We start from the raw sequence: 144,179 nt of genomic DNA on the forward strand, positions 1-144,179 counted from the left end.
TAATGTTGAACATTGCAGCATTGGCAGATAATGCACCTCAGGCGTATGGACAAGTGTTTTAAGTGACTGGTGAGTTTTACAATATGTGTTACTATGTTTGGGATCATGGAATAGTGAAATGTGAGAGAGAACCACTGGGGGCTTGTAACCCAAGGGAACTTGCGTCTTAAAAGATAATGTTATATTGTGTTTTGTCCTCGTCAGTGAAAGTTTTTACGGAAAGACTTCCGCTTGTATTCATTCAAATCATATCGCCTGAATATATATTCCTCATCTGATAAGGATGTGTTTTAACATGATTCTATTATTGTATCTGAACATACTGAAATACATAGCCAACTTCTAAAAATGCCACTCAGCGGTAAAATTTAGGGGGGATACGGGTGGACTTCCGCCTTAAATTTCATTCTAATCAAATCATGATGAGGATGACGTCATCAGTGTTATGTTGGGGGCGACGTTATCAGTGTTATGTTAACCAGGACCTGTTGACGACGTTATCTGTGTTATGTTGAGGGCGAGGTTATCAGTGTTATGTTGACCAGGACCTGCTGACGACGTTATATGTGTTATGTTGAGGGCGAGGTTATCAGTGTTATGTTGACCAGGACCTGTTGACGACGTTATCTGTGTTATGTTGAGGGCGAGGTTATCAGTGTTATGTTGACCAGGACCTGTTGACGACGTTATCTGTGTTATGTTGAGGGCGACGTTATCAGTGTTATGTTGAGGGCGACGTTATCAGTGTTTTGTTGAGGGCGACGTTATCAGTGTTATGTTGAGGACGATGTTATCTGTGTTATGTTGAGGTGGATGTTATCTGTGTTATGTTGAGGGCGAGGTTATCAGTGTAATATTGGGGACGACGTTCTCTGGCTCATGTTGAGGACGACGTTATCTGGCTCATGTTGAGGACGACGTTATGTTGAGGTGGATGTTACCTGCCTCATGTTGAGGACGACGTTATCTGTGCTATGATGACGGCATTATCAGTGTAATATTGAGGACGACGTTATCTGTGCTATGATGACGGCATTATCAGTGTAATATTGAGGACGACGTTATCTGTGTTATGTTGAGGACGACCTTATCTGTGTTATGTTGAGGTGGATATTTTCTGTGTTATGTTGAGGACGACCTTATCTGTGTTATGTTGAGGGCGACGTTATCACTGTTATGTTGAGGACGACGTTATCAGTGTTATGTTGAGGACGACGTTATCAGTGTTATGTTGAGGACGACGTTATCTGTGTTATGTTGAGGTGGATGTTATCTGTGTTATGTTGAGGGCGACGCTATCTGTGTTATGATGACGACGGCATTATCATTGTAATATTGAGGACGACGTTATCTGCCTCATGTTGAGGAAGACGTTATCTGTGTTATGTTGAGGTGGATGTTATCTATGTTATGTTGAGGAAGACGTTATCTGTGTCATGTTGAGGACGACTTTATCTGTGTTATGTTGAGGACGACGTTATCTGTGTTATGTTGAGGGCGACGTTATCTGTGTTATGTTGAGGATGACGTTAACTGTGTTATGTTGAGGGCGACGTTATCTGTGTTATGTTGAGGATGACGTTATCCATGTTATGATGAGGGCGACGTTATCTGTGTCATGATGAGGACGACGTTATCTGTGTTATGTTGAGAGCGACATTATCTGTGTTATGTTGAGGTGGGCGTGATCTGTGTTATGTTGAGGGCGAGGTTATCAGTGTAATATTGAGGACGACGTTATCTGGCTCATGTTGAGGACGACGTTATCTGGCTCATGTTGAGGACGACGTTATCTGTGTTATGTTGAGGTGGATGTTATCTGCCTCATGTTGAGGACGATAATATCTCTGTTATGTTGAGGTGGATGTTATCTGCCTCATGTTGAGGACGATGTTATCTCTGTTATGTTGAGGTGGATGTTATCTGTGTGTATGGTGAGGGCGGGGTTATCAGTGTAATATTGAGGACGACGTTATCTGGCTCATGTTGAAGACGACGTTATCTGTGTTATGTTGAGGTGGATGTTATCTGCCTCATGTTGAGGACTATGTTATCTGTGTTATGTTGAGGTGGATGTTATCTGTGTTATGTTGAGGGTGAGGTTATCAGTGTAATATTGAGGACGAGGTTATCAGTGTAATATTGAGGACGACGTTATCTGCCTCATGTTGAGGACGACGTTATCTGTGTTATGTTGAGGTGGATGTTATCTGCCTCATGTTGACGACAACGTTATCTGTGTTATGATGACGGCATTATCAGTGTAATATTGAGGACGACGTTATCTTTATGTTGAGGACGACGTTATCTGTGTTATGTTGAGGGCGACGTTATCAGTGTGATGTTGAGGGCGACGTTATCTGTGTTATGTTTAGGTGGATGTCATCTGTGTTATGTTGAGGGCGAGGTTATCAGTGTAATATTGAGGACGACGTTACCTGGCTCATGTTGAGGACGACATTATCTGGCTCATGTTGAGGACGATGTTATCTGTGTTATGTTGAGGACGATGTTACCTGCCTCATGTTGAGGACGACGTTATCTGTGTTATGTTGAGGTGGATGTTATCTGCCTCATGTTGACGACAACGTTATCTGTGTTATGATGACGGCATTATCAGTATAATATTGAGGACGACGTTATCTGTGTTATGTTGAGGACGACGTTATCTGTGTTATGTTGAGGGCGACGTTATCAGTGTGATGTTGAGGGCGACGTTATCTGTGTTATGTTGAGGTGGATGTCATCTGTGTTATGTTGAGGGCGAGGTTATCAGTGTAATATTGAGGACGACGTTCTCTGGCTCATGTTGAGGACGACGTTATCTGCCTCATGTTGAGGACGACTTTATCTGTGTTAAGTTGAGTTGGATGTTATCTGCCTCATGTTGAGGACGATGTTATCTGTGTTATGTTGAGGTGGATGTTATCTGTGTTATGTTGAGGGCGAGGTTATCAGTGTAATATTGAGGACGACGTTATCTCGCTCATGTTGAGGACGACGTTATCTGGCTCATGTTGAGGACGATGTTATCTGGCTCATGTTGAGGACGATGTTATCTGTGTTATGTTGAGGACGATGTTATCTGCCTCATGTTGAGGACGATGTTATCTGTGTTATGTTGAGGTGGATGTTATCTGTGTTATGTTGAGGGCGAGGTTATCAGTGTAATATTGAGGACGACGTTCTCTGGCTCATGTTGAGGACGACTTTATCTGTGTTAAGTTGAGTTGGATGTTATCTGCCTCATGTTGAGGTGGATGTTATCTGTGTTATGTTGAGGTGGATGTTATCTGTGTTCATGTTGAGGCGACGTTATCTGCGTTATGTAATATTGATGTTATCTGACGACGTTAGGTTGACGGTGCTCATGTTGAGGACGGTTACGTTATCTGGCTCATGTTGAGGACGACGTTATCTGGCTCATGTTGAGGACGATGTTATCTGTGTTATGTTGAGGTGGATGTTATCTGCCTCATGTTGACGACAACATTATCTGCGTTATGTTGAGGTGGATGGTATCTGTGTTATGTTGAGGACGATGTTATCTGCCTCATGTTGAGGACGACGTTATCTGTGTTATGTTGAGGTGGATGTTATCTGCCTCATGTTGACGACAACGTTATCTGCGTTATGTTGAGGTGGATGTTATCTGTGTTATGTTGAGGACGACGTTATCTATGATATGTTGAGGTGGATGTTATCTGTGTTATGTTGAGGACGACGTTATCTGTGTTATGTTGAGGTGGATGTTATCTATGTTATGTTGAGGTGGATGTTATCTGTGTTATGTTGAGGGCGAGGTTATCATTGTAATATTGAGGACGACGTTATCTGCCTCATGTTGAGGACGACGTTATCTGTGTCATGTTGAGGACGATGTTATCGATGTTATCTTGTTATGTTGAGGTGGATGTTATCTATGTTATGTTGAGGTGGATGTTATCTGTGTTATGTTGAGGGCGAGGTTATCATTGTAATATTGAGGACGACGTTATCTGCCTCATGTTGAGGACGACGTTATCTGTGTTATGTTGAGGTGGATGTTATCTGTGTTATGTTGAGGTGGATGTTATCTGTGTTATGTTGAGGTGGATGTTATCTGTGTTATGTTGAGGTGGGCGTTATCTGCCTCATGTTGAGAACGACGTTATCTGTTGATGTTGAGGGGTGTTATCTGTGTTCATGTTGAGGTGGATGTTATCTGTGTTATGTTGAGGTGGATGTTATCTGTGTTATGTTGAGGGCGAGGTTATCAGTGTAATATTGAGGACGACGTTATCAGTGTAATATTGAGGACGACGTTATCTGCCTCATGTTGAGAACGACGTTATCTGGCTCATGTTGAGGACGACATTATCTGTGTTATGTTGAGGTGGATGTTATCTGCCTCATGTTGACGACGTTATCTGTGTTATGATGACGGCATTATCAGTGTAATATTGAGGACGACGTTATCTCTGTTATGTTGAGGACGACGTTATCTGTGTTATGTTGAGGGCGACGTTATCAGTGTGATGTTGAGGGCGACGTTATCTGTGTAATGTTTAGGTGGATGTTATCTGTGTTATGTTGAGGGCGAGGTTATCAGTGTAATATTGAGGACAACGTTATCTGGCTCATGTTGAGGACGACGTTATCTGTGTTATGTTGAGGTGGATGTTATCTGCCTCAAGTTGAGCACGACGTTATCTGTGTTATGTTGAGGGCGACATTATCTGTGTTATGTTGAGGGCGACATTATCTGTGTCATTATGAGGACGACGTTATCTGCCTCATGTTGAGGACAACGTTATCTGCCTCATGTTGAGGACAACGTTATCTGCCTCATGTTGAGGAAGACGTTATCTGTGTTATGTTGTGGATGTTATGTTATGTGTTATGTTGAGGGCCACGCGGCGTTATCTGTGTCATGATGAGGACGACTTTATCTGTCATGTTGAGGACGACTTTATCTGTGTTATGTTGAGGACGACGTTATCTGTGTTATCTTGAGGGCGACGTTATCTGTGTTATGTTGAGGATGACGTTATCCATGTTATGTTGAGGGCGACGTTATCTGTGTCATGATGAGGACGACGTTATCTGTGTTATGTTGAGGACGACGTTATCTGTGTTATGATGACGTTATCTGTGTCATGTTGAGGAAGACGTCTGTGTTATGTTGAGGAAGACGTTTGTGTTATGTTGAGGAAGACGTTATCTGTGTTATGTTGAGGTGGATGTTATGCGTGTTATGTTGAGGCGGACGTTATCTGTGTTATGATGACGTTATCTGTGTCATGTTGAGGACGACGTTATCTGTGTCATGTTGAGGACGACGTTGTCAGTGTTATGTCGAGGTCGACCTTATCTGTGTTATGTTGAGGGCAGCATTATTTGTGTTATGTTGAGGACAACATCATTTGTGTTATGTTGAGGGCAGCATTATTTGGTTTATGTTGAGGATAACATTATCTGTGTTATTTGTTATGTTGAGGGCGACATTATCTTTGCTGTGTTGAGGGTAACTTTTCTGTTATGCTAGAAATGAGGTCTTTTGGGAAAATATTGCTTCTGGCAAAGAGGCACAGTAACACCTCTTGCTACATCATTTATTTGTTGAAGTGTGAGCAAATTCCTCCGATGCATGAATCCCTTTCCAAATGAGCGAGGGTTTTATGGACCCCATTTTGCTTTCAGTTTAATATTCGAGGTCGTCAAGGTCATATGTGACTATATTTTGATGGATTTTCAAGAAAGAAAATTATGAGAACCTACGGGATTTTTAAGGCATTTGTAATTTGGTTCTGTTTTTTACTCATATGATATTTTACAGATCAAATAAAATATACTCATAACATATTTTCTTCCCAGGGATACCCATTGGCAGCAGAACAGAAGGATTAACTCTGGGAAAGGTTCGGGAATGGTTTGAGCAAAACAGACCAGAAGACTCCGTGAAGGTAAGGCTCTTGTCCTTGGCATATTGGTTCAAAACGTCATTGACCCTTCACATTGGTGCACTTTCACAATCGTCATCTATCCACATCCCCGTAGTTTGGGGAGACCGCCTCCGTGGTGTAGTGGTTAGAGCATCCGCCTGGAGAGTGGAAGGTCGCGGGTTCGATCCCCGACCACGTCATATGAGCGAAATATTCTCAAGCACGACGTTAAAACCCACTTTCACCTCATCTCACCGTAGTTTGGGTGAACTACTAGGACATTGAGGACAGCTGGTGGTCCATCAACCAATTTTGTGCCATATTGATGAATGCTATCTGTTATGTTGAGGACGAGGCCATCTATGTTATGTTCTTAAGTAGGAAACCATAGGTTAAATCACTCACTCAATACTTCCAGGGGTACATTCTGAGTGATGACACTCCAATTGCTCCCCAACTTATTTACCTGATCAACAGGATTCGTTCCCCAACAGCCTGGTTCCCTGCTCAATATATAAATCAGCTTACAGCTGGAAAATTGCCGAGTGGACATAAAACAAACTATTTAATATGTCATATTTTTTAATCTGCTTTTCAGTATACATGAAAAATGTAGTAAACCAAAACAAAATCTCAACAGAGATTGCTGTTCACTACTGAGAAATATGTGTTCTGAGTGTCAGGACAAAGCATTATTATCTGAGAAAAGTACCTCAAAGTGGATCAGTAATAAAATCAATAAAGAATATGACATCTCGGTCCATCTCATGGGGCGGTATCAAATCAAGAATAAAACATGGCTTCAAATGAGAATTACTATTCACTATTTGCAGTAGCTTTACAAAACCATCTGACAAAACGCCACAATTAGAGTAACTTCAACAGATTCCTTGATAAAGTTGTATTTTGGGAAAAAAATAATTAAATATGTTTGATTTGAAAAAGGGACAAGATTGATTTCAGGCCCCATTTTGCTAAAAATTAATAAAAAATATATGTACAATTCACCTCAGAGGATAAAAAGTGTCCTGTCAATAAACAATTGGCAAGTTGTTTGGACAACTATATATAACAGTTTTCATGAATCTCATGAGATGAATTATGACATCGAGCCCCTGTCAAGCCCTACTAACATAGAGAGAATGTCTCAAGTTGCAAGCTCCAGGTTTCATTTAAACTAGATAGATGTAAACAAAGCTTACCATATTTCTGATGAGAACATAACATGACAAACACAACAAACTAATATAAAACAACAGTTTGCCAGCCAATCATTTAATATTCTGGATGGATGGGGCCGAAGACACACAAAAAGGCAGTCTAAAACAATGACAAAAACATTATTTCAGTGAATTTTCAGGGTTAACTAAGTATATTCCAGCTTTTTTAAATAACAAAACGCCCTGTCTCTTCAAAGAATATCTGATCTGTAAGTACTGGGATTATCATGACAATAACGTAGTATCTGCTTATCTGTAAACTGCAACGTCAACAACTGTATTTGATGCATAGCTAAAACAATTATTTTTGTAAAGTACATTTATTTTGCTACCTTTTAATGTTGGTTTCGTTGAATGTAGCATTTAGTAGAAGCAATATCTAAGTTTATGAAATAATAAATAAAAAAATAATATTAATGACAGCTTCCAACATTGCTTGACTGGCTCCAGTTCCACATAGCAAGCATATCGCGTCAAGGTAAGAGATCACATTCAACCTGTCTTCAAATCTCTTCACTGGCTACGTGCAGAAGAGAGGATACAGTTAAAAGACATCTCCTCCATGCCTACAAACATCTGTCTGCCAGCATCGTTCCTTTGTGTTCCTTCCTACTGGCAAACAAGGACAAGTTGAGCACCGAGCTGACAATTGACCCGTATTAACATGTATGAGTGCCGCCATTGTGAAGGGGCCACAGGTTGTCCGCGGTCAAGTGTAGTGTGATGGGTGAAGCATGTGGCCTGTCTCTACATGCAGAATCAATTTCATCGTCATGCAATGCATGTGCACTACATACATCTGCTCTACCTTCCACAAACCAAATGGGTTTGCTCATTGCCGTGCACCGCCTACCTCTCGTAAACGCGTTCTCTGCGCCGGTCCCACTTATCCTTGTTTGCCAGTATGTATCAGCTGTACTTTGGACCTCTCTTCCCTATGATCTGATATGCTCTCCCTCACTTGACGTCTCTAATTTAAAGCTCATCTCAAAACCTATCTCTTTGGAAGATATTACAAATAACTTGGAACTGTTGTAAGCGCTTAGAGCATGCCCATAAGGTGTTGAGATCAGCGCTATACAAATGTCCTGATTATTATTATTATTATTATAAGATTGCCTTGTGGAACATGGGCCATGACATTATGACTAAAATATAGGATGTAACAATCTTCACACAAGGGTTGGTTTTCGTTAACCTGTACTTCACAACAATAACAATTCATAACAAGTTGGTTGTTTTTATCTGTGTACTATCATCACAAACGCTTGGATACTATGGTATTCTACAAACTACAAACAAAAATCTCTGTATATACACTCGATATACCTCCATTACAACTTGCAATAAAAACGTTATGCAGCTTATGGCTTACAGATGTGAAGGCATAAGTCGGTAAATCAGCAATAGTAAAACAGAATAAATATGATCTTGGTAAATAGGTTCAAGCAACTAATAAATATGAAACTGAAATGTAAAGAGTGAATGATAAATAAAAAAGTATAGATTCAAATAGACTGAGCTGCAGGAACATAAATAACCCACAGTACTTACTTTGCTATTAGCAAATTGTAAATGTAATATAAAAAATAAAAAAAGAATTCAATCAACAGTATGGTAATAAATTTATGAAAATGATATGAAACTGGAATATATACCATACTGATATTATTTTAAAACTGTTGGAGATTTAGTCCTCTAATAAACTGATTATAACCTATGGCTTACTACAAAAATATACAATAAAAACAATCAGTGACAAACTAAAACCATTTCTTGTGTATTAAGGGGAGGATAATTTGGGAGGATTGGCAGTTGAAGCAATACACAATGCAAAACAATGAATTTTCTCCCAAACCAGGAACACAGCCAAACCAAGTGAGGCCTCAGACCACATTAACCTGCTTATCCCTGCCACCCACTTGGACATAAAGCATAAAGACCGGTAGTTTAAATGGGCTTTTCAGTCTGTGCAGATTTGTGGAGTGACTTTTGCTATTCATGTTACCAGTGACCTTAATAACAGAGGCAGTTTTCTGAGCATGTGACATGAGAACAGTCGACTGAAGTTAATTATTGTGTCCCATCACTTGAACTGAACTGAACACAAAACATGTTACATATTTCATTATTGAAAAATATACATTTCATCCAAAGGGACACACAATTATATGAAAGAAATCTAAAGTTCTTGTCATAAAACTAAGTACTACAGTAAACTACACTACACTTTACATGACCCTCAAATGTCTAGTAAGGAACTATGCATTACTAATTTGCATTCTCTCAATTCCAAGTTTTGATGGGCAACATAAACTGGTATTAGATATTCTTAGAACACTGCCCTATGCTCCTCTTCATATTCTAACTAAGGAGGTGGCATTCCCACCACATACACATCTAATACTTATCACAAAATAAATGATATCCCAATTGCTCATGCTGTTGATCACTGGATTGTCTGGTCCAGACTCGATTATTTATAAACCGCTGACATATAGCTATAATATTGCATTTAAATTCCCTTTCCCTTGATCTTTTCTTCTTTTTTAAGTTTGATGATCATTGAGCATAACTATGTATACCATGTGGTATGGGGTGGGGGCATAGGCAAGACTTTGCTGTCTGATCATAAAGAATACATTCTGTGTACAAAGTTATTTCTATCAGATAGTAGTTGGTCCCTGAGTGCCTTACATGGTCCAATAAGAACTCCCCTTGGTTTGTGATCATTAGCCATGGACACCCATTGCATTTATGCGACCAATTTTCTAATACCCAATAACAAAGCATTTTGAAAGGCTTCTATCTGTGTCTCCTTCAAATCCAATCAACAACCTGCATCCAGGGAAAGTAAGAGCAGGATTGCATAGCATTTTGTTTTGGGGCCTTCGTCTGTATATGGTTCTACAATAAAGGCAGTTTATGTAGCGATTCTGTGAGGTTAATTATTACAATCATTCAACAGGGACATAAGTAAACATATGTAAAATTATGCTGGTGGAAATCACACATAAATGTTGTTTTCTGATTGGCTGAGCTGGGAATGCCAAACTCATTTAGTACCTTTATCTCGAATACCGGTACTCCATATTATGATCAAGCAGTTCAAAATTACAATTGAGGTGTTCGGTAAGATAAATACGTTGTTCACTGGTCCTTTCGGGGCCCATGGGTTGATGTACCCTTGATGTTACAGGTTCATACAGCAACGATAGTGTATTGCAGGGAACCTTACACTCAAAACTTGGATAAACCTTAAAATAATGAATAGAATTCTAACTGAATAATAATCACTTAATGACCTCATAATAATCATTGTATTTCTGGAATAAATAGGACCATCCCTTTCAAAAGTAAAACCACAGAATCACAAGAAACAGACAGCAATATGGAGTTGATCTAAACTATGTACATTACTTACATTATGCAATATTGTGAAAGGTATTATTATTTTTGGACCATCTAATTTTGCTGATCCCATCTTTCCACCCACTGTTTGTATAATTTTTTGATGGAAAGGTAATTTATGACATCAATAATGTTCAATTTTATAATATACCCTGGTTGGCTAAATAAATAAACATATCATTCATATTACTGTGGAGGTCCCCAGATTCACATACCATTGACCCCCAATGTCAACCTTTCACAAAATTCATGTAATGGATTTCACACTTTCATAATTTGTCTGATAACAGATGCACATGTCCAGATATTCTTACATACCTAAGTTGCAACAACTGCACTGGCACAAAACGTGTCCAGTAAAACAATGATATGTTCTGTTGTCCACTCACTGGAAGAACAGTAGCTGAGTGTTTTCAGGAAGACAATTTGCTGAGTGTCAGCTTAAGCTGTCAACAATACAGTAGTATATATCAAAATGGGGGTTGAGTATCAACATATATCTTTTCAGGAAGACAAACTGTGTAGTAACAGGTCAGATATCAACAATACTGTGGCATATATTAAAATTGTATACACATGGTGATTTTTGTAAGTTGTGGACTGTAATATGGGGTATGACAATTCAATGAGTCCTTCAAACCCTCATATTTGAGGCTTTCACATATAACTGCTTGCTGGATTTTGCATCATATATTTGAGCCCAATAGTATACCATGCTTAAGAAAAACAGTACAAAGCTAATTTAGTGCGATTTCTGGTCATTTTAAAACCATATGGGGGGTGTTTCTGACAGTGTTGGTCAGCTGTAAAATTTGTGCTTGCTTCAAAGGAATGCAATAGCACTGCAACTAACCGGTGTTACTAAAGCCATTCTCATCCTTGTCAAAATAGTCCCCACTGAGAGTAAGGTGTAACACTGCTTTCAACAATATTTCAAAAACAAATGTCATTCCTATATCATGCATGATCTATTCTATAAACCATGGAAAGACAGGCTATTGACATTGTTGGAAAGGTACACCACTCCTCACAGCATGTAATGTGTGTGGTAATTCTTCCAACAAATTTGTGCAATCACAGATATCATGCAAAGTAACAATCACCTCCAAAAGAAAGGAAAAATATCCATTTAAAATTATAACAAGTCTTTTTCCAGAAAAGTGAAATTACATAAGACCTATAAACAACTCCCTCCCCTTTTCTCTGACCATGTCATGAATATCCAAGCAGTACACCCCACAAAGTCATTGCATGAAACAAATTGCCTGGTATCTTCTGTCATAATGTAGTCATGAATTTGCCATTGTCGTCTACACTGGTCTCTCCTTTTTGGAACCTGACATCAGAATCGGATTTCAGAAGTGGCTCCGTGTAATAATCCCCACCTTCTGCCGATAACTGTCTCTGGGGATAACTTGCTGTTGCATTCTGGGTATGACCTGTGTTAGCGAGGGTCACGCCACTGAGAGATTTGATACTTCTGGTGTCCGGGGTCACTTGGCCAAGAGATTTCACACTCCGTGACTCCACATCGGAGTCTTCAATGAGTTCATCTAGGATTTCTTTCTTCGTAGCAGTGTTGAGGTCCTTTGGGACATGGTGAGCACTGTCCAGTCTCTGGAATGCTAAGGCTAGATTGACCGCTGATGGACTCACTGGTGGCCAAGACGGATTCCCTGCAATCTCTTGTTCAATGGCAGCATATTTGAATTGTGATGATGGAAGACAGTGTTTGACCTTCTCTCGGCACTTCTCTCGCACAGACGTGTTGTCCATCAAAAACATCTGGAGGAGAAATAATATGTAAGACCAGTCTGAGATATATATAAACTGAACAACATTAGAAACGCACCCCACTAAAATGCACCGCAATGCTCAGATATCATGGGTACATTTCAGTCTGACGGGATATTTTGTATTATATGGATGGTGCATTTCTAATGTTGTTCAGTATATATCTCAAGATATAAAATGGATTGAGTAGCAAAGTCCTTCAAAGCAAGCTATTTTGCCTGCTAAAGCCAGTTGATGAAATACAGATGATCATCATAATTTATACAAGTGAATAGTGTTTGCTCGTCACGCCAAAGACCCGGGTTAGATTCCCCACAAAGGTACAATATGTGAAGCCAACTTCAGGTGTCCTCCATCATGATATTGCTAAAAGCTCTGTAAAACCATACTGACTCACTCAATCATTCATTTGGTTGCATATGTTGTTTTTTTCCTCAGTCAATGAAGTAATCATTTTATGTTCTACCAGGTACAAAAATCATGTCGATAAAAGTGAGCTCTGTTCATAGTATTGTTTGTCTCGGCCATACTTGTGTCTTTTGCTAGTCATACCTTCTATACACATAGTCATGTCATTAAAAGGATCAAAGGTTTAAGAACCTAGTTAAGGAAGTAGATTTTACAAGGACCAGATATGGGCATACCTCTAGCATAACAGACAGGAGGAAGTTGATGACAGCTATGCCAATGTACACCAGTGAGTAGGGCACGGACGGGAACGTCTTCACCTGCAACAATCATTAGTATTTTACACAATAGTGAATGAGATACTCGAACACGATGAAACTGTGAATGGCTCATTAGATTAGATTATTTTGCTTTTCCTTCAATTTCTGTGTTTTATTCCCCTGAACTGCTAATAATCTGTGAGCACGAGTAACATAATTGTAAATGGTTACCTCCATGAGGTGAGCAAGCCCTGTGGGTGGGTAGACAGTGATCCACACTGCACCCGCTGTACAGACAATCAGGTTGATCAAGAAGAAATCTGAAACAAACATTCCCATAGATAAGGGCAGGGTTTTGTGATATCTTACACAGCAACTGTACTTGTCAAAATGTGATGCGTCAGAATTTGTGTGGATTATTTTAACGCCAAATTTGAGCATACAGCTGGTCAGTCAAATGACCACACCAATCATTGTGCACAAACTGGTTGTTGCTGTGCTTTCTGATATTCGTGATTCTTAGCCTGGCCAATCTCAACAACCATTGCAGTGGTGCGTATCTGCTACGTTTTCTAAATTATTTCCTACCGTATCGTGCATGTTTTTTATCCATACATATGCCAATACGGCCCTTATCTGGTGCCCTATTACTCCATAGAAATGCTGCAGTTGTCATAACTGCAGGTCTACTCACAGTTGGAGAAGATGGTCTTCCTGAACGGTGCCCCCTTGGAGAAGGCTACAGCCAGAATGATGTATTGGAAAGAGGAGATATAGAACACAGCCGAGTTTTCATAGCTCAAGTAATCATCATCATCATGGTCAATGAACTTTTCAAACCTGAAACATAAGAACAATATTGTATCCCAAGGACTAAATGCAATGAAAAACCAAGGTGAGGTGAGGTTAGGTGAAATCGGGTTTAACGTCGTGCTTGAGAATATTTCGCTCATATGACGACGTGCATGCGTGTGTATGTGTATGTGCGGCTGCTTGTACTAGCCCAGACTTAAGCTGGTTTTATAGTGCTAGCCCACTGATATACCATGCCGCAGTGAAGCATGAATACCCCACTCAGACACATTATACCGACTCCGAGCCGACCAGTCCTTGTTGTACCCATTAATGCCGAGCGCCAGGCAGGGACCAACAAGTACCATATTTTAACGTCTTTTGGTATGACGCGGTCGGGGGATCGAACCCGCGACCTTCCGCTCTCCGGGCGGACGCTCTAACCACTACACCACGGAGGTGGTCTTGCAGGCCAAGAGAAGTACCTATGTTTCTCAGAACAGTGTTCTAATTAATGTAATGTGAAACCACAGGTATTGCATAGACAAACATATTTAGGATTTTAGGACCTACCAAGGCTGTCTCTGTACATCCAGAAAGCAGTAGACTTGGGCAGCAGTTTGTATGACCGTCTGTAGGATGATTGACAGTATGGGACCAGGTGCCAGGAGGCTGATGGGGGGCGGCTCCTTCACCAGCTCAGCAAAAGGCTCTGTTCGACCAACTGAAATCAATATGTTACGCATATCTGAGATTCCAAACAGTACTGCTATTCTGTAAATAATCAAATCTGGTCCTGTTATGTTACAAGCATAATCAAACGAGATAATCCAGTGAGTTGAGTTTTATGCCGCAATATTCCAGCTACATGGCAGCGGTCTGTAAATAAATGAGTCTGGCCCAGTCTTCAGGGGTGAGATAATCCAGGGACTGACATGAACATCAATCTATTCAGTAGAAATATTATAACATGCATCACTTATGAGAAACATGCATTGGACATTTGCAACAATGGGTTCAGGTTCATCTATCATGATTTAATTTCCTTGCCAACCATCAAGGTTGTTGTTTGTTCTATATACTTGTACTGTAGCTGTTGACATTGTTTTATGCTATTGATACGAACTCACAATTCTTATGATAACCAATCATTTCGGCAATAACTTCACGAAATCAGTGTCAGCATGAACGACCAGTGTTCACATAGAAATTATTACAAATTTAGTTGCCACCCTCAATGCTCATCCCCCATCTCATCTCCCATAAACATTACTGAAAGGGTACCGTCGCCTTTGTGCGAAAAGCTAAAACTAAAAAGTCGCCTTCTGCTTATGAACCCTAAAGATCAATTGGCAGAAATACTCACATGTGACACTGAGTGTGGTGAGGGTGAAGAGATCAATAAACAAAAACTCAGGATCTGTCAGGTTGGCACCAATCTGAAAGTGAGTCAGTTTTACACCACTATAATATCTCGGCTGGAGACACCAGAAATGGGCTTCATACATTGTACCCATGTGAGGAATCGAACACAGGACGTTGGCAAGACAAACAAACATTTTAACCACCAGGCTGCCCCACCACAGTTAGTAACAATGATTATGAATCAACTTAAGAAAATGTCACATGAAACTTCTTTAGGGATTTAATTGATAATAGCGTTCTTAAACTGGCTTCTAAATCAATAGCCAGCCCTACCCATCTTTCTACTGAGCATTTCCCACAAAAATCTTGATCTGCTCATTGCAAGATATTCATCTTCAAAGGAATATTGGGAAAAGAAACTTACCCAGTACAGAAGCAAAACTGACACAAACTGGGTGAGACTGTAACAAGCCATATACTTGAAGATGCCAAATGACGTCACCAGAGCAGCTCGTCCCTCCCTGCAACACAGGTAGGAAATGTTATGATATAGAAGTTCCTGTTTTTGTCTCCGTGGTGTAGTGGTCAGAGTTGAATATTGCGGGTTCGATCCCCGACCGTGTCATACCAAACGACGTTAAAATATGGTACTTGTTGGTCCCTGCCTGGCGCTCGGCATTATTTCATCTCCCCTCACCTACTGTTTTTGTTGTTTAATGACGCACTCAGCAATATACCAGCTATATGGCAGTAGTTCGTAAATAATCAGTTCTGGTCCAGACAATCAAGTGATCAACACCATGATCATGATATTAATTGGCGGCTTGTTTGTTCGCTGTAAATAAGTCTGGACCAGATAATCCAGTGATCACTGAGTATGGGATAAGATGACATGTGTCAACCAAGTTGACAACCCAATCCTCGGTTGCTGAAGATGAGACAGTGATGTAGGTGACCTACCTGATGACATTAGGCACACACTCAATGGTGGGGTTCTTGGAAGTAAAAGGTGAGGCTACAGATGCTTCAGCTTCAGACAGTGATATCCCAGCGTGCGCTGTTTTCAGAGCTCCGCAGTCATTTGCCCCATCTCCACACATTCCTACATAGTAACTGAAAACCAACAAAGAGAGCTACATTATTTTCTATTCTGAACGAGAATGGATTTTTTTTTAAAACACGAGACAAGAATATTGTTGTTGCAACAGTTGTATTATAAATATTTTCAACTACTTTTATACTTTTCACCTACCCAAGAGTTTGAAGGCATTCCACTAATTGAGCCTTTTGGTCTGGTCCCATGCGGGCAAATATTGTTCCCCTCACAACAATCTGAAAGCAAAAACAATAGTATACATAGTATAGTATCTTGAAAATGCTTTGATCCAATTTATCAGATTATTTTGCATACTTCGAAATTCAAAATATCTGGTTGCAGGTTGGATTCTATTCACCTTGGCAAGCATGTCCGGGAAGAACTGTCTGATGACTGCCCATGACTTGCCAGTCACAGCAAAGTGGAACCGCTGGTTTTCCATATCGATCTGGATATTGTACTGTCCATCCTGAAAGACAGTACACATACAATATATGTATATTCATCCTGCCAGAAGGGAGGACCCAGAAATGGACCTACACAATTGTATAATTTGCGTCTGTCCGGACATGACGGTCCTAATATCAATGTTCACAAAATATAAATAAACAAACTACTTCATATTATACCAATAAAGATTGAACAGGCATACTCAAACTGCATTCTTTCTACAAATTGTAACATGCTTGTCCTGTGATTTTGTATCCTGACCGTTACCAATGTATTTTTTGACAAATATATCTTTTTGTTTTTTTAAATTTCAATGGATATGTTGCCCAGAAATGGAAGGATCATTCATTTTTTTATTTTAGATTTACTTAAAAATTGTCTTGACGGTTTGGACAAATAATAGTTACAGTCTATTTACTTATCTATCTGACATCTATGGTAACAGTTTGGACAAATGTAGTAGCAGTAATTGTATTCCAACCATTTACTTTGAATATTTGCTAGGTGCTAATATGTTGGCCAAACCTTCGTATTTGATAAATATGTGTTACCATCTCACGATTAACAAAAACTAAAGGTATCAGAGTGAATTTGTTACACTGATGTCCTGACCATTACCAATAATGTCACAACCTTTACTATTCATTCAATTTTCGTTCCCCAATTGCACTCTTCTTTAGATTATAAGTGATTTTCAACCTAGACAGGTGTGTTTTTCTGAAGACCCGGGTTTTAATCCCCACATGGGTACAATGAGTGAAGCCCATTTCTGGTGTCCCCCGCCGTGATATTGCTGGAATATTGCTAAAAGCGGCGTAAAACCAGTCAGTCAGGCTATTCTTTAGAAGCTAGTTTGTTTTTTATTCAAAAGCCTAAATTCATATTGAAATAACCAATGTCCAAACCGTTACCACAGCATGGGAGAAAACATGTTACATTTCTAATACACATTTCACTGTCTGTCCAAAATAGGGTTAGCAGTTGAAGTAAATGATATAATTTTTTCATGTAACCTGTTTCTATGTTGAATTAAATTGTTTAAGGTTTATGTCCAGCCCGTTACCACAATTGTCCTAACCGTTACTGGTGTTAATTGACTGCTGTAATTAATTCATGATAATACATGAAACATTCCTCTTTATGCTGGTGTCATCAAAAGATGTTTATTTTAGACAATTTTACCTGTTTAAAGCTATATGCATAATAATGTTTTAGAAAAATGCAATTATTTGTGGTAATTAAATGAAAGATACAAAATAACGCCATTTTTATGAATTATATTTCAAAATCCTTATTCTGATTAAGAAGTGGTAACGGTCAGGACTTTTCATCACCCTATTAATTAAAAGGCCAATTAGTAAATTTGAGCCTGCATGTTTGAATAAAAACTAAATCAATTTTCAGGAGTTTGATTTTACTGACCCATAAACAAATGTGATGCTATTAGCTTAAAATGAAACATCAGGTGAGCTTGAAAAAATGCAACAAAACAAAAAAACTTCAGGCTTCACTCAACAGTAAATGGTAAAAATGTTAATAAAAACACAAATTCTTCCAACTCACAACTGACATAACCTCCTCAACTTTCTTCTCTCTCTCATCCGCATACATGAATTCTACTTGAGGCCCGGCTTTGCCGTCCTGTGGTGGGTACGCCTGCACCACGATGATCCTGTCAGTTCGGTCGACCATGCAACACTCCCGGGCCACGCTCAGAGCTGTCAGCATGTTGTCACCTGCAGAACACACGAGAATGTGAATGAGAATGGTAGACTGAAAACATATTGGTACTGAAAAAATGGATTACAATAGCTTATATGCGGTATTATTGATGTTTCATTTTCGCCAGACCCATAATTTATGGCTTGGATGTGTCACCTACCTGTGACCATGATGTTTCTGATGGCGGCCTCCCGTAGTGTCTGGATGACAGGGGTGGTCTCCGGCTTTAGGCAGTTCTCCATCACCAGCAGCCCCAGGAAGTTGAGATCCTTCTCCACCTGCTCCCTACAAGAGGAACATTCTTTGTGGTTCAACATTTTTTAATGTCTTTGATTATAACAGGAATATGTGGGTTTGACAAATCACAAATTGTGGAGGAGCTTACATACTCAAAACTCTCACCTTTTTCCATCCAATGAAAAAAAAATGGGTGGGTGAATTTGTTACCTGGTGATTCGCTGCACCTTGACATAGTTGAGTTTCTGTGGAAGGGGTTTCCATGCCAGGGCAATAACTCGGTAGCCATGCTGGGTGTAGGCCATTAGCACCTGCTGGAAGTCAGCGGGGACTGCAAGGAAATTTCCGTTCATTACAAATAGACAAATATGCCAACAATCAACCATTTTGCAGATCATGGAACAAATAAACAACACATGTCAATAGAAGGTATGGGATCCACAAACTGCAATACTGAAACCCTAAGTTAGTCCAAAAACTGATGCAAAAAGAATTTTCTTATTAATATTGTAGTTTTCTGTTGAATCCATGATTTGAATAGTATATTATCTTATTTTGTCCCAGCATAAGAACATGTGATACTGTTAGCCCAGGAAGAATCCATCATGCAGCGTTATCATTGTAGGGACTGAACATGATACAGCCAGGGCTCTCGTACCTGTTTCAGGCTTGGAGAGACTTGTGATCATCTCAGGCTCGCCCTTCACGAACAGGTCAAAGTTGTTGGCACCGAGGTTCCGTGTGATGACCGACATTCTCTGTAGACTGGAGGAGAAGGTAAACTGTCTCACCACGCCGATGTCTTCTCCCATTGGCTGGAAAGAAATCATCAACGTGTAGTTATGTATGTATGGGTCATTCTCAAAATTTGCCCAGTAACACATTTAGAAGTTGGTGACTAATAAGAAAGTAAGGAAGTTTATGGATAAACTTTCTTACTTTCTTTCTTAGTAACACATTGCTCTGAAAATATTGTTTCAATTTTTTTTCCAAAATCATATTATGAAAGAAAAATGTATTTTGTTCCTCATAATGATGTAAAATGGTGTACCTGTTTGTTATTTTTGGGACAAAATTGTTTTTAATCATCATTTTGAAAGAAAAACCACTGTCAGTGGACAGCGACATTACTTTGCAGTACCATAAAGTTTAAATTCCAGGGTATTTATACATATTTTTTAAAGATTTAGAATGAAACAACAATATTAAAAACACATTCCAGCATGAAATATTGAAAACACATAATCACATAATTACAATGAAAACAATGACAACAATGACTGTCCAAAATGTCACAGTCAGTGGTGTAACGAATATAAGCTTGTGACATTAATAATTATCTCGTTTGAGTAAAAAATATGAAACACTAAATGGTCGCTTTGCTGATGACTTTCTTCTCGTGGCAGAAGTTTTGTGGAGGCCAAATTTTATTTTGATGCAGTTGGTGAGTCTACTTTATATCAAAACTTTTTATCGAGTCAGTGGTGTAACGTTGATTTCTTATTCATGTGTTCTTTTTCATAACAATGCCAGGTGGTCTGTGGTTAGGGAGCATTAATTGTTATAAAGTTCATAAAAGTGGGAATAGGTCAGTGGTGTAACTGTCAGTGGTGTAACATGGGAAAATGCTACGCCACTGACAAAATGTTCATTAAAGTCACTTGTTCACAAAACTCAACTGCTTTGCATTGTATTTATCCAGTATATTTTATGACCATTAATTCAGAAAAATCAGTGGTGTAACAAAAAATGTCATTGGTGTAACAATATTACTACAATTTGTTCATTTTATTGCTTTTGTATATTATTTTTTAAAAACCTTTTAAAATCTAAGTGTTCAGAATTTGCTGTTGAGCTGTTTAAATCTGTTAATTATCAATTAAAGGCAATTAATTTGGATTTATATTTAGAGTGTCATGTCATTGGTGTCACAGTATTCTTTGAATTTGTACATTTTAATCTGTTGATATCGTTTTCCAATGCCACATGTTGGAAATCCGTTCTCCAATGATAATTAAGTAATCCAAAGCATCATATGGCTGTTGATTTGGTTTACTGTTCCAGTAAGTTGCAGAAAGTTCAGTGGTGTAACAGGCACGATATCAAAAAATATCAGTGGTGTAACATGCATATTTGCTAACATTTAATTATTTCAAAAGAAAACTGAAAACAGCTTTAATACCACTGTATACATAAAACATGATCAGTTTTAAGTATACAAGTTATTTCAGAAAAAAATATCATATGTTACCATTACATTCTTCTCACACCAAGCCCTTTTTGCCAAATTTACAATTAAATATGTGAGAATAATGAAACGATTTAATAAATATTTGAAAATAGAAAAAGTTTGTAAATAATGACAAATGTGAAAAATTCCTTATCTGACATCAAAGTTTGAAAAAGAATACTTTTATGCTTGTTACACCACTGACGCGTTTTTTCAGTGGATACTTTAAAAAGCTTTATTTTAAAAATATTTTATTACTTTCCTGTGTGCAAATTATCATGACCGCATTTTTTAATGTGTTGACCATTCAAAACAATAATGAGATAATTCAGTATGATGCTTTGTATTTTCATAGCACGAATTTGGCCTTTTTTTGAGAATGACCCATATATGTATTTTAACCACTCAATCTAACCTGCTTCACTTTCACAATAGCACGGTTATCTATTGTCTCTATTGTCTTGCCCCAGCCCCAGGCCGCTTATTTTCAATAGCAGGGTGTTTTGTGGGTCAGCTATCATTATCACTTCAGTCTGTCTGGTCACTGGTCACAACAGCTTATAACAGGTTTATATTTGGATTGTATAATTTATGTCTTCATGTTTATGTGTGGTAAATATAAACCAAATTAACTATTTGTAATATGTAGCATAACTAGGTGTTAGCAGTACTTTACATATGTAAGTATTTATTGCTGGTAATCCTAAACATGTGTACATGTATTTCTATAAACTAATGCACCTAACTTTGCATAAATGTATGTGTGACGAGATGAGTGCCATACACTTGGTGAGGGTTCTTTCTTATTATATTGTAAATAAGTATGTTATGTACTTGTATGATGCTACACGTGTATGTTGAAATATAAACATAATATTGGCCCCATGAAGTATTGTACCGTATTTTGATGCAAAGTATTTATTTTATTATTGCCATTAAACTGAAACTATTTGCCTTTGTGGTATATACCAAACCACTCCAGTTACAAACGTATACCCTACCAGCATACATGAACACCATTAACACCCGAGAGCCCCATCACTACTCAACACCTGGAAGCCCTCGCTGATTGCCCACTCTCTGTGCTGAGACTAAATAGTGCTAGTCACACCTGATTTCCCTGGCAGGTTTCGGGGATCACAGGAAACTGTCTAGTCTAGTCTAGTCAGGTGTGAATACATGTCGTGTTCGGTATCTCAACTGTTCAATGTAGTGGCTGGTCATATGTTATCTGAGACCAATCGTATCATGAGATACCTGTCACAGAGGAAAGGATAGGTGACGGGGCTTTGGCGAAATTTCTGAAATTGGCTATATCATGTAACGATGTATGAAATAGGAGTAGATAGTCACTTTGGCGAGTTTATTTGTCCTCATTTTAGTGTTTTCGATAAGTAAAACAAAGCGATTGAAATCCAACCACTGAATAGAGGTAGTATTTATTTTCATATACATTTTATGCACACAACTAGTACATAAAACATAATGGTTTGCTGTACATGTAAATATAATCTTCACCTTGATACGAATGACTATCCAAACTAGAGTACACGCATTACAGAATTCACGAGGTGACACTATACTGACCCAATATTTATGAAGGTGGGCGTGCCTATATCTTTACTGAATGCAAACAAGGTTCATAAGATTACAGATGTGCGTGCATGCATGTATAAACATCACAGAGAGGGGCGTGACTCCATAAAGCAAGATGTCCACTGATATAACACTTCACGTTCAATTATCTCATTACTGTAATCTGCTTGAATGATTATACGCATGTGTATCGATAACGTAACTGATATACTATCCAGCTTTTATTGACGATGGATGAATAGAGAGTTGATTGATACACGTGATAATTGCACCGGATTTGATAATTACACAGATCAAATACAAATTTTTTTACAGAATGCTCATGTAAATTGCATAGAAAACTGACAATTCAAATCAACATGAAACTTTCAACAGCTTGAACAAAAATGCTTGAAATACCTTTGTATGGCTTACATGTAATAACGTCACTCGCTGTGAGGAGCTGATTAATTTGCCCCATATATGCGTCTCGACCGTAATGAGTTAACAAGGAAAGGAGGAAATGAACTGAAACATGTTTAGCTTTGTTGTTCTCACCTGGCTGTCGTCACCTGGGATAGAGTTGCGGTTAATCCTGGTTCGGGGATGAACAATGGTGGGCACCATCATGTCAAACCTTGTCTCCTCCTCACCGGGCTCCTCCAACACCTGAAACATGGGTGAGCGAGTTGGTGGACTTATGGATGGATGAATTACGCGCTTAACTGACTTAATATAAGAATTCACTCAATTTCACTTACCCAGTCAATTGCCTCAAACATGATGAGATCCAGTGGGTCTCCCATGACGCTGCCATCGATGATCGTGAGGGAGTGACACGTTGCCATGGCAGAGATGAGCAGGTCATGTTTCAGTCTGCTCACATCCCTCACTTCTTCCTCAAATCTGAGCAATATATATAGTACACATTAAATACCTCACATTAAAAACCTATACACAAATGGGGTGTGGCCGCATTGCCTTGTCTTGAATGCAAAGCAGTATTCAAGTACATTTACAGATTCATGATGAAATTAAGCCATAGCATAAGGACGTGCATTTCCATAGCAACAAGTCTGCTTGTGGAAAAACCTTTTGTTCAGGGTTTCTTATCTCACATTTTTTTTCCCCCAGTGGAAATGTTCCCCTCCCCACCCTATAAACTTATCTCACCTGCCATTGGGTGATGGCACCACACTCTGCATCTTCATTCCATCTTCTGTCAATGTGCCAGTCTGTAATCATTGTCCCATATCATAAATTTGAGTTTTAGTTTTAGCAATAATCCAGAAATACCACGGCACATTCATTTCAGCTACAAATGTCTCACAGGCAAGAGTGATACTGACCTTGTCGAAGCAGACCACGTTGAGAGTGCCACAGATGTTGATGCCCCCGAGGGCTGATGCAGAAGATTTTCCCCTTCTTGAGTCTGTGCTGGGCAAAGACAATGCCAACACTGAGGGCAGCTGGAAGTGCAGGGGGGACGGTGATGGTGATAAGATCTAGGGCTCGCAGAACGATGTCTCCAGCTTCTTCTCCATCCTGTACCTGGAAACAGTCAAGAATAATCACATCAGGTGATGCAAACGTTTCGATACAGATTCTTCTATCGTCAAGCAATGTCAGTGTGAGTGAGTGATGTTTGATCCTGCTTTTAGCAATATTCCAGCAATATCACAATGTGCCCATGATGAGCGAACACTTTAACCATAGAACTTGTGAAATGAAAGGTACATGCCAAACCTCAATATCAGAGGTGCACATTTAAAACACTATACTGGTCCTATGTTAAAGAATGAAAACTCTTTACCATCAAAACAATAGTGTAGATGAAGCCCAGCGATGCAATAAAAGCCAAGACCCCCACAAACCAGTAAGTGTCACGGTTGAACTTGAAGTCCACTGGTTTGGGGTATAGGATGGAACGTACAAGTTCACCCTTGGCAGTAAGGAAACCTGAAACATAAAGGTGTGCACAGGTTATGGTAACAGTCTCATAGCTTCAGTTCTACATTGCTCAGTTACACAATACAATGTACATAACTGTCTATCATCCCGACTTTTTGTATGATGATCTTCAAAATTACCAATTACTCTCCCGGGATTATCACCAGGCTGTGGTTAAAGGAAACATCCCTATGGCATGCAAAACATAATTAACAACTTTTTATGTATATGCAAATAAAATGGTTTGAATAAACCCAACATTCAACAGTTGCAGACACCATTAACAGAACTGGGATGCAATTCTTCATCACAGACACACATTCTTACCGGTTCTGACGACCACAGCCTTCACCTTCTGGTTTCCGTAGTAACGAGTCTGGATCACATGTGTACCACAAAACAAAATGTGTCTTGTATGTTGTTTGATGTCAAATATGTTTTCTTTCTGGTCTCTGGCAAGTTGTGGATTTGGAAGAGGTGTTTTAGTGATTGGTACACTCTCTCGCCTGAAACAAAGATGTGATGTCCCCCATGATGTGGTGGGGACATCATAAATGTGAGTGAGTGAGTTTTTAGCAATATTTCAGCAATATCACAACAGCGAACACATAACCACTAGACTACCTGATAGTTGGTATTGCTCCAAATCCATGAAAGTTGTCTTCTCTCAGGAAGTGAGTATGTTTTTTACCCCTGAGCAGCAACAGTGGAGTTGTGACACTTGTGACCTAACATTGTTGTAAATGCATTACAGCCCGTTCTTGTCAGCTTATTGCTGGAGGAACTACGGAATTCAGAGATTGTGCATGCATGCAATATAATTCTAATTGGTAAACATGTTCTTAATTATGTCTCCACTTAGCATTGACACCAGAAATGCAATATGTGATATACAAATACACTAGTCTTACACATGTCCTAACAGACATTGCAAAGGACATAATACCACTCTGGGGCCCTTACCAACTTTTTCCAGTTTCTGTGATTAAATCACTCACCTGTAAGCATGCTCTCATTGACAATACAGTTTCCACTGATGAGTACAGCATCACACTGCATGAAACAGCCACGTCGAGGAACCTCAATAATGTCCCCTGGCACTAAGTCCTCAGAGGAAATATCTTCATATACTGCAAGGCATGAAACAAGCTGGCTATGAATACATTTTTGGACATGAAAGGTGGGAACTGAAATCTATAGAAAAATCTTCACGTACCAAAGTACCCAAAACAATGTCACGAAAAGCCTCTCCTTGCCTGAGCCCCTTAATATCAAATGGAGGAGATTGATGATGAGGAGGAGGATGGTTGTTTTCCATACAGGTACTAAATCAGTGTCTAGATTTCAAGAGGTTTTTTACTATATTTCCAAGGAACCTCAACAGAGAGATATATATTGGTGTACTGGGGACCAGGAACCTCCACAGCAATACATACAGGTGTACTGGGGACCGATACTTCCCAAGGGTGTGTGAATGAGCGGTTTCAGTTTAAAGATTTCAAGATGATTTTACAGATTTTCACATTTATTTGTGACGTGATGATTTCAGACGTTTACCACATAATCCACAAGCAAGGGGATGGGGGCTGAAAACCCATAATCAAAGGTTTCTTGTGTGCCCAGGGCCCATATCAAATCCATGGGGCCTAAGTAAGCCATATTCCAGCTCTCTCTGGCACATCTGTCCTGGAGTCTACGATGTGGGACTCACCTTCATTACCACGACACACAGTGACAATAGTGGACCCGGCAGTGGTGTTACGCAATGCTCGCTGCATCTGCAACAGTCAATATAATTTAGCATTCAAACATGTTACATTCAAACAAGTAAGATTTTATTATTATGACGATGAATTATCAGTAACATGTTTGTGTTTGGGATTATTTTGGGATTTATTTATTTTCTTCATTGAAATTGCATAATTATTTAACCAGATCATCTGAGTTACAAAAATAAGAATGGGAGCTAATCGGTCGTTGTTAATAATAAACTAGATCTGAATGGTATCCATTAAAGATTTAACAGGTCACTGAGTCACATGCCGGGGGGGGAACAATGGGTCACAAGGTATTGTCCTGTTGTATTTCATACTGGGGACACTCAAAATCTATTAACTTCAGGGTAATGACAAGGATCCTTGACTTTCTGGCATAATTTCAGACATTGCATACTATTGCAGCAATGGTAGTGTGGACTTGGGCTGGCAATCAATACAGATTTTACATATCGGTAATTATTCACTAAATATTGATTGTTGATAAATTGTCTTTGTGCAATGTTCAGAAAATAATTTGGAAGCAGCCCATGAATAAAGACTATGTGTATCGAGCGAGTAAATCAAAACCCTATTCATCACAATAGTTTTTGTTATATTATCAGTGATGCGGTTTAAATATGGATAACGATATTTCCCAGCCACACATTATTTTCTATATTACAATGACAGCAGATTAACTTAATCTTGTCTTCTTAATTCACATTCTTTTACAATCTATTCTGATGTGTTCAGGGGGGGGAACAATTGAGCTTCAAGATCGAATCTTTCCACGTATTGCAACGCGATGAAATCTTTACCTTCCTCGTCTGGTAGATGGTGATGATGATGGAGAAAGCGGAGATGAAGACGATGCAGCTGGCATACAGCTCGTAGTCATCAGCATACCACACACACATACTGAACAATTGGAAGACATAGAATGGAGAAATCACCTGTGGAAAAACAAAGGCAAGATATGAGTGAGATTATTTAACAGGGCTTTGAACAGTATTCCATTGCAGAGATGCACACTCCAATTGCAATAATCAATCGGTGACACATTATACATGGACTACTAACAATAACAGCACACAAAAATAGAAGTTGAAGATGACCTTCTGGATGGTCCCCAACCAAAACATTCTTATCCACAACCAATGATTGGGTCATTTAAACAATAATGTACATGGGTACATGGGCAGTAGGGCTGCAACGAATCCACTGTCAGTATTAATTAATCATGACAATTTTGCATATCTGCTTTTGATAAATAATACACAAAATCAAGTCAAAAGCACAAACATTCAATCATAAAGGCATAGGATTTGAATCACTGAATATGTGAGTGAATTGTAACAGCCCTCTGTTTTAAGGATATGCTTGACATCCATTATGCCAAAAATAAGGCATGTCAGGGATCGTAATAGTTCTTTATCTGCATGCTATGGCATGGTAAATATGTGCCATCACTAAAATTACATAAATAATAAACACCATGATACAGTTTACAGAATATGCGATAAATTAGAACAACAGATTCAAAACCTATTTTTGCAACAAATCAAACCATTTATTGGTGGCAGTCTCAATCACACAACCTAACATGGAAGTGACCATTTGGAATGTCAGTAGACATGACAGGGATTTCTATTTTGGAGTGAGTGAGTGAAATTAGTTTTACACCACTTTTAGCATTATTCCAGCATGGCGGGGGACACGAGAAATGGGCTTCACACATTGTGCCCATGTGGGGAATCAAACCCGGGTCTGTGGCGTTACGAGCCAACGTTTTACCCACTAGGCTACCCCACCGCCCCTCCTGTTGAATTGCATAGTAGGGACACTCAAAATCTATTAACTTTAACATAATGGTAATGACAAGGATCCTTGAGTTTCTTGCATAATTTCAGACATTACATACTATTGCAGCAAATCTCATGGTACTGTGGATGACAGCTGGCTGACAATACAGATTTTACAGAACATTAATCATTAACTAAATATCGATTGATTGTCGATAAATATCGAAGAACTGCCTTTGAGCAAAAATACCAAACTAGTTCTGAATGAATTTGTCAGTGAGTTTATAGGTCCATGACAAATATTCCTGCAGTCATGATAGGGTTCAGGAAATCCATTTCTATCCCTGCTTGTGTTGGATTATCAATACTAACTCTGTAAGTTTGCACCATTTAAATAGTCATTACAGTATCAATAACACTTACTTAAATCAACACATCAAAAAATGATCTTTACTCACCTCTTTCAACAATATTTTGATTATGGGTGTCACATGTACTCTGATTGAATTAAGGCCATACAGGACATGTCTGCAAGGAAACAAGCATAAGTCATCATCAATCCTGTTGAAATAAACACTGAACTATTATAAATTTCAATATTTTAAGCATTTTCAGAGATAGATATAAATTGTGAAAGAATATGAGACATCCTACCATGCATTCTCTAGTTTTGTGACAAATAGATTTGCCTTGGAATATAAAAAATATGAAACACAGATACTTTCATGGAGAAAGCACTCTTTTGTTGAGTTGATGAGTTCAAGATAAAATTAAAACATTATCTTCCACTCATCATTACTTTCAATCAAACAAGTTACTATTCCAGTGACCATGAATAATGAATTGAATTCATGATGGGATACTGTTTAATTCATCAAATACACGAGTGAATCATAACAGGATTAGAAAGCACTAGAGTTAAGCTGATGTGTTCAAGATAAAATAAAAACATTATTTTACACCGATCATTACTGTCTATCAAACCACTAGTCACATATCAAAACAATATGTACAAACCGTCTTTGTTGGTCCTCATAGGAGAGCCCCTTCAACTGGTAGAAGTAGGAGCATGGGTTATCTTTCTCCAGACCCCTGCAGGAGGCAAGAGAACAATGAGTGAGTGAGTGAGTGAGTGAGTGAGTGAGTGAGTGAGTGAGTGAGTGAGTGAGTGAGTGAGTGAGTGAGTTTAGTTTTACGCCGCACTCAGCAATATTCCAGCTATATGGCGTCGGTCTGTAAATAATCGAGTCTGGACCAGACAATCCAGTGATCAACAGCATGAGTATCGATCTGCGCAATTGGGAACCGATGACATGTGTCAACCAAGTCAGCGAGCCTGACCACCTGATCCCGTTAGTCGCCTCTTACGACAAGCATAGTCGCCTTTTACGACAAGCATGGGTTACTGAAGACAAATTCTAACCCGGGACCTTCACGGGTCCAAGAGAACAATGAACAACACTGATACAGGTGTCACAAGATACGACACATATCGGTACAGAAGGCATGATATGTAGGGGCGGATCGAGGATTTTGGAGAAGGTGGAGTGCACATTAATCGTAAAGTCCAAAGGTCAGGGGGAAATGCTCCTAAGGGAAAAAAATTTCGGGGGCGAAGGGGGATTCGGAAGTTTGTCCCACCCCTCTGGACCTGCCTCTGATATGATAAGTATCTCTATACGCAGTAAACCCAGTCATCAGACCAAGAATAAAGTCCTTAGTGATTGATTGATAGATAGATGGATTGAGGTTTTAAGCTGCTTTTAGAAATATTCCAGCAATATCAAGGCGGGGGACACAAGAAATGGGCTTCACACATTGTATTCATGTGGAACCTGGGTCTGCGGAGTGACAAGCAACTGCCTTAACCACAAGGCTACACCACCGCCCCTAGAGACCTTAGACTAACAACTGATTAATACCCGTCAGCATGACAGAGAGTCAACAAACAAGACTGGAATGGAGATTGATATTACAAGTCGTCTTTATCAAACAAGACACAAAGTAAACAAATTTCTCTGGTGTAATATGACAGACAGGGTTTAGTTTTACGCCGCTTTTAGCAATATTCCAGCAATATCACAGCGGGACACACCAGAAATGGGCTTCACACAGTGTGCTTGTGTAATATGAGAAAGGGGTAGTTTCATGACACACTTGATCAACATGGACTGACTGACTGAGTTTGGTTTCACACATTGTACCCATGTGGGGATTTGAACCCGGGTCTTCGGCATGACGAGCCAACAATTTAACCACTAGGCTACTCCACTTACCCAATCAACATGGAAGTATGAGCCAATATTTGGTTTGCTGTTTGACACTATATTCAGCAATATTCCAGTTATACCAGAGTCTGTATATAACTGACATCTGTACACAATCCAGTGATTGACATCATGAGCATCAATCTTTGCAATAGGGACATGACGCCATCAACTAAGTGTGACCCAAGTCGCCTCTTTAAGTAGTGTTGGGAATTGGTTAAAATCTCATAATTGATGATTGGTTCATTACAACCGATCAATCATCGAAAATATTTGGTTAGCGTCATTTATCAGATTTTCCTGGTTATGTTTGTTTGCACAAAATCATAAAGAAAAAACATGTAGTTCTTTGGTGGTTTTTTTTGCAAATTGCTCATCTTTAAAGGATGACTAGTATGTTAGGAACATAAATTTCTTGGGGGTCTTTAAGATAAATTCAATCATGACTTGGATGAGCTTGTAGTGCTCATGAAATGTAACAGACAAAACCAACCGTGTGAAATACATTGTTAATGCAACAAGTGTTCCAGAATTGTTTGTGTTCGATTATGAGAAAACATAACCGATTGCTTGGTCGTTTAGTCACTGCGACCAATCTTCGTTTATTTCAATTAATCGGACCACCACTATTCTTAAGACAAGCATGGGTTACCAAAACCAATTCTAACCCAGCTCTTCACAAGTCACTAGGCCTATAACGCATGGGTAGCTGAATGAAGACATGGTGTAATATGCTTTTCCTGATGCTTCACTTACTTGAGCCTGATGAACTCATCACGTTCAGGGTCCCAGATATATTTCACCTTCTTTGTGATGAAGTAGTTGATCTTATTCTCAGCATGCTGAAAATACATGGCACCTTATTTATCTCCACTGCAATTATTTCTGGGCTTGACCCCATGAATTTAATCCACTGATTGAGCTTTTCACATTTGGATAGAAAACATGCAGTCCTTCCAGCTTCACAGAAAACATGTAACTACAATGTGATCAAACTGACAGATTGGTTTGTTGGTTGTTTAACGCAGCATGTTCCAGCAAGGACAACAGCATGAGCATCAATCTATGCAACTGGGATATGATGACAAGTGTCAACCAAGTCAGTGAGACACACCCAATCCGGTTACCGGACCACCAGACCCCATCGCCTCTTATGACAAGGATGGGTTGCTGAAGACCAATTCTAACCCTGATCGTCACAGGTCCAATCTGTAATTCTAGTTTTTATAACAAGAACTGTTTGTGACTTCTTACTGTACCTAAACAGACATAACTATGAGTGAGTGAGTGAGTGAGTTGAGTGAGTGAGTGAGTGAGTGAGTGATACCAGAGTGATGAGTGGTGAGTGAGTCTGAGTAAAAAGTGAGTGAGTGGACCAGAGTTTTCCAGTGATGGCAATATTCCAGCATATGGTGGCGGTCTGTAAAAAATCAAGTCTGGACCAGACAATCCAGTGATCAACAACATCCATTGATCCAGATTGGGAACCAATCCCGATCTTAGCATATTACGACAAGCGTGGGTTACTGAAGGCCAAAAACTAACCCGGACCTTCACAGGTAGACATAACTATGAAGTAGACATATTTAACCCTGTTAATGTGTCCAAAACAAGGTATCAGACCAATGTTGCAGAATAACCTCTTCAGTGCTCAGCAATGTTGGGCTGCTTACATGTTATATACCATTAAAAAAAAGTATGGGATATTCCATTTTGCAAGCATACCTCTAATCAATGCCAATGCATATGAGAAAAAGTAATATATATCCATACAGATGAAACATTTCCAAAGGAATGGAATAAATTGTCACTTTTTCCCTTAATTTCTCTTCATCATCTGTTTCCTCCTTGGAATCATCATTTTATCAATCGTGTTAATCCAATATTCCCTACTATGGTATACACTTGAGAAGTGTCATTCGACCTGTGAATTTCATTACAACTTGCATTACATCCACCATTTTGACCAACTGATCCTAATCTTTGTTAGCTTTATCCCTACTTATCAAAACAGATGACCCTAATACTGACTGAGTTTAGTTTTACGCCGCTTTTAGCAATATTCCAGCAATATCACGGCGGGGGACACCAGAAATGGGCTTAACACATTGTGCCCATGTGGGGAATCGAACCCGTATGACCCTAATAAAGAAATGGGTGAGGATACTATACTGTTTAGCCGTTTCACAGAACAGTCCAGTTTCAGGACTGGAAATCATGCATGAACTCTCGACACTGCCATGAGTATATACCCTGTATCCATGAATTACAAGTCACAGCACTAAACCTGCATGCACTCGCAGGGGTGGAAATAACTTTAAAATTGCTAGTGTACTCCGGTACAGTGGCACATGTAAAATCACCTGCCCTGATAATTTTTCCACTATACCGGACGTTTTCTTGTTGATTTTTTAAATAAACAACATAATTAATATTGGAAAGTCAACTGGACACTGGTACAGTGTGATATACAAATTTGCTTGCCCGACAGAAAAAAACACTGGACTCATGCGTCGGGCAATGGGTTATTTCCCCCCCCTGACTCCTAAATTATCAGAATTGAATCATACATTGCTTGGAACAGTCTATTGCAACCTCACACTCCCCTCCTGTTCTTATCATTCATGGAAGCACAAACGTCATTTTCAAATCTTTCATCACAAATGACATAGAAATATGGATAAATTTACCATGCCATTAAATCTTTCTTCTAACACTTCAAAGCACTTTGCCAAACTCTCCAGCAGAGCTCCAGATAAGATTTAGCTCATGTGGGTACTGTACCCACGGTATTTTTTTGGAGTGGGTATTATGAATGCTGAGTGGGTATTTCATTTTTCCGTTACCCACTGCTTTCAAATATGTGCGTATTTCAGTCATTTCACTCACCTAAGTATTATGTCATTGAGTAAGTTTACTAGGCAGGTATGTTCTGCCTTATGTCATACCTAATCAAAACCAACTTAAATATAATGGAAATGATTTTATAAAAAATCACTCATTCTATACTGACAGTACAACACTTGTCCTATACAAACAGTACAACTTGATAGCAATCGATGTCTTTCATTACGCAAGCAATTTTTATAAATATATTCCGTACATATTTGTTTTAAACTTTTTGCGTATTTATCATTATAAATGCGTAATTGTTACGCAACAATTATTTTTCAATGCGTTATTGGAAATTTATATGCGTATTTTACCCGGATATGCAGCTTATCTGGACCTCTGCTCCAGTGTTGATAAAAATGTTGGGTAGGTCTGGATAACTAAACCCTTCATAAAAATCCCAAATATTAATGAAAATACGAACCGCAGCTTGAAGATTAGATTTCTGATTTGAGGAGTTGTATGAGATAGCCTTGTCTGGATTCAATGGGTCAATTCTGCAACAGATGAAAACATTGAGTTAGTGAGTTTGGTTTCAGCTTTCAGCAATATTACAGAAAAATCTATCAATATCATGTCGGGGGACACCAGAATTGCTTCACATTACTGCAAAGAGTGAATCGCACTTTACTATTGCACAGTAACATTAAACGAACCCTAACTCTGAGACAGTAACAGGGACCCAAAACAAAAGAACAGAGGTAAAATCTTGCTTAACATCGACCTTAAAGAGATCCTGCTGCACTACATATTTACATTTAGATCTCAAATGCAATGACATATGCAACAAATTAACATTAAATTAGACAATTCCAAAATTAAGTTGATGTGTGTGAAGCAATACTGAAGGAGATGCAAAACTACCTGCAGTCAATAGGATTTTTGGAAAGAGAAACTGCTTCAAGACATACTATTTGTTTCTGCCCACTACACAAACAGTTTTTTAACATCCAGTGAACAACTTAAGAGAAAACATTTAATTAAGGTAATTTCTCGACCAATTTATTTTCTTAAATCAAGCCCCTTAAAATATCAAATAATCGATTCCTTACAACCACTGCCGAGTTGAACCAGGACATAACATATGGGGAGAGATGCCTCCATTGGAATAAAACTATCCAACACCAGGGATTAATCGCCCTGCATGACTGAGGGAGTGCATATAGTTTTATGCCTGTTTTTAGTAATATTTCACCAATATAAGTCAAGGGATTAGCAAAATTCCACCAATATCATATCAAGGGACACAAGACATGGGCTTCACACATTTAACCCATGTGGGGAATCGAACCCTGGCCTTCAGCATGACAAGTGAAAGCTTTAACAACTTAGTGAGTGAGTTTAGTTTTACGCCGCTTTTAACAGTATTCCAGCTATATCATGGCGGGGGATACCAGAAATGGGCTTCACATATTGTACCCATGTGGGGAATCGAACCCGAGTCATCGGCGTGACGAACGAACGCTTTAACCACCACGCTACCCCACCGCCCCTTAACAACTTAGAAACTCCACCGCCCCCTGCAAGAAATAGGTCCTACCCTGGCGAATCTAAAATACTTACGATGTTCCATCTCTGGTGATCATAGTGCAGACATTTGACTTGAACCATTGTTTGTACTGATCCTGAAAATACATCAAACTGGTGAGTTGGCAGAGTTCAAATACATAATTGCCACAGCATTATTTCAACTTAAAACTGAGAGTATTTACTTGAGCTCTGAAAACTTTTTCATTTGTATTGATTCATATCAGCTCTGTGGAGGAATAACACTGTTTTAGAAACCGCCAGTGAGCACCTGGAGTGGGTGGACTTACCTTCAATAACACTGTTGTAGCAACCACCAGTGAGCACCTGGAGTGGGTGGACTTACCTTCAATAACACTGTTGTGGCAACCGCCAGTGAGCACCTGGAGTGGGTGGACTTACCTTCAATAACACTGTTGTAGCAACCGCCAGTGAGCACCTGGAGTGGGTGGACTTACCTTCAATAACACTGTCGTAGCAACCGCCAGTGAGCACCTGGAGTGGGTGGACTTACCTTCAATAACACTGTCGTAGCAACCGCCAGTGAGCACCTGGAGTAGGTGGACTTACCCTCAATAACACTGTCGTAGCAACCGCCAGTGAGCACCTGGAGTGGGTAGCCTTTACAAACAGGTGTGGGAGCCAATAGAAGAAGAGTCGCAGCAGGCCGACCGTGATGATGATGAAGAACCACACGACAGCTGTCTTCAGCTTATGGGGCCTAAACCCGGAGATTTCCTGAAATAACATTAGTGAGTGAGTGACAGGTGCAGAGAAGGAACGTTGTCATGAACCATTAAAAAAATTCCCCCAAAGTATAATTTCTACACATTCCCCAAAACCAATTTCTATGATGAACGTTTTCCCAATAACAGAAGGAATTTCTTATTCCTAAGTCCTGACTAAAGTAACATGGTCGTATTTGTCCCTCAACAATTAAACCTTGTGCAGGCTGTATTTAGGAGAGCTGACCCACGACAGACCAAGAACAGTTGTTTCCTTCAGTTCACATGTATTATTCCTGCCATATCCCAGGAGATGAAAAAGAAATGACATTACACATTATACCCAAGTGGGGAATCAAAACAAGTCTGCAGACTGACAAACGTGTTCGACCAGGAATCCAAAGGGGACAGAAGCACCTTGAGCAATCAACAACATGAACTTTTTCCTTCTTAAAATGATTCATTTTAGGTGAGTGAGTGAGTGAGCGAGTTTAGTTTTACGCTTCACTCAGCAATATTCCAGCTATATGGCGGCAGTCTGTAAATAATCAAGTCTGGACCAGACAATCCAGTGATCAACAGTATAAACAGTGATCTGCGCAATTGGGAACCAATGACGTGTCAACCAAGCCAGCAAGCCTGACCACCCGATCCCGTTAGTCGCCTCTACAAGCATGGGTTACTGAAGACCAGTTGTAACACGGACCTTCACTGGTGATTCATTTTAAGGGTCACTGGATACAGGATTTCTTCAAGGCACACATTAAACCAAGAATTTACAGAAAGGTGCATTTGCGGCAGGTTCAACAAATCAGAATGACAGCAGTGAATTGTTTTCATCTTTGTTCGAATTCGGACATGCTCTCCAATACAGATTATCACCCATTAAATTGAAGACCAGGGGCTTTTCAAGGCCTTATCAACAACTTCAAGCAAATATAGAAACACACATAACACACAATTTGTTGAATACACACAAGGTTGTCAAATGTGGGACTGACCATGAAGGGAAAAGCTTTGCTTTGCGATGGAGATTAATTTAATGCCTACTGTCACTGCAAGGTATTTTCATCATGCATAAATTTCCTGACAAATTATAACTTGACATGTTTTATAGTGCCTTTTTTAGGACAAATCACTGGCAATTAGGGCCTTTTCATGGTTAAAACAAACTTAAGGCCTTTTTAGAGTAAAATGCTAAAATGTCTTTTTCAAGCCTGTGTGAACCCTGCTCTGATTGGTTCATGAGAGAACCAATTGAATGATAACTCAGATTGAACTGGCATTTTGAGTGAGTGTAGTTTTACGCCGCATTTAGCAATATTCCAGCAATATCACAGCCAGGGACACTAGAAATGGGCTTCACACATTGTACCCATGTGGGGAATCGAACCGGGGTCTTCGACGTGATGAGCGAACGCTATAACCTGTAGGCTACCCACCGCCCCTGGTACATGTTGACCAGGCTGCTTGACACAAATGACTATCTTTCAATGTCCATGTCGTTATGGATCAAGCTGCCAACCTTCTTTTTGGGACCTATTTGAGGTGTTGTATCATGGATATGGCATTCTCAATAACCAAGCATACATGTGTTTCTTACATATTGCAAGTGGAGGTGTACTGAGAATTTTGAAGGAGTACTGACATGTTTTTGTGTGAGCGAGTTGGTGATGTGGTTTGTTATTTGTAACATTAAACAACTTTTCAGCTATTAAACTTCATATATGTTAGACGTACAAAGGAATTTATGTGTGTACATGATACGCTTGAAATCTTATATTATGTCGTTGATTTTTAGGCATACATTATGCCTGTACGCCCCTTATCTGTAGCCCTGTACCACTTTGGTGAAATGCTGTGCTTGTTCATTCATTGATTAACACCACACTCAGCAATATTCCAGATATCTCAGCAGGTCTGGAAATAACTCTAAAATTGTTAGTGTACTCCGGTACAGTGGCACATGTAAAATCACTTGCCCTGATAATTTGTCCACTATACCGGCCATTTTCTTGTTGATTTTTAAATAAACAACATAATTAACATTGGAATAACTGGACACGGGTACAGTGTGATATACAAATTTGCTTGCCCGACAGAAAAAACACTGGACTCGTGCGTCGGGCAATGGGTTATTTCCACCCTGCTCAGTGTGTAAATAATCAAGTCTGGAGTGCTCTATTGTTTTATAAGTTCATTGTAGGTGAATGAGATTGGACTCTTGGACTCTGTTGATTGATGACTTGTATCGGCGGATTGGAACTGCTTCTGCAAGTTTTCTTATGGAGAAGTTCTGGAGGTTTCTTGATAATATTTCTACATTGTCCCTCTTGATGTTGTGGTTAGGACAATTGATGATGTGGTCTGAAATGTCTGATTTGGTGGTAGATCTTAAGTATTCTATGATTCTGATGTTTATGGGGTAGGAATTTTCACCTACAAAGGCCTCGCCACTCACTGCTGATTTTGTAGACAACATCTTTAGGTTCTTCCTGTTTAGACGTGTTGCTGCCAATGGCTCTAAGTTGTGATTTAGGTGGTGCAGAGCTGGTGAAGTGAGTGGAGATGTTAGCTTGTCGCTTAAGGAGATGGCTGATGTGGTGGGAGGTGTTTCCTATGAAGGGGGAGAGATATGGAAGCGTGCTGCTTAGGATTTGTTGGCAGCCGGTGTACCTGCTGCATGAAGGGTGGTGCTGATGATTTTGTCGTCTAGATTGGGTAAAACTGGGTGAAAACATGGCGAAGGTACTAGATTTCTGTGATAAGGGTGGGGGTGGAGAGATTGATGACTCGTCTAGTGAGGATGCTATGCTATGCTAGTACTGTGAAACCTGCCAACATTGGCACCTGTCTAATCCGGCACACTGTCAAAACCGGCATTTTATTTCGGTCCTGTGGGGTGCCGGTTTAGACAGGTTTCACTGTATTTGTTATCAAGGGATGGTTGGACTCAAGTTTATGTATTGGTCGGAGTGGGTAGATTTTCTGTAAAACATGGTTGCATGTGCTTGGGTGGGATTCTGGTTAACATGGTTGCATGTGCTTGGGTGGGATTCTGGTTACGAGAACATCCTGAAAGGGAAGCTGACACTCCCGCCTTCTCCCACTGAAAATAGATGTGTCTGAAAAACTACTCCCAGCCCAAAATACAAAACAGGTCCCAGTCCAACCAAACCACCCTCTGAAATAACTTGATTGGTCTCTTATTTAACTTTAATTATAAATTATATAATAATATATATATTTGCCCTACGAATCTAATCAATTTGCTGGTGTAAAGTTTCAATGCTGGACACATCAGGGAACAGCTGTTGGTATACATTATGCCCTTGTTTCCCTTTATTCTGATAACAGCTATCAGTTCACGAATGAACACACCTGATCAATGTTACCACAATCATGAACACAGGAAAAAGACTGGTCAAATCAACCACAGCTATGTCTGAATACAAAGCTGTTTACAGTAACATTTATTCCTGTTTTGCAGTGGATAATACTATGCATGAACATATGACAGGCTTATTATCATTGAAATAGGTTAAGCGTTTATTAAGTAGCATGTTTAGATGACAGATGTAGAAAAAATGACAGGCTGTTTGAAAAATAGCACATAGATCCATGGCAATTAGAGCATAAAATTGTCACTAAAGTACTGTCGGAAATAGAAAAAAAACTGTATTTTCTCATTTATCTCTACAATTTTTATGTAGTTGATATGTGCAAGTGTGAAATATCTGTTAAACTAAGTTCGGCCTAACTACAAGTCTCAGTGGTAGGGACATGAGAAACGTAGAAAAAGGACTTTACTGAAGAGAGATTAGTACAGAAATGAGCAATGGGGTTTTTTTCTAAGTCCAAAGAGATTTATATGGAACAGACCATGGCTTTATGCAAATTAGTGTGCGACGATATTGTATTACAAAGGACACTTTTTAAAGGCCCAATTTGAAATTAGATGTAGCTTTATTATAAACGATAGCTGGCGTGAAAAATAATAACTTTCATGCTGAAACTATTAAGGATGTAGCTACCATGGAGTCTTACTGTCACTATAAAAAGCAACAGATAGGAGGGTTTGTCTCAAAAGCAAAACCTGGACGGGTGTCGCAAACGATCGTTGGGGTCGGGCTTGGGGATAGAGATATCGGCTAAGATAAGATAATCCTTTAGGGCAATTATACTGGGGAAGCACAAGGCATGTCATAACAATTTACAAATAATATCCAGTCCTGTCGATCTTCGCGATCGGGTGGTCATGCCACCTAATACATTCAATACGATGCGTTTCTATGGTTATCAGGTATCATACTGTTTTACATATCTCAATATAAACTTCATGAAAGAAAGACATGTAAGATGTTAATCAATAGATGAGGCATAGTCAACACACAAAAGCACAAAATATCTTTGAGATGACCCCTTGTGCCTGTAGGCAGCACGTGCATTTCATGCCAGGTGAGTCGACAGTCCGTTGTCATACCTGGCTGAGCGACCTAATTGCCATCTATAGTCTGATCTATAGTTTTCAGCAGCTATTCGTATTTTTTCTAAGTTTTGCCCGATTTTACGAGTAAACGTGCTTTTCTGGATATTCTATTACGCATCCCACTGAATGCCAAGTTAGGCCGAAGTAGGTTATTTCGACATATGCTATTTGCAGTAATTTTAGGGATACAGAGTAACAGCCTAAAAACAGTTTTTTTCTATTTCCGACAGTACTTTAGGTTAAATTTGGTCAATGATACACTAATCACTTCTACAAAACTGTAACTACAATTTCCAACAAGAATCGGAAAATTTCTAATTTGTCATACAGTCTTCTGAGCAGGTCTAGAAAAGCCTTGCTTTCAGTTGGTTCAATTCATCCTCAACAATATTCAAGTAAATCATGAACCAGTAATTGATCAAGTGCAAAATTTTACATCATTGTTGGACAACAGTTGACATTATCAATCTGTCAGTTTCCACTGCTTAATGAGTGAGTGAGTTTAGTTTTATGCCGCTTTTAGCAATATTACAGTAATGTCACCAGAAATGGGCTTCACCCGTGTGGGGAATCGGATCCGCGTCTTTGGCATGGAGAGCTAACGCTTTAACCACTAGGCTACTCCATGAAAAGCATTGACAGGAAAACAAGGAACCACATGTCTGTCATCTCACACAGGTACAAGATGATAATGGATGCACTTAGTTAACATTGCAAGCACCTTAGGATGCTGAAAAGAATGGCTACTCGAACCATTAATTTTATAAAAAATATGTCTTGTTGTGAAACAGGTAATATATACACAAAAAATAAAACAAGTTCCAAATTTCAAGCATTTAGTATATTGTGAATGGAAATAAAGATGGTTAAAAAAAATAATAATAATAATTTTAAAATATCTGTTGCTTGTTCTTCACATGTCCACCATTTCTAATCAGATTAGAAATATACTGAAAAATCAGGGTGTCAGTTATTGAGTTTCTCAAACTAAAACTTTTTTCCCCTTCTCTATAGCAAGCTAAAGGCTACAGAACCTTTGCAGTAATATGAAATAAATCAATAAAATTCTTTGAAATCATGTGAAGCCCGTCACAGATTCCAGGCTAGTACCTTCATGGTTTTGCCTTGGAACCCACAATACACTGCTGAAAGTCACACACTGAAAAATGAATGTTTCAAAACAGATTTTTCTGAATCAGGCAAACTGGTTGTATGATAGTTTTACTGCATCATTCAGTGTGCGAAATTTACGCTGGTCCTGTGGTCCGTGGCTAGTAAAAATTCATCTGGACCACTAAATGGAAAGTATGCAGTGGTCCTGGTGGCTTGTGAATTTTGTATTGATAGTTAGTAAAATCTACGAATGTTATTTTGGACCACTGAAGTACAGACAGGACCACTAATTATCGTCCACTCACTGGTCCTGTGGTCTAGTGGGGAAATTTTGAAAGGTTTCTTTCCCTGCATTCAGTTCGCCCTTTTTCATCAGTTCTGTCAAAATCTGCTTGACATTTTTAATTGAATAGTTTCTTCAAACTAACAATACTGCCAGCAGTGTGATCACCATGGCAACAGTTCCTACCATTTGATCCTCCTCCCCCGGATTGATGTAGATTCGATCCGACTTCATCGGTGGAGGACCTGTGTGTCCCATCTTCAGCTTAGACCCTGAAAACAGATCATGGAAACCATTAGACCATGAAACATGTCTGATAATGTTATTGGTAAGGGTAAACAACTATTGTGACCAACTATTGCAATACTATTGCAATAGTTTTTTTCTCTTTGAATTGTCTCATTTGAACTCATTTCCCAAATGAATGAATAGTTTCTATGAAATATAAACAAGTTGAAGTAGTTTCATTCATGGCCTGTAGATTTTAAATCCTGCAGGCGGCAGCTAGCCCTGATGGAAACTGGCAAATAAAACTATCGGAAACACTGTCACATCATGTAATAAACCAGATGATGACATGTCTCAGATGATGGCATGTCACATCATGAAATAAATCAGATGATGGCATGTCACATCATGTAATAAATCAGATGATGGCATGTCTCAGATGATGGCATGTCACATCATGTAATAAATCAGATGATGGCATGTCTCAGATGATGGCATGTCACATCATGTAATAAATCAGATGATGGCATGTCACATCATGTAATAAATCAGATGATGGCATGTCACATCATGTAATCAAATAAATCAGATGATGGCATGTCACATCATGTAATAAATCAAATGATGTAGTGTCACATGTAATCAAATGTAATATATCAGATGGTGTCATGTCGCACATGTAAAAAATAGGTGATGCCATGTCACATCATGCAATAGTTGCGAAGTTGACGATGTAAACATCGATACTATCGATGAATCGTTACACCACTATCACATCATGTAATATATCAGATAATGCAACATCAGATCTTGCAGGGCTCAATTAAGGAAATCACAATGCACCCAATTAAACCGCAATTAATGACTTTGTTGCACCTGCTGCTCAGTAGGGCTGCGTAATATAAGCAATATAACCGGTATACCGGTTCAGGCATGAAAACGATACGTATTGCAATACGCTGATCGAAAACCGGTATTTTGACATGCATTCGGAAAACTTCGTAACACTCGGAAATCTTCGGATATTTCCGTTTTTTAAATTATTCCTTTCCTTGTTTTATTTGTGCCATACATTATTTACATTTTCATTTTGTCATGATTAAAACTTTCTATTAAAGCCTAATCAAGCATAGTGATTTTGTTGTGGATTCGCTTTATAAATCAAGCATTAACTCGATTATAAGTAGTTGTTTGTTAAAAACAAATATATTGCAATACATATTGCAATATAATAGATCGCAATATATATCTAATATGAAAATTCTCTGCAATACCCACCCCTACTGCTCAGTGTAATATTATACATAAATGCTTGAGTTTTGGTACTAATGATTCAGATGTTGTGATTTGGTTGAAATAAAATATATGTTTTCATACAAAAATATATAGTTGAATACAGCAAAAGATGTTCTGTCATATGCTCAACACTATAAATAGGACAGGTTTATCTTACAGCGGACTGTTTAAAAAGGACAGTGACATTGTTATTCAGACTTTTGGTAAGCTGACATATCATTTTAATCATGCTCAAAAATCTCATCATTATAACAATGACAATCAGTCCCAAACAAAAGTTTCAAGTAAGATTTACATGTCCATGGGTGGCAAGGTAAAACTTAGGCGGCTGACCCAAGGGTCAGTAAAATTTCTTGTGAAGTGGAAGTAATTAATTAATGAATGGCTTCAGAACTTTTTGGGGCAACGACTATTCTTACACAAGTGAGTGATTTAACATTTGACATCATATCAGTCACATAGTGACCTCTTCTTATCAAAAAGTATTCATAAACAACAGAGGCATAAAACACGAATTTCAGCTATCATACACCGGACAGTTTAAAAGGTCATATTGAAATTGCTTATCAGACTTTTCCCCCTATGTAGGCTGTCACAAAATTTGAGGACATTGGGTACAACACTTGATGAGATATCGCATAACAATAGGGCTGTGCAATATTACCGGTGTAGCAGGCCATTCCTTCCCCGGTCTAAACTTTCCCCGGGAATATTTTGTCCTAGGATATTCTTACCCCGGGGACGTTTGGGCTAGGCTGATATGAAAATCGCGATATGGTTCAGATTCTTCAATATATTGTCATCCAGAGTTATCTCTCTTTGAATTATCTGCCCTTGATTTCCACAGCAAAAAATGTGCTCTAAAAGTGCTAAATATTTCTCTTGGTTTCATGTAACATTTTACAAGTGGAAGTGTCATTATAAGTGCCAAATATTCTACCAAATGCTTTACATTTTGTGGGTTTGAATGGTTTCATTTGGAGGAATTAAGTGGCCTCAAATGGACCATTTTTTATTTGGACTTATTAGTAGAGCATCTGGCTCTGAGTGACCATTTCACAATTCACAGTATTTTGTTATTTTTGTTTGTTTCATAATGGGACATTTGACATCAATTTATCATAAAGGTCTAAGTCTTATTAATTTTGTAGGACTGTATAATGACATTCTAGTCAAGGATTTTAGTTATTACATACAGTAACAATAATTACATACTGCATTGAAGTGCATTCTGGTGAAGCAAACAACACTGACCATGAAAATCATGTTATACTATTGCCTTTAGTATTATGTTCGCAAAACTTTGTTGAAATACTTCAATTAAACATTCCATGTTAAGACTCTGTATAATTTTATTTATCTGTAAACGACTGGCATACAGCCGTACACAATGGGGTCGGGGAGCCTGAAAGTATGGCGTAACAGCAACTAAGAAGATGATGTCGCACACAGAGAGCTATTATGAATTTATGATGTACACACTTGGGCAGAAACCTTCCAGTCAATATATCACAATATGTATTGCAATATCTCTCAAATTATTGCAATACATTGCAATATGAAAATCAGGGCAATATCCAGCCCTAATTAACAAGAATCGAGATGGACGGACGCCGCTGAATACATAGTCCAAAAAAAAAAGAAAAAAAAAGAAGTATTCATATGGAATCATAAACAACAGCGGCGTAACACAAATTTCAGCTCTGATACATCCGCTTTTCATAAGACCCAAAAAAAATTCAGACAATCTGCACACAATATTTGGTGTAAATGGACATAGAAAAGCACTGGCAAAGATACAGTGGCCGATACAATAAATAGATCTCACTATCTTCTATTGGCCACATGAGAAGAATTGGCATATTGTTATTCAGATTTGGTAAGCATACATATCATCTTAATCATGCTTGGAATTTTGGTCATCATAACAATAACAATCCTTCTCAACAAAAGACCGGCATTCTTCATAGTAAGCTTTGTTGTTCTGAGGGTGAATGCAAGCAAACATAATGACCCCGGGACCGAGGACAGGCAAATGATTTGCAAAGGTTTGCCATTACAAAAAAGGGTTTCCCACCGAACAGGAACATTTTAACACAGCTGAAGATGTTCTGTCATATGCTCAACACTATAGAAAAGATGAGCATATCTTATACCGGACAGTTCAAAAGAACATAATGAAATTGCTAATCAGACTTTTGGTAAGCTGACATATCATTTTAATCATGCTAAAAAATATCATCATGGTGACCTCTTCTCATAACAAGTCTTTGCCACTGATATGGCAATGTCCCCTGTCGTAAAAGAATGGAATATGTATAGCATATTTACTACTTTTTAATTTTTGGTCACATACAAGATGCCTGAAATGACTGGTGTCTACACAATCACCAAATGTAGGCTGTCAACATAATTGAAGATATTGTCTGCAATGTTTTATGAGATATCGTGTACACAGACTGACTGACTGACTGAGTTTGGTTTTACGCCGCTTTTAGCAATATTCCAGCAATATCACGGCGGGGGACACCAGAAATGGGCTTCACTCATTGTACCCATGTGGGGATTCGAACCCGGGTCTTCGCGTGACGAGCCAACGCATTAACCACTAGACTACCCCACCGCCCCTTCGTGTACACAGAAGTTTGAAAGGTGGTCAAAGTGTTGTGGTGACCTTTAAGATAAGGTCAAGGTCACCCAAATCAACTGCTATCTGCGTAATCCCCCAATGTAGGCTGTCACGAAATTAATTGAAGCCACTGGGCACAACAGTCCATGAGATTTCGCGCCAACAAGAGTTTGAAAAGTGGTCAAAGTGTAGCGGTGACCTTGAAGATAAGGTCAAGGTCACCCAGATCGAGTGCTATCTGCGTAATCCCCCAATGTAGGCTGTCACCATATGCCTGTGAATACATAGTAACCCATTCCATGTTACGGCAGGTGACAAAAAAAAAGTATTCATAAACAACAGCGGCGTAAAACACAAATTTCAGCTCGATACATCCGCTTTTCATGAGACCCCAAAAAATAATTCAGACTTGATCTGCACACAATATTTGGTGTAAATGGCCATAGAAAAGCACTGGATCAGATAAAGATACAGTGGCCGACACAAAAAATGGATATCACTATCTTCTATTGGCCACATGAGAAGAATTGGCATATTGTTATTCAGATTTGGTAAGCATACATATCATCTTAATCATGCTTGGAATTTTCGTCATCATAACAATAACAATCCTTTCCAACAAAAGACCGGCTTTCTTCAAAATAAGCTTTGTTGTTCTGAGGGTGATGTCATGTAGTGAGTGAGTGAGTTGGGTTTTACGCCGCTTTTAGCAATATTCCAGCAATATCATGGCGGGGGACACCATAAATGGGCTTGTGATGTCATGTAAGCAAGTAAGAGGGTGATGTCATGTAAGCAAGTAAGAGGGTGATGTCATGTAAGCAAGTAAGAGGGTGACTGACTGACTGACTGACTGAGTTTGATTTTAAGCCGCTTTTAGCAATATTCCAGCAACATCACGGCGGGGGACACCAGAAATGGGCTTCACACAACGTACCCATGTGGGGATCGAACCCGGGTCTTCGGCGTGAGGAGCGAACGCTTTAACCACTAGGCTACCCCACCGCCCAGTAAGAGGGTGATGTCATGTAAGCAAGTAAGAGGGTGATGAGATAGATGAGATGAGATGATAGCATGTCACATCATAGAGCTGTGTATCATGGACTAAGTGGCGCGACAATATATCCCGATACCAGTTTAATGAGGCGAGACGATATATCAACAAAGTATCATCAAACCAGCGCGATATAATGGTGGCGATACGATACCTAAACGGCTGGGGAGATAACTCTTGGTAGGAGTGATTTTACGTCTGTTCTTTATTGAAGGGAGCTTCAATAGGAGATACAAGTGTTCCACTAACATTCGCAAGAGGAAGGAGACAAGCATTAAGCATGAGTCAGGATAAGGAAAAATATATGCTTTCGCATCACAATATATTGCAATATGAAAATTCTCTGCAATACCCACCCCTACTGCTCAGTGTAAAATTATACATAATGCTTGAGTTTTGGTACTAATGATTCAGATACAGTGAAGCCCCGTTAGTCCGGACTCCGATAATCCGGATGTCTCGCCTCCCGGACCATGTCAGCTTGTTACCAATCTATGCCTATATAATTTGCCTCAATAATCCAGAAATTCGGTTTCCGGAACCGGACGGTAAGTAGCTGTCACCAATCAGTAAAAATAAACAGTAAATTGCTTCACAGTCCGGACGCTGTAAGTCGTGTTCACGAACCGAAACAACACCTCCCGGCGATGTTTACTTAATTAACTGGCCAACTGGGTTGTTGTTTTAATTAGACAGTGAAAGCTCCCGACTGAAGATGCTGTACATTTACACTTTGATTGACGCCACAATACAAAGGCGTGGATGACAAGTGAGCTGTTTTGTGATTGGTTAATGTACTTTGACAGACAGATGCGGTCACGTGGACTTAAAGTGATTTTGCTTTACGACAACGCTGCAAGTCACAAGTGTGCTTCGCTAACTTTGCGAAATGTGACCAAATACCATGTCTCCGATGGATGCAGGAATAATTCGGACATTCAAGGCATACTACAATAGATCGCTTGTTAGACATTACATCACCTGTGCTGAGGAAGGACGTGATCAGACACGTCGGATCAACATGCTGATGTCACTCGGTAAAATTATTGATGTGATGAATTCAATAAGCTTTACATTAAATGCTTATTTGTTTTATCCAGATTCGTGTCGTTTTTGTAATAGTAAGGGAAGCAACTTGGGTCTTGATTCAGTAGTCCGGACTATTCGCAATCTGGACGAATTTGCTGAGAAACGCAACCATCCGGATTAACGAGGCTTCACTGTACTGTGATTTGGTTGAAATAAAATATATGTTTTCATATCATAAAAAACTAGTTGAATACAGCTAAAGATGTTCTGTCATATGTTCAACACTATAAATAGGACAGGTTTATCTTACAGCGGACTGTTTAAAAGGACAGTGGCATTGTTATTCAGACTTTTGGTAAGCTGACATATCATTTTAATCATGCTCAAAAATCTCATCATTATAACAATGACAATCAGTCCCAAACAAAAGTTTCAAGTAAGATTTACATTTCCATGGGTGGCAAGGTAAAACTTAGGCAGCTGACCCAAGGGTCAGTAAAATTCTTGTGAAGTGGAAGTAATTAATTAATGAATCGCTTCAGAACTTTTGGGGGCAACGACTATTCTTACACAAGTGAGTGATTTAACATTTGACATCGTATCAGTCACATAGTGACCTCTTCTTATCAAAAAGTATTCATAAACAACAGAGGCATAAAACACGAATTTCAGCTATCATACACCGGACAGTTTAAAAGGTCATATTGAAATTGCTAATCAGACTTTTCCCCCAATGTAGGCTGTCACAAAATTTGAGGACATTGGGTACAACAGTTCATGAGATAAACTAGGATATTTTGTTCTGTTTTTTTATGAAAAGTGGGAAGATTCTGGCCTAGCCAGGCTACTTCTTCCCCACCCTTGTTCTTATATCAAAAGGGGGAGATTCTGGCCTAGCTAGGCTACTTCTTCCCCACCATTGCTCTTATATCAAAAGGGGGAGATTCTGGCCTAGCTAGGCTGCTTCTTCTCCACCATTGCTCTTATATCAAAAGGGGTAGATTCTGGTCTAGCCAGGCTACTTCTTCTCCACCATTGCTCTTATATCAAAAGGGGGAGATTCTGGCCTAGCTAGGCTACTTCTTCTCCACCATTGCTCTTATATCAAAAGGGGGAGATTCTGGCCTAGCTAGGCTGCTTCTTCTCCACCATTGCTCTTATATCAAAAGGGGGAGATTCTGGTCTAGCCAGGCTACTTATTCTCCACCCTTGCTCTTATATCAAAAGTGGGAGATTCTGGCCTAGCTAGGCTACTTCTTCTCCACCATTGCTCTTATATCAAAAGGGGGTGATTCTGGTCTAGCCAGGCTACTTCTTCTCCACCCTTGCTCTTATAAACCGACAGTAGGTTTGACTTATATTTTGGTACTCATTTTTGCTAAATAGTCCATTTTTGCCTCTTTGATATAGTGATTTGAATGCATACATGTTTGAACGGCATATATCTCTAAATCCATCCTGCTCCTGCTGCCATTCCTATGAAGACACATTGCATTAGTTATTTATCTGACCACCATAAGATGTAAACATTCAATCGCACATTTGATGGGTAAATAAGATGTAATATACACAGGTTGCTTGCTCTCTTATCATGCTGTTTATTATCTAATATTTGTTGTATTTATGTATAAATGTAATGGACATTATTCACATAAGCTCGTTTACTAATTTATACTCACTTTGGGTGAATGAAATATGATTCAGATATCCATGGGCCAAGTATACCCCTTATCAAACCAAGTAAGATTTACATTTCCATGGGTGGCAAGGTAAAACTTTGGCAGCTGACCCAAATGTCAGTAAAATTTCTTGCGAAGTGGAAGTATTTAAAGAATTTGGGGGGCAACGACTATTCTTACCATTTGACATCTATCAGTTACATAGTGACCTCTTCTTATCAAAAAGTATTCATTAACAACAGAGGCATAAAACACGAATTTGCAATAGTTCATGTTAACACAGAGTTGAATCTGATCGAATCACTGACATACAGTAACAATGATTACATACTGCGTTGAAGTGCATACTGGTGAAGCAAACAACACTAACCATGAAAATCATGTTATACTATTGCCTTTAGTATTATGTTCGCAAAACTTTGTTGAAATATTTCAATTAAACATTCCATGTTAAGACTCTGTATCATTTTATTTATCTGTAAACGATTGGCATACAGCCGTACACAATGGGGACGGGGAGCCTGAAAGTATGGTGTAACAGCAACTAAGAAGATGATGTCGCACACAGAGAGCTATTATGAATTTATGATGTACACACTTGGGCAGAAACCTTCCAGTCAATATATCTCAATATGTATTGCAATATCTCTCAAATTATTGCAATACTATTACGTTGCAATATGAAAATCAGGGCAATATCCAGCCCTAGTTAACAAGAATCGAGATGGACGGACGCCGCTGAATACATAGTCAAAAAGAAAAAGAAAAAAGTACTCATATGGAATCATAAACAACAGCAGCGTAACACGAATTTCAGCTGATATATCCGCTTTTCATAAGACCAAAAAATAATTCAGACAATCTGCACACAATATTTGGTGTAAATGGACATAGAAAAGCACTGGCAAAGATACAGTGGCTGACACAATAAATAATAAATACATATCACTATCTTCTATTGGCCACATGAGAAGAATTGGTATATTGTTATTCAGATTTGGTAAGCATACATATCATCTTAATCATGCTTGGAGTTTTCGTCATCATAACAATAACAATCCTTCCCAACAAAAGACCGGCTTTCTTCAAAATAAGCTTTGTTGTTCTGAGGGTGATGTCATGTAGTGAGTGAGTGAGTTTGATTTTACGCCGCTTTTAGCAATATTCCAGCAACATCACGGCGGGGGACACCAGAAATGGGCTGCACACAATGTACCCATGTTGGGATCGAACCCGGGTCTTCGGCGTGAGGAGCGAACGCTTTAACCACTAGGCTACCCCACCGCCCAGTAAGAGGGTGATGTCATGTAAGCAAGTAAGAGGGTGATGTCATGTAAGCAAGTAAGAGGGTGATGTCGCCTAAGCATAGTCGCCTAAGCATAGTCACCTTTTGTGGCAAGCATGTGTTGCTGGAGACCTATTCTACCCCGGATCTTCACGGGTCCACATCATGTAATAAATGAGACGATAGCATGTCACATCATAGAGCTGTGTATCATGGACTAAGTGGCGCGACAATATATCCCGATACCAGTTTAATGAGGCGAGACCATATATCATCAAAGTATCATCAAACCAGCGATATTAGATTATCATCACGATATAATGGTGGCAATACGATACGTATCCTGATACTTTACAATTTCTAATAACAGAACAGATATGGTAGATAAAATGACCTTATATATACATTTGAAAGTGAAGTTTCCCTTGGAAAGTTGTGTTTCTACACCAATGCTTTCACAAACAACTCAATGTCATTTATATCAGAATTCAGAATCACTGAAAAAAACTCTCAAGTCTGCTTTCTAAATTTTATCTTCTCTTTGTTCTCTTTCTTAACAGAGCTAAGTCATTGTTCATAGTTGTTAATAAATGCTGTTATTTGTCAAAGAACTAAAACATATCTGCATATTTCAATTTCTTGAAGACAAATATTCTACAGTTCAGAGTTTGTAAAATGTTCACACTCTTTGACTTATACACCAACTGCTTGTTCATGTAACAAAGATAACAGACACAAACAAATTCCTTTAAAGTTCAATTTGTTTCAGAAGAATTTCAAAGAGACTCCTTTCCTATTCCTAATGCAATATTCCTTTAGTAGTATTTAAGTTGTATCAGGATATATCGTCTCTTGTGGCAATGCATTGATGTATCATGGACGCTTGCGATATAAATATCCTGATATATTGCCTAAATGTGTTTTGTATCAATGCACTCGTATCGCGAAGTTGACGATGTAAACATCGATACTATCGATGAATCGTTACACCACTATCACATCATGTAATATATCAGATAATGCAACATCAGATCTTGCAGGGCTCAATTAAGGAAACCACAATGCACCCAATTAAACCGCAATTAATGACTTTGTTGCACCTGCTGCTCAGTAGGGCTGCGCAATATAACCGGTATACCGGTTCAGGCATGAAAATGAAACGTATTGCAATACGCTGATCGAAAACCGGTATTTTGACACATGCATTCGGAAAACTACGTAACACTCGGAAATCTTCGGATATTTCCGTTTTTTAAATTATTCCTTTCCTTGTTTCATTTGTGCCATACATTATTTACATTTTCATTTTGTCATGATTAAAACTTTCTATTAAAGCCTAATCAAGCATAGTGATTTTGTTGTGGATTCGCTTTATAAATCAAGCATTAACTCGATTATAAGTAGTTGTTTGTTAAAAAAACATCTTGCAATATATTGCAATACATATTGCAATATATGCTTTCGCATCGCAATATATATGCAATATGAAAATTCTCTGCAATACCCACCCCTACTGCTCAGTGTAATATTATACATAAATGCTTGAGTTTTGGTACTAATGATTCAGATGTTGTGATTTGGTTGAAATAAAATATATGTTTTCATACAAAAATATATAGTTGAATACAGCAAAAGATGTTCTGTCATATGCTCAACACTATAAATAGGACAGGTTTATCTTACAGCGGACTGTTTAAAAAGGACAGTGACATTGTTATTCAGACTTTTGGTAAGCTGACATATCATTTTAATCATGCTCAAAAATCTCATCATTATAACAATGACAATCAGTCCCAAACAAAAGTTTCAAGTAAGATTTACATGTCCATGGGTGGCAAGGTAAAACTTAGGCGGCTGACCCAAGGGTCAGTAAAATTTCTTGTGAAGTGGAAGTAATTAATTAATGAATGGCTTCAGAACTTTTGGGGGCAACGACTATTCTTACCATTTGACATCGTATCAGTTACATAGTGACCTCTTCTTATCAAAAAGTATTCATAAACAACAGAGGCATAAAACACGAATTTACAATAGTTCATGTTAACACATGTTAATATTGGAGTTGAATCTGATCGAATCACTGACATACAGTAACAATGATTACATACTGCGTTGAAGTGCATACTGGTGAAGCAAACAACACTAACCATGAAAATCATGTTATACTATTACCTTTCGTATTATGTTCGCAAAACTTTGTTGAAATATTTCAATTAAACATTCCACGTTAAGACTCTGTATCATTTTATTTATCTGTAAACGATTGGCATACAGCCATACACAATGGGGACAGGGAGCCTGAAAGTATGGTGTAACAGCAACTAAGAAGATGATGTCGCACACAGAGAGCTATTATGAATTTATGATGTACACACTTGGGCAGAAACCTTCCAGTCAATATATCACAATATGTATTGCAATATCTCTCAAATTATTGCAATACATTGCATTATGAAAATCAGGGCAATATCCAGCCCTAGTTAACAAGAATCGAGATGGACGGACGCCGCTGAATACATAGTCAAGAAAAAGGAAAAAGTTTTCGTATGGAATCATAAACAACAGCGTCGTAACACGAATTTCAGCTGATACATCCGCTTTTCATAAGACCCAAAAAAAAAAAAATAATCTGCACACAATATTTGGTGTAAATGGACATAGAAAAGCACTGGCAAAGATACAGTGGCTGACACAATAAATAATAAATAGATCTCATTATCTTCTACTGGCCACATGAGAAGAATTGGTATATTGTTATTCAGATTTGGTAAGCATACATATCATCTTAATCATGCTTGGAATTTTCGTCATCATAACAATAACAATCCTTCTCAACAAAAGACTGGCATTCTTCAAAATAAGCTTTGTTGTTCTGAGGGTGATATCATGTAAGCAAACATAATGACCCCGGGACCGAGGACAGGCAAATGATTTGCAAAAGTTTGCCGTTACAAAAAGGGTTTCCCAACGAACAGGAACATTTGAACACAGCTGAAGATGTTCTGTCATATGCTCAACACTATAGAAAAGATGAGCATATCTTACACCGGAAAGTTTAAAAGGACATAATGAAATTGCTAATCACACTTTTGGTAAGCTGACATATCATTTTAATCATGCTCAAAATATCATCATGGTGACCTCTTCTCATAACAAGTCTTTGCCACTGATATGGCAATGTCCCCTGTCGTTAAGGAATGAAATATGTATAGCATATTTACTATCTTTTATTTTTTGGTCACATACAAGATGCCTGAAATGACAGGTGTCTACACAATCACCAAATGTAGGCTGTCGACATAATTGAAGATATTGTCTTCAATGTTTTATGACATATCGTGTTTACATAAGTTTGAAAGGTGGTCAAAGTGTTGTGGTGACCTTTAAGATAAGGTCAAGGTCACCCAAATCAACTGCTATCTGCGTAATCCCCCAATGTAGGCTGTCACCAAATCTGAAGACATTGGGTACAACGGTTCATGAGATATCGTGTTAACAAGAATCAGGACGTACGTACGGATGGACATACATATGCCTGTGAATACATAGTAACCCATTCCGCGTTACGTGAGAAGAATTGGCATATTGTTATTCAGATTTGGTAAGCATACATATCATCTTTATCATGCTTGGAATTTTCATCATCATAACAATAAAAATCGTTCTCAACAAAATACACAGCTGAAGATGTTCTGTCATATGTTCAACAGTCACTATAGAAAAGATAAGCATATCTTACACCAGACAGTTTAAAAGGACATAATGAAATTGCTAATCAGACTTTTGGTAAGTTGAGATATCATTTAGTCATGCTCAAAAATCTCATCATAGTCACTTCTTATCAAAAAGTATTCATAAACAACAGCGGCTTTAAAACACGAATTTCAGCTCTGATACATCCGCTTTTCATAAGACCCAAAAGCACTGGCAAAGAAAGAAAAGCACTGGCAAAGATACAGTGGCCGACACAAAAAATGGATATCACTATCTTCTATTGGCCACATGAGAAGAATTGGCATATTGTTATTCATATTTGGTAAGCATACATATCATCTTAATCATGCTTGGAATTTTCGTCATCATAACAATAACAATCCTTCTCAACAAAAGACCGGCACTCTTCAAAATAAGCTTTGTTGTTCTGAGGGTGATGTCATGTAAGCAAGTAAGAGGGTGATGTCATGTAAGCAAGTAAGAGGGTGATGTCATGTAAGCAAGTAAGAGGGATGCCATGTAAGCAAGTAAGAGGGTGATGTCATGTAAGCAAGTAAGAGGGTGATGTCATGTAAGCAAGTAAGAGGGATGCCATGTAAGCAAGTAAGAGGGATGCCATGTAAGCAAGTAAGAGGGTGATGTCATGTAAGCAAGTAAGAGGGATGCCATGTAAGCAAGTAAGAGGGTGATGTCATGTAAGCAAGTAAGAGGGTGATGTCATGTAAGCAAGTAAGAGGGATGCCATGTAAGCAAGTAAGAGGGTGATGTCATGTAAGCAAGTAAGAGGGTGATGTCATGTAAGCAAGTAAGAGGGATGCCATGTAAGCAAGTAAGAGGGATGCCATGTAAGCAAGTAAGAGGGTGATGTCATGTAAGCAAGTAAGAGGGGATGCCATGTAAGCAAGTAAGAGGGTGATGTCATGTAAGCAAGTAAGAGGGTGATGTCATGTAAGCAAGTAAGAGGGATGCCATGTAAGCAAGTAAGAGGGTGATGTCATGTAAGCAAGTAAGAGGGTGATGTCATGTAAGCAAGTAAGAGGGTGATGTCATGTAAGCAAGTAAGAGGGTGATGTCATGTAAGCAAGTAAGAGGGTGATGTCATGTAAGCAAGTAAGAGGGATGCCATGTAAGCAAGTAAGAGGGTGGTGTCATGTAAGCAAGTAAGAGGGTGATGTCATGTAAGCAAGTAAGAGGGTGATGTCATGTAAGCAAGTAAGAGGGTGATGTCATGTAAGCAAGTATGGGGTGATGTCATGTAAGCAAGTAAGAGGGATGCCATATAAGCAAGTAAGAGGGTGGTGTCATGTAAGCAAGTAAGAGGGTGATGTCATGTAAGCAAGTAAGAGGGATGCCATATAAGCAAGTAAGAGGGTGATGTCATGTAAGCAAGTAAGAGGGTGATGTCATGTAAGCAAGTAAGAGGGTGATGTCATGTAAGCAAGTAAGAGGGTGGTGTCATGTAAGCAAGTAAGAGGGTGATGTCATGTAAGCAAGTAAGAGGGATGCCATATAAGCAAGTAAGAGGGTGATGTCATGTAAGCAAGTAAGAGGGTGATGTCATGTAAGCAAGTAAGAGGGTGATGTCATGTAAGCAAGTAAGAGGGTGATGTCATGTAAGCAAATAAGAGGACACAGGGACTAAGGACAGGCATTATTTTAATGAATTTTCTTCAAATTTCGTAGAATTTCTTGTACAATCGTATTGGTGTAGTTTGAGGCTAAAATTAGTTGCGACTACGATAAAATCGTAGAGGTTGGCATATCTGTAGTAGGTCTAATTGCTCAAAGGATGATGTATTTCTTCATGTGATCACGACGGGATTGGCAAACAAGCATAAAATATGCTTATATCAATGCCGCTCTCTAAAGGGTGATGTCATGTCATGTAAAGAATAAAGAGGGACCAGGGACAGTCAAATAATTTGTGATAATTTGTGACCCATAGGCTACCCCATCGCCCCTGATCTTCAGACATGAGCCCAAAATGATTTGTTAATCCTACACTACATCATACATATGGCCAATGTAAAGAAGATAAAGACATTGTTATTCAGACTTTTGGTAAGCTTGACATCATTTTCATCATGCTCAAAAATCTCATCATCATAACAATCAGTCTCACAAGAAATTAGCAAAGTGGAATAAAGTTTTCCAGTTCTCAGGTGAGGTGAAATGAGGTTTAACGTCATGCTTAAGAATATTTCGCTCATATGAGGACGTGCAGGCGTGTCAAAATGTGTAGCTGCTTGTACTAGCCCAGGCTTAAGCTGGTTTTATAGTGCTAAAGTACTGTCGGAAATAGAAAAAAACTGTTTTTTCAAATTTATATATACAATTTATGAAGTTGATATGTGAAAGTGTCAAATATCACATGTTTATTGTAACCTGCTATCCCAACAGAATCTGTAAATTTAAACATGCTTTACACATACTAAATAATGTACATAATTAATTTGTCATATCACATGTTGTTAAATGACTGGTGTCGTGACCCTTGTTTCTCCTCCTATGCATTGTCACACACCATTCTTTGCCTTACACTACTCAAAAGCCACAATGAAGTAGAGTCAGGAATCAAGGTCATCATGGGTCAGGACAGTCACCATATGTTACATCAGGAAAAATACTCAGATTTCAGGCAACAAGACTCAATAGATGTATGTTGGTTATCTTTTGTTTAACAGAGGTCTTGGTTGGTTGTTTGGGCGTGGGTGGGTGAGTGAGTGAGTGAGTGAGGTTTAACGCTGCCTTGAACTGTTATATCAATGTCTACAAGCTTGACGGGAGAGGAAAACCCTGAGCTGTTATGGTTTTAACAAGCACCTCAACCTTTCATCTATTTTCAAAAAGCCCAAAGAGCTTATTACACTGAATACGGTATTCTCACTATCTCACTATCTGTCTCATGATACTCACTTTTCTAGTAACTTCACAAGCCTAACAACATGTGCTACAAGGAGCGAGTGAGTTTAGTTTTACATCGGTTTTGCAATACTCCAGCAATATCACAGCATGGCACACCAGAAATGGGCTTCACACATTGTACCCATGTTGGGAATCGAACCTGGGTCATCAGAGGGACGGGCGAACACTAAGCACCAGGCTAACCTACCCCTTGTGGTACTAGGAAGCCAACTGAATAATTTGACATTTGTTGCTTAATGTATGCCAAGCATACTCCAATTGTAATGTCGGATAAACCCCTTAGGCATGGGTGAATGTGTGGCCATCTCAAATTTGGTCATAACACCACTTTAGTATTCAAATTATATCATGGCATGTCAACTTTTGTGAACCAATTCACACGTAAATGATGTTGAGAAACCCTGAAATGTCATCAGAACAAAACAGGTTCTAAACCCACAATCACAGGTTGCCGGCATGCCTCAGAGGCGCAGCTTAGAAGACTCGGCCAACCATGCCGCAAAGGTCATTGATCGGGTTGTTATTGTCTGCAAAGGTCTGAAGAGACAAGGAGAAGGCCTTGACATTGATCTTTACGGAAGAAAAAAGGTCCTTGTCACTATTTGTTGCTTTTCGCCACAATCAGTAATATTCCAGACAACCTCTGGAACGTTCAGGCACTGAGCGACTTTAAGTCAAGTTTGAAAACTAACTTTTTCACAGCTCCTCCTAGCCACCTTTAAGCAGACTTTCACGGATTGGAAATAGGCGCTACATAAATGACTACATGTAGTTTGATTGATTGATATTCCTGTCTGTAAATAATCAAACACAATCTACACAATCCAATGATTGCTAACATATGTGCAGCAGTCATAAGTCTATGAGTGTCTCTATAGGATTCGAACCATGGACATTCTGATACAAAGTCGGATTCCGAAATTGTGCCGTAAACCAGTAAAATGCAATGAAAGCAGTCCTTATTCACTAGAACTTGTAAAAAAATTTGAGGGCTAATTCTTGACCAGTTTTCAATGCTTTAATTTTGCTGCAAACTGAAACAAAACTAAACATTTTCATTATGTTCAGGCAGGACGAGACACAAATCCACATGACTAGTCTGGAATTTCTCCACTGCTAGTCTGCTAGTGATTTGAATGCAGGGTAAACATTATGGCTGCAATGAGTCAATTATGAGACAAATATGATACTTATCATGAATATTGTGCAATGAATATAATAACAATTTAGAGTCTTTGACATAAATTTACCATGTTGACAGTTCAATAAGGACAAACTTTATGAATAAACCACTTCTTTATTCAGGTGATGCAACGTTACGATACAGATTCTTGTATCTTTGTCATGCAGGTACACAAGAATCTGTATCAAAACGTCACATCATCTGAATAAAGGAGTTGTTCATCCATAAAGTATGTCCTTATCTGACTCTCAAACTTCTAAAAATGCCACAGTGTTAATCTATCACGGCAATGAACAGTGACCACAAGGCAGTCAAAATGAATATATTAGAATATAATATATATGACTGTGTTGACTATTATCCTGCCTGGCTTGGAAACATTCCATTTCATAAATCAGTGTTCACAAATAGCGTCGGACCCCCTGACAAGTCCGGCTGATTCGACAACGGTCCGCCAGCCCCAGTGTCTGACTGTATATTTCACGACTTTGACTAAAGTTGTTACATGTGACATGTCACACTTGTTTGCTGTTTATATATCTTATGTTTGTTAATAATTTCAATGCCAATTATGGGAAATGTTAAATCTGAAATGTGTGTTTAATTTTATTCAATGGGTCCTGTGAATTTTCAATGGGTCAGACAGACATCTAAAACTGAAACACCATTCGTGAAAGCTGATAAATAACACCCAAATTCAAGAAAAGAACACTCCCTTTAAAAAATGCATGAATACTAGTCAATCTTAATTCTTATTGATTTCAAATAATGATATGATTCAAAAAGGAATTTGGTTTGATACGTGTGAGTGAATCGAAATATGCCTAGCACACATGGGGATAATGACATTCTTTAACCATGTGTGTGACAATGTCAAGGTTAGAGGTTGGGTGGCCTAGCGGACTGAGCAGTGAACCGTGAAACACATCCACAACTGATCAAAAGTGGGCCAAGTCATTGGCCAAATGCTAGGACAGTCCCTATCTTTTAGGATATCTCAGCAGCAGAAAAAGTGTTATCCAGTAATTAGAATTAGAATGACACATCCACCCTCCAAATTTCTTGTTGATACGGAACTTGTCACAAAATGTATCACGATACAAAAAACAAACATGGTTGTACATGCTGAAAGACCAACTGCATGAGTACTAACCATGTGATCTAATAAACGGTAACAAGCAGTGGTGTTCAACATGGTCAAGATATGCAGTATGGGTGACCAGGGTGGGTGTATCATATAACCTGATTTTGATGCTCTCTATATTTGGCCTAATAGTAGGCCAGGGCAAGGCCACCTCACAATTCAGAAATTATGGAATGATTTAACTGAGTGAGTATGGTTTTACACCACTTTATCAATGTTTCAGCAGAAATGAGCTTCACACATTGTACCTATGTGGGAATCGAACCCAGGTCTTCGGAGTGACAAGCCAACCCTTTAACCACTAGGATTTGAATTGCAAGGAGTGGATATTTTGATATAAGTTGACAGTAGCAGCATCAACATTTGAAAAATCCTGAACAATCAGGGACTACACAAGACCTGTTGAGGCTGATATTCAACACCAAATTTCCACATAATATCTGTAAACATTCACAAAATGGAATGGAGTATTTACCAGATCAAGCTGTTAATATTGTTTGTAGAGGCAACTTATATTTCACCATTAACAGGTCCAAAACAAATGAAGGAAAAGGCTAAATTTATCTAGTTTTACATATACAAATTACAGAATCCAAATTTCCATATTTAAAGGCACTATGTCACACTACACTTTTCAAACAACAAGGAATGCATTTCTCTCAATAATACTAACTATCATCCCTCATGGAAGCTACCACAAAACAAATTACGTATTTAGATTACAATGTTATATCAAAAAGTTCGAATGAATTAATGCAAAGTTGCATTAAATCGACTCTCGCATTCTTTACCAGCCAAACAATATTACAAATGAACCCCATAGAGTTGTGTCCCTTGGAGCGCTCTTTTTGAGTAACTTGTGATTGAAACCAGTTCGGCAAAACACTGACATCGCGTGTGACAGTTTTCAATGTGCGGAACAATTGTTTACAGTCCATATATGGCAAGTGTTCTCTGTTTGGAAGCAGTTCGCCTCGAAGTTTCAGTTATCGATTTTCAGGCAAGTCGTAAGGGATAATAAGTCTTTTATTGCATTAATAGGAATCTAAAGTGAGCGCATATGCCCCAATATATTTAATATAGGCCAAAACATTGTCGAAAATGTGTGACATTGTGCCTTTAAAAAACCTTTTCACTTGGGACATAAGAACTTTAAAAATAATCCCCAGTTTTGAACAAAAGAATGTTTTTTCCCCATTTGCCGAGCAATCGGTGCACTTACTTTGAAAATTCCAAGACAACACCTGACAAATTCTCAGCCTACTGGAATTCTTTTGTATCTGATTCTAAATATCCTGGTTATATGACATCAACCATCTTTATGAGGCAGGTACAATCTGACTTTGCTCAAGCATGTCTCTTATTTTCAATGGATTATAGTGTTTTGATATGTTGTTTAAGTTGATTAGCAGTGTTGAATTTGGCTGCGATGTAGACTCATTGAATACAGAGGATTAAGGTTTGTTTACACAGATACTTAGACACCACAAATTACATCAAAGCTTACATGGCATTAAACATGGATTAAACATTGTTCCAATAGAGGTAGCGTTTGGATGTTTTGGTTTATGCGATAGTACATTTATGGTTTACTATTGGAACATTGTAATGATATTTTGTTTTAGAACTGTTCAGGACTCCTTTAGGATTCTTTTCTATATCTGCAAGATTGATCACTTTTTTTTCTGTGATTCTATATCAGTCGACCTGAAGTGGGACAAAAGTATGAAGATGTTCACCACTTAGATGAACCTGTGAGTACAGGTATGGTCCCTACAAACCTAGAAACACAATTGTACAAATATTTGATTCAAGCACACTATTGTAGGTTTGTGGCTCGCATAAGGGAACACCCCTTTCCCTAGTTCATATGAATAAACTCATATTCCAGCCAAGGCCTACATCGTCGCGCACGCCTTGGTATAGTGCAAAGTCGTCTAGTTATATGCTGGATACCCTTTCCCTTGGTTGAAGTTGATTCTATAGCACAAACTTTAACAAATCTTCACTCCTCAAAGGAGTTCCACTGCACATTGCTTTAGAAAAGCATGAATAATGGAGGACAAACACATACCTGACAGTAAGCCTGACCCATTTTCAATTGAGTCACAATTCACATGAGCAGGTTTAGTCACAATTCACATGAGCAGGTTTGTGTGATCAATGAAAGCTCTTCCAAATACAGTTGTTGACACAAGTTTCGCGTTATTATATAACCTTTAGAACAGAATATTTATCTTTTAAATCAACTTGGATGGTTAGAGGCATAATGTGTCAACAAAGTTTTATGCACCTGTCATCTTTTTGCTTTTTGGTTGTTTTGATTTTTAGCATGATGTCTTGTGTGAATGCTAACAGTTGGGAACAGGTTAAGAAGTTCAATATAATAAGAAAAATAGTTCTTACATTCTGAGACATGGTTAACCTGTACTTGTGACTTGACATAACAGAGTGAAGATTTATAAACATGTAAGACTACAGGCATACACATTTGCACATTGCTGAGACTGTTTTTGTTTTGATTCGTCAATCATTCACATTTCAGCCATATCGTGACGAATGGGTCCAAAATATATTTCTGTTACACTAATTGAAATAACAATGAAAGGTAGAATATTTGGCTGAATATTCTTCTGGCCATATCGTCACTTTGTTTCTGTATATCGTATTCACGAATACACACCCTACCACATGGCCATATATAAACAGTCATGCGTGGCTCGTCGTGCTTAGAACCTCTTCGATACGTGACCAAACCTGTTTACCCTCAACGTGTTGAAAATTGATACCACGGACGTAAACGAATGAACACATAAATGATAAATGTTCCACGATAAAGACAATGTGTGGTAATGTAAGAAAACTTACCCATGTTTTCGTCTTTCCTTGGTTGTTGAAATTACCTTGTTTGGATGCTAGCTCCGCGCCATAACTATGAACTATAAGATGACCTGCTCGGTATGTAACGTCATTGTTGATTGGTTCAGACGACTGGCACGTGATCGATACACATGTATTTCGTCTGCTAGTTGTGCATGTTCTGTGTGAGTGGAGGCGCGTGTACCATGTGGAGTTGTGTTACATGAGTTTACATCATTTCTGACATGCTTATAGCCTGTGTATGTGTTGTCCAGTCATCAAGGAGTTCTCATTATTAAAAATATATGGCCAGTAAGTTAATCTCTCAAACTTAGCAGGGAGTGTGAAGGGTGCGGCTGAAGAATAATTAGGTCAAACTGCGCTACTGCAAGTACAGAGCTGCATGGGTGGGAAAGCAACACAATTACCGTATTTGTTCTTTCAACCCCCTAGATGAAGTAAACATTTGTGACCCACGATGAATCCCTGACATACATCACAACGTAAGTAATTGTTCAATTATATTGTACTTTCACATGCACTATCAACAAATAGCCTGCGTACGTATTTTGTGTTCATGACGTACGCACGCACGCACGCACACACACATATTAAAAATAACGGAACGTAATAAGTTCATCCAAATAAAATACACGTTTTTATTTTTTCTAATAATAAAACAGCTTCATCATCAAATAAGGACTTATCATCTGTTTCATATATATGTTAATTTCGGACTGTTTTAATGATGAACTATGAAATACGTACATATTTAGTATTTACAGCCTAGGATCTTCAACAGAGGCGGAAATAAGATGGTCACAAAAAAAAACTGCTCCTCAGTTATCAACTTAACTCCATTTATTATGATAATTATTTATAATAAGTGATTTAATACACTGAAAGATCTAAAAACCCACATAATTTATTTCTCATTTCACATCTTTTTGCTTAGATTATGCTTTTTCAATACTTTCGAGGACAGAATTCAAAACACACACTGCAGATAAAGAAACAACGTAATTTTCGGGTGTTTATATAAATCTATAATATCTCCATACATGTTAAATGCACATTACGTTGCGTACGGTAGGTACGATGTTAATGGTATCATATTCGGTGCTTTAACTGGGAACCAGTTGGGTTCAGATTGTTGATGCAGGCATACGGTAGGTACGATATAAAAGTTATCATGTACGGTGCTTTTGAAACGTAATGACCAATTATTAAACAATTTGGCTCTAAGCTTATGAACGCGCATGCCTGTGCTAATTGATATGACACGGGTGTTCAGAAATTGGATGTCAAGGCAGTTTAAGTGGTAGCATACTGTGTGTTGCGCGTACTTTATGAATGCGTGCGCGTATGTGCAGGGCAGGTGCGTGTATAGTCTATCTCACAGTCACTGAACCACATTATTTTCCCAACTGCCAAGCCCTCTCTGCAGTGCTAAAGCCCTAAATAGAGCAAGTCTAGATTTCCTCATGTTCAGGATCTCTGTTCTCCCTAGGGCTCCTTTTCAATATAAATGGGCTTGTTTGTTACTATCAAAATTACATATATTCAGAGACTAAGCATTAGTGTAGTGCGTGTACTCTGGTACTCTCAGTGTTCAGAGAATGTTTCATGCATACGGACAAAAAAACAACATTTTACAAACATTCCTTTAGCTGTTTTTGTCGAGTTCAAAACAAAGTTAATTCCAGCCAGAATGGTTGGACACAGCTATCGATCGTGTTCACATTAAACAGTAATCCGTATACATTTCACGCTGCACCAATCATTATTGTAAATTTCTATGTGTTCTATTATAGGTTTGTAATGTTTTTGTGACATTCCCAGTCTAATATACTTGTACCAGCTGTGCTCACTACTGCGAGTTCTTAAACTGGTTTCCAAAACAAATCAAGCGGTATGTTGGGCTGACTGACTGAGTATGGTTTTACGCCGTTTTTAGCAATATTCCAGCAATATCACGGCGGGGAACACCAGCAATGGGCTTCACAAGTTGTACCCATGTGGGGAATCGAACCCGGGTATTCGGCGTGACGAGCGAACGCTTTAACCACTAGGCTACCCCACCGCCCCGGTATGTTGGATGCCAAGAGCGTTGACTGTCGCTGGAAATATACTACCCATCGAAAGTTTAGACTCGCTTAAAGCACTCACTATATGTTATGTATATATATGTGGTTACATCGGAGATTAATTTCTCCACTATCTTGGGGGAACCAACTGAAAACCTTATGTAGATGAATTGCACAAGGATCATGCATCCAATTGCTGGGAAACACGTGCAAATATCGTTCATGTGAACAGCTGCGTTTGGGTGTAAAGTTATGTTAGGAATTCGTCAATTTTCTCTTTCATCATTTATTGAACTCATGACAATAACCTTTTCAATGTTACGAATATGTTTTACAATACACCAGTTCATGTGTAAACAGCATCTTTAAACAGTATGGAATATTTTGCAAAAATCTAGTGTACAGTTGACTGAAGTAAGTGGCTACACTTACACTAGTGAGTCTAAACTTTAGATGGGTAGTATATTTCATTTCAGTATACAGAGATTTAACATTGTGAAAACTCTTATGTACACCACGTGCTGAATGTTAGGGGATGGTTAAGCGTTTTGAGACCTTAGTTATATAATGTGTCGCAGGACTGGCGAACAAATACGTCTGAAATAAAATTATAAACAGATTCATTGATGTGTGGCGTTCTTAAGCTTCACCAAACATCGGGGCACTGTAAACGTAATGTGTGTCACTAAAAACCAAATATTTTGTTGAAGTATTATCACAATACGAGATAATATCACAATCTTCTAGTATTATATCATAGCTGGGGGTAGCCTAGTAGTTTAAGCGTTCGCTCGTCACGCCGAAGACCCGGGTTCGATTCTCCACATGGGTACAATGTGTGAAGCCCCTTTCTGGTGTCCCCGCCGTGTTATTGCTGGAATATTGCTAAAAGCGGCGTAAAACAATACTCATTCACTCACTCATAACTGAGACTCCTTTCTAACTTTTTGATGGTGGAATAGCTTCAGGGTCAAGTCAGCTAGCGCCCTACACAAATGATTTTGCGATAATTTTGCTTTTGTCATAATTACAAGTTACTGTAGTAAAGGAATTGATTCACCGTGTATTTAAATGTATCACCTTACACATTTATACTCTGATGAAATGACCTGGGCCCCGTTCCTCAAAGCGATCGTAGCACTACGACAGTCGTAACTCCCATACTTTAACATAGACTTACGACTGTCGTAGCGCTACGATCGCTTTGAGGAACGTGGCCCAGATCTTTTGCTAAATGAAAAGGATTAATACATCACAAAAACGAAATTCTGTGGAGAAAAACGTTGACGCTCATTCAGTTAAAGCAGAAAATGAAACACAAAAGGAAATGTTAAAACAGACTCAGGGGTATTATCTCTGCATTGGTCACTCAGAAGGGACACTCCCTGTCGTCATCTTCTGTAACGGCGTTTAATGAATAATGAGCTAGAGGAAGTCAAGTAAAGACGTCTTCATCACGTCTCTTACGACGGTGAAGTTTATGATTTAGTAATACTGGTGAGCATAATCTATGCATGTGTCAAGTAAAACCAAAACCCCACAAATGTCATTTTTTAGATCGACTTCACAATGGCATATTCGAAATCTCTTTGGCAAGAGGGGCGGTGGGGTAGCCTAGTGGTTAAAGCGTTCGCTCGTCACGCCGAAGACCCGGGTTCGATTCCCCACATGGGTACAATGTGTGAAGCCCATTTCTGGTGTCCCCCGCAGTGATATTGCTGGAATATTGCTAAAAGCGGCGTAAAACCATACTCACTCACTCACACACTCTTTGGCAAGACCTGAATTTAGAACACTCAAACTCGCCCTTTAGGACTTCTAACCTAGCGAGACTATCTGTTATTGCATCACCCTGTAAATCATCATAAGTTGAAACATAACAACATCAAATGGAAAATATTTTGTGTAAAACATGTGTCCACTTTCAAAAGTTTCGATGACAATAGAATTTTTATCCAGGTTATAGTCGAGACTCAGTTGCTGCCAAATCAGTGAAACGATTGCTTCTTTGTCAATGTGGGGTGGTGGGGTAGCCTAGTGGTTAATGCGTTCGCTCGTCACGCCGAAGACCCGGGTTCGATTCTCCACATGGGTACAATGTGTGAAGCCCATTTCTGGTGTCCCCCGCAGTGATATTGCTGGAATATTGCTAAAAGCGGCGTAAAACCATACTCACTCACTCACTCACTCTTTGGCAAGACCTGAATTTAGAACACTCAAACTCGCCCTTTAGGACTTCTAGCCTAGCGAGACTATCTGTTATTGCATCACCCTGTAAATCATCATAAGTTGAAACATAACAACATCAAATGAAATATATTTCGTGTAAAACATGTGTCCACTTTCAAAAGTTTCGATGACAATAGAATTTTTATCCAGGTTATAGTCGAGACTCAGTTGCTGCCAAATCAGTGAAACGATTGCTTCTTTGTCAATGTGGGGCGGTGGGGTAGCCTAGTGGTTAATGCGTTCGCTCGTCACGCCGAAGACCCGGGTTCGATTCCTCACATGGGTACAATGTGTGAAGCCCATTTCTGGTGTCCCCCGCCGTGATGATTGCTGGAATATTGCTAAAAGCGGCGTAAAACGAAAGTCACTCACTCATTCATTGTCAATGCTTATAGAATTACTAACGGTTCTGCTGCACAATGGGCATTTAGTCCCGAACCCTGGACACATCGGTGATTATACTAACAGGGATTCAAAAGGCCCCAGCAGTACGTACCATAGATGAATCATTGTGGCGCATGGAAGGTCGCGGGTTCGATCCCCGATCGCGTCATACCAAAAGACATTAAAATATGGTACTTGTTGGTCCCTGCCTGGCGCTCGGCATTAATGGGTACAACAAGGACTGGTCGGCTCGGAGTCAGTATAATGTGTCTGAGTGGGGTATTCATGCTTCACTGCGTCATGGTATCTCAGTGGGCTAGCACTATAAAGCCAGCTTCAGTCTGGGCTAGTACAAGCAGCCGCACATACACATGCACACGCATGCACGTCGTCATATGAGCGAAATATTCTCAAGCACGACGTTAAGCCCAATTTCACCACCACCACTCAGTATAAATTTATGTACGTTCTGTATATAAGATTCCCAGAAAATGCTCTCACTTTTGTAGACTCTTCTTGACAATGCATGCATGACAACAGGTTCATTACATAATCCAAACTTTAAAAAGTCATTGAGCCAACCCCAACCCCAACCTTCAAGGTGGGGATGGTTCCACTTGATTCAACTCACTGTTGTGCTGCTGAATTTCTGAACATAGGACTTGACACATGACCAGTCACTACTCATAGCATTCATCTTCAAAAGAATGTCACACTGACCCTGCAATGTTTTAAAGCTCTAGGCTGAATAACACATGTCATTGTATCCCAATTGCGTAGATCGATGCCCATGCTGTTATCACTGGTTTTTCTGGTCCAGACTCGATTATTTACAGACCGAGACCATATAGCTGGAATATTGCTGAGTGTGGCATTAAACAACCAGCAAAATAATCCTAGTTTGATGAGTCAATATGTCAACGCCTGTAGTTTTCAACACGACACAGTTCAAATAATTCACTTCACTTCACAAAACATTTATTAAATGCGTCTCTTCATCCAGCAGATATACGGCCCTGACCACAGCTGGTGGCGTTCTCATCTCTGTTTAGAATGCAGTGTCTTGGGCACATGAACATGTACCACGAATATCGGAATTCTTGATTAACGAAAATAACTGCATGGGTGCGTATACGCAAAGTGTAAAAGAAGCCGTTACAGAAATGAGGAATGATACTTACACATATGTCAACAAATGAGGAGTGTGCATTTCAAATATCCATTTTGCAAGCGATAAACATTTTTAGTCACATGGTTGCAACATGATTAAATATAGGTTGTCAGGTGACTGCCAACAGGTTATATTTAACAATGTGCTCATTTCGGACTATTGCTGACTGCGGCGTAAAATTAAACTCACTCACCCACCCACATTCATGGGTACAATGTGTGAAGCCCATTTCTGGTGTCCCCCGCCGTGATATTGCTGGAATATTGCTAAAAGGGGCGTAAACCTAAACTCAGTCAGTCAGTCATTCCCCGCATGGTACAATGTGTGAAGCCCATTGCTTGTATCCCCTGCCGTGATATTGCTGGAATATTGCTATAAGAGTGGTAAGACCATACTCACTCACTCACTGAAACGGACATATGTTACAGAAATAAGGTTCATAGATTACCATAATAAAATGTAATGAAAAGGAGTCCAGTGACTTTTTTTCATTTTCAGAATCTGTAATCTGGAGTTATATCAGTAATCATGTTCTAGCCTTGCAGGGGCTTTCTTGGATATGTTTGTTTCAGGGTCTGTATGACAGACTATTTAATTGCCTGTCAATCGGGTTATGCCATGTGTAAAAATCGTATTAAATATTGAGTACCAAAATATTGTGTACCAGCTTTTGTAATGTTTTGAGCATTCAAAAGTTAAATAGAATTTCTTTCCTTTGAAGGACGAATTGGAAAGGAAGTATTCTCTCCTAACATTTAGAAAGCACCACGAAGGGAGGTAATTCGGTCAAATAGGGGGTATATATAAGTGAGTGAGTAAGTTTAGTGTTATGCCGCTTTTAGCAATATTTCAGCAATATCACAGTGGGTGACGCCAGAAATGGGCTTCACACATTGTACCCAATGTGGGGAATCGAACCTGGGTCTTCGGCGTGACGAGCCAACGCTTTACCCACAAGGCTACCCAACCGCCCGTACATATATATAGTACATTTAAATTGTTTGGCATTATAATGTAGATAACAGTCATTTGAGGGTGAATAAGTTAGTTCCTATATGTGCATGACTATGTTTCCTTTGGGTACTCACAATGCGAAATCTCATTTCAAAAGTCAACACAGACAATGAAAAGTAACCATCTTGGGTTTGTGTCGGCTATGGAATGGAAAATCAGGTGCAGATGTTTCCAGTGATGACTAAAGTTTTGTTTGTTAATTAGCGCCGCACTCAGCGATATTCCGTCTGTAAATAATCGAGTCAAGACCAGACAATTCAGTGATCAACAGCATGAGCATCGTTCTACGCAACTGGGATAACATGACATGTATCAACCAAGTCAACCAACCAAGGGTTGCTGAAGACCAATTCCAACCCGGTTCACATGGGTAGATGAGTCAAGTAAGAATGGGCTTGACTATAAACATGCGACGTGAAATTGAAGAATAAGAGGAGAAGACGCTAGGCGCCATAATCAACTGGGTTAAATATATTCATTCTCTTTAATACCCATAAATTGTTCACAGGTCAGTGTTTAGGTGACAATTTCGCGCTGACAGTGTGATCCACAGGAACCGAATTATGCTCTTGTGCTACTCTTGTGGTCAGGTACAGGTTTCTAAAAAGGACCTGCCTCTGTTTACAACCAACACGTGCTGTTCCCCGGACATTACCGCTCATTTATTGGTTTGAGGTTTGCTCAGGTCGAAAATTGAAAAAAACCCAAAAACAACCTTGATGATGTTATTCTGTAGTAGTTTGAAGAAAATAGTAGAATACAACCTATGAGCTTGTTTTGGTACCGTGGGTTGAAAAAATAATAATGCATCATACTAATGAAAAATATTATCAACACCTTTCTTTATTCCTGTGTTTACCAAATGCATTACGAATCTGAGTGACACATGAAAGTGTGCATTGGGCCGATGCGCATCCAGTTGCATACTTGTTTGTTTCTGAATGTTCTCAGTCTCTATGTTCAGGAGGTATATAGTAGGGTGATCACGTGATGTGTTGGACACGTACCGAGCGTCCTCTATATGAGGTTATTGTCCGCTACCTGATGCAAATAATTCGACGAAGCAAGACGCTATTATCATTCAGGATCCGTGTGAAACTTGAGATGAGGAATCCGATGAGACTCAGCGGGTTGTGTCAGCCAGCGATGTAAGAGCTACGTTGTGCTCTTATAAACTTTGCATTTCTGTTCACCTTAAACTGTGAGTGTTCTAGTGCTTTTGGGTGCACATGTGCATGTGCATGTGCGTGTGAGCGCGTGCGTGCGTTTGTATGTGTCTGATGTTGTTTGACACCACACACAAAAACTTTCCAGCATATGAATTGTCTGTGAACAATTTAGTCTGGACCCCACAATCATGTGATTATCATCTGGATTAGGTTGACACACCATGAGCTAGTCTTTGGTCACACTATCTCCTCCTAGGACGAGCATATAGGTTGCTATAGAAATGAGGTAATTATGACATTCGAGTAAATAACGCAGACGTAATAAACGGTCTCTTAATTAGATACCATAATTGTGACTAAACATCATATAAGTAATATGAGATGGGAAACAAGAATATGTTTATTTAGCCTAAACCACTACCAGATATGACGCTTGCACCAATAAATGTGGAAAACACAAACCGAAATGATATCTCGTATGGCCCTAAGGATTCGAACGGTAGAAATTTGTGTCACGCATATTACAGTGAATTCACAATCGAGTACAAGGGAAACATAGAGTTACATCCCTTTGCACATAAAACCATGTTCTATTTAAAAGGAAAATTGATTCCTTATTTCACCAATGTGGAATTCTGAGTATATCAAGAAATGTTTGAACACTTTAGATAAACATTAACATACAAATACCAGCATATATAAACACAAAAACAGAACTAAACTATCTGTATTAAGGACCATTTATATTTCGAATCAGAAAACATCCACGTTTTCGAATTCTGAAATTTGGGGAAACCCCAGGAAATCATCATCAAAATATCGACAAGGGACCTATGTGACAGTAAACAAAGGCAAGTATTCATACTCAACACTTTCATTTATCATACTTATATCTCATATTTCATAAAATAAAATCTCATATCGCCTTTTTTTTGTGAGATACGTTCTCTAAGAGCTCACACTGGTGTCATCTTCAGTTTTGTCAAGATGCATATGACTTGTATGATAACGTCCTCAGTGAGCTAGCACTATAAAACCAGCTTAAGTCTGGGCTAGTACAAGCAGCCGCACATACACATACACATGCATGCACGTCGTCATATGAGCGAAATATTCTCAAGCACGACGTTAAACCCAATTTCACCTCACCTCACCTTCCTGGAAGGAGCAGGATTTGACCCGTTTCCGCCATAGTTAACTCTGCCTAGAAACGTAAGGTCATATAAGAACACGTTATCGCACACACTTTATTGTTAGGAAACGCACTCTCATGCCATAACCCTGTGCATATTCAAGTCCCTTGAAGTTTATGTAACCCCCAAATTTTTTTTAATCATTATATGCCTAAGAATATATGCCTGTTTTTCTATAAACAGCCTATACCTAACCCTAAAATCTAACCCCAAACCCTTGAATTAACCCTAATAAATAGAATACATTTCAAGCAGGGTTTACGGGCGTAATTCTTACTGTTTAATTGGCATTTTAGAAGATGCTATTTGATGAACAGAGAGACTTTTCTGGGTTTCATCTTCTTTTTATTGTTTGGTACAACGTTTCAGGGCTTGTTCTGGACCCATCATCAGTTCTCAGAAAAGTTTTACCTGATGATGGGGCCAGAACAAGCCCTGAAACGTTGTTACAAACAATAAAAAGAAGCTGAAACCCAGAAAAGTCTCTCTCACTGAGTTCAGGTATACATTGTTGATACAAATGGTTCTCCAATAAGTACAGGTAAAATATCACAAGTTAACCGAAGTCATCAGGTTAATAAACTGGGAGTAAAGTGATGTTTCAGAGTTAATGCTTACTTATTCTTCTATTGGAATTAACTTTGAAACGTTGTGTTATCAAATGAAGAAGTTCGGCATTGAAGTTCATATCCAAAACATCTTCTCTCTGCCCATCAAAGAACTGATATAGGGGCATATTCAGAAATCATGTCATATCCGGGGACACAACCCAGCTAGCAATTTGTTGTTTCTTACAACGTTATTCTGTGGACTACCAATTACGTTGTCACAACGTTGTCGGCTGACATTGTGATACATCATTTTTACGTCGCCACAAGGTAAATTTTTTTATGCTGACATATTTTATGTTGTCTTAACATTCTATTTAATGTTAATAGTTGAATAGTTTTCCCAGTAGTGAACAGTACAAAAGAAACAAAGAAGAAATTCACTTCAATGTTTATTCGTAAATTTGCATGTTGTTTTGGTCGTAAGTTTTCTGACGCTGTAGCTGAAGTGTGAAGAGAGAATCTCAAAGTGAAAGGTTTCATAGAAAACTGTATCTTGACAAGTTATAAGAAATGTTGTTATAACGTTGTGAGGAGCTCAAAGCATAATGTTTCCTCAATGTAAAAATGCAACGTTGTTATTATGTTGTTACATAACGCTATAAAATAACGTAATACTAACGTTGTGACAAAATTGTGTCATGACGTTACAATTCTTCAACCTTCTCACAATGCTGTGAAAACGTTGTGTGTTAGCTGGGAATAAGCAAACTGATATTCATGCTGTTTAACTCCTGTATTTTATATACAGAGGCTTTTGCTGACTTGTGTTCATGCCAATTTCCACTTGAATTTGGTTTCAACTGACATTCACTATCATCATTTGCTTTTTAAGAAGATGTTATTTATTTGATATAATTTTCTACACCTGGTTTTGGGATAAAACATTAAATGTCTTAAATTCACATTTGACACCATAATATAGTTATGTCATTGAATCTATTAATGTAGGTGCCAGTCAGAATGGACCATTTCATTTGTAACCTAAGGGATCGCATGCTATTAAGCATGTTAAGCAGGAATAGATTGTTGGAGCTTTCATTCTGAAGATTTAACTTGTACTATATTTTTGCAGCTGTCAGGTACACTGGAAGTCATCTGTGAAACCAGTTTGAATTACTTTGTATTAACTGATCAAGCTTCAGGGAACATTTGTGTTTCATACAGAGTACATTTCCATGATTTTTGTACACCAGTGAGTGAGTGAGTGAGTGAGTTTAGTTTTACGTTGCACCCAGCTAGCTTTTTGTCCACCAAGGTGAGGTGAGGTGAAATGGGGTTTAACATCATACTTAAGAATATTTCGCATTTCTGTTTCATAGAGAGTATATTTCCATGATTTTTGTACACCAGTGAGTGAGTTCAGTTTTATGTCACACTCAGCTTTTTGTACATCAAGGTGAGGTGAGGTGAGGTGAAATGGGGTTGAACATCATTCTTAAGAATATTTCGCTCATATGGAGACGTGCATACGTGTGTATGTGTGTCTGCTTCTACTAGCCCTGCCTTATGCTGGTTTTACAGTGCTAGCCCACTGAAATACCATGCCGCAGCCCACTGAAATACCATGCCGCAGTGAAGCATGAATACCCTACTCAGACACATTATACTGACTCTGAGCCTACCAGTCCTTCTTGTACCCATTAATCCCGAGGGCCAGGCAGGGACCAACAAGTACCATATGTTAACGTCTTTTGGTATAACACGGCCGGGAACGAACCCGTGACCTTCCGCTGTAACCACTACACCATGGAGGCGGTCCAGGGCTCGATTCAGTGCTTTGTTACTTGTACTGGTGCAACCCAATATTACAAAGTGCAACCTAGTTATGAGTCTAACTTACACCAGGTGCAAGTCAATATTTGAGTGGGTAAACTTCTGAATAAAACATCTAAATAATTCAACAGAATATTTCTGATATTACATATTGCAATAAAAACAGTGCAACTGGAATTTGACTGGTGAACTAGTTTTTTATCTTAGGTTGCACCTGGCGCAAGTGGGTTAACATCTCTTAAATTGAGCCCTGCGGTCTATAAACCAAGGTATAAAAATCTGGATGTGACTGTTTTTAAATGTGTTTCTTAAACTTTATTCACATTTCATTTTTTCCAGGAAATTGAAAGCGGTGGATGGGATGTCCTATCTCTGAAAGATATATTGTGTGGACCAAAGCGAGACGTACTAGAACCCCAAGATGTCCAGGTACCATGGTGTCAGAAGAGTCCAAGGGACTGGCCACCCAATATCTGTCAATGGAATACTCACTGATGTTAGTATTACCTAGCTTACTTTGTAATGATTGATGTAATGACAGATGAAACCATTTAAATATTAATGTCATAATTGTCCATGATCTAATGGCAAGACATATCTGGTAACTTTATAAATTGTTCTCAATGCAATGCCACGTTATTGATAGAGCATGTTGTAGCAAAACTTTATAAATTGTTTTTTGTTGTAATTTTTGTATATCTTTCTTGAAGAATGGACATGATGAAGGTACTTGGTGGGAGGTATCCATAAAAAATACTTAGAATATTCAGAATATTAATATCAGATGATGATCTTGATAATCAGAGCTTAATATATTATCCTGGTAATCCTTTGTTATTATGTGACATATTTATTTTCTCTTTAAGCTACAGTTTTTCTATATTCAGTCATACCCTTTCCTGTAATGGTTGTTATGGTCTTGTGTGTTTGTTAGGCCATGAGGGCAGTAAATGATGCGCAGCATGCCGTTGCACAGATACAGAAAATCTCCAACATAGATCCACACCCCCCTTTTGTCTCTCCTGACATCCCCCTGGTGAACCCAAGAACTGGGGAGACCATAGCTGCCTCTGGAGCCTCTGCAGCAGTACCTGTTGCCAGGCAACCAGGTATGTTGGATGTAGCGAGGTAGGGCATTAGGCAAGAGATACCAGGTGATGAGGTGGTGGGTTGTGAGAGGAAGGGGATATAAGGAGATGGGTTTCTTGGGTTGAGGGGTGAGTGAGCATGTAGACTGGGTAGGTGAGAGGGTGCAGTGAGTGATGTTAATAATAATAAATAATAATAATATGTCCATTTATATAGCGCCAAACTCCACAACAGGTATGCTCAGAGCGCTAACAGCATGCTCATAGTGCAGACAGTTCATGATAACCCTGGATAACCCAAGCTGCCTGTGAGGGGCTGAAAGGTTATTGTGACATGACATATTCCACTGGGTACCCATTTTCTGCCGGGTGAACAGAGGCAATTTTGAACAAACTCACTTGCCTAGGGTGAGATCACATGTGCTTCGTTGTGGGGCAGGACTGAAGTCCTTGAAACTCTCAGGAGTGAAGCTGCCAAACATGGTCACCCATCCAAAGACTCTCCGCACCCAACATTGCTTAACTTGATTTGAGCTCTATGCACAGGACCACACACCACACCACCATGTTAGTGTGGGAGAGGAGTGGAGTGAGGGTGTGGTTGGTAGACAGGTGAGGGAGCACAGTGGGTGATGTTACTGTCGGTGAGGGGGAGTGGAGTGAGGGTGTGGTTGGTAGACAGGTGAGGGAGCACAGTGGGTGATGTTACTGTCGGTGAGGGGGAGTGGAGTGAGGGTGTGGTTGGTAGACAGGTGAGGGAGCACAGTGGGTGATGTTACTGTCGGTGAGGGGGAGTGGAGTGAGGGTGTGGTTGGTAGACGGGTGAGGGAGCACAGTGGATGATGTTACTGTTGGTGAGGGGGAGTAGAGTGAGGGTGTGGTTGGTAGACAGGTGAGGGAGCACAGTGGATGATGTTACTGTCGGTGAGGGGGAGTGGAGTGAGGGTGTGGTTGGTAGACAGGTGAGGGAGCACAGTGGGTGATGTTACTGTCGGTGAGAGGGAGTGGAGTGAGGGTGTGGTTGGTAGACAGGTGAGGGAGCACAGTGGGTGGTGATGTTACTGTCGGTGAGGGTGTGGTTGGTAGACGGGTGAGGAGCACAGGTGGGTGATGTTAGGGTGTGGTTGGAGGAGACAGGTGAGGGAGCACAGTGGGTGATGTTACTGTCGGTGAGGGGAGTGGCGGAGGAGGGTGGGGTGTGGTTGGTAGACAGGTGAGGGAGCACAGTGGGTGATGTTACTGTCGGTGAGGGGGGAGTGGAGTGGTGAGGGTGTGGTTGGTAGACAGGTGAGTGGGAGCACAGTGGGTGATGTTACTGACGGGTGAGGGAGCAGAGTGGGTGGAGTGAGGGTGAGGGTTGGTGGAGACAGGTGAGGGAGCACAGTGGGTGATGTTACTGTCGGTGAGGGGAGTGGAGTGAGGGTGTGGTTGGTAGACAGGTGTGGGGATGCTGTCGGTGAGTGGGTGATGTTACTGGTAGACAGGTGAGGGTGAGTGGGGGGACTGTCGGTGAGGGGAGTGAGGGTGTGGTTGGTAGACAGGTGAGGGAGCACAGTGGGTGATGTTACTGTGTCGGTGAGGGGAGTGGAGTGAGGGTGTGGTTGGGTGACGGGTGAGGGAGCACAGTGGGTTATGTTACTGTTGGTGAGGGGAGTGGAGTGTGGTTGGTAGACGGGTGTGAGCACAGTGGGTGTTACTGCGGGTGTGGTTGGTAGACAGGTGAGGGAGCACAGTGGGTGATGTTACTGTCGGTGAGGGGATGGAGGAGGGTGTGGTTGGTAGACGGGTGAGGGAGCACAGTGGGTGATGTCAGTGTGAGTGAAGGGAATAAGTGAGGATGGGGATTTGTAGACAGGTGAGGGAGCAGAGTGGGTGATGTTACTGTCGGTGAGGGGGAGTGGAGTGAGGGTGTGGTTGGTAGACAGGTGAGGGAGCAGAGTGGGTGATGTTACTGTCGGGGAGTGGAGTGAGGGTGTGGTTGGTAGACAGGTGAGGGAGCACAGTGGGTGATGTTACTGTCGGTGAGGGGAAGCTGGAGTGAGGGTGTGGTTGGTAGACAGGTGAGGGAGCAGAGTGGGTGATGTTACTGTCGGTGAGGGGGAGTGGAGTGAGGGTGTGGTTGGTAGACAGGTGAGGGAGCACAGTGGGTGATGTTACTGTCGGTGAGGGGGAGTGGAGTGAGGGTGTGGTTGGTAGACAGTTGAGGGAGCACAGTGGGTGATGTCAGTGTGAGTGAAGGGAATAAGTGAGGATGGGGATTTGTAGACAGGTGAGGGTGTGTGAGTGTGGGTGAGATGAGTGAGTGAGGGTGTGGTTAGGTCGACAGGTGAGTTTTGATATTAAGTATGGGCAGGTAATGCCACAGACTACCATGGCATAAAATTATCCAGACAATTGTTTCAAACCAGATATATTAGTACATTGTATAAGGAAGTTCTGATTGATATTTCAGTGACCAAAGACAACTCAGCAATTAAAATGACAGACGGTACTCTAATCAACATTGTGAACAGTCAGAATGTACAGATCGGCAGCTTCAACAGGATGTATGTCCTTCAAGGACGCCAGCCGTATCAAGAGATGGAAGCGGAGGACTCATCCTCCGAATCTGATAACTTCGATGCTGAGGAAGATCTACAGGAGCAGGTGCGACAACGACGTCTTGCTGATGAGGAGACAGCCGAAATACTTAGGGGTGAGTTTCTGTTGATGAGGAGACGGATGAAATACTTAGAGGTGAGTTTCTGCTCATGAAGATATGGCTGCAATACTTAGAGGTGAGTTTCTGCTCATGAAGATATGGCTGAAATACTTAGAGGTGAGTTTCTGTTGATGAGGAGACGGCTGAAATACTTAGAGGTGAGTTTCTGCTCATGAAGATATGGCTGAAATACTTAGAGGTGAGTTTCTGCTCATGAAGATATGGGTGAAATACTTAGAGGTGAGTTTCTGCTCATGAAGATATGGCTGAAATACTTAGGGGTGAGTTTCTGTTGATGAGGAGACGGCTGAAATACTTAGAGGTGAGTTTCTGCTCATGAAGATATGGCTGAAATACTTAGAGGTGAGTTTCTGCTCATGAAGATATGGCTGAAATACTTAGAGGTGAGTTTCTGCTCATGAAGATATGGCTGAAATACTTAGAGGTGAGTTTCTGCTCATGAAGATATGGCTGAAATACTTAGGGGTGAGTTTCTGTTGATGAGGAGACGGCTGAAATACTTAGAGGTGAGTTTCTGCTCATGAAGATATGGCTGAAATACTTAGAGGTGAGTTTCTGCTCATGAAGATATGGCTGAAATACTTAGAGGTGAGTTTCTGCTCATGAAGATATGGCTGAAATACTTAGAGGTGAGTTTCTGCTCATGAAGATATGGGTGAAATACTTAGAGGTGAGTTTCTGCTCATGAAGATATGGGTGAAATACTTAGAGGTGAGTGTCTGCTCATGAAGATATGGCTGAAATACTTAGAGGTGAGTTTCTGCTCGTGAATATATGGCTGAAATACTTAGAGGTGAGTTTCTTCTCATGAAGATATGGCTGAAATACTTAGAGGTAAGTTTCTGCTCATGAAGATATGGCTGAAATACTTAGAGGTGAGTTTCTGCTCATGAAGATATGGGTGAAATACTTAGAGGTGTGTTTCTGCTCATGAAGATATGGCTGAAATACTTAGAGGTGAGTTTCTGTTGATGAGGAGACGGCTGAAATACTTAGAGGTGAGTTTCTGCTCATGAAGATATGGCTGAAATACTTAGAGGTGAGTTTCTGCTCATGAAGATATGGGTGAAATACTTAGAGGTGAGTTTCTGCTCATGAAGATATGGCTGAAATACTTAGGGGTGAGTTTCTGTTGATGAGGAGACGGCTGAAATACTTAGAGGTGAGTTTCTGCTCATGAAGATATGGCTGAAATACTTAAAGGTGAGTTTCTGCTCATGAAGATATGGCTGAAATACTTAGAGGTGAGTTTCTGCTCATGAAGATATGGCTGCAATACTTAGAGGTAAGTTTCTGCTCATGAAAATATGGCTGAAATACTTAGAGGTGAGTTTCTGCTCATGAAGATATGGCTGCAATACTTAGAGGTGAGTTTCTGCTCATGAAGATATGGCTGCAATACTTAGAGGTAAGTTTCTGCTCATGAAAATATGGCTGAAATACTTAGAGGTGAGTTTTCTGCTGGTAGAGAGATGGTTGAAATGCTTAAATGAGAGTTTCTGAAATACTAAATACTTTAAATATTTAAAGGCGAGTTTTCTGTCGATAAAGTTTTGTTTATAATTAACTACACCAGCCAGATGTTAACAAGGTGACAGCTTATGAACAGGTAACATATATGTCACATACAAGCATAGGAAAACAAATGGACATATCTGTCTGAAGAGGGTCTTGAAGGGGGGTGTCACAAGTCAGTAGTCAGTAAAATTTGAGTGAGTGAGTTTAGTTTTACACCACTGTTAGCAACCTTCCGATAATATCACCAGAAATGGGCTTCACACATTGTACCCATGTGGGGAATTGAACCTGGGTCTTCGGCGTGACAAGTGAACGCTGTAACCACTAGGCTACCCCCTGCCCCAAGTAAATTTTGTGGCCTCAGTCAGTGAGATAGGATAAGTATTTTAAATAATTGGACTACATGGTAATACTAGTTTTGTGATTATCTCTGTGGTGTAATATATACTCTAGAAAGACTTTCATTCAAAACTGATGTTTCTCATCATAATTTACTGTTGTTTGTTGTTTAATGTCGCTCTCTGAAATATTCCAGCTGTATGACGGCAGTGTGTAGTTTTGTAAATCATTGAGTCTTGACCAGACAATCCAGTGATCAACAGAATGAGCATTGATTTACGCATTTGGGATGTGATGGCATGTGTCAACCAAGTCAGCATATCTGACCACCCGATCCCGTTAGTCGCCTCTTACGACAAGCATGGGTTACTGAAGACCCTGAATATGTTTTGCTTTATCACACAATAAATATGGAGATAAATGATGAACGTTTTATGTTTTAGATTCGCATCGCCAGGTCTCGGATGCAGAGCTCCAGCGATTGTCTCGTCACATCGGTGGATCATGGAGGAGATTGAGTAAGTGGGCAGCCATTAACACAGCTGAAATGATCTGGATGATTATTCTGGATAAGTAATGCTGTTTAATGAGAGCCAAAATAACTGCATAATTATGAAACCAGGGGTTTAAGACTCAGTCTCAGATATTTGTATGATTTCCAACATGTTGATTATTTTTGTTTCTTTCCGTATTTTCCCAGTTAATGTGTATCATTCATGAACAGTTTACCTGAAGTTTTATGAGCATGTTCTGTGAGGTCCAGAGTTGATTGTCTTCAGACTTGCATGTATGGCCAGGGTTTACACAGTTTTGGCCCAAAACTTCAGGTTGGAAGGTCAAATTTTCCAATTTGAAATATATTTTTATATTTGTCAAAAGTGGTAGTAGCAGGTATACATGGTTTGTGGAAAGAAACATAGAGTTACCTCCCTTCCATCATTTATCCCACCAGTCTTCTACTGAATGTCACTAATCCTCAGTTTAACTGAGCTGTATCTGGTTTCTTAAATTTATCTTTATCACACAGTCCATCACTTAGTCTCTGTGGGGTAGCCTAGTGGTTAAAGCGTTCACTTGTCACGACGAAGGCCTTGGTTCGATTCCCCACATGGGTACAACGTGTGATGCTCATTTCTGGTGTCCCTCGCCGTGATATTGCTGGAATTTTGCTAAAAGCAGTGTAAAACTAAACTCAGGCAATCAGGCCAGCTACCTTAGTCAATATCAAATAGAACATGTTGGACAGATATTGCTGGAATATTGCTTAAAGCGGCATAAAACTAATCTCACTCACTCACTCACTTACAGTCTGTATGAACAATGTTACTGTTAGATTCACTTAGCTGCATCTGGTACCTTAAAATTATCGTTACCACACAGTCCATCACTTAGTCTCTGTATCCACAGTTCGGCTTCTGGGGATTGAAGAATCGGATGTGGACTACATTTTCCACACCCACCAGAGCGATGGCCTGGAGGAGGTGATATACCAGCTCCTGAAGAAATGGAAGATAGAAAACAATAACCCCACAGTGGGGGATCTCATCACAGCGCTGGAGAAAGCCGAGATGGGTCGGTTATTGAAACATCTGAAGCCTTGAAGCTCTTCTCGTTTGTCCCGTATTTCTTGAAATAACCACACACTTTTCCTAAGAAGCTATGATTTTATTTTGTCAGTGATTTGTTTTGTTAGTGTAAATTTATTCAAATTGTTGAAAAGGGGTTTCCCCCTCTGTCTAAGTTTCCTGACAGTGTCAACACAGCTGATGTGTTTGAAGACCATTTTAAGTTTGGGGGGTGAGTGCTAATTTCAGGAAATATGGTATTAGAAAAGTTTATGAAATTAAATGCTTTGGAAGGAAATAATCAGATCTTATTTCCTGATGAGATTACGTTATTGCAAAGAGAAAGATTTGAAGCTGTCATTTTTGTTACCATGGTGACGTATGTTTGTGTGGATCATGTGAATGAGTTTGACCAATGGAATTATTTGATAAGGTTTGAAATCTTGTTAAATATCAAATAGTTCCAGTGACAATTAATGGTAAAGTGCTTTCGTGTTCAGAGAGTGAAATAATTTAAAATAAGGAAAAGATGTAAAATAACTCAGCATTATTGTTGTCATTGTGAATGTTCTAAGCTTGATACACCTGGTGTATTATGTTCCTTATGTCTTAAAATTAAATATTTTCATGTCACTTGTTATCTCCCTTTGTAACATTGACTTCAAGCTCCTTACGGAGTGTGTGTGACTCCTTTATGGCCCTGTATCATTGCTACCACAAGTGTAGCACAGTACTGTGAGGAGCTGTGACTGGTGGCAGCAATAGTATACTGAGCTCCACAAATGTAGTCACTGTGAGGAGCTTGTGCTGCCACGCTGCTTCAAACACATTTGCTCCAGGTGATGTTTTGATTTTAGATTTGCTTGTGTTTATTTGTTCGAAATGTTTTGTTGAAACCTGCCTACATCAAACTGTCCTGTGAGGAATATAATCATAAGTAACAAAAGGATGAGGCTTCTTATTCCCCTAAAATTATGTATCCTGGGAATGTGTGATTGTCCTTGAAACTTGAGGTGAACAGATCCCTGTTCACCAATGCTAATGCTACTACATCATGTCAACGCATTAATGCCGACTTCCTGCTTTGCATTCTGGGTCAGGATCAATTGTCAGCAAGTTTGGCTTGTTGTATGATGTGATTTAATAGATCAGGTGATCAGGCTTGGTTGACGTTGGAGTTTCCTGAGTGAGGATTGATGCAGAGTTGTTTATCTTGGCAATTACGAGTTTGGGATTTTAAGTCTCAAACCAGTGTTGTGGCTTTCACTGCAGTGTTTAACGTCTGTCTGTTCAAAATTTACCTTCACTCTGTGGAAACTGAATATTTAGAAGTCCAAATAATAAGATGGACACTTTGTTGGTGATGCATGATAGCTAAGTCTGTGAGACTTATAATCGTTTGAACCAGGTTAGTCTGTGAGACGTATGATAAATGTTTAAACCAGTTTTGTCTATGGTATGACAACCACCTTTGTCTGTGAGACATTAATTCATGACTGTAAATAGTCAGCATGTTTTGTTATTGTTAGCTTTTTGTAACATAGTCTTTTCACTTTTGAGAAACTTTGTAATCTCGAGCTCTATTAAATTTAGTTATTATTTAATGTACCATCAGTAGTTCAATGTCTTGTAGACTCCATACACTATGTTGCTCCTTCACCCATGATTAGAAGCGGTGTTCCAATGCATGTTCACCTTTGGTAAGATAATGAAGCCAACTCTGGATGAACGTTGTGGCAAGCCCATCAATGCCTTATGTTGAAGCAATTTGCAGCAGCAAGGCTTTGACGTATCGTGTGCTTGTTGTCACACAAGAACAGTCTAAGTAAACTTAGGCTCAGTATTATTCGTTACACTGCTATACTGAGTCTAACAAGACCTAGTAGAAGGTCGCATCAGCTAACCTTTGAGCGACCTATGACCGTCCAATCAAACGCGAGACGGCTGAAACTGAATTAACCAATCAGACAACGACTACTTGTTTGGGTTCGGCGGGACTTACAAAGCGGTTTTAAGATTTTCTCTTTCCTGGTCGCTAACACTGATCTATCAACAAACGAAAATCCTCATAAAACACAGATATTTGACATGCAGAAAAGTACGCTTATGGGTTTCTAATGACATGGTTACTCTTTGCTTATATTTTTGCAAGGTGACATCCTTGAATATTGACAAAAACGCTATTTTCAGCGACTGTTTACCCATTGAGTGTATCACTCGGAAGTGATCGTGCGGAAAATAGCGTTCGGAATCGTTTGAGTTTTTAGGTAAAGGTTCAAACGGTTTGTGCGAATGTTAACTTTCACGATTTGGTAAGCTGTGTTCTGATTGGTCAGTCCAAAAGGTTAGCTGACGCGACCTTCTACTAGGTTTTGATAGACACAGTACAGCAGGGTAACGAATAGTACTGAGCCTGAGTTTACTTAGACTGTACACAAGAAATACCACAATTTGTTTGTTTCTTTGTTTATTGTCACACTCAGCTATATTCTAGCTATGTAGTGGAAATCTGTAAATAATTGAGTCTGGACCAGACAATCCAGGGATCAACATCTTGAGCAGAATACTCACTGGTTTCCATCTGGCTCAACCAGACCATGTCTTGATTTGTAGGTAAAGTAGAGACACTGAAAGGCGAAGGAGCATATGTTTTTCTGGGTGGTGAAGCAACATGTTGAAGTGTTGATGCAGTTAAGATGATCGTGATGATATGACCTTATGACCATGTTATTTGGCTGTCTGTGCTGTCTGTAATCGACTTGTTTGAACTGTTGATAATTAGTTACACCTTTCAGAACTCCAAAAGTCACTTCTGTTAATGTGGTTTCATTGTACATAGAATAACGGCACTAATCTGCCAACTCCAAATTTCATAATAATATCTAGATTTAGAGAAAGCCAACTTTCTTTTCGGTAGCCTAATAACAAAAAAATGATTCTGAATGAAGAATGTGCTCCTAGTGGGGACATTGTTTGTTTGTTTGTTTGTTGTTTAAAGCCGTCCTCAGCAATATTCCAGCTGTAATATGGCGGTCTGTAAATCGACATCATGAGCATCGATCTACACTATTGGGATAAGATGACATGTCTCAACAAAGTCAGTGAGCCATTTAGTTGGCTCTTACGACGAACATGTTGCTGAAAACCAATTCTAACCCACACGTTCACAGTTAAATTGTATTAGTAAATTTTGGTTGAGTTAAAACGTCCATCCTTAAGTGGGTTTCTTTGACAGTATGACTTCCCTTCCCCATGTTCTCATATGAATTAACTTCAAAGTGTTCTTGCATCAATAAAACTGAAAACTCGGTGTGAAGAAAAGAATTTGGTTTCACTTTTGTGCATTATGTTTAAGTTGACAGACTGGCAAAGGACTGAATAACTCTTTGCCTTAGTCAGCACTATTTGTTTAGTCAATGTGCTATTTGTTTGACATCGATGCATACTTAACTGCAATTTTTCCCTTTTGTGTATTTTTCTGAATGATTATGTTATTTGACTTTGAAGTGCCGAGGTTTTGGCTTTGTGTAAATAGCTTCGGGTTTGAAGATGGTGAAATATTTTAATTTTGAAAATGCTTTCTGTATTATGTGGTCTTGTCTGTAATGCTGTAGATAGGGTTGTCTCAGTGGTCAGTGGACAGCGGTAGGATCACTTGTGGTGTCATACCAAAGACGTTAAAAGATGGTACTGGATGCCCTGGTTTCTCTGTTAACAAGCACTGTAGAGTCAACCATAGACCAGGTTAATACAAGCGAACAGTGACACGGATAGACACATGTCACTAAATATGTGTCATGAACTTTGAACTTTTTTTTTTTTTGTGACCTAACTTAACTTCCCTCATATTATCACTTGTATAAGAAATTACTGTTTGTATATAGCTATGTAAATAAAATGTCTACAATATGATACAGTGCTTGTTGTCTTTGGTAGATGATTATGCAGTCATAACAAATGGCTACCGGTATATACTATTTGACCAAATCTAGAGAGAGCATCAAAACCAGGTAAATTGATACACCTGGCCTTATCGCCCACACTGCATATCTTGAGCATGTTGAACACCACTGCTTGTCGCCGTCCATTAGACCATGTGGGTAGTACTCATGCAGTTGGTCTGTGAACATGTGGACACTGTTTCAACAGTGGAAACTGGTTTGTTTTTAGCAACCTGATACATTCTGTGGCTTGTTCCATATCAACAAGAATTTCTGGAGGGTGGAGGTGTCATACTAATTACTGGATAACACAAGGTCCTTGTGGGCAAAGTTCCTATGGGCAAAGGTCCTTGAGGGCAAAGTTCCTGTGGGCAAAGGTCCTTGAGGGCAAAGTTCCTGTGGGAAAGTTTCCTTGTGGGCAAGGGTCCCTGAGGGCAAAGGTCCTGTGGGGAAAGGTCCTTCTGGGCAAAGGTCCTGTGGGGAAAGGTGAGGGGCAAAGGTCCTGTCCTTCTGGGCAAAGGTCCTGTGGGGAAAGGTCCTTGAGGGCAAAGTTCTTGTGGGGAAAGGTCCTTGTGGGCAAAGTTCCTGTGGGCAAAGGTCCTTGTGGGCAAAGTTCCTGTGGGCAAAGGTCCTTGAGGGCAAAGTTCCTGTGGGCAAAGGTCCTTGAGGGCAAAGTTCCTGTGGGGAAAGGTCCTGGGCAAAGTTCCTGTGGGGAAAGGTCCTTGTGGGCAAAGTTCCTGTGGGGAAAGGTCCTTCTGGGCAAAGTTCCTGTGGGCAAAGTTCCTTGTGGGCAAAGTTCCTGTGGGCAAAGGTCCTTGTGGGCAAAGTTCCTGTGGGCAAAGTTCCTTGTGGGCAAAGATCTTGTGGGGAAAGGTCCTTGTGGGAAGTTCCTATGGGCAAAGGTCCTTGTGGGGATGGTTTCAGTCCTTGAGGGCAAAGTTCTTGTGGGGAAAGGTCCTTGTGGGCAAAGTTCCTGTGGGCAAAGGTCCTTGTGGGCAAAGTTCCTGTGGGCAAAGGTCCTTGAGGGCAAAGTTCCTGTGGGCAAAGGTCCTTGAGGGCAAAGTTCCTGTGGGCAAAGTTCCCGTGGGGAAAGGTCCTGGGCAAAGGTCCTGTGGGGAAAGGTCCTTGTGGGCAAAGTTCCTGTGGGGAAAGGTCCTTCTGGGCAAAGTTCCTGTGGGGCAAAGTTCCTTCTGGGCAAAGTTCCTGTGGGCAAAGTTCCTTGTGGGCAAAGTTCCTGTGGGCAAAGTTCCTTGTGGGCAAAGTTCTTGTGGGGAAAGGTCCTTGTGGGCAAAGTTCCTGCGGGCAAAGTTCCACACACCGGTGTAACTGATGGTGTTCAAAGCTGAGAAAAACTAAATCTACTCAGTTTGCAAGTAACTGAAGCACTTGGGTTGTTTGGATGTTCTGGGTTACTGTAATTAACTGAATATGAAACTTTTAAGACATTTTACTGTCCTAAGTAGACAGGTTTTTATATTGAATAAATATATTTCTGAGCAGTTCACACCTGTGAAAATCCAAGTTAGAATTGGTCTTCAGCAACCCATGTTTGTCCTCAGACACAACTTAATAATAATAATAATTCATTCATATAGCGCCTAGTATCCATCTGACTAGCTGCTCACTGGACGCTGTAATCAGAATCTGATTATTATTACCCCGGATAACCCAAGCTGCCTGTAAGGAGCTAGAAGGTTATAGTCACATGACTTTATCCAACCGGGTACCCATTTTCTGCTGAATGAACAGGCAATTTTAAACAAACTCCCTTGCCTAAGGTGAGACCACATGTATCAGATGTGCTTCGTTGTGGGGCAGGACTGAAGTCATAGAAACTCTCAGGTGGACTCTGACAGACCTTATACCTTTAGGAAGAATAACTATTCTAAAGAGCTTGATTTTACCAACACTTAATCATCTTTTCACCTCGCTAGCAAACCCTAAATTAGAAAAGATAGTGAACCTTCAAAAGAAATGTTTCTCCTTTATATGGAAAGGTAAACCTGATAGAATAAAACGATGTCTGATAACAAAAACATACCAAGAATGTGCCGTGGTCTAAAAGTACCAGCTAAAAATACATTGAAACAATTAAGTCCCAGAAAATATCATGGATCAGAAGATTATTCGTACATGACTCAAAATTAAATAATCTTTTATATACTTCACAACCAGTGAGCAAACTAAACCCCATAGAAATGGGACCATTGTATCTGAAGACACATTATATTCCAAAACTCATAAGCCCATTCTGGAAAGACGTATTTGAAGCCTGGTCTGAATTACAAGGACAAAGTAAATATGATAATGACCATCTCAGCAGACAGTACATATGGGCAAATGATAAGATAACAATAGGGAGAAAACCAGTAGTATATGACCACTACCTACAGTCAAATGTAAAATTTATAAATGATTTCTTAAAAGATGACAATACATTCCTTTCTTATAAAGAATTCAGTAGAACTGTTTGGAGTAAAAACAAATTTCCTTGAATATACAGGATTATTATCTTCATTGAAAACATATTCAAAACAGAGTTAAGCTCAAAATTAATATTCAGAAAGATTTACCTTTTATTCCTCCTAATTTGGAAATACTACTCAAAGCTAAGAAAGGATGTAGCATGTTTTACAACAGGCTTCTTCACAAGGAAACTATAAACCAAAACTGCTTTATCAAAGTAAATGGGAAAACATAAATATCACTCTTAATCTATCGAAGACACATAATTTTATACCATTTCGAAAGCATCATATAGTGCTAGGCACAGGTGGCTTCAATACCGTATTCTCCATAGGATCCTTACAACCAATAAAGATTTATATAAATACAAACTAATAGAATCACCACTATGTACATTTTGCGATGTTGAAATAGAATCTATCATTCATTTATTCTATGAATGCAAACATGTCAAAAAGCTGTGGCAAGATCTACTAGAATGGATTGAAAATGAAACAGACACCCATTTCAAATTAAACGCGAGAAACCATTATTCTCAGATTCAAAGAGAGAAGAAACGATGTACTGAATTTCATTTTCATATTAACTAAAGAGTACATATTCTAGAAAGTTAGCAAACATTGTACCTTCTCTCGCTGGTCTGAAACCAAAACTGAATTACAATTACCACTTGCACAAATTTAATGCATACTCACTGCAAATAACGACACTTTTGTTACATTTTGCCACAGTCTATTTACATAGATAATGACTTTGTAATTTGACTCCTATATAAAGCAACAAAAATGCTGACTTGTTAAATGTGCATGATATGCTGTACCCAGATCAAAAGAAATACAGTGATAAAAAAAAAAGAAACTCTCAGGTGTCAAGCTGCCAAACACGGTCACCCATCCAAAGACTGTCTGAGCTCGACGTTGCCTAACTTCAACTGATTCGTGATCTGAGCTCTACACACAGGACCTCACACCACCACTTACTGGATTGGTTGGTCAAGCTGAGTGGTTGGGAGGATGCAGGTCACTGTATCCCAATTGTGTAGATAGATGCTCATGTCAGTCACAGTTATTCCACAAGACTTGATAATTGTACTTTGAATACTGTCAAGTGATATGATATCAGTACAAAGGCAACATTAAATCGCTGCATTTTCTTTCAATCATCATTTTTCCATCTTGGGTAAGAAATATACAAAAACAACAAAAATGGCACAGATGGATTCAATAAAAATCAAATTTATTTTCTGTAAAAAATTTAAGAATGTTGATCACTTTTGCTACTGTTCTTGTGTTTCACTGCTGCCAGTTTCATTCTGAATCTGAGTTCGATTTTCAAATTTTCCTTAAATTAAAAAAACCTAAGTTGTCCTTTGATTTCTTTACAAAACGGTAGCATCAAGTGATATGGGATTTACTTCCTGGTTACTTCCTGGTTATGTCAATAATGATAACATATTGTTCTCATATCAACAAAAATTTCAAATGCAGTCAAACAGCATAATGTGCTGAAGTAGAATGGACCTTGGTGTTCTCCCATTGCAGATAGCCAGTTCGGTTCAATAAGCAGATTAGCTACTACCTGCTACCTACACATTATAATGGGATATTCCAAATAAAAACACAAGAAAAACTGAAGCTATATTATTTACTTTGAAAGATGGCCGAAAAGACAATTTTTACTGCTGCAACATAAAAACAGTTGATTTTCATAAACAATCGGGATTAACCTTTTCGTCTAACAAAAGACCATTGTTAAAAAGACATCTAAAATGATTGCAGCATTTCAGAAATTAAAGTTCCTACTAAACAGAACAACACCAGTTTTTCTTCAGGATTCACTCCCACCTGTAGTAGGCAACTGGACAAACTATGGGTTAAGAAACTCCGACAATTTTAGCCAACCATGTACAAAACTAAGGCACTCAACATCATTGGACAGTGGACTGTTCCATTATACCCGTAGGTGTTACCCTAATTAACATCCTAGTTCAGTGTCTGTCAATCAACTGTCTGTCAAATGGGTGTCTGTCAATTGCAACATGAATAGTAAAGAAGAAATAGGCATTGACCAAACCTTTTACTTCAAACCATAAGTTTGACTGCATGTTCAAGAGTTTATTTGACATAGGAATATCTTTTGGTTAAAATTTGACGGCATGAATTAAACAAATACATTAAAAACATGCACTAAGGGACCGTTAATATTTTATGACTAGAGGGGGTGATGATGATCTTAAGGTGAGGTGAGGTGAAATTGGGTTTAACGTCGTGCTTGAGAATATTTCGCTCATAAGACGACGATGATGATCTTAAGGGGGAGTTGGGGTTGTGGTAAATTGATTTTGTTGGGGTTGGGGGTGAGTGGGTGTCACTTACTTTGTACATAAATTTTAGAGGGGTCATTATACATACTTCTCCATAAAAATCATCATCACCCTCCCCGAGCCATAAATTATGAATGGTCCCAAATGCCTAAGGCATTTCTTAACGACAAAGAGAAGTCTTTGACAGGCATTTAGAAGTTGGCCGAAGGGGCAAGACATTGCTCTTAAATGTTTTAACAAAGAAATAAGTTGTTATCCTTAAAAATGAAATATGTATTCAACTATAAACAGACTTGTCAATTATAAAGGTTTCTATAAATTATCAAAGGCTTTTCACTAACTTGACAACAATTTACAAGCAATATGAATTCTATTTATATTTTAATTCCTTTTCTGTTTACAGCTGTTATCTTGAAAAGGAAGGCATGGTAGGATGAGGGATACACAGGATGGTGGGATGAGGGATACACAGGATGGTGGGATGAGGGATACACAGGATGGTGGGATGAGGGGTACACAGGATGGTGGGATGAGGGATACACAGGATGGTGGGATGAGGGAGACACAGGATGGTGGGATGAGGGGTACACAGGATGGTGGCTGGGGATACACAGGATGGTGGCTGGGATACACAGGATGGTACTCAGGGTGGTACTCTGTGTTGTGTGATGGGGGTGGGGGGTACACAGGATGGTGGGCTGGGTGATGGTACTCCGGTGGTTGTGTAATGGGGTTGGGGGTGGGGGGGTACACAGGATGGTGGCTGGGGATACACAGGATGGAGGGCTGGGTGATGGTACTCTCGGGTGGTTGTGTAATGGGGTGGGGTGGGGGTACACAGGAAGGTGGCTGGGGATCACGAGGATGGTGGAGCTGGGTCACGGATGGTACTTAGGGTGGTTGTGTAATTGGGGTGGGGGGTACACAGGACGGTGGCTGGGGATACACAGGATGGTGGAGCTGGGTCACGGATGGTACTCAGGATGGCTGTGTAATGGGGGGTGGGGGTACACAGGATGGCCTTGAGGGTGGCTGGGGATATGCAGGATGGTGGAGCTGGGGTCCCACGATGGATGGCCTCAGGGTGGTTGTGTAATGGGGGTGGGGGTACACAGGATGCGCCGAGGAGTGGATGGGTTAACACAGGTTGGTGGTGGGGTGGGTGTGGGTACACAGGATGATGGTGGGGTGGATGGGTTAACACAGGTTGGTGGTGGGGTGGGTGTGGGTACACAGGATGATGGTGGAGTGGATGGGTTAACACAGGTTGGTGGTGGGGTGGGTGTGGGTACACAGGATGATGGTGGGGTGGATGGGTTAACACAGGTTGGTGGTGGGGTGGGGTGGGTAACACAGGATGATGGTGGGGTGGGTGGATGGGTTAACACAGGTTGGTGGTGGGTGTGGGTACACAGGATGGTGATGGAGTGGATGGGTTAACACAGGTTGGTGGTGGGGGGGTGTGGGCACAGGATGATGATGGTGGGGTGGATGGGTTAACACAGGTTGGTGGTGGGGTGGGTGTGGGTACACAGGATGGTGGTGGAGTGGATGGGTTAACACAGGATGATGGTGGGGTGGGTGTGGGTACAGAGGATGATGGTGGGGTGGATGGGTTAACACAGGATGATGGTGGGGTGGGTGTGGGTACACAGGATGGTGGTGGAGTGGATGGGTTAACACAGGCTGGTGGTGGGGTGGGTGTGGGTACACAGGATGGTGGTGGAGTGGATGGGTTAACACAGGTTGGTGGTGGGGTAGGTGAGGGTACACAGGATAATGGTGGGGTGGATGGGTTAACACAGGTTGGTGGTGGGGTGGGTGTGGGTACACAGGATGGTGGTGGGGTGGATGGGTTAACACAGGATGATGGTGGGGTGGGTGTGGGTACAGAGAATGGTGAGGGGATCTAGCAGTGAATGAAATAGGCCAAAAACCCAGCCAGACATCTGGGCTGGTAACTTCAAAAACTTACTAGCCCAGAAGAGATTTAACCAGTCCTTCCTAAATACTAAATCGACAGTACCAGGGGACACGTTATCTGAATAATTTTTTTCACCCGTCCATCGGGCTGGCTAGATGCAAAATTAGACCATACGGCAGAAATCTAGCCTGTCTCGGGCTGTCGGACTGGCCTTATTTCATACACTGGATCTAGACTTCATTTAGAGCCTTTTCATTACAGATAGGGCTGTGGGGATGTGAAAGAAATATGGTTCAGGGAGTGTGAGACAGACAATGTGATTTAGGGTATTTGGATTTCAGAATGACATGTAACCTTTGATAACTGAGATTAGTTGGACATACATTGATACATAATCAGTAATGTCCGTTTGTATCAGTGGATTTGAAAATACAATATTCTAAATTGGAATATACTAAAGAAAAAAACGTGTACATACAGAGAATATGGTGGCTTCAAGACACAAAAACTGATTAATTGCGATATGTAGATGTTAATAATATAAAATATTCAAGTATCACCATGGAAACTTGAGTATATGCATTCAACAGTCTGAATACAAAACAAACTTTCTTAGAAAAGAAACACACGCTCAAACGCATAATAACACATAGCAGATTCACGCAACAATCACAAATAAGGTTAACAATTTTTCATTTTAAATAAATCAACAGATTAAATACACAAATAATATTTTAAAACTAATGAATTAAAACTATAGTTTAAACACTATATACTACACACACACACACACAAACACACACACACACACACACACACACACACACACACACACACACACACACACACACACACACACACACACACACACACACACACACACACACACATACATATTTGTATGTACTGCCTGGCAAAAATCATCATACACCGATGTTTCATAGCATCAAAATACAAACAAACAAGAAATGCTTACACAATGGTCCTTTATTTGATACTGGGCCTTGATTTTCGAATCTCTCTTTGCGTTAGGATGATCTGAAGTTAATGTTAAAGTATGGCACTTAGAACCATCTTAACACCAGGAGAGCTTCGAAAATCTAGGTCCAGGGCCCCATTCCTCAAAGCGTTCGTAGCACTAAGATGAACGTAACTCCCATACTTTAACATAGACTGTCGTAGCGCTATGTTCATTTTGAGGAACGGGGCCCAGGTATCTGTTTTCACGCTAATGCTTTCACAACATTTATAATGTTTGAGACAAATCAATTTGTCTAAAAATTTGAGCATTTTCTTTCACCTAGTAATTTTTTTAGTATCACAAGCATTTTCAATACTTCACAGGTTTGTATACAACAACAAAAATAATAACGATAATAATAAATGGAATTATGTCAGACAATAGAGCCAACCAACCTTGCTCTTTCCTCAATCTTTTATATTTATCAATTGTAATGGAGGAACGTGGTTTGATTAACGTCGAGGCCCTTCATAAAAGAATTTTATAGTGCACTTTGCATATGTATTTGTCTGACAATTCTCTTCTGAAGCAAAACTCATGATAAAAACAAGGCATTCTAGACTTATCTCTAAAGAGCCAAGGAAGTTGCATACAATCTCAGTGCTGATGGGTCTGTATTGCTGAACGGTAATGTATGAGTGAGTGAGTGAGTGAGTGAGTGAGTGAGTGAGTGAGTGAGTGAGTGATTGATTGAGTGATTGAGTTTAGTTTGACGCCGCTTTTAGCAATATTGCAGCAATATCACGGCGGGCGACACCAGAAATGGGCTTCAAACAATGTGCCCATTTGGAGAATCAAACCCGTGTCTTTGGCGTGACGAGTGAACGCCGTAACCACTGGGCTACCCCACCGCCCCCAGTAATATATTAAGTTACAACCAAATAATTTCGTGCTTTCAAGTTTACACAGATTCCCGAACATTGGTTGGTTGAGAGAGCGGTCATGTGATCTAAATTTCAAGGTTCATTACTCTTGAACCCCTCTAATCGTTCATACTTGTGTAAACACCGTTCATACGTAAGTGAACGTTTTTCGCTTCGGTTTCAAGGACCCCCAATAATTGGTGATGCCAATTTCGCGAACGAACCTGTTTCAAGTCACCCCAAGTTTGGCAATGTCACTACCAAACGGATTGCCGAACATTGTTCCTTTTCACAGGAGTTTAATGTTTCGCAGTTTGTGGGTTCATCTGGCGGTTTTCTGCCCGAGGTCTGTTTAACAACTGCTCAATAAATTTCACAATAAACAATCACAAATAAATAGAATACAACAAGATCAGCTTCCTATTCGCCACTCCGCACAACTTCGAAGTTGGTCAGTGTATTATTACGCGGTCAAACAAGGTATTTACAAGTGAAAAGGTACAATGCCAGCGGTGTCCTCCCATTAGTGAGAACTTCCAGTTGTGCTGGTTAAAATGCTATTGTTATTGCTTCTTTTTTCTGTTTGATGCTGTTATTGATGTTATACTTATTAAAGCAGTTTCAAACCTCATAACGAATTTGTTGTTATATTTTAAACATCGGATACTTTGAGAACTATTTCTTCAAGGGTTGGGATACATGTGTAAAGAAAATCGCTGTGTATACAAGCATCGCTGCAATACGTACGTTCTTGAACCGAATGGCATTACAACATTTTACAGGTATTAAAACACACTAAACAATGATCATCTACAAATGGGTGGAAACGTGATGTGTAAACTTCAAAGTGCGAATTATAAGAATTGAATGTCAGTTTTGTGTGTTAGCACTGAAAATGAACGATGTCAAAGCGAAATTCAAACTCTCGCGTGAACTCGCTTGTAAACTCGCTCGTTCACACGAGTTTGAACACCGCTTTGACATCGTTCATTTTTCAGTGCAAACACACAAACTGACATTCAATTCTTAAGTGAAGTGTCATATCAAATCGGCACAGACACACTTTTTCAGGGGGAAGACACTCTGAACAACCACTGCATGGGGTTTATGTGCAGTGTGTTGAGAATTGCAACCCTAGAGTCCTTCACTTGAATGAGTGAGTATGGGGGTCACCAGAAATGGGCTTCACACATTGCACCCATTCACTGGCTTTAAAAGTGAAACAAAAGGCTTTCTGTTTGCTGCTCTGTGTCAGTCACTTCCCACTTGTAACCATCAATGTGTGATTTTGTGTCCAAATGTAAACATGAAATGGATATTTCTATTATGAATTTAATGAAACTGTCCAACACCTTGTCAGTGGATGCCCGAAGTTAGCACAAAAAACAGTATCTAAATGGCATGATGACATGGCTGGGTCTTTTCATTACCATCTTTCCCATGGTTGTGGTTCTGGACCCCGTTCCTCTAAGCGATCGTATTTCTACGACAGTCGTAAGTCTATGTTAAAGTATGGGAGTTACAATCATCTAAGCGCTACGATCGTTGTGAGGAACAGGGCCCTGGTTGAAAGTCCATCCTTGGTATGGTCCAATTTATAAAGGTGTGATAAAAAGCTTGTGAAGAAACCCTGGAAAAAAATAAAGGAACACTTGTCCTTTCATGTGATCCCTTATTTTTTTGCCTTCAGTACATGTCACAGAAAAATGGTACTGAGGCAGTGTAGCTCACCTGGATATGTAGTAAACAATTTAAAATGTCAACAAAGATAATCACTTAACCAAAGTTGGTATCAGCATAATACTCATATATACTGATGGAAACAAATAAGGGAACACCACATATATATGGGTATTTACATAGCACTATAGTCTATCCCCACAAGCATGCTCAAAGCGCTTCTCTGTTTTTCCCTCGATCATTGGATGTCAATCTCAGCGGCACATCATATAATAAATCTCAACTCCCTGAGGAGCATATACCTCTTGCTGCCGCTAGGCACACCGAGTTAATGTGACTTTCGAGGTACCCATTCACAGCTGGTTGGACTGGGACATATAGTCACAGTACTTTGTCCAAGTTTACTAGGTGTTTGCAGATATTCGTGTGGTCACCATCTGGTCATATACCAACTGATTCGTGGGTTCTTTTAAGTGCACAGGGTTGTGTACTGTACACTCTATTTTCAGAAATGATGATTACATAACTAAATAAATTATATTTTGGCCTAAGGTGTATTTTATACATATGATTACACAACTTATAGATCCACCAACTGAAAAGTCTACTGAAGAGAATACATAAAATTCTGATTTAATTAAAACCAGGGGAAACTGACTTTTGTTCCAAAAACATTGGCAAATGGCTTTACATCCACTTTGGCATTACAACCAGGGTATTTCAAGGGCAGGAAATCCATTCTGGCCAAAACATGGCATTTTACCCAGGATGGCATTATAACCAGTGTGCACTGTATATATTTTGAGAAAATTCGTGAGCATCAAAATTAATAATGTCGCAGAAACATAATCCATATGTTGAATTCTGAGTTAATTACTTCATTAATTACTTCCTGTTATGTCTGTGCTTCAAAATACAAGTAAGTCAACATATATAGAAAAAGAATCCTTTGACCTTTCCTGTTGATTATATTTTCATCTCCAAACATTTGATTTTAAGAGATCACTAAATTTATGCAAATAAATTAACTACAATACTCACCATAACAAGAACATTGACACAACCACACGTTAAATTTGTTAGCCACAGATTGAGACGTAGTAACATACCCTGGGCCTCCTTTCACAAAGCACTAATGACCGTTCATGATTTATGGCTGGGGGGGGGGGTGGTGGTGGTGATGATGATTTTTATGGAGATGCATGTACAATATGAATGACATCCCCTAAACTTTATGTACAAAGTAAGTGACCCCCCTGCATGTCATGTACAAATTCAATGATCCCCCCTTCCCTTCCCATAATTTCTAAGCATAATTTCAAACATATTTTTATGTACAAAATAGCTGACACCCCTAGTACATGTGTACAAAATTGATGACCCCCTACCTCCCCAGAACAAAATGGGTGAACCCCCAAAAAAAAAAAAAAAATCATCATCATCCCCCAGCCATAAATTATGAACGGTCCCCTAGTAGATGTGCACAAAACTGATGTCCCCCCACCTCCCCAGAACAAAATGGGTGACACCCCACCCACCCTTAAAATCATCACTCACACACACACACACACACACACACACAAAAACAAACAACAAACAACAACAACAAAACAAAACAACAACTTATGAATGGTCCCTAAAGGTCACCTTGGTGCAATGTTAAAGAATGGGAGTTCTATAAGGTTAACCTTAGTAAAGGTTGCTTCGTGAAAGGAGCCCCAGCCCTAATGAAACAAGAACCTTCTCAATAATTTTGTACTCAATGTTTAAGACCCTCCCTACTTCAAAATTTCAAAGAATCCAGTGGTCTGGAACTTTTTCTTGGTAGTTACTAGTCATCTTATTACCCTTTTATCAAATACAAAACCCAGAACTAACTATGGAGTAAATACAGTCTTAATAGATGTACTTTCTCAGAATTCATCTCAGAGGATGTCATCACAATAATATGACGTTGTACTCAATGCAGTGTACTTTGTACTTATATTGTACTGAAAAACATTTAAGACCATCCGATGCTCTTACGTTACTTAAATAATTTCCTGATCCTGGACTTGTTTGAGTAGTTACTGGGCAGTTATAGTACCCTTTTACATTGCTATTTTCCGTAAAAAAATCTGTAATACATACATTTACGATAAATATGTCAATCAATCTTTATTCCGGTTCTGAAAAGACCTCAGGCCTATACTACACTATATACACTGCTTTATACACGTTCAAGGAACAATGGGGCAGTGGTGTAGCCTAATGGTTAAAGCGTCACGCCGAAGACCCGGGTTCAAATCCCCACATGGGTACAATGTGTGAAGCCCATTTCTGGTGTCCCCCGCCATGATGTCGCTGGAATATTGCTAAAAGCGCCGTAAAACCAAACTCTGTCAGTCAGTAAAGGAACAATATGTTTTCTATGTACAAATGAGTAGAAAATATACATGGACAGGTTTCAATTTCTTTAAGATTTGAGCTGTTCAGCAGTAGTGAAAACTTAAGCCTGTTTGGATGGACATAATATTTTTCTCTTATATATTTGCTTTGAAGACTACTGTAGTTAGGGCACACAAGAAGAAAATCATACTCGTCTTCAATTGCATTTGTATTACATAATTTACAAGTCCTATGTTCTATGTTCTCTATCCATATTTACATATATACCTTTCTTGATTAGAAGTTCATGAGATGAGCATCAGAATCGTGTTAAATGTTTTTACATTTAAACATGATAGATATAATTCGGTATGAATATTGTTTTTAAATATAAGGTAAGTGTGACATTTACGATAAATATGGAATGTAGTGTAAATGTAAATTCTCGGTTGTTATAGGGGTTACTTTTAAAGATTACCTCCTCAAGAAATCGGGGATGATTAATGGAACAGGGTGCTTATTGTGGTGAAAACAGTAATATGAATCCTATAGCACTACTGCCCTACAACTACGTAAACATACAACTCCACAACTGATAAACCTTGTTGTCTCTTGTGTAGACATCATGGTCGGCATGTTGTAATTATTGTGTCCAAAGCAACCCATTCGCTGTCATGAGAGGCATTTTAATTTTGGTTCTCATGGCAACTCTGGATTAGAATAAGAAACAAGCAGCTGGTGTGAGAGGTGATTAAATGATCAGATTCTAGGACTTGGTTGATTGAGTGTCTGTATGTCCTGTTGTTCATATTATCAATAACTGGATTATCAGGCCTTGGCTTCAAAAAATTACATCTGTAATATTGCTGACTGACACTTTTAACATATGCAAACAAAAAAAAGGAGGCAGGCGCCAATTTGTGATTAGATGAATGACCTATTATCCACAGCTGGGAATAACATGATGACTGCATAAAATTCCCCAATACAAATGTTTTTATGAACCTGATGTTGACATTGCATGACCTTGACCATGACCTTACTTGACCTGACCTCAGATGTAACAATTAACATGTTTAAGGGTTGTACAAGCACAAGTAAAATCTTCATGGAGCAAAAGTCATTTGAATCATTCAACCTCATTCAACCAATGACCTTGACCTTTACAAATGCCATTGCCTCTGTGATGGCATTTGTAAAGATACACGCAAGTGCTGTTACTCTGAAGGGGGCGGTGGAGTAGTCTAGTGGTTAAAGTGTTTGCTCGTCACACCGAAGACCTGTGCTCCATTCCCCACATGGGTACTACATGTGAAGACCAATTCTGATGTTCACCACCGTGATATTGATGGAATAATGCTTAAAGCAATGTCAAACCATACTCACTCACTCACTCACTCACAATTCCTCTAAAACTAACAAGATAAATATATATTTGTTTACAGGCTACAGTCATGACACTGCTTAAAGGTCACATGCAACCCAAAAATCAAACATAATTAAAACACAATTATCACTTCTTCATGACATATAATATGCATTGCTGATTATGAAAAAACAAATAAACAAAATTATAAGCGTATAATCGCAAATCAAAAGTGCAATATTTTGTACTTGGGTTTACCTCCCTCGAAACGAAGCAGGCGGGATACCGAACCCAGTCAGAGCGGGTGGGTGTGCACTCAAGCGTAACGGCTGGTTCATTAGCAGATGCTGCCTTCACGGCTTATTGTGTGTATATATATAGAGATGTTGGGTTTTGTAATTACATGATCAGTTTTTGTGTATAACATTTTGCAATCAACAGACATCATAACATGTCATGTGTTCAAGTATCACACCTGCCTGTCTGTGTAATTACATAATGTGACAGAGACCGAACTCGGGCCATAAATCAATGCGTTTTGTTTATGGTGTATAGCCTGATTGGTGTTAAGTTCAAATTGCATGTGGTCAGTGATCGCAGTTGTGTACTGAATATTGTCATTAGCAGACAGGCAGGCAGACACACAGGTGTCAATAAAACAAGACATTGAGTTTTGTCTGTGACAACGACATATCTATATCACAGTTAGAAATTGTGTCAACGCTAAATAATGACATTGCTTTTTAAGTATCGAAGCGAGAAAGTGACTTCGGTAAGAAGAACGCGGTGGTGAAATAGACCAATGAAATTATATAAACAGTTTATTTACTGTCATAACATATAAAAGCTCACTCGTGAGATATCAACAAAACATTAGAAAATAGCTCACACCAAAGCCTTCACCGAAGTTTTCACCAGACAGCCCCGCCTCAAGTTGTGCGAACCTATTTCACTGCGCACATGCTATGAGCGCAGCCCAGCTGTTGAAACCCATTTTCCCCAGAAAAGTCTGGGGAAATTTAGTGAAACGTTTGAACTCCGATTTCGCGCGTTTTTTTTCATCGCGTTATTTTTTAACTTTATAACTTGAATTTGCATTTTTGATGATTTGTTTCGGTAAGTCCATACCGAAAGGTATCAGAATCTGCAAAGTTGTGTTTTATGTTGCATGTGACCTTTAACAACAAACTGCTTAACAACAAACGCACACAAAACATATCAAAATCTCATGTAGGTGGGCCTCCGTCGAACTTGTTTTCGTGTTCCTGTTTGTCTGTTCTTTTGTTGAAACTTGGAAAATCGAAGTCTGAAGATGTTGGTTCCAACTCTGAAGTCAACGAAACTGTTTTTATCTCGACCAAATGCTCGCTCGATGAAGTCACTATCAGTGTCCGGTCTTTGACCTCCTGATCCCTAAAAACCAAAAAAATTATGTCAGTTGTTATTACTTTATTTAACATTTAAAAAAAAATGTTAAAAAAAATAATCATTTAATAGTTTTGTCACTATGAAGTAAAAAGGAAATGAACAAATTGATCAAATTATTTTTAATATCTGAAATTTGTTTCTAATTAAAATGCATTAATCAAGACTATTCCCAAAGTAAGTGAGTGAGTGAGTGAGTGAGTGAGTGAGTGAGTGAGTGAGTGAGTCCTCCTGGGTGTGTTCGGTACATTATTGTGACATGATAATATTCTATTAGTGAGTGCGTGAGTTGGGTTTTATGCCGCTTTTAGCAATATTCCAGCAATATCAAGGTGGGGGGACACCAGAAACGGATTTCACACATTGTCCCCATGTGGCTACCCCACTGGCTCTAAGAATTTTGACTTGTTTTGTTCATTACTAACAACATTTCACCTTTTTGTCTAGAAATTCACTGCAAAACCTAAATTAATTGTAAGCGCCAAGGCAATTAAAGGTCTTCATTTAAGTGCCAAGGCATTTATTAAAGGAAGTGAGTGATTATATCCGGCAGTTCATTCTGATATCCTCAGACTTGGTCGTCTTCAGCACTTTGATGACTTTTGTCAGTTTGTTCAACGATAGTAATATTGCGTTTATATATCTAATATACTGGCTCCAAATTGCGCTGATATCGGAAGCTGGTATTCAACAAGTCCTCGATAAGTCGACATCAGTTTATCGTCTTCGGCAGCCAGCAGCTATCGTCGATACCAGACCACGTGATGTACTGGTCTACGCCGATGTCGATAATGACATCGCTCAACTGACCAAAGTCTGGCAGAAAGACCGACTTTGCCGCAGTTGTTACGCTTGTAGAGAGTTTATCGTCGCATTTTCATTTATCATTAAGCTGGTTTCGGGCGCGTTGAAACTACCGCATGCCGATGAACAGTGGCGCATAAAACCGCGAGCAATTCCAGCACCGTTATCCTCACCATAATCGCCGGTGCACATGCAGGTCGGAAGCCGAGCCGTACCAAAACACCTTCCAACGTCGTTAGCAGTGAAGACGCCCGCTCAGTACAGTCGCGGTGTCACCAGACGGCGATCCAGTTTTCACGCCGACAGCGTATCGCATCGCCCCGTGATCGTCGTTGCTGTAAAACGTCGATGGGAGAACTATCGGCGACCGTCGATTACGTAATGGCATAGACGAAAATTTATCAGCGATGGGGAAGGTAAATACAGCCTGACCAAACTGGTCATGATGACAGAGGCCGAGCCGTCAATGACAGACGGTTGTTTGAAAGAACGCAGATGTATTCATTGCCAGATGCACTGAGGTCATCGTCTTCACCTTCGGATGGCTCGCATATCAGGTAAGCATCGTACTTCAGACAGGGATCATGGGATGCTGATTGCCTTTTGTGTTGATTCTGCTGGAGATGGCACGCCAGCATACCGTGCACGCCGATGCAAGACCATTAACATCTCATTCACCCCGGCAGCACACGCTATTTTAATTTGCCGACATAGCAAAGCGGTACAAAGCCTTTCTATTTTCTCGCTGTTGCAAACACATCGTATCAGCCACGTTAGATCTTCGTAATCGACGTTGCTCAACAGGATTGTTCATTTCAGCCCGCGAGAAGTTGGTGGCCTGCCTGGCACGAAAACTTTGCTCGGCAGCACACGCTCCACCAAGAGGGCTTCGGTTCGCTTAGTATCATGTGGCAGCAATAAGTAGTCGATGCTTCGTGTCACTCGCTGATAACAACGCTTCGGCACAGTCATCGACGCCAGCAGAAAGTCGGTCGCTTAAAACAAGATGATCGCTTAGCATTTCGGTATCAGGCCGATAGTAACAAAGTCGCCTCTGTTTTGAGCACGCGTAATAACGCCTTTTCTATTGACAGGTTGTCTTCTGACAAAGTTTGTCGTTCACAGTAATCTACGGTTTTAATGTTTTCGCACGTAATCGACGTTGACGTCACTAGCCTGCTTTCGAATATTTCAGTGGGGAGATATGTTGCCGCCACGCGAAGCAACTGGCAAGGGCGCTGCCAGACGTCAAGCGAGCGCAGCAGTGACCGCCATCATCGCCAGTAACGCGATCAAATGCCTTTGCCTGGGTTAACTGGTGTTCTTTTTAGCTTGTATAGTACTTGAGACGCATAAAGCTCTGATGTCGAGGTGCCATTTTGTTCAATACCATTTCCAGCAGCGGGCTCAATTTTGCCAGGTCGATGGCGTGTCGCATGGAGGATTCAATTGTTCCCGGTTAAGTTAGCTTCCGTTACCTTCGAAGGTTGCGCACGCATTAGTACAATGCCTTCGTTATTCTGTTTGATTCATTTTCATCGTTATTGGTATTAAAACGCTTACCGCTGAAAGTTTTTATTGGCGATGGGGGTTTGATCGCAATGGTCGCATATTGAATAACCGCCATTATTCAACCCCCGAGCATACCATCGGGCGCGCTCCTCGCCCGCACAAATTAACCACGGGCTCCGGCAGACAGTCGCCACAAAATTTTCACCGCCGCTTCTTAACGAGCTCGAGTGTTCAAGATCGCAGGGGCTTGCATATCGAAGCAAGGCGAAAGGGTTGCCTTCTGCTGCGGAATAACCGCCAGTTATCTTTACAGTAGCTTTGAGTTCGATGACGTCATGGCTGGCGCGGAGTCAATACGTTCATTGTGGCTGCATGTCGGGTTTCTCTGTGTCGGTACACTCGGCTGTCGCCGTTGAGGTAGTTCCTTCTTTCATCGTAGTCGTTGTTTCGGTCCGTCCTTCCGCATAATGTTCATGTCGTTCTTCGACCTCTGGCACGCCATAGCTTCTGCAAACATAATTGACATGACTCTTCAATAGCGGAAAGGGCAATATCAAACATGCCAGCGTCGCGTTTCGTCGGCGGCTCATTGCAATACCGGTTCATCGGGTCATTACGCCAGCGGCGCGAGTCAAAATGTTCAAATGACCGTCGAATACATATGCAACCGGCTTCAGGGTTTCGGGTGTTGTTGAAACGGCCTGCGGTGAAAGGGGAATCGAGTTTGTTATCAGGTCAGGATCTTCCGAGTAATGCAGTTGTCGAAACATAGGTGCCGACCTTGATGATCATTCAATTCCGGGATACCAGATCGGCGGCGTCTTCTTTGTTCTTTCAGGAAACCAATCCATTGTGAAGCACCGGCTTAGGCGCAAATGCTTGTCAGTAGTATTAAAGAGCCGAAACAATACTTGAGCCAAAATGCTGGTTAACAAAATGCTTAGCAATTGCCTAGGAGTTTCTGGAGAGGATTGGGATTTTGGGAGGATTGGGATTCCTGGGAGGATTGGGATTACTGGATTTCTTGGGAGGATTGGGATTCCTGGGAGAGGATTGGGATTCCCTAATATAGGCATATAGGAAGTATGGGTATATATATGCCTAGAAAACAACCATGCCACCAAAAAGAGATTTACCTTCGATAAGATCCAAGAAATACGCCCTTCTCAAGGGTGCTCCCCAGCAAGCGAGGTCAAAAGCCGCATTCGGTATTGGGTCCACAAGACTCACGACATATGAGAGATCCGATCGAAGAACCAGAAGTATCATGTTGTACTTACAACCAACAAGTATCGCTGTCGGGTCCCACGTAACCACAAAAGGTGACTCTCGATAGATCGAAGTAACAATACCTGGTAGTATCGCTACCAACCATCCAGGACTTCTACGATCGCCTGGGGAGTCTCGAGACTCGTGGTGGAGTAAACCGCCAATACATCGTCGAATTTATGTTGGTTGACATCCTGTCGGAGGTTGGACAAGGATGATGACAATGACGCAAGTCCTGGAAGAAATAGAAGAGGAACAAGAAGACACCCGCCTGGGTATCCAGAAGGTGCGGGAGATGGTAGAATCAGCCCAAAAGTTAACCTATGTTTCGATAGCTGTCAGATACTCTGGAAGGTCATCCACAAGACCTGGAAGCATAGCAAACCAGTTTCCCCTTTCACACAATCGCCGACAAGCCAGCAACACCCAAACCCCAAAACCCCGACCCTTTCATATGTAGTAACATTCATTTAGACATTTGACCTCGCGATAAGGTATACAACATGTGGCTCGCGGGAACCATTATTGCAAATGGGTATTGCTCGGCAAGTCATTAGCCTGGCGTAAACGCTTGCATGACTGAATATTGCCACCGTGATGCCCACTGTGTGAGAAAGGGTCATGTCAATTATGTTTGCAAAGCATGCGTATAGGGTCAAAGGACATTATGGGCTGTGCAAAGACCATGGAAGGACGAGTTCAAACCAACTTATTTACTTATAAGAAGAAAGACTACCTCAACGAATCTGAACCGCTGCTCAGGACTAAAGTTTACAGCGCTGCATTTTTGAAGGCTGACAGGGTTATCTGCATTATTGAAAACGCCTCTATTAGACATGTGGTTCAAGATATGGTATACACTCATGACTACTGTCATCGAATCCCAAAGCTCTCGCCAAAAGTCGTGGACTGACGGGTTATTCCCACCTTTAGGAAACCCCAACTGCTCACCTTGCTCGATATGAAATATACCAAGCCCCTACCGCGGCGAGACCTCAAACTCCGGTATAAAGAACGCTGGATTGAAGGGTTATTCCCCGATGAGAAGAGCCGAGCTGATCACCTTGCTGGAAGACACCAGGCCAGTCGAGTTGAGATTTGTGCAGACGGAGCACGCCGCGGGTAAGTATCTCCGGGTTGATAATGACGGTTGATTCCAATATCGATACCGGTACAGTCAAACCCCCATCACTAGTAAACTCACTGAAGAACTAGGCTTAATTTGAAAAGCATCAAGTACCAACTAACGATGAAAAATGGAGCTCCAAAACAGAATAATGGACGGCAGTACTGAGTACGCTGCACCTTATTTCAGAGGTAAGCAGGAAGCCCTAACCCAACCAGAATTGATTGAATCCTCCATCGACGATCGCTGCAGAAAATACAAGAGTCGCTGGAGAGATATACCCATATGGGCTCTGGATGGGTGGTAGACAAAATCAACACCGCTTATCTCGACATAGCTTAACTACATGCCGCCCAAAGGTGGGTCGCGATATACCGGTGCCCAAGCATTTCAAGGCTAAAAGGCCCTCGTTAACCCCAAAACCCAAGGCTTACTCTATGTTAACGATTACACAGCGGTGGTGGCGGTCATAGTTGCTACGCGATGAACCAACGGGTAATCCGGCAGGCTGCCAGAAGCCATCCATCGATCGAAGAATCTGGGTTCAACTTCACGGGTGTAGAACGCTAACACCCATCTCCTACTGGGCGCAATTCAAAAGCAGAACAAGGTGGTCGCCAACGCGGTTCTGGCCAAAGGCTTACAAAACCATCGCGGCATAGGATAAGCCCTGTGGGTGATAAAACTGTGCGCAGAACCAATATATTCCTCATCGAAAAAGACGGCCAGTATCACTACACGGCAATAAAAATCTGAGCCGCTGTTGCACGATCAATCGATGCACAGAGAAAAGAAACACTTCTGCTTAACGATGTCTGCACGGTTTTACGCGAAATCGCATCTGCTGCAAGCACACCAGGGATTGCCTAGTGTAGGAGAGAGACGGCGATCCGAATTGACATGCCTAAGGAAGGCTTAAGACAACATCTTGAAATTCACCAACCACAAACATCAGATGCCTGTGCCTTACATGATCTAACGCAGACTTCAAGGCTCTTTATCAAACCGGTCGATTCACGATGTGCCCAACACTGAGCAAAGTTTTACGGGCAAGACCCAAGAACACCAAGCCCGCGGGTTTGGGTACGCGGGTCGTCCGATGCGATGGACAGACAACGCCCAGTCATCTACCGAGGTCCTAGCCTAACGATTCCTGATGTGTTTGCAACAGGAAGAGAAAATCATTAGGAAAAGGTTGTACACCGCTGTTCTCCATGCGATGACGCGGGCGACCAAGTCGGCCACAAGCTGCGGTTGAGAATTGCCATATATGCCAGGCCGCTGAATGGGATGTTGTGAGAGATCACTGCCACATCATCGCCGGTACCAGGTGCCGCCCATAACGCTAAGGCAATCTCCAGCTTAGAATCAACCCTAAAACAATCAACATCCCCGCGGGTCTTCCACAATAATCTGAGAGGGTACGATGCCCACCTGATCATGCAGGCCATCTCAAGGTGGACGGTGATATCAAGTGCATCCCCAACAACATGGAAAATACATCTCGCTTCTCGCCAACCGCCTGAGATTCATTGACAGCGCCAGTTCCTCCTGTCATCGCGCCGATAGTTTGGTCAAGGTTAATGACACCTTTCCCCATCACTGATCGGCACACCAACGCCGAGACTCGGCCCCTGCTGATGAGGAAGGGTGTGTACCCATACGAGTACATGGATGATTGGTCTAAGTTCGATGAGACCCGATACCTCCCATCGAATCGTGGGTTTTACAGTGAACCTGACCTAATCCCATATCTCCCAGGACGATACGCCACGCCGCAGAACGTGGGAGAAACTGGGATGTAAGAATCTGGGCGACTACCACGACCTGTACTCTTGAGAACGGACGTGTTCTGCTAGCCGATGTGTTCGACGCTTAGGAGGACGTGTTTGAAACAGTATCAACTCGACCCTGCATGGTACTACACCAGCCCCGCCCATCGTGTGGATGCGCTGCTGAAGAAAACCGGAGTTGCTGGAATTGCTCACGGATTACTTACATACGCACCTGTTCATCGAGAAAGGCTTACGAGGTGGATTTCCAATACGCCAAACGGTACGCTAAGAGCCAACAATACGCGACGCGGAAGGCTACGACTCTTCAGCAAACCCACCAATCATCTCTCTACCTAGACGCCAACAACCTGTACGGCTGGGCTATGAGTCAGTCTCTCGCCTACGGGTGGGTTTGAGTGGTTGGACGATGAGATCGACATCACGCAGCATCGCTACCGATTCGGGAAGGGTTACATCCTCGGCGGATCTGAGTATCCCGAGGCATTGCACGCTGCTCACAACAGCTACCCGCTGGCCCTCGAACGGTTGATGGTCTGCCGAGACTGGATGTCCGACTATCAGCGGGACTTGTTGGTGAGAACACCCTGGCTCGGTGGAAAACCTCGTCCCTAACTTGATGAACAAGACCAAGTATGTCGGCACTATCGCAACCTGCAGCTGTACCTATCGCTGAGTATGAAACTGACCAAAATTCATAGGGTGCTGAAGTTTGACCAAAGTCCTTGGATGGAGCCCTACATCAGAATGAACACGGACTCCGCGTAAAGCTGGCCACCAGTGACTTCGAGAAGAACTTGTATAAGCTCATGAACAACTCGGGTGTTTGGTAAGACGATGGAGAACCTGAGAAAACGGGCGACGGTCAAACTCGTGACGATCGCAGCAGGAGGAAAACTTCAGGAAACTGATCGCTAGCCCGCCTTCAACCGGGCAAGCTATTCGGATAACGACTTGGCGGCGCTGCACATGAACAAAGTCACATCAAGCTCAACCGACCGCTTCTACGGGGATGAGCATTCTCGACCTGTCCAAAACATCTCATGTATGATTTCTACTACAACCGCCTCAAGAAGCAACACGGTGATCGAGCGCGAGCTGCTGTACACGGACACGGATTCCTTTGTTGCTAGATATACACACCGAGGACGGTAATGAGGACATGGAAAACAAATACACCTGTACGACACCAGCGACACCCCAAGGACCATGCCCTACACAACACGATCAACAAAAGGTCCTTGGCAAGATGAAGGACGAATGCGAGGGCACACCTTATCGCCGAATACGCCGGCTTGAGGCCTAAGATGTACTCCATCTTGAAAGCTGACAAGGGTGAGATCCGAAAGGTAAAGGGTCAAGAAATACGTGGTGAAACAACACATCAAGCACGCCCTCTTCAAACAAGCTCTGTTCAAGAATAAGACGTTCAAACACCGAATGAATGCGTTGAGAAGTTTACAAACACAACATCTACGCATCACCTCAACAAGACGCCGCTGTCGCGCCCATGGACACCAACGGTGGATCGCCACGACGGCGCCACGACTTATGCGCACGGGCACACGCCATAAAACCACTGAGTGGTGAAATTAGTGCTCTTAGCAGAACCCCCATTGTATACCTGAGGAAAACTAGACTTGCTTTATTTAGGGCTTTAGCACTGCAGAGAGGGCTTGGCAGTTGGGAAAATAATGTGGTTCAGGGACTGTGAGACAGACTAGATTCTCTGGTCCAGACTCGATTATTTACAAACAGCCGCCATATAGCTTGAATATTGCTGAGTGCGGCTTAAAACTCAACTCACTCACTCCCTCACCTTAGCAAAGGAAGATTACAAATGGTTCAATTACCACATTCCCATACTGCCTCCACTGTTGTAATTCTTTATCAAACCAGTACCAGGTCCATCTGGTCACCTGACCCATGAAACTCTTCACTATGTGCTGGGACAATGACACATGGGATGCTGTACCGAGACGCCGCACGGTGAATTGTCTCCCTTTACCGCTAGCCGTCATACTTCTGAAGTCAACAGTGATCCCATCTTCGTCATCAACCTCATCGTCCTCACTGTCAGACTCACTGTTAAAGAGTAATGGAGTGAGTGAGTGAATGTGTTTCATGCTAAAGTTCAGCATGGGGACAGCTATAAAACCTGCAAGTCAGCATTATTCTGGCCATTTCACCGTAACAATGTAAATAATTAAGCTTGAGCCAGACAAATCAGTGACTTGAAAAAGGTGAGTGTATGGTGTTTCTGCCAGCCTTCACAGCTTTTTGAAGTCAATCTGTAAATAATAGTTAAATATAAAGCAATGTGTAAGTTTGTGATTTTAAGACACAGCAGTGTAAGTTCATACGGGCAGTCTGTCAATACTAGTCTGTAACATATTAAGTAGCATGTAAGTTTGTCATTTAGGACACAATCAACATTGTTACAACTATATAAGATTGATCTGTAAATAATAGTCTGTAACATATACTCCCAATCAAAAGTTTAGACTCACTAGTGTAAATGTAGCCATTTACTTAAGTCAACTGTTCTAAAATAAATTTTGCAAAGCTTTCCATCCTGTTTAAAGGTACTGTTTACACATGAACTGATTTATTGTAAAACACATTTGTAACGTTGAAAAGATTATTGTCATGAGTTAAATAAATGATGAAACTCAGTGAAAATTGACGAATTCGTAACAAAACTTTACACCAAAACGCAACTGTTCACATGCACGATATTTGCACATGCTTTATAGCACTTTGATGAATGATCCTCGCGCAATTCATCTGCATAACGTTTTCAGTTGGTTCCCCCAATTTAGTGGAGAAATTCATCTTCGATGTAACCATATGTATATACATAACATATAGTGAACGCTAGAGTCTAAACTTTTGATGTGTAGTATATTAAGTAATGTTTAGGTTTGTCATTTAGGACACAATCAACATTGTTACAGCTATATCAGGTCAATCTGTCAATGATAGTCTGTAACATAATAAGTAATGAGTAAGTTTGTCATTTAGGACACAATCAACATTGTTACAGATCAGTCTGTCAATGATAGTCTGTAACATAAGTAATGAGTAAGTTTGTCAGGACACAGTCAGCACTGTTATAGTGACTGAGTGAGTTTAGTTTTACGCTGCTTTTAGCAATATTCCAGGAATATCATGGTGGGGTCACCAGAAATGGGCTTCAAACATTGTACCCATGTGGGGAATTGAATGTTTGGCATGACAAGCGAACGCTTTAACCACTAGGCTACCCTACCGCCCCAGCAGTGTCACAGCTATATCAGGTCAACCTTTTGATTGACATATTAAAGAAATATGCAAGTTTGTTATTTAGGACAGTCAGCAGTGTTAGTTTATAAGGTCAATCTGTTAGCAATAGTCTGCAACATCCAATGCAATATCGGATGAAAGTAACCTGTCAATCCAACATGTTCTATTTGATATTGACTAAAGTAGCTGACCTGATTGCCTGAGTTTGGTTTTATGCCACTTTTAGCAATATTCCTGCAATGTCACCCCGAGGGACACTAGAAATGGGCTTCACAATTTGTACCCATGTGGGGAATCAAACCCGGGTCTTCAGCGTGACGAGCGATTGCTTAAACCACGTGGCTACGCCACCGCCCCTTAAGTAGCTGGTACACAGAATCTATGCCCTTTGTTACAATAGTGACTTGTATACAATTTCTGCAGCAGGAACGTTATAGTATTTTGACGTTCATCCCTGATGTTAAATTGGGACCATGGTGAATCTTTGCATCAAGGCCTTTTGAATGTATGATTGAATGTATGGCTGGGACTAGTAACTCTTGGTTCTTGGTTGGGTGGGTCCCGTGAAGGTCCGGGTTAGAATGTGCCTTCAGTAACCCATGCTTGTCGTAAGAGGCGACTAACGGGATCGAGTGGTCAGGTTCGCTGACTTTGTTGACACGTGTCATCGGTTCCCAATTGCGCAGATCGATGCTCCTGCTGTTGATCACCGGATTCTCTGGTCCAGACTCGATTATTTATAGACCGCCGCCATATAGCTGGAATATTTCAGAGTGCGGCGTAAAACTAAACTCACTCACTCTTGGTTGGGTGGGTCCCAGTATCTGGTAGGACATGTGATACCTTGTTTAATGACATCAACAATAAAACTCCATAGAAACTGCAAGTCACTTGTCTTCACATTTCTTTCTCACACTATGCACAAATTCATTCTGAATTTTAGGTGTCTGAGTAGAGACAGACCTTCAGTCAACTTCAGTGAATGCATGATCAGATCATTACATACGTACATGTTTTCACCAAGGCTCCAGTTAAACAATTATCAGATGGTCATTTTCTACCAACTCTCGAGTGAGTGAGTATGCATTAACGCCACTTTGAGCAATATTCCAGCAATATCGAGGCGGTGGACACAAGAAATGGGCTTCAAACATTGTACCCAATATGGAGAATCACAATCCAGTGATCAACATCATGAGCATCAACAAGCAACTTGGATACGATGACATGTCAACCAAGTCCTCTAAGATGATACATACAGATTTCATCAGATGGGTAGGATCACTCTTCACAAAGCTCATTCATTTCTAAAATGGGGACATTCACTGACGGGAGATGTTCTGTCTTACTTCCATTGGCATTCAGACCGGGGATCTCATTGATTTCAAAGCACTGTCTGTTTCTCCACAGAACTGAACCTTTCTCAATGGTTGTGGATGTAGGTTCAGAGTTATCTGCGGACTTGCTGTCTGTTTTTGGCTGATATCTTCAACTATGTCCAATGGTTGTGGTTGTAGGTTAGAGTTATCTGCCCGATCAACGCTGACTCAAAATTTTAACAAAACTCTTCTGACTTGATTGTCGATATTATGGTTTCTTCTACAACCAGTGCCAAATTTACAGGTACCCTTAACATAGAATTCACAGATGTGCAGATGTTGACACACATTTTTTTTCGAGCATCCTTTAAGATGGTTATAAAATCTGCAAATCTGTGGGATGGTTGTTACACCACGACTCTCTCTGCTTTGGAATAATTGTTGTATTTCTGCATCTGTGAGTTCGTCCAGCAGATTCTGTCGAAGTATCACCTTGTTGTGGTCAGAATCCAGATTGTGACCAAATTGACATGGAATGCCATTATCGCTGAAACGACATCTTGAGAGAAGAAAAAATTTGCAGATGTGGAGTTTCTCACAGTAATCTTCCCCACAGTACCCATCCCTCTTGCAGTGTTTGGGGCAGAGTTGTAGGTTTGTGAAAGCTGCGACGCTGTTGCCTTCCAGGATGAAGTTATTGCTGTAGTCTTGTAGAAGCCCCAGAAGGTTTCTTGGAGCTCTACGACCATTATGTTGAAAAGCTCTCTGTAGTGTAGTGAGGTCAACAGAACAGCCATGAAGGCGACAGAGAACCTTCAGTATTGCTCTTACATCGTTGTCTGAGTCATCAATGTCGATATTTTCCTGTGGGAAAGCTGCAGCCATGTTGGGAAGAAAACCTGAAACAAATCAACAAACACACGTACTACACAGTGTCACACGTACTACACAGTTTCACACGTACTACACAGTGTTACACGTACTACACAGTGTGAGTATAAAGGTAGTGACGATAGAGGTGTGTGTGCACTATAGGTGTGTGTGAGGTCACTGTAGAGGTGTGTGTGATGTCACTGTAGAGGTGTGTGTGATGTCACTGTAGAGGTGTTTGTGAGGTGTCACTGTAGAGGTGTGTGTGATGTCACTGTAGAGGTGTGTGTGATATCAGGGGTGTGTGTGATGTCACTGCAGAGGTGTGTGTGAGGTGTAACTGTAGAGGTGTGTGTGATGTCACTGTAGAGGTGTGCGGTGTCACTGTAGAGGTGTCTGTGAGGTGTCATAGTAGAGGTGTGTGTGAGGTGTCACTGTAGAGGTGTGTGATGTCACTGTAGAGGTGTGTGTGATGTCACTGTAGAGGTGTGTGTTATGTTACCGTGAGAGGTGTGTGTGAGGTGTCACTGTAGAGGTGTGTGATGTCACTGTAGAGGTGTGTGTGATGTCACTGTAGAGGTGTGTGTTATGTTACCGTAGAGGTGTGTGTGATCTCACTGTAGAGGTGTGTGTGATGTCACTGTAGAGGTGTGTGTGATGTCACCGTAGAGGTGTGTGAGGTGTCACTGTAGAGGTGTGTGTGATGTCACTGTAGATGTGTGTGCAATGTCACCGTAGAGGTGTGTGTGATGTCACTGTAGAGGTGTGTGTGATGTCACTGTAGAGGTGTGTGTGATGTCACCGTAGAGGTGTGTGTGATGTCACTGTAGAGGTGTGTGTGATGTCACTGTAGAGGTGTATGTGAGGTGTCACTGTAGAGGTGTGTGTGTGATGTCACTGTAGAGGTGTGTGTGATGTCACTGTAGAGGTGTGTGTGATGTCACTGTAGAGGTGTGTGAGGTGTCACTGTAGAGGTGTGTGTGATGTCACTGTAGAGATTTGTGTGATGTCACTGTAGAGGTGTGTGTGAGGTGTCACTGTAGAGGTGTGTGTGATGTCACTGTAGAGGTGTGTGTGATGTCACTGTAGAGGTGTGTGTGAGGTGTCACTATAGAGGTGTGTGTGATGTCACTGTAGAGGTGTGTGAGGTGTCACCGTAGAGGTGTGTGTGATGTCACTGTAGAGGTGTGTGAGGTGTCACCGTAGAGGTGTGTGTGATGTCACTGTAGAGGTGTGTGTGATGTCACCGTAGAGGTGTGTGTGATGTCACTGTAGAGGTGTGTGTGATGTTACTGTAGAGGTGTGTGTGTGATGTCACTATAGAGGTGTGTGTGATGTCACTGTAGAGGTGTGTGTGATGTCACTGTAGAGGTGTGTGTGAGGTGTCACTATAGAGGTGTGTGTGATGTCACTGTAGAGGTGTGTGAGGTGTCACCGTAGAGGTGTGTGTGATGTCACCCTAGAGGTGTGTGAGGTGTCACCGTAGAGGTGTGTGTGATGTCACTCTAGAGGTGTATGTGATGTCACTGTAGAGGTGTGTGTGACGTCACTGTAGAGGTGTATGTGAGGTGTCACTGTAGAGGTGTGTGTGTGATGTCACTGTAGAGGTGTGTGTGATGTCACAGTAGAGGTGTGTGTGAGGTGTCACTATAGAGGTGTGTGTGATGTCACTTTAGAGGGGTGTGTGAGGTGTCACTGTAGAGGTGTGTGTGATGTCACTGTAGAGGTGTGTGAGGTGGTGTAATGTAGAGGTGTGTGTGATGTCACTGTAGAGGTGTGTGTGTGATGTCACTGTAGAGGTGTGTGTGATGTGTCACCAGTAAGGTGTGTGTGAGGTGTCACCGTAGAGGTGTGTGTGATGTCACTGTAGAGGTGTGTGTGATGTCACTGTAGAGTTGTGTGTGATGTCACTGTAGAGGCGTGTGTGATGTCATCATAGAGGTGTGTGTGAGGTGTCACTGTAGAGGTGTGTGTGATGTCACTGCAGAGGTGTGTGTGATATCAGGGGTGTGTGTGATGTCACTGTAGAGGTGTGTGTGATGTCACCGTAGAGGTGTGTGAGGTGTCACCGTAGAGGTGTGTGTGATGTCACTGTAGAGGTGTGTGTGATGTCACTGTAGAGTTGTGTGTGATGTCACTGTAGAGGCGTGTGTGATGTCATCATAGAGGTGTGTGTGAGGTGTCACTGTAGAGGTGTGTGTGATGTCACTGCAGAGGTGTGTGTGATGTCAAGGGTGTGTGTGATGTCACTGTAGAGGTGTGTGTGATGTCACCGTAGAGGTGTGTGAGGTGTCACCGTAGAGGTGTGTGTGATGTCACTGTAGAGGTGTGTGTGAGGTGTCACTGTAGAGGTGTGTGTGATGTCACTGTAGAGGTGTGTGTGATGTCACTGTAGAGGTTTGTGTGAGGTGTCACTGTAGAGGTGTGTGTGATGTCACTGTAGAGGTGTGTGTGATATCAGGGATGTGTGTGATGTCACTGTAGAGGTGTGTGTGATGTCACCGTAGAGGTGTGTGAGGTGTCACCGTAGAGGTGTGTGTGATGTCACTGTAGAGGTGTGTGTGAGGTGTCACTGTAGAGGTGTGTGTGATGTCACTGTAGAGGTGTGTGTGAGGTGTCACTGTAGAGGTGTGTGTGATGTCACTGTAGAGGTGTGTGTGATGTCACTGTAGAGGTGTCTGTGAGGTGTCACTGTAGAGTTGTGTGTGAGGTGTCACTGTAGAGGTGTGTGTGATGTCACTGTAGAGGTGTGTGTGATGTCACTGTAGAGGTGTGTGTTATGTTACCGTAGAGGTGTGTGTGATGTCACTGTAGAGGTTTGTGTGATGTCACTGTAGAGGTGTATGTGAGGTGTCACTGTAGAGGTGTGTGTATGATGTCACTGTAGAGGTGTGTGATGTCACTGTAGATGTGTGTGTGAGGTGTCACTGTAGAGGTCTTTGTGATGTCACTGTAGAGGTGTGTGTGCTGTCACTGTAGAGGTGTGTGTGTGTGTGATGTCACTGTAGAGGTGTGTGTGTGATGTCACTGTAGAGGTGTGTGTGTGTGATGTCACTGTAGAGGTGTGTGTGTGATGTTACTGTAGAGGTGTGTGTGATGTCACTGTAGAGGTGTGTGTGATGTCACTGTAGAGGTGTTGGTGATGTCACTGCAGAGGTGTGTGTGATCTCACTGTAGAGGTTTGTGTGATGTCACTGTAGAGGCGTGTGTGAGGTCTCTGTAGAGGTGTGTGTGAGTTGTCCCTGGAGAGGTGTGTGTGCTGTATCAGTATTGAAATATGTGCATGATGAAAATATTGTTGTGTAAATATGCTTATGTGCCACACAGTAGAAATGATTTATAAAGATCCAGATCCTCCCATATCCACAGCCATCAACATTGTCATCAGGGATAATACATAAGTGTGAATATATTTTGCTGCTTTGATCAAAACTGGAATGTGTCGGAACCCACAAACAGCCGATTGTTGCACCGGCAGCTGATACTGCAGAGAACACTTCCCAACCTGGATGAATGAATGAACAAACGAATGAATGGTTCACTGCGCTATGTCTATAAGTGATAACGAACAAGCAGCTCATAATAAATTATGGACAATCAACATGATTATAATAAATGAAATACATTCACCAGGTTTCATTGATAAAAATAGATCACAACAATTCACAAATAAAACTTGTGTCATCAATCAATCACATTTGTGCTTAATGACCTGTCACAATGGAAAGCAGGGATAGAAATACTTTTTTCTAAGTGTGCCTTAGGGCACCAGACAAATATTTTAGAAGTGCCTTTCAGAAATCAAGTGTGCCCACGTTTTTAGAATAAACGACTGTAGCAATGATGATGATCACTTGAAATATATTGTTAGTAAACAACAAATGGAACCTGTTTTCTGTTTAAGATGGCTTCCTTAAACTTCATTTGTTCTGCTTTCCCAACACCTTTAATAGCTAAAAATTGTGTGACAGGTTCACTTGCTCAATATATCTAACATACACAATTTCCTCTTCAATAACCGAACTATCAGTACTCCCATCACTCTAAATGGATAAACAAGCAGCTTTCCGTACATCATCCATCATAATTCCAGTGATTTCCTGAGCAATAAAGTCAATAAATGTTTTTGATTGTTTGTCACTTGTGTGCATGTTTTGTTTTGGGGATTAAATGACTAAAGGTGAGTTATATCTCTAAAAACTTAGGCGTGCCATAAGGGCACCGAGAACATTTTTTATCCATGCCATTTCAATATTTACCGTGCCATGGCACACTAATATATGGAGTATTTTGAACCCTGGAAAGGAATGAATACTTAAAAACTGACATTACATGAACAATCAAAAGAAAGAAATATATGAAAGAAACTCTGTTTATATGAAAAAATCACTGTCAAAATGAATGAATGAAAAGGAATGAAATCAAAAGAAATAAATGGGTGAATGAAACTCATATTACATGAATGATCACAATCAACATAAACGAAACTCACCTGTTTACACTACTGGAGGATTGGGAGATTAGTAAGTCAGTGTCACTGTGAGGTATATAGAGCCTATGCAGTAACGAGTTCAAGGTACAACTGACATACTGATAATCACGTATTTTGAGATCATATCCTGGAACTGACACAATAGTTGACACAATAGATGATTTCATAGAAATGAAACAAAAAGTAAACACTCAAAAATAGTAGGGGAACCTGAACTTTCACTTCGTATAGGAAGTAAAAGCGTTAAGAAACTCTTCAAAAGCAGACATGTTATGATTGGCATAGTGTGCAGTGTGCGAAATAGTTTCCAAATTTTACTAGCCAGTTGGGCTAGCTATGCCTGAAAGTTACTAGCCCACAGAAAAAATAACTAGCCCCAAATTTGAATGCTGTTCATATGATGAACATTTTTATAAGGCCATTATCTTATATGATTTAAAAGTGTAGTATAATTAACAAGTCGGGAGTGATATATTTACAAAACGACCCCATGAAAATTCAGCAGCCAGTCGGGCCAGTGACTGCTGAGATTTACTGGTCCACCTGGAATTTTACTAGCCACAGGCTAGAGGGCCAGTGGTTATTTCACACACTGATAGTGTGTTTAGTTTCCTGCATTACAAAGACCTGGTTTAGCTAATCAATATATATGCACTGTCGCTTGTAGGTGCATGTATAAACATGCAATAGCTGTTGAATGCTGATTAAAAACATACAGTTTTGTAAAACCTGGAGGTGGAGACAGTGTGGCTGTGACACAAATGTCATACTTTATGAATTAAATAATCTAAATGAAAAAAACAAACCAGAATGCATTTAAAACAAAATACAACCCAAACCGACCCCACCCCTAAAAAAGAAAAAAACAAAAAACCAAAACAGGTGATATATGTATATTAAATAATATCTCTTACTCTTTTGCAAAACTCCAACCCTGTTCAAACACCTGTATACAGCCTAATTACAGGTTTTCCCTTGATCTGTTCAAAGGCGTAGAACAAGAAAATACTAAATTACGATCGCTCCTATTTCGTTCGAAATACTCACGTCACAGTGCTTTAAATATTCACGGTCTCACGACAAGACTGTAGTCCATTTGTAACTCTTCCAAATCATCAAGTTCGTTGTTATATTGTGGATTCGGACACTGTCGAGTACTGTGATCAGTTTGTCTCTGTAGAGTTGATCTGTATCCATCGCACTGAGACGGCACTTCCGGGTATAAAAGTCAAACCAAAAGTAGAACTACCGGGTAATTTGCCTCGACTATTTCCGTTGGTTCTCGGAAATGGCAATTGTTGGCAATAACATCAGTTTAGAAATAGTTGAGTGACGACACAAGGTATGAGCCTTGTAGAGATGCTTGCCACGACTAATAGCTGTCGACGATCAGCTGATAGTGCCACGCCCACTGCCAGTCGTGATTTGTTTACGTTTTGAGGTTGTTTTTTTACACTGCCAACAGCTGGGTCGCTGTGACCTATGTCATTGCTGGGTCAAGATGGCTGGGTGTCAGCTTTTGACTACAGACCTTATAACTGTAAAGTTGCTGACTGTGTACTGCTGTGTTAGGGACCGATCATAATTTATGGGGGCGTTAGTATTCGTTATATGCCGCCCTGGTATAAATGTAATGATGTTGACTGTATACCGCCGTGGTATAAATGTAATATTGCTGACTACATGCAGTTGTGGTATAAATGTAATATTGCTGACTATATGCCGTGGTTGTATAAATGTAATATTGTAGGCTGTATGGCGCCGCCCTGGTTTAAATGTAATATTATTGCCTATATGCCGTTGTGGTATAAATGTACTACTATTGCTGACTTTTTATGCAGCCTTGGTATAAATGTAACATTGCTGACTTCTGGTCGCCGTGGTATTAGTGTAATATTGCACGAGTTAATACACCAGTTAATGAAATCTAAAACATTCAAAGGCGATGCATTTTGTATTTAAACATATTTTATTGGCATGGAAAATGTCAAAAGGATTTGGCAAATCAATACGTGAAGGGCTCATTACTGTTAACAATCTCGAAACAAAATCCGTTGAAATTAAGACTTGCTGTCAGTCAAGTTAAACACGCTGCTTCTGAACGTTTACACTGGGTTGCCCCAGTAGAAAATAAAGCCGGACATGGAAACGTGTGTTGTATTACCTGTGACAAATTAGCTTCACAATCACTATATTTGGTCAGGTGGTGAGTGAGTGAGTATGGTTTTACGCTGCTTTTAGCAATATTCCAGGAATGTCACGACGGAGGACACCAGAAATGGGTTTCATACATTGTACCCATGTGGGGAATCGAACCCGGGCCTTCGGCGTGACGAGCGAACGCTTTAACCACTTTGCTACCCCACCGCCCCCTAATGGTCCAGTGACGGCCTGAGTGAAGGTTAATTTATGCCGCAATCAACCACACTCCATCTTTGTCACAATCGGGCCTGAAGTAGACCAGCGAGCCATGTCGGACGAACTTTGGCACGGATGAGTTACGTCACCGCGCCTGAACCCCGTTCACAAAGCCGCCATAGTCGGCTGCGACAGTCGTAAGTCTATCTTAATGTATTGATTACGATCTCTTCAGCTACGGTTGTCTTGTGGAACGAGGTCCTTCCCACCCGATCTGGGCCCCGTTCCTCAAAGCGATCGTATCTCTACGACAGTCGTAAGTCTATGTTAAAGTGTGGGAGTTACGATCATCTTGTGGAACCGGACCCTGGGCCCCGTTCTTCAAGGCGATCGTAGCGCTAAGATGGTCGTAACTCCCATTCTTTAACATAGACTTACGACTGTCGTAGAGATACGATCGCTTTGAGGAACGGGGCCCAGATAAATTGCCCAAACAACAAACGTATATTACGTTTTGCATAGGTTGCAGAGGCACAGCAATAATACGGACACATCGTGGGGGTTGTTATGATCAAATTAAAACGATACACATATTAAAAAAAATGTCCAATGAAGAGTTACATTCTTTCACATTTTTATTAAAGTCCGAGTTATGACCAAACTTATTAGAAAGAGCATTTAAGGCAGCTAATGACCAAACCCCGAGGACCTCATGGTCTCCTGTAATCCATGAATGACCTTCGAGGCGACCAGGGCCCACTTGCACAAAGCGATCTTAGCGCTACAATGATTGTAACTCCCATTCTCCAACATAAGCTTAACCTAGTCGTAGCACTAGGTGACTAGGTGCTTGGTCAGGGGCGGATACGGGGTGTGGGGTGTGTGTGTGTGTTTGTGTGGTGTGACGTGGTGGGTGGAGGTGCGTGTGCGTGCGTGCGTGCGCGCGTGTGTTTGTGTGTTTGCTTGTGACCCACCCCATGTGTGTTTGTCCTGAGGTGTGTTTGTGTTTTGAGCAAATAAACCCACCCCTACACCGATCCTGTGTGTGTGTTTGTGTGTGTGTGTGGGTTTGTGTGTGTGTGTGTCAGCCTATGTGTGTGTGTGTGTGTGTGTGTGTGACACAAAAAGAAAAGTATGTGTAAAACCTCATGTTTTTTGCTGGGGTGCGGACCCATAAAGTGCCATCCCCTCTCCCCGAAAAATATTTCCTGAGGAGCATTTGGACTTCATGAGCAAATAAAAAACCGACAAAGCCCATTCCTTCAGTTCCTTGTGTACACTAATTATAAGTTTTGGTCAAGATAGTGTAATACTGACTAGGGCTGGCTATCGATATAGATAATAGACATCGATAATCGATAATCGTCACTAAATATTGATTGATTATCGATAAATGACCAAATCTGTCAACATGAATATATTTCCCATAACCGGTGAGTGGTGACATGTTTTTGCGTGGATTATTAACAAAACAGAACAAGATTTAGAAGCAGACCATGCAGTCCTAAAATTGGATATTGTGAGAAAGTTAAACCTTTTTTCTATCGCAAAATGTAATGTGCGAAATTATCGATAGCACAATTTCAATATCGATAATCAAATAATTTTTCCTATCGACGATATTTCCGATTACCGATCATTTTAGTCAGACCACCAAATGTGTTTTTCATGGATAAGCAATTGGTTTTCACAACAAAATGACGTCACAAATGAGCAACGCAATAAACAAACGTGACAATGAACCGCATTAAATACGATTAATGGCCTCCTATTTATGAATACACAATGCCATTTAGAAAGTAGTCAAATGTAGCATATATCATATTTGTGATTACACTTTGTCAATGAAGTACATATTCTAGTACTTTTATGTGGCTGAGTCACAGCCGGGATTCAAACCCACACTCTCGGGGACTTCCTAATCGCCAATTTGTCGAAATAATTTGTCCTGGCATCCTGTTTACCAACTCTTCAAAAATATCAGTGTAAACAACCAATAAATTACCCTGGAACTTTCACGGGGAATCCAGACACCTGTCAGTTGGATCTAAGATAAGAATGAGTGAGTGAACTGGTTTTACGCCGCTTTTGGCAATATTCCAGCAATATCACGGCGGGGTGTGCAAGAAATTGGTTTCACACATTGTACCCATGTGGTGAACCTGACCCCGGGTCTGAGGCGTGGCGCTAGGCTACCCCACCGCCCCACGTTACTAGTAATAAAAAACATACATTCCAGTTACACATGACCATTAATTAGACGGATACACGTTTAATCTTCCAGACACCTGTCAGTTGGATCTAAGAGGCCTGTTCCTCGGTGTCGGTAACTTTGTTGGAGGTCGACGCAGTCCTTTTCGCAGAGCATGCCTTGTTTGCTGATTTGGTGCTCCGTACCTGACAGAACAGTTCGGCCAATCTCTTCCGGAAGTCCGCACTGCACATGACATAAAGCAGGAAGTTGATGGAGTAATTCAATTGTTCCATGACCTGTAAAAAAAGAATGGCAGGTTCTCAGAAAACAGCAGAACTCGACAACACTCGCGTGGTTCCGATTACGAAAAGGGAAGAGGGGGAACGATTGATACATTAGTGCCGGATGTGGGTTTCTGATAACAGAGCCTTGCCGAGGAAAGATCAGTGTGAAAATTGTTGTTTCAAGTACAGTGAGACACAAAATATAATGACAGTTATTAATTGAAGAGGATCATACTGAAACTATTCCCTCTTTCATAAAAAAAGTCTCTAAGTTTCTGTCTCCACAAAATTAACAAATTGCAACATGAAAAAGACCTTGAAGAAAACATCACCTTTAAACAATTGCAATTTTGTTGAAAAAAGGTAAATATTTGAAAAGTTACATGTTATATTCATATTTGTTGCAGTTGCATTTATATTCATGTTTGTTGAAGCTTGTAAATATATATATTTTAGTGCAAATACAAAGCCAAACTGTTTTGGTTTGTAAAGAGGCAATTTACAGGCATTTACAAGTCACAAAGGCACGCTATACATTCGGTGTATCGAATACAACAAACTATCACCTGTAGGATCTCTCGAGCCACCATCATCCCAAAGTGTTGGGTCTCAAAGATATTCTCTCCAAGGGCGAAGGAGACGTTGTGGGCGATAGAGATGGGTGTCACGAGGATGATGAAGGCGATGGTGACTCCAATCAACATGGTTGTCAGTTTAACCGTATCATCTCTGAGGGTTTTGTTGCTGGTTATGGCCCGTCTTTTCGAAGCCCGGCGCGCAAGCATGAAGACTGTAATCGGCGTCAGAACCAGAAGGATGCCTACCGGAAGTAATGAATACAGGAAGGTTCCAATGACCAGGTATGTCTTGCTGAGGACGGCCGTCTCTGGGGTTCCATAGTTGGGGATGCAGATGCCATTGACTACCTTGGTATTGAAGTCCCATATACCATTGAAGATGAGCTGTCCGATGAAGACGATGACTATGCCTATGGTGGTGTTCCTTTTCGTGCAGATTAATTTCGTCTTGAGAGGAAAAACTATGGCGATGAACCTTTCAAAGCTGATGAAGACAATGAACCAGGATGAAGACATCTTGCTGGTCTTGTGGACGATGAAGAAGAGAGAGCAGCCAAAAGAGGATAAGGCTCTTACATCGAAACCCAACATATTCCGGAGGAATTTTTTGTTGAAGGGCATGATAAAGGTGTAGATCATGTCAGACACAGAGAGCGCGATGAGGATGAGGCTGCTGGTTCTCGCCCTGAACTTCTTTCCGAGCATGACGGTGATGGTGAGTGTGTTACCGCAGATGCCGAGGATGAAGAAAAGTGGCACTATAACATAGCCGATATAGTCGACCCGAGCTATCTTCTTGTTTCCGTCGGCGATGTCGTCACCCCCATCGGTGGTGTTGGTTGTGTCCTCGATAAGCGATCCATTCAGTCGTGTATGGTTGTTTGAAGTCGTAAGGTTGTCGTGCTGGCCCGCAGGCTCCACAGTGGTTGTATTCTCCATGGCAACCACAGGGAGTATTGCTAATAGTAAGACTATCATCATTCGTGAGGGCATCGCTGAAACTGAAACACTTCATTCAAAACTTGCGTGTTAGCCGAACCTGAAAGTTTTTGCTTTTTTTATTATTAATATTTTAAATTTACAGACTCCTGCTTTCAGCGGTAACATTCCATCTCTGCTTATCAGTAGTGTTGGAACCGATATGTTTTGCTTATTATTCTCTTATGTCTGCCTTCTTTCAGCGGAATATTTTCTTGTAAATTTTGTTCTTGCTGCAGGCTAAACTACTCGCCCATCCCTGCCACTACTGGCGACCCCACTTGCCCACTTAGCTACATTTGCTTTAAACTACCCACATGTTCTGTCTCAACGAGATCTTTAACAACACCATTCGTTGTCCGTTCATGCCAACTCGGTCTTCTACTACTACTACTAATACTACTACTACTACTACTGAGGGGGCGGTGGGGTTGCTGGGTTCGATTCCCCATATGGGTACAATGTGTGAAACCCATTTCTGGTGTCCCCTGCCGTGATATTGCTGGAATATTGCAAAAAGCAGTGTTCAATTCTTCACATGGGTACGATGTGTGAAGCCCATTTCTGGTGTCCCCTGCCGTGATCTTGCTGGAATATTGATAAAAGCGGCATAAAACTAAACTCACTAACTCAGTAAACTACAGTGTGCTCCTAGGTGAGAAGGCAAGGCAAGACAGCGGAGGTATGACTCGTCGAGCCATCCTCACTTTACCATTAATTAATTTTCTGAGCAAATACAAAAAACCTCACCAGTGTAAAATTGGAGTGTTTTGAAAGCAAATGCCATGTTTGTCAGGATAAGACACGGCTCAAATGTTATTTTCCTGTAAAATTTCATATGATCACTGATGTTCAATGGGGATGATACATTTCCCGCAGAACATAAAACATTGACTTATCATTAAATATCAAGAAAGTGAGTGAGTGAGTTTTGTTTTACGCCGCACTCAGCAATATTCCAGCTATACTTCCCATCAAAAGTTTAGACTCACTTAAAGCACTCACTATATGTTATGTATATATGTATGGTTACATCGAAGATGAATTTCTCCACTAACTTGGGGGAACCAACAGAAAACCTTATGCAGATGAATTTGCGCGGGGATCATGCATGTGCAAATATCGTGCATGTGAACAGCTGCGTTTTGGTGTAAAGGTTTGTTACGAATTCGTTACGAGTTTCATCCTTTATTGAACTCATGACAATAATCTTTTCAACGTTACAAATGTGTTTTACAATACATCAGTTCATGTGTAAACATTACCTTTAAACAGTGTGGAAAGTTTTGCAAAATGTATTTTAGAACAGTTGACATTTACACAAGTGAGTCTAAACTTTTGATTGGGAGTATAAATGGCGGCGGTCTGTAAATAATCGAGTCTGGACCAGACAATCCAGTGATCAACAGCATGAGCATCGATCTGCGCAATTGGGATACGATGACATGTGTCAACCAAGTCAGCAAGCCTTACCACGCGATCCCGTTAGTCTCCTCTTACGACAACCATGGGTTACTGAAGATCAATATTCTAACCCGGACCTTCACGGGTGTCAAGAAAGTCAGAAAAAATAGGCAATCAATATAATTTTAACATTTCAACACAACGATGGGGTCAGAGTGACAAAAATAATGTGCACACATTTTGATAAATATAAACATGATGACAGTTACTTAAATTTCTGACAATACGTAAAATGAGAAAGAAATTCCTATCAATCTTACCTGGTCAACGTAGAAACTCGGGCCTAAAAAGTATAATTTGCTCATGATATATATAGTGATATCGTTATTGATGAAACTGACGGTGTAAATTAGGCGAGAGATGCAATTGCTCTCTTCGTGTGACTTTACTGTCTCCTGTATTTCACACGTTCACGCCCTCCAAACCCCGTGGGGTCAGGCGGACTGGTTGCTATTTATCGGACTGTGGAAGGTGCCAATACAATGTTCTCACTTTTCAAGGCAAGCCCACATGTCTTACGTGGGCTATGGGCCCCAGTTATACAAGGCGAAGCAATTCACTGTGCGGAGTTGCGTCCCTTGGTGATGCCAGAAATCTATGGTTGGTTCAAAATTATATATATTCAGAACGAATCCCTGTTTGTCCTGGTTATATTTCGAGATACCAATCAGCAGCCTTCCTGTCACATCATCTTACCTGCATAATGCCCTCAACAAAAAGATCCTCAGGAATATGTTCGGTTATGATGTAAGGGCTTTATCCGAATTTTAGTTCGCATGATTTTGTTTCTGGTTTTTGTCAACGGCATACCCATGATCGGGAGTTTCACCAAAGGGTTAAATTTGTATTTAACCCCTGAGGCATCCGGGGTAGAATATCCCCTGTGCTATTGTGAACGTCGTTTCGGTGTAGTAGATTGGGACGGCGTAAGACATACCGTATTTACTCTAATAAGCGCCGGACCTCTAATAAGCGCGTGTGTGTGTGTGTGTGTGTGTGTGTGCGTGCGTGCGTGCGTGCGTGCATGCGTGCGTGCGTGTAAAGCAACCGTTAAGGAATAATAAATTACACCAAGTAAGCGACGGATCTCTAATAAGCGCCGGGTCTGGAAGTCAGTTGTAAAGATAAATACCCGGGCGCTTATTAGAGGAAATACAGTATCGAGGGGATCAGGGATACAAATGCACTGCTTACTGAATGCATCTGTGTGTAGAATTGAGGTAGCTAAGTTGTACCAAGGGTATCAGGTTTTCTTTCTTGTTATGTTATGCTGCCAGATATTTAGGTTTGTTGTTTTAGGGTACCAGGTTTTCTGGCTTGATGTTTTAAGATACGATGTTTTCAGGTTTGTTGTGTTGTGGTACCAGGTATTCAGGCTTGCTGTGTTAGGGTACCATGTATTCGGGTTGTTGTGTAAAGGTACCAGGTATTCAGATTTGTTGTGTTCGGGTATGTTGATAGGGTAGCAGGTGTTCTGGATTTTTGTGTTAGGTTTGTATTCAGGTTATTTGTGTGAGGATGTCAGATTTCCAGACTTGTTATGTTTGGGTTACCGATTGACCATGCAGTAACCTCGCGAAAACTTGACCGACGTGGTCAGACATAGAAACTGTCACAGGTGATCTGAGAAACGGCTGCATAGCTTTTCGTGACGTCGACAACGGGCGCTGCATGACCAGCGACAACGTCGACGTCGACCATGAACGTGAACGTGTGTGTGAATGAGACGAGGGTCAGGATCGCACGAGCCATCTTTTCTGCACTTATATATAATAATCTGTAAATAATTATAATAGGTATTTCTCTTGAGACACACCTTCCCGCAAATATGTGCTCGCTTTAACCACAAGGCTAGCCCACCGCCAGCTGTTTATCGTCTGATAAATAACTGTCGGCGCCTTGGATCTTTTAGCTAAACATCTTACAAATAATATTATTCAATGCCATCGTAATTAGGCAATTAAACAAATGCTTATTAAACAATAATAATATTGTGATAAACAATAGTAATATAAGTTAAAGTTCTCTCTTGTCAAATACAAATATCAATAAACGTTATTAAATGGAATCATTTACATTGTATTATGGTGGTTAATTCATCACAGAAGGGCCAATTTCTGATGTCCCCCGTCGTGATATTGCTGGAATATTGCTAAAAGCAGCGTAAAACTAAACTAACTCACTCACTCATCACAGAAGGTGGGGCGGTGGAATTGTATGTTAGTTTAAACTTTCGCGCGTCAAACCGAATACCCGGTTCGATTCCCCACATATGTACAATGTGTGAAGCCCGTTTCTGGTGTACCCTGCCGTGATATTGCTGGAATATTGCTAAAAGCGTCGTGAAACCATACTCCCCATGTGGAGAATCGAACCCGGGCCTTCGGCGTGACGAGCGAACGCTTAAACCAGTAGGCTACCCCACCGCCCCTCTACAAAAAGTGGAATCAGTTTGTTGCATATTTTAATCAAGCTGCTGGATTGCAAGTTAATGTGAGACTGCCAGAAATGATCAAAACGGACAGGTTTTCATGTGATCATTGCTTCTCTCACCGTGCATGGCGTTACCTACACCCCACGATACCGGTTTATCATTAACGATCTCCACAGGTGTGAACATGTTATTTGCACATATACGCGTTTTTTTTCGTGGGTGATAGACAGTGAATTAATTGAAGTAGATGTGTCGGGTTTTTATTTTTGTATTCAGCTGCTGTACAATCAATGCGAATCGCAGAACATCTGTTTTAACACGTCTTCTCATCTGGAAGCGAAGTAAACTCTGGGGCCGACTTTCAAAGGAAGTGCTAGTTGAATGATGATGATGATGATCATCATCATCATCATCATCATCATCATCATCATCATCAAGGCCACCGCCATATAGCTGGAATACTGCTGAGTGCGGCGTAAAACTAAACTCACTCACTCATCAAGGGCAGAGCTTAAAATGTTCGCTCGCTCTGTTCCAAGATTTTCCCTGATAATGTTTTAGGTGTGCCATCACTTTATCGTAATCGTGGGTTTCATCATCATCATCATCATCATCATCAAGCCAGCGGTAAAAACCATAACCATCGCCTGTCGAGTCGTTTTTCTTAATTTCAATCCCAGTATCGCAGATGTTGATAAAGGCTGGGCAAAACCCAAATCACTCACTCACTTAAAGAGTTATACAACCTCGTACCATTGAATAACTTTGTACCCAGTGTGAATGGTATAATAACGCACGTCCGTCTTGTGACTTTCATCCCGTACATCCTGTACAACGTAACATGTCTGTTTTAAAGTTCATTTTCAGCTTCGTCCCTTAATTTGAATCCCATCGATCACAAACACGTGTGTAATAAGGGACCGTTCAAAATATATGGCCTGGGGATAGTGATGATAATGTTTATGGATGATAAAAATATGTACAAAATCAATGTTCCCCCACCCACCTAATTGTTAAGCATAATGCTTTAATGCTTTTATGTTAAAAAGAAATGCTCCCCCCTCCCATCCCCCACCCCCGTACATGTGTACAAAATTGCTGACCCCCTTTACCTCCCCAAGAACAAAATGGGTGACCCCCTTAATATCATCATCAAACTCACACACACACACACCAACACATACACGCACGCACGCACGCACGCACGCACGCACACACTCACACACGCGTCTGTTCATGATTTCCTGCCACATGTACCTAATCCGCCAAGATATGAATGAAATATTGTTCAAAGTGGCGTTAACCTAAACTCAATCGCTCATTTACTTTCCTTATTTACACTCCCAAAATTTCAATCAAACATTGTTGCTATCAATGACAAAGTGGGTATACTAGGCGTGCCCAGGGGCTTCAAAGTTTCACATCAGTTATCACCCTTGAAGATCCGGGTTAGAATTGATCTTCAGCAACCCATGCATGATTGTCGTTAGAGGCAACTAACGGGATATGGTGGTCAGTCTCGCTGACTGGGTTGACACATGTCATCGGTCCCAATTGCGTTGGTCAATGCTCATAATGTTGATCACTGGATTGTCTGGTCGAGACTTGATCATTTACAGGAATATTGCAGAGTCCGGCGTTAAACAAACAATAAACAAATTAACCAAACAAACAAATCACATCAATGATCATATGTATGTCAGTGATGCTACAGAGCCTAATGTAGACGATCAAGTAACAGGGGCGAAGTAACCAGAGCCGTATCAGACGAACTGTCGGCCTGAAATGTCTTGTCAATGCTTTTTGATTGGCCGATCGATATCAGACAGCGCGTCAAGAAATTAGAGTTACGTCCCTTGGTGCGTCGTCTGCTCGGCTGGCCTTCCAGTGCAAATGTCTTCCACACAAGGTGAAAATATGTTCATTTGTAATCAAATAGGTACATTTCACACGTTTATGCTTTCGTATATGATAAAACGGTTTTTATTCGGCTGCTTTCAAAAGCCTCACATCAGTCCTGGACCCTATGTCAGCCCGCTTGGCTTCGGTCCTCGAAGTCTTGGGTTAATATGGCGTATGATATGAAAATTGCACTGAAAACTGACATTTGTCAAATTCTAATGATCGTGCCAACTTGTCCTTTCTCCAACATCACGCTGATTACGACATGTTTATTTTCTCTCGACTGGCACAGGTGCAGCCAAAGCTGACGCCATTATTTTACGTGGAATCTTATTTTCCTCAACCTGGATAACAATCAAAAGGCTTGTGTATCGGTTAGTAATTCACCGTAAATACATACTACCAGGGTGATGTAACCATGCAAGGTTTACCTTTAAAGACACTACTATCACGAAGCTACCCAGTTATTCTTGCAGTTGAATCTCACAAGAATACACTGGACATACCATATCTGCATTTGAAATAAGTAGAACTGACGCTACATAGGCCAGTAGAATTGTCGAAGAACCCGGACATTTGCGATAACAAGCAAGTTTTTTGTTCAAACGGCTCCAACAGTAATGCATATTCACCATAAAAAACCCAACCCAAATCAACCCTGGGGAAATTGTCATTTTGAGGCAAAAAGCATTAAAAATGAGAGAAAATTGTTAAAATTTTCTAAAAAATATGTATATATTTAATTCAGCATTAGGATGATTGTATTTGCTTATTCAATTAGAATGCAGTAATATATATTAGTTGTATATAATCCATGTTAACGTGGGTTGTACAGAAAGGAGAAAGGATTCATATCCGTTGAGTCGGTCCGTCCTCTAGAATACGTGTGATTCGATCTCAGTTTGGGAGAGGCCATGTGTATTTATGCATAACATACCCAAGAATCTGTGCCAAGGGAACCACACCAGGTCTGAAATCACCCAACCGTAAAATGGTGATAGATAAAGAGGACCTGTAGTTTAAAACCTGTCTACGTCAGTTAGGTTCAAGTATTCAGAATGTGTCCCCCTGGATTCCTATTATTGGAATTTATGTCTTTATGATTATGTAAGTTAGAACTATTAATAGCTGTAGGAAATAGGAAGATAGTCACAACTACTCTGAAAATGTGTCCCACGATTGCTTTTATAGTGCGTTTGGCTCAAAAGCGGACCGATGAATTGCAATCTAACTCGAAAACTAATAAACATAAAATACTCAATGAAACGCCGATCATATTCAAAACATCATACCAACTCTGTGAGGTTTTTGCAGAATTTTTGTCCTAAAAATAAAAAAGTTGTTTAACAATCTATCATTAAAATATTGACACAGTTCACTATTTGTTACGAGGAAGGAGTGCAGAGAAAGGGACAGCCAGGTGTTCGAGAACGGATGGAGACGGCACAGCACAGGTTAATGAATAAATAACTTTGTCTGTGAACGTGCTTCTCGTAATTACCCATTTTCAGTGAAAACCAGTGATCGACGAGTCTGGCTGTCACCTTTCTTTTGCAAATTTTCAGTAGTGATAAAATCCTGCCCCTAACCATTCAAACGGACTATACATACGTAATTCCCCATTTTCAGTGAAAACTCCGAGCTTCAGTGATGGACGAGATATTTTAACAATTCATTTCCAGCCCAATCGGACAAGTTGATTTGGGCTCTTTAAAACTGTTGAAGATTTTCTTCTTGGAAAGGGCTTTTTTAAGTCAGAGTTGATTTGCTGGTTATCTTCACAGGTATTATCTGATTATTCATGAAGGAGTGAGTGAGTTCAGTTTTACGCCGCACTCAGCAATATTCCAGCTATATGGCGGCGGTCTGTAAATAATCGAGTCTGGACCAGACAATCCAGTGATCAACAGCATGAGCATCGATCTGTGTAATTACGATGACATGTGTCAACAAAGTCAGCGAGCCTGACCACCCGATCCCGTTAGTCGCCTCTTACGACAAGCATGGGTTACTGAAGGAGGCATATTGGAGGGCATTTGTGTTGAGCAGGGCCCTTATTCTCGAAACGTTCGTAGCCCTAAGAATTCTTAACTTTGATCGTAGCCAATGTGTTAAGAATCGGCTTAAGAAGTTCGTAGGACTTACGAAGTTTCGAGAATAGCTAGCCTGATTCAGAGTGGTTGTAGTCATAGGGTTATATGCTTTTTCAATAGTTTCGAAAACTGTTAAGGGTCAGATCTTGATGAGAATAATAGTGCCCTCTGTTTAAGAAAATAGGTATTCTATTTTGTAATTACAAAAATCTCAAACTGCTTGCTTTGTAATGTAAGGGGCGGCGGGGTAGCCTTGTGGTTAACGCGTTCGCTCGTCACACCGAAATCCCAGTTCGATTCCCCACAAGGGTACAATGTGTGAAGACCATTTCTGGTATCCCCCGCCGTGACATTGCTGGAATATTGCTAAAAGCGGCGTAAAACTTGACTCACTCACTCTGTCGCATAAATGTCAGTATCATATCCAGGGCCTAGATTTTCGAAGCTGTCTGGTAAAAATATGTCAAATGTCAATGCTCGTATTGGGAACATGTGTTTAATGACAAGTTTGTGAATGGATCGAAGTGAAATGTCACGTTTGTGTAGGAATTAGAGGGCAAATGTCAAATCCTTTTGTTGGGAATACTTGTTGGTGCCTGACATTACAACTGTGTATTGGGAAGGGAGGTTGTCAGTCGCAACATGATTGTACTGGGAATATATGTCTGATATCTCATACATGTGTTTCAGTTGGAATGAAAAGCCCCGAGTTTACGTTGAATATAGGATCCAATTGTTTGGGGAATATGTGTCCGATATCGCTTGCATTTGTTGTAACAGGTACCAGATAGTATGCCTTTGTTGAGAGTACGCGTCGGTGATCGAATCCTTCTTTAGACGAAGCACATGTGATACATGTGGTCTCACCTTAGGCAAGTGAGTTTGTTGCAAATTGCCTCTGTTCACCCAGCAGAAAATGGGTACCCGGTTGGATAAAGTCATGTGACTATAACCTTCTAGCGCCTAACAGGCAGCTTGGGTTATCCGGGTAATAAGAATCAGATTCTGATTAAGCGCCGTGAGCAATCACTTGGTGTTTGGAGACTGTGCGCTATAGAAGATGACATTATTATTATTATTAAACAAAACTCTTCGGGGAAATGTAATCCAGGGTTTGTAATGTTACGATCTAAACTATACAGTTTATCATAGGCTTATGAATGAACGCTTTGTGGATCGGGCCTCAGAACCCCATGTACAAATGTATTTCACACATGCACGAGGACCAGCTAGACTGATGCTATCTTTCTCTTTGTTTTCAGTTTCAAGTTTTTCCTCAACAGAAATTCGCACCTGCTGTCCTCGGCACTGTCGTCGGCCTTTTCCAGACATTCTGGAGACATTACCAGATCCAATTGTGATAGTAGGGAAAGAACATGCAACTAAAGGCTATGGGTATCGACGCATCTTACGAACCGGCTTCATTTGGGCTTCCAAGACACCGTTACGGATGCAAAGAGGGCACCGAGACCTTTCGGACGCAGATCCGACTAAGTGCGTACATGGGATGTTGGTGTAGACAGAACATTGAAATCACACAGCTCCATGTTTTCACATACCTTTACTAATATAAAGCCATCATATTTGGCCGCAAATGTGTATACTTTCATTTGTATATTTATTACACCACGAACATGCATGACCGATTGTTTCTTTATTTCGACTTGTACAATACTTTTTATGTTGTGGGAATTGTGCAAAGTTTATGTGACTGAATAAACGTTAATTTTTGCCTCTGTAATTTATCTCCCTGCCCGAGAATAACCATGGAGGTAACGCGTGGTGAACCAATGACCAAATCCGCCAATCAGCGCCTCGGCTTCTCAAGTCGAAACCGATGGAGAGACTTTCATATTTTTTTTTTGGTTCCGAAATTTCCTCCGAGGTGGTATATAACTGAATCCGCATTGTGATAATGCAAGGCCACTGTCCCTATATTAAAGGGTTAGTCCCTATGGCTTTCGATGTATGATAGTTTCTTTGAGTCGAGTGGACAAAACTCGCACATGGTTAATAGCGCGTTTCGGTTTTAATTTTCATTGAATCTTTTGTTGAATGATTTATCATTGAGATGAGAACTACATTCTAGGCATATACATATACAATGCTGAAATATTCACTTGGAAAACTGATAACGTAAATTGGGATACCAAAACAAATGCACATTCTGTTCAAAAGGATTTACGTGGTCAAAAGATGTTTTGATAGAAGATTCCAATTAAGTTTAGCGAAGTAGAGATTTCATAGCATTTGATGGGACAAGTACTCCATCACCTAACGCCCACATAAATGAGTGCTATTAGTTTTACGCCGCTTTTAGCCATATTCCAGCAATATCACGGTGGGGACACCAGAAATGGGCTTCACACATTGTACCCATTTGGGGAATCGAACCCGGGTCTTCGGCGTGACGCGCGAACTCTTTAACCACTACGCCACCAGACTGCCCACACCCATACGCAAAGTGAATGTGGCATCAACTGACATTGACAGGGACAATATTTCAATGTTCACGTTTAGTTTCAATATTGTATTATTCATTTAAAAAAGATATTGCGCTTCTTCAGAATTTCTAACCACCTGTCCTTAGTCCAAATCATTGTGTTTATGGTCGGTTTTCGTAATTACAGGCAAGACATTGGTGTTAAATCCTTACGAATGTGATGTATTTATTTCTTTAAGATATAAAGCATTTTTCCGCTCAGTTTCCGAGAAGCCGTTAAATAAACATCCCACAGTTCGTTCATTGACTACAAGAATAAGTGGAGAAATTTGCTCTTTCCGAACTCGTACCAGTTTAGAATCTGCAGATTTTATTTATATATTCCGTCCGACATAAAATCGTCCGCGGTTCTTTCGAGAAACAAGAAATTAATATCTGCGCAATTTGAACGTCGGGAACTAGATCCAGGTGCACCTTGAGCGCAGTTTTCATATCGTTTTCAAATGTACGTCAAAATCAATGAATTCGGTGGTAAGCCGGAATAAGTGCTCGAACACGGGTACCAGATAAGGTCAGTGTTACTATCGACAGGAAAACTGGCTGAAATTCCAGTGCCAGAAATGGATGAAGGCAAAATGTTCACTTTGCATCTTTTACGCATAATACATTCCTATGTTACATGCTTGTAAAATTTACCGACTGGTTGTGATCTGGCGCTTGACGTTTGTTGAAGATAGCATGCAATATCTATATATGAATTCTCAGTTGTAATGACCCGAATGAAGAGGGGTGAGGAGAGTCGGATCCTTTCCAGTTCGACAGAACTGCACTACTTACAAAAAGGCTGTGCGCGGAGAGACAATTAAAAGAGATAAAAAAAATGTGAACACAAGGGTCTGGCGCTCCTTATGCAACCTTTCCCAATTCCGAGAAGATTCAACCGCTGAATCTGACCTCGAAACGTGTCCATATTTTCCTTTTTGTCAGTAGTTTGTAGGTTAAGCGGCAATGCGTGATTCCCACCGACTTCGAGTCCAGGAACAGGATGTCAATTACCTCATTTCGTGGAAGTGATGAAGCAGACCAAAACAATTAACCATGCTGGTAGCACGCCTACACTCCAGTCGCCCTTTACAAACAGGAGCACAGGGGTATATCACCATAGTCCCGATAAAACCGCGGTCTCGCGTAATCAATGAAAAGAAACAAACTTTTCAGTATTTATTCATTAGGCAGCGACAACTTGTAAATTTGACCTGCGTCTTGTCAGGGCACAGACGGATACACCCACTGATATCAGCGTCACTATTCCTATCCCGAGCAAAAAACGCCCAGAAGACGAGGTCGTTGCTGCTGTCACGGAGGTCATACCATGATAGTCCCGGATCATCGCTGAAAATTAGACGTGGATGGTCGTCGTCGTCGTCTGCAAAAATGAAGCAGTCAAAGGAAGGATTGCGATGGAATAGTGAAGAAACAGTGTTCAATAGACATTAGAAGGTTGCATTTGACTATTAGTCATGTGACATTTTGCAAATAGATATATTTCTAAAAAGGGCGCCTAAAGCAGCACTTCAAGGACAATTTGTTTACATGCCCACTCATTGGTGAAAATATACCCAATAGACTTGGCCCAACAGTAAAAATACTTCTCAAAAGCTAGGGGCATCCCGGAGCTTTCGTGGAATGTCCTGAGGTTAACCCATAATTTGAAAGAATCGGTTTGTCCAACTTCTATTGAGTAATGCATGTCAAATACCCAAGTAAAGAGACTGTCAGTAATTAATGGGAAGAACGTGCGAGTATGGAATCAAGGGCTTGAAACAAAATGGTGATCAGTGACATGCCGATTCGAGTGGGGAAACTAGGGGAAGCAACTCTTACCATCTTCTGATCTACGGCGTCTTTCGTTCGCGCAGGAACTCTGGAAAAGACAAGAGTATAAATCATGGGACCTGATCTTTTCAGAAAACCGGAAATGCATGTGGCCACTTTCGACTTTCATGCTGCAACAGGCCAAGGGACACATTCTTGCCACTGGTAAAAGACGTCATGTCGTCAGACACCACAGACAAGTACTTGGATGTAGTAGTAAACAGGATGAAGTAGTAAACAGGATGTAGAAGTATACAGGATGTAGAAGTATACAGGATGTAGAAGTATGTCATCGCCGTATTCAGCAACACCGGCTGGGTTTGTCGCTTCTGAAAGTATTCCAACCAACCAGCGAGGTTCTGACAATCAGGCTTCCATTCGTAACTACTCGTGTCATTCCGGCAAGCCGGATGGCGTCTCGTACCCCCTTCGTGGCCATGTTTACGACTGGGCCCTGTCTAAGCGCTAACGGGCATGGAGATGAAAATAGTCTGGTACTATTGCCAAGGAAAGATAACTCTGAATTTCCAAACATGGCTCCTAGAATAGCCCATATCCCGTGGGCAAAACAGCAATACAGTCATTTCCTCTGTAAATATATTTCATTGTTTAAAGTTTCTGATCCTTTAGCTCATAGTTTCTGTTTAAATTGTGCTTTGCATAGTTTAGTGAAGTTTCAAACTTCAACGGTGCCGCCATTTTCATGCTTCGAAATGTGGTTTGCCACGATTCTTGGCAATAATGGCGTACGATAGGGGTACGAGTCTTCTTGTAGGTTACGGAAAGAGGCGAGTAGTTACGAATGTCAGGCTTCCTGCTAATCAAGGGAGGCAACTCCATATGGCGAATTGCGGCGCCACATTATTCGGCCACGGAACCTGCTCAGCAAAACGGACTGTAAATAATATCGTCTTTGGGGCAAGAAGACCAAGGCTGATCACCAGATCCGTCCAAATGAGGTTAATTGGAACCAATTTCTATCCTGAATGTTCAATCGACCCAAGGTACCCAGTCCCACCGTTCTCGGGAACCACTTACCCCATTGCATACTTTCTCGCATAATGTAAAGTTGCACTCAAAGCGAATGGATGGCTCGCCAGCCATGTCAAAGGCGCTGAAGTATGGACTCATTGATGTAAGCCCATTGGACACGAAGCCTTGTTTCTGCGAGAAAACCACGCCATCGCCACAGCTGAAAAATATGAAACGGGTAAACGTGAATTATTTCAGTTTTATATTCTGACGTGTCCCAGATGGAGAAAAAACGAAATTCAGTTTTAACAGAAACCCGTTGGTGAAACCAATGAGCAGAGGTATGGTGCAGACCAGTAAAAACAGGCGATATTTGATCCTAACTGAACTGCATAGGTTTCTGGCGCACCCAAGGGAAGCTACTCTGCTCCGACGACTGGGCTGTAATTTTACATTTTACATTCACATAGTGTCACTTATATTGCGCTAAACCCTACTCCGCACAGACATCAATCACTTTCAGTTAAAAAGATCGTATGATGACTGACTGACTTTGGTTTTACGCCGCTTTTAGCAATATTCCAGCAACATCACGGCGGGGGGACACCAGAAATGGGCTTCACGCATAGTACCCATGTGGGGATTCGAACCCGGGTCTTCGGCGTGACGAGCCAACGCTTTAACCACTAGGCTACCCCACCGCCCCAGATCGTATGATGAAACAGATGGGTCGTTAGGCCATAATTTGAAGGCACTCAAGGAATTAACGCATCTGAGGAAAGTGGAAGAGCGTTCAATAGCACAGCAGGAGAGTGAAGGATCTGGCACCAAACGTGTTCATCTTGTAGGTATGTACAGAAAGCAGGTTTTTCTCAGCTGAATGAAGGTTTCTGGAAGTTGGATACATTGATATCACAGTCACGAACACGGGTATGGTGCTAGGTTCTGCATCGAGGCCAAGCTACAGATCTTAAGTACAAGAACTAATTCATTCGAGCTATTTTCCCATTTACTTAAAAATAATTCAACATTACATTTAGGTGAAAAAATGAGTTTGACAAAATAACTGTACCTACCCAGCTCGTAGAATTGCGTATCTTCTGCCGGTCAAGGTGCCAATTGCATCACATCCATCAGGCCGAAGACCCTTTTCATTATTCTTGCCTGCAAGTAACATGTACGGTCAATAAGTAGGAAGGATTTGTCACGGTATTGGCTATGTGCGAGTTGTCATCCACAAGTTAAGATGCCTATAAAAGTTTCCAATGTCAATTTGCAACGCACCGGTGAAAATCCGTGTTGGAACAGATACACATAACCTTTTGGGTCTTGAGTTATGTACTCGCTTGTGTTCAATTGGGTATTTTGCCATTTTCCATTAATTATAAAAATATAGTATAAACGTTGGTTAACTCAGAAAAGCAGCTTATCTGTACCTCTATGCCTTTAACTTTAACAACTATGTTCGCGTCTGACGGGGTCGGGGGATTCACGCTCGCTGACTTGGTTCACACATGTCATCGTATCCCAAAATTGCGTAGTTCGATGCTCATGTTGACCACCGGATTTTCTGGTCCGAATTATTTAAGGTCGAGAGAACGTACAAGGCTACTGAAAGTCCAACGTGTGAACTTATACTATCTTGCATTTCGCTAATGCTGGACGTGACAACACGAATAGTCCTTCCGTTACTGACAGCAACATGACAGTAATTGTCACGAGATGAGGTGAGTGGTTGATGACCTTAATGTTCGTCATGTCCAAGGTGGCCATCATGGGCGGATCCAGGAATTTTGAAGGGTAAGGGTTCACAAGTTCCAGAATCATTTTGAGTGGCCCTCGCCCGGGTACATTAACATGAACAATTTTTGTCTACGTTTGTTATTGAACGTTGCAGCAATATCCCAGCTATATGGAGGCGGTCTAAATAATGGAGTCTGGAGATAATCCAGTGATCAACAGCATGATCATCGATCTATGCAATTGGAATACGATGACATGTCCATTTGTAACGTCCGTTTGTTTAAATTGATATCAGATCAGTAAAAGACCGAGACTGGCGATATTTACTACAATGCGCAGAGTGAGTTACGTTTTACGCCGCGTTTAGCAATATTCGAGCAAAATCACAGGGGGGGGGGGGGACACCAGAAGTGGGCTTCACACATTGCACCCATGTGGCGAATCGGGTAATCGGCGTGACGAGCGAGCGAACGCTTTAACCACTAGGCTACCCCACTGACCCCGGTTTTCACAGAAAGGTGGTGCGGTGAAAATATGTCTAATGTCAATGCTGGAGTTGGGAACATGTGTTTAGTGCCACAAGTTTGTGAATGGAATCGAAGTGAAATGTCACGTTTGTGTAGGAAACTAGGCTACCCCATCGCCCCTTCAATGCGCAGATCCAACAAATGTATTAGTTTACGCCGCACTCGGAAATATTCAATGGCCTCGCTACCTACCGTCCGTAGATGCCGTCAGGACAACCTTCCTGCCCAAAGGCACATTCTTGTTGGTCAGATGAGCTCCAAGAACATCCGTCAAAACCAGTGAAAAGGTGGACACGGCTTTCTTTCCAGCATGGGTCTGGATTTCCAGTGGTGCAACTAGACTGGGTAATTAAAGCAGAAAGTTTAAGTGACAGAGGGGTCGGCGATGTCACGGCTCGGATACCTTTCCAGCATTTTGAACTATATACTGGTTGCCAGATTGATCCTTACAGGTCTAGAAATATGGTTGAGTATTTATACGTCCGCTTCGGGAACTTCAAGGGATTCAAGTGTTCCACTACCATTCGAAAGGAAAAGGGAGATAAGCAAAAGATCATGAGTCAGGATAAAGAAAAATATGATCCATTTCATTTCACGGAAAATGTCAACTGGTGCAATCATATGTTGACGAGAGCATGTGCGACCTATTGTCATTTCATGACAAAAGGGGGCATTCTAGATCCGGGGTTTGATTCCCCGCCGTAATATTGCAGCAATATTGCTGAAAGCGGCGTGACAAAACACCCGAGACGTGCTATTTTATTTCAGCACCTCTCAGTTATGTAATAAGCTACAACCGATAGTTTGATGTTCGTGTACTCGAGTCGAAATATGACAATGTTTTGTTTGTTAATGCAGCAACTTTGCAATATTCTCGCTATATGACGGCGGTCCCTAAATAAACCTACCTGTGAAGGTCCGGGTTAGAATGAACCTTCAGTAACCCATGCTTGTAAGAGGCGACTAACGGGATCGGGTGGTCAGGCTCGCTGACTTGGTTGACATGTCATCGGTTCCCAATTGCGCAGATCGCTGCTCATGCTGTTGATCACTGGATTGTCTGGTCCAGACTATTATTTACAGACCGCCGCCATATAGCTGGAATATTGCCGAGTGCGGCGTAAAACTAAACTCAATCGCGTAAATAAACGAGTCTGCACCACACAGAAGAGGGGCATAGATTCAAAAGCTTCAAACCTTTCATCCACAGTTTGATTGGGAGAAATCTGATTCCCGTTGTCGTCAAAGGTGCAGGTGACGAAGAACTCTTCCTCGTCAGAATGGATTGGATTTCCCGGCTCGCCCCAAGCCACCAGCACTTTCAGAACGTACACCCTGGCGTCCTTGCGTTTCTTGATGTCATGAAAACAATTATTGCAACATGTCAGTTCCGTATAGTGTAACAAATGGGGACGAGATTCAAACACTATGCCTAACCGGAATAACAAAGTATTTATACAAGCAAACGGTATAAAATAAAGAATTCAGCTAGGAAATACAATATAAAACAATTTGCGTCCATTCTTAATTCGTACGCGTAACCTTTCTTGCCCTCCAGTATATTTTAAACCATAGGTGATTCCTATGTCAAAGAAACGGTTAGTGAAACATGAGAGAAATGTCCTTGACAAATGAGGAATTCCACTCAGTTATGATGTACAATTTTGTGAAGTGACGAGTCAGAATATATAGCCTTTTTGACCCCTGTGTCACATGTTATCGATGAACCTATAGTCTCGTCTAAACCACAACTGGAATCACCGTTGTGTGTTAAGGTGGAAGTACCACTCAGCGGGGACCAATACGTTCGTGATTATCAGCGCACAAGACCGCGACTTCCATTGGTGAAGGGAAACAATAGCATCAATATGGCATAATGCACAAATGGTTGAACGCAACGTTAAGCATTCTCTTGTTCTACCTGACTGAGCCGGGTTGTGAGTAACTAAGTCGAATATATACGATGGACATTCTCCGATTTAAAAGCTTAGGAGTGTTCATAAAGTGAGTACAAAAGGGAAAATAATGTTCAACGTCGCACTCCACACTATTCTAGTAATAAGAATGCGGCTTGTCATTAAACATGTCTTGACCAGACAAACCGGTCATCAATATGAACACTCGCGTTCGTTTCTGATGACTCGCACTAAAATCTGACAGATTACCCAAGTGAAAGCATTTAAACACTTTCAAACGAATTTAAAATAAAATAAATTGTACGTCATGAAGCAGAATTTAACTGGAATGTTGATTCGAGCACAGTAATCATAATCGTAAATTCTTCGCAAGCAACTTTCTCGGGCAACTTTCCCAAACAAGTGTTAATTCAAGGGATGATACAAGGCAAGTTCAGTTTTGGTTTTACGCCGCTTTAAGCAATATTCCAGCAATATCACGGTGGGGGGACAACAGAAATGGGCTTCACACATTCCACCCGTGTGGGGAATCGAACCCGGGTCTTCGGGGTGACGAGCGAACGCTTTAACCACTAGGCTACCCCACCACCCCTAAAGAGATACAAAGACTGACGTGGTCAGTATTGCAGTTTTCAAAGGCCGATATAGCGGATTATAATACAGCGGATCAAAGGACCTTCGACCAATGCCTTCATACCATTGGCAGGCTGAGTATACCACCCGGTGAGTCGTTATAGCGCGCTGACATACCTGGGTGCTCCTGAACTTGGTATAACGACATAGCGAATCAACATATGTTCATTATCAGCAATGTGAACATCTAACAGAATTGAGAAGCAGTCATCTTTTGATAAGCTTCCACAGGTTTAAGATTTATAAATACCATCACATGGATATATCGTGTGATGGGTTGCAGACAGCGAGTGATGTACCTACTGGGGTAGGCTTCGTGGGCCGCCGGCAACAGGTGGAAGTCGTGTTTACACAACCTATTAATTCTCCTGGTGAGGTCATGGCCATTGAGCGAGCAAATTCGATTTTAACGCCGCTTTTAAAGGTTATTGCAGATTTTCGACGGCATAGTTGGTCCAGTTTATCTTTTTGTCCGTTTTACGCACCATATTCTCTAATTTTCCAGCTCTGGTGGTGGACCGTCAATAAATCGTGTCTGGACCAGACAATCCATTGACCAACAGCATGAGCATCGATCCACGAGACCAGGATGCGATGATGTGTGTCAATTAAGTCTGATCCCGACCACCTGATCCCGTTAGTCGCCTGAGGGCAAGAGCGAGTTGCTGAAGAATAGTTCTAACCCGGATCATCACGGATAATGCCACAAGTTTTCGCGGCTAGCTATATTTCTTTAAATGTCATCGAGTCTTGTTTTTAACGCGACTGATATCATAAGGCATCGATCTACGCTTTGGGGATCCGATGACATGCTTCAACCAAGTCAACAAGCCCGACCATCATACAGTTTAGATATCATTATCCCGGACAATTGGTTGTGGGTTTAAATTTTTAAGTCGAATTTTCACGGGTATTTGACAGTTACCACTGAACCTACAAGCAAGTTGTTCTCACTTGAAATTTGCAGGGACTGCTGCCGGATTGAGCGTAGGAAATGGGTATTTCCAAGTTCACGCCTTGCTCGGCCTTGGTGAAGGCCACTTCCTTGTTGTCCCGGCAGACTGCCTTGGCCTCGGCTCGCAGATCTGTGGTGACCTTCACCCGACCGTCCTGTATTCCATCTGGGCCACATTCAGGAGTCACTGGGACAGAAAGGACGATGTGACATAAGCGAGTTTGGTTTTACGCCGCTTTTAAAATTATTTCAGCAATATCGTACAAGTGTAGGTAGGGGTCACTGGAAACAAACGTCACACATTGCACCGATGTGGGGAATCGAACCCGGTTCTTCGGTGCGTGACGAGCCAGCACTTTGACCACCTGGCTATCCCACCGTTCCGTTGTGACATGAAATTTTACAAATCGACTGAACCTCTTAAAACTGAGTGACCACAACGGAAACCCTCAATTTCTCGACCTTGTCATTAACCCCGTTCCCTCTCAGAAACAAAACACTGTTTATGGGCTGTGATGTATACAATGACAGCCAAGAACCGTTATAAAATTAGCAAAACTTACCTAGCATAACATACCCATCTGGAATCCTCGCCAAGGAACAACTCTGCAACATAGCATCGTCTACTATTGCACCGGATTATCTACGATTCAAGACAATGTCAGGAAAAACAAATATTTTGTAATTTGGTGCAGACAAGTTCTTGCGTTATGAAAATAAGAGAAACTGTCCACATAACCAATTAAAGCATACTGACCGAGTTCGGTTTAACTCGGTCTGTTTAATGAGATGAAAACATGAGAAAAACAGGCCTTAGAAATCTCTACTTTCGTAAAACCCTCTTGCCCGTGTGTGGTACAGACAGCTAGGCCGATAAACTGAATCGGGACCAACTGGGATTTAAATCCATAATCCGAGGTTTCAGACGTCCAAAAGGGACGCAGCCCTACACATCGAATTTCAAGGCTGGGCCATCCTTGTCATCATTGCAAAGAGCAGACTTGACAAGTGAGTGAGTGAGTGAGTTTGGTTTTACGCCGCTTTTAGCAATATTCCAGCAATATCACGGCGGGTGACACCAGAAATGGGCTTAACACATTGTACCTATGTGGGGAATCGAACCCGGGTCTTCGGCGTGACGAGCGAACGCCTTAACCACTAGGCTACCCCACCGCCCCAGACTTGACAAGAGTGACCGAAGTAAAATGAAAGACATTTTGCCAACGATGATAACCGTGTCGTGGATAATATATTGATTGGCAATGTATATAATCCTATTTCTGACGTAGTGGCTAGTAGGAAAGGTTACATTCAGGCGCGTAGCAAGCCAATATTTTCTTGTAAGCCCAATAGGTTGCCAAGCTTTATTTTGATAATATTGAGGGCTTGCCCAACTTTCATGGTGATCTTTAGCAAAAATCATGTGTAAGCCAGGGGCTTTTGTTAATAATGGTGGCTACGCCCCTGACCTTTTCAAACTCGTAAGGGACATACTTTGGTTATGTCAAGGTAAAAGGGAGTGTAAGGTCTGTTATTCAAAACTCTGCCCAGCCATTTATTCGCCTACAATCACCAACATCGGTTACCGGAATTTCCATGGAGGGTTGATAGAACTTGCTGTGGTAGCTCCTCAAAACGATTATTATTTGTAGCTACAGACTGTCCAAAAGGGGTTTCCTCAAGGATCTCCGATCCATAACGCATTTCAAATGCTTCGGCAAACCACATGCTTAGTACTGTAATGACTAAAGCAATGCTTCATTACATTTTCCCATCGAGCAAGTAACAGGACCGGGAAACATTTTAT

At 40.7% G+C, this 144,179-nt stretch overlaps 4 protein-coding genes and 3 long non-coding RNA genes across 7 annotated transcripts in view; 3 read left to right on the forward strand and 4 right to left on the reverse strand.

Moving 5' to 3' along the window:
• Positions 1 to 10,854: 10,854 nt before the first annotated feature.
• On the reverse strand, positions 10,855 to 62,485 carry LOC124287054 (polyamine-transporting ATPase 13A3-like). The gene is given in 32 exon segments (XM_046723523.1): positions 10,855 to 12,340; positions 12,994 to 13,077; positions 13,249 to 13,337; positions 13,712 to 13,857; positions 14,383 to 14,533; positions 15,176 to 15,248; positions 15,599 to 15,695; positions 16,135 to 16,287; positions 16,427 to 16,506; positions 16,629 to 16,739; positions 18,284 to 18,456; positions 18,603 to 18,727; positions 18,890 to 19,010; positions 19,338 to 19,494; positions 23,043 to 23,153; positions 23,246 to 23,390; positions 23,658 to 23,719; positions 23,834 to 23,878; positions 23,880 to 24,035; positions 24,298 to 24,443; positions 24,762 to 24,940; positions 25,429 to 25,564; positions 26,146 to 26,212; positions 27,010 to 27,144; positions 28,452 to 28,521; positions 29,011 to 29,085; positions 31,017 to 31,102; positions 33,577 to 33,649; positions 34,716 to 34,777; positions 35,250 to 35,417; positions 41,476 to 41,561; positions 62,324 to 62,485. Coding segments are annotated over 32 exon segments (3,873 nt in total). The 5' UTR covers positions 62,328 to 62,485; the 3' UTR covers positions 10,855 to 11,833.
• Positions 62,486 to 71,141: 8,656 nt separating this feature from the next.
• LOC124287229 (receptor-interacting serine/threonine-protein kinase 1-like) lies at positions 71,142 to 81,714 on the forward strand. The gene is made up of 6 exons (XM_046723728.1): positions 71,142 to 71,219; positions 74,285 to 74,441; positions 74,880 to 75,054; positions 77,486 to 77,728; positions 80,056 to 80,130; positions 81,020 to 81,714. Exons 2-6 carry the CDS (start codon positions 74,367 to 74,369, stop codon positions 81,211 to 81,213), a joined length of 762 nt encoding a protein of 253 aa, XP_046579684.1. The 5' UTR covers positions 71,142 to 71,219; positions 74,285 to 74,366; the 3' UTR covers positions 81,214 to 81,714.
• Positions 81,715 to 85,501: 3,787 nt separating this feature from the next.
• Positions 85,502 to 86,163, forward strand: LOC124287231. Its single transcript, XR_006901228.1, has 3 exons — positions 85,502 to 85,589; positions 85,639 to 85,808; positions 86,073 to 86,163. It is a non-coding gene; the product is annotated as an uncharacterized LOC124287231 (long non-coding RNA).
• A 14,147-nt stretch (positions 86,164 to 100,310) lies between these two features.
• On the reverse strand, positions 100,311 to 118,377 carry LOC124287230. Its single transcript, XR_006901227.1, has 3 exons — positions 118,071 to 118,377; positions 108,911 to 109,142; positions 100,311 to 100,541 (listed from the first exon to the last, which is right to left on the reverse strand). It is a non-coding gene; the product is annotated as an uncharacterized LOC124287230 (long non-coding RNA).
• A 3,305-nt stretch (positions 118,378 to 121,682) lies between these two features.
• On the reverse strand, positions 121,683 to 123,376 carry LOC124287093 (C-C chemokine receptor type 1-like). The gene is made up of 2 exons (XM_046723572.1): positions 122,426 to 123,376; positions 121,683 to 121,871 (listed from the first exon to the last, which is right to left on the reverse strand). Exons 1-2 carry the CDS (start codon positions 123,374 to 123,376, stop codon positions 121,683 to 121,685), a joined length of 1,140 nt encoding a protein of 379 aa, XP_046579528.1.
• Positions 123,377 to 129,163: 5,787 nt separating this feature from the next.
• LOC124287064 lies at positions 129,164 to 133,040 on the forward strand. The gene is made up of 2 exons (XR_006901190.1): positions 129,164 to 129,222; positions 132,571 to 133,040. It is a non-coding gene; the product is annotated as an uncharacterized LOC124287064 (long non-coding RNA).
• A 1,919-nt stretch (positions 133,041 to 134,959) lies between these two features.
• The window catches only part of LOC124287304 (vitelline envelope sperm lysin receptor-like), an 11,259-nt gene continuing 2,039 nt past the window's right edge, over positions 134,960 to 144,179 (reverse strand). Inside the window, 9 exon segments of the mRNA XM_046723800.1 lie at positions 134,960 to 135,078; positions 135,080 to 135,177; positions 135,636 to 135,675; positions 136,665 to 136,818; positions 137,675 to 137,762; positions 139,061 to 139,209; positions 140,066 to 140,220; positions 142,372 to 142,559; positions 142,936 to 142,978. Coding sequence (XP_046579756.1) covers positions 134,980 to 135,078; positions 135,080 to 135,177; positions 135,636 to 135,675; positions 136,665 to 136,818; positions 137,675 to 137,762; positions 139,061 to 139,209; positions 140,066 to 140,220; positions 142,372 to 142,559; positions 142,936 to 142,978 — 1,014 coding nt within the window. The 3' untranslated portion in view covers positions 134,960 to 134,979.

Source organism: Haliotis rubra, unplaced genomic scaffold, assembly GCF_003918875.1.
Source record: "Haliotis rubra isolate DU_JTF1 unplaced genomic scaffold, ASM391887v1 Scf4, whole genome shotgun sequence".
Classification (NCBI taxonomy): Eukaryota; Metazoa; Mollusca; class Gastropoda; order Lepetellida; family Haliotidae; genus Haliotis; species Haliotis rubra.

What these genes read in the sequence shown, in the direction of transcription:
- LOC124287229 (XM_046723728.1), top strand. Translation starts at nt 74,367, where the DNA reads ATGTCCAGGTACCATGGTGTCAGAAGAGTCCAAGGGACTGGCCACCCA. An exon ending in TCAATGGAATACTCACTGAT is followed by an intron (nt 74,442 to 74,879) that starts GTTAGTATTACC and finishes TGTGTTTGTTAG; the next exon opens with GCCATGAGGGCAGTAAATGA. An exon ending in TGGATCATGGAGGAGATTGA is followed by an intron (nt 80,131 to 81,019) that starts GTAAGTGGGCAG and finishes CTGTATCCACAG; the next exon opens with TTCGGCTTCTGGGGATTGAA.
- LOC124287093 (XM_046723572.1), bottom strand. Translation starts at nt 123,376, where the DNA reads ATGGAGAATACAACCACTGTGGAGCCTGCGGGCCAGCACGACAACCTT. An exon ending in TGGCTCGAGAGATCCTACAG is followed by an intron (nt 121,872 to 122,425) that starts GTGATAGTTTGT and finishes CTTTTTTTACAG; the next exon opens with GTCATGGAACAATTGAATTA.